This window comes from Lepisosteus oculatus, chromosome 11 (assembly GCF_040954835.1).
Source record: "Lepisosteus oculatus isolate fLepOcu1 chromosome 11, fLepOcu1.hap2, whole genome shotgun sequence".
Lineage (NCBI taxonomy): Eukaryota > Metazoa > Chordata > Actinopteri > Semionotiformes > Lepisosteidae > Lepisosteus > Lepisosteus oculatus.
The window spans coordinates 30,274,126-30,418,304 of NC_090706.1; the positions used below are offsets into that span (position 1 = coordinate 30,274,126).

The following is a 144,179-nucleotide window of genomic DNA, read 5'->3' on the forward strand; positions in this document are numbered from 1 at the left end:
TTATACCATAGAAGAACATGTAATCTCCCATACATTTTCGGAGTACGAGGAATAAGAAATCATAAGCAAATCTTTACACTGCTGCATAAGTCAAAGTACACTTGGTGCCCTGCATTTATATATTATGATATTTCCCCTGCGATTTGTTCGTTATAAATGTTTGTGTCACATTATTTTCTGGCAAAATTGCAAATGAATATAAAGGGAATGGTGTATTTCTGTTCTTTATAATCATTGTGGTACATTTCAAGGGAAAAGGACTCTCAAGCTTATGTACAGTGAAATGTCCCCTTGATTCATGCATACCCCTGCAGGAAGAGGAACAATTAACAGCAAAAACAGTAGCACTAATGTTATACTGCAAAGGAACAAGTAATAGGTTTATTCCATGCTGAAAAAAAGAAGAAAGAGAACACAACGTTTCGGCCGTGGAGCCTTCTTCAGGTGTGGCTCAGGCTCCACGGCCGAAACGTTGTGTTCTCTTTCTTCTTTTTTCAGCATGGAATAAACCTATTACTTGCTCCTTTGCAGCCTACGCATGCTGACGCAGCTACCCACCTGAACTACTAATGTTATACTGTCATCATAACAGCACTGCAATGAGAAAATCCATATTTGTTTTATATAATTAACTGCATTTCAGAAACCAAGGAGGATTTACAAGGGTAAATCCAAAACTAATAATATGAGATCTAAAGTACGCATGTTCAGGACACAAAGTGTCTATTACAAGGCCTCAAAGTCACCTGTATTTATGTACCATTGATATCTGGGTTGCAAGAAAGAAGCCTTTTCTGGGGACAAATCACAAAAAGAGGCACGTAAAACATGCCAGACATTTGAATGACAGTGGGAACGATATCTTATGGTCAGATGAAATGCAAATTGAGCCTTTTGGACACGTTGATGTATGTTAAGATTAAGCTCATGTTGAGAAAACACTGAGGTCCACTGTGAGGTTTTGTGGGGAGGTGTATTTTCCTGTTTTTGTTTCTCTGCAGGGCCTGGAGCCCTTGTCAAGATAATGGAAATCATTAACTCCAATATGATCTAGGACATTTTGGCCAGACTCGTGATTCTTTCTGCCAAGACGCTCAAATTCTGCTGAAATTGACAACGTCCCAGATCATAGAGTACCTCCAGATCAACAAACAAATACTGAAATGCAAGCTAAATGAATGTTCCTGACTGACCGTCTTAATATTCAGACCTCAGTTCAGTTGAATTACTGCAATCCAAGCTCAGGATGACAGTTTACAAGTGGAAAACTGTCTGAAGGATTATTTCTGCATGGAAGAAAGTTCCTAAATTTTCTTTCTGAAGTCCCAGAAGAGGTGGCACCTACTCAGTGTCATCCCTGCCAGAGAAGGGCTTACAAAATGCGTAATTAGCGAATGCATATGGCCCTCATGCTTAAGAACTTAAATTATTAATGAGAATTACTTTGACTTTGCTCTGCGTTGTACTAATAAGATTACTGTATAACATTTTTAAATACAAAATATTATCCAATCTGTAAATCTTTCTGTTATTTGATATTTGGTAGTCTTTTAACTAACCCCTTAAATCTCTATCACATTTTTTTATTTCATTTTGTGCTTTATTTTACTTTCAAATTGTAAGAGCCTTTTATGATCTGTGAAATACGTATATATTAAAATTCCTATCACGTGAGCGTTCATAAAATGGGAGGGGGTTGTTTGAGCAGAACTTTTGAAAAAGAGTTTAATTGGAATATCCCTCTATCGAATAGAGGAATCACAACAGGCATGTCGGAATCATGAAGGAGGGATCTTGTGCTTTGTCTGAATTGGAAGGATTCTTAGTTCACCTTCCTACATTACACTGTAATCACATAACAGCAGTAATTTCCTGCTTCCCTTTTGTGTGTTAGTGGCTTGATGTCTACTGACCTGCCAAAGATGCACGAGCATGCTGAGGTGAACCTGGGCAGAGGCAAAATAAAAAAGATCGATAACTTGCCATGTAGCCTAAACTGCAGATGATCACTTCAGGAACAGTGCAGAGTAGCTCAGGATATGCATACCAGCAGGTAGAATATTGATCTGTTGTATTCCTGTGTGACTACAACAGAAAACGCTGGAATTCTGCCACAAAAACATTTTCAATTGACATTGGTATTTTCACAGAAAATGTTCATATTATGAAATACTGTTATATAAAGTCTAGGCTGTCATTGTTAATACTGGAAAAACTCAAGAGTGTCTTCTACGTTTTTGGCTAGCAGTATATGAATTCAACATCCATTCTTAACTTTTTCTTTCTGAAAGACAATTCTCAAAAGCTTTCCTTCACAGAGGTTTAGATGCTATTTTGTATTGCTTTGGGTCCCCGCAATGCTGTCTTCATGACCTTTAAGTCGTTCATTTTCCTGTTTCACATTCTACCATTTCCTGGTTCAGCACAATTGCAGAATTTCCTGTGCTTCTTTGGCTTTCATATGGTGTAACTCCCAAAATAATACTTTTCTGCAAACTCTGTAATGACGTGAAAAGTCCTAATCTGAAGTTACAATTCCGTTTTCGGATGTATGCCTGAGTTTTTCCTTTTTTATTTTATTGCAATATGTTGAGCAACATCAATCTGGTCATCTGATATGTGAGGGCTCTCTTCTGGCTTTTGGCTTTTTCAAAATTGACATTCCTGAACACAGGCTGCAACGTTGCCTAGGTTACATGTATAAATATTGAAAGAAAGATGGGTGGATTGATCGTTCACCAGTACGTTTGGGACATTCAGGCATTTGGTGAACCCAGACGTTATTCACTGCAAAAGCTTAGGCAAACAGTCAAGCAGAAAAGGAGAAAGTGCCTTGAGGCATTGCAACCACTGACTTCATGGTTGACTGATCCAGGTTGAACTTAGTCTAGGGTAAGAAACGGGAAGTGCTCATTTAAAAAATGCATGTAGAATGCATGTAGTTGGAAAGATGGTATTTGGTCTCTGCAGTGGTGATGGTCTGTGATGGTGTTTGCTTCATTCATTACCAACAGATGTATTAGCAATGAAAAAGGAGCTGGTAATTGACTATTGTACTTGTGCATACGTTACAGAAATAGTATACAGTAGGTGTCTGAAGTACTGAAATGGGAGCTGCAGAAATATCAATCAATTTGAGCCAGTCGAACAAGGCCAAGAAATAAAGTCACGAAACTAAAAATCATCCTTTCAAATAGGGAGACAAAAGTGGTACTTGCATACTGTACCTCCACTAATTATTATAGATTTCTCACTCCTAAATCTCGAGGTGGTATATCGAATAGCAGTAACAACAACTATTTTATTATTATATATTATAATTTATTATTATTATTGTTGTTGTTCAGGCTGATTGTGTTCTTTAAACTTAACACTCAGAATAGCTGCTGTGTTACCAAGTCAGAAATCGGTTCTGGCACTGCAGAATGAAAAGAATTCTCAAGAATTATTTTGCCCCTGCTGTGGTTTAAAGATGTGTGATTTTTGCTGTGCACTGCAGATGACTTTGGTCTCCAGAAACATTTGTGGGGACTCTGTGGTAGCATGATGACATAAATAGGACACGGAAGTGTACAGCTTCTATCTAAAAGTAACATTTCTGCTGACATCTTGTTTCTTTTTGCTCAGGATGTTGGTCATCATTCAATTTTATATCACAGTTCGTCAAACATTACCTTGGTTGGTGTCTCATGTCACTCTCTTTTTAAGCTTAGTGCCATCTGTTGTCATTTGCTAAAACATGCAAGTTACTGACTTCTAGAGGGGTCTGCAATCAGTTCTTTACTTTCTAATGTCACTCTGCCTTTGTTCTTTATATTACAAAGATTACATCAAACCGGAAAGCTATCGAGATTATTAAGTTCCTTCACACAAGAAATAACAAAAATTCTCCATCGTTGTTGAAAAGCAAGCATTGGATCCACATTAAACAAGTAATATATTGATTTTGCAGGTACAGATTTTCCCTGGTGTTCAGTATGTACTGTATGACAAACATACAGTATCTGGCTAAGTAATGCAAAAAGACTGCTAACTCATATTCTTCTGCACTTTTCAGGATCGAATTGTTCAAAATAAAAAATAGATTCAAATCAATATTGTGATTATATTTAATAATAAAAATGGCATTGACTTTAAAAATATGCAGTACTTGCCCTGTGCTGTAGGAATCTGGCCCATTGCTATTTAACTGTAGCACTAAGGAATCAGAACAGTTTTTACTTAATCCCATCAAAAGCGAACCATAAAAGAAAACACATGGTTCTGTGCCCCAGGTGTTTAGGAGAAGTGTCACAAAATGTACTATTCTACTATTGATTGAGCCAGGCCATGCATTTGACAAAGACTTCCAAATTTGCATGTTATGTTAATAAAGATTGAAAATCCAGATGTGGTGTACAAATCCTTTTTATTGCCATTTATATTTTGTCTGCATCAAATGAAATCATATTAGCTTTGATATTTTAATGAGATTAAAAGGAAATCCCCAGGAAAAAAAAAAGAATTACAACGTAAGAATTTCTTAAGGCTGTTTTTCTATTCTTTTCAATTTCTTTGTTACTGTCTGTGGAGTCTTATTATCCATTTTGCCAGCTACAGTACACTTCCCCTCAATACAGCAGCTCTCCAACAACCAGGAATTATCTCAGTTATCCTGATGATAATGTGTTGTATTTCCTGCTGTGTCCAAAGAATTTCTGCAAAGGACAAAACTGTACAAAACGCGGGGAAAAGCAGGAAAATGTCTTCTTATCTTTTAACTGTATCTGTTGTCTGCTCTGTAAAGATTTAAGATAAAGTATCTAATCACAGGCATCGGTTCACTCCCATTCCCTGAAAGGCTTTAATTCCTCCTATAAAGATGATGAATCATGTTTTATTGGTGTACTCAGAATTGGCTTCTACAACAAAAACCTTTTCATGGCCTTAGATTATTTGGAGATTTAGAATTCCTATTGCTGCCTGTTAAGAAGGTTTCTGCAGGACAATCTCAGAAATCAGTGGTTGTGATAAGAAATAATAACTTTTTATACCTTCTCATCTGTAAGCACTGATGTTCACAAAATTTGATTTTCAAACATTTCTTGCTCTTTAATGTTTTATACTCCATAAAAGCACAAATAACAGATCAACAAAGGTCTATGTCATCTTTCTTACACTGACGGTTTATTTTGTAGTCAGATCTTATCCGGAGACATTAATATCTTACCTTGATATGTACATTTTTCTGTGTCACAGGTCAGAGTTACAGTAGCTATGCCACACCGATAAGCCCTGATAAGGGGAAAGTAACTGTCTGTGGCTACTAACTGTGACTTTGTATGTGCAAATGCAAAGACTAAGAAGCTGTAAGACAGTTATGTCTCCTGTAGCATTGTGACTGGATAAAGAACTAAGCACATTTCATACTCCTAATATATTGATAGACCTAAAATCCTATTTCCACACCCAACCTCTATTACTGTACCTACTGTAGAGTGATGGCACTTCTGTTGCGATGGTGATTCATTTCACAGTACAACTATGTGAAAGGTCATGATTCATGTTGGGAAATGGGTTGCTTGATACCTGTGTGTATCAGGTCCCACTATAAGCTGGTAGAGTGCCAGTAGAGGACCCAGACACACAAACCCCCATTACCAAGGTTAAAAAATGGACCAGTGCTGAGGTCGATTGCTGGAGTTATCAACCTTCCCAGCCCAGAGTTGGCCCACAGCCTGATGTCCTTCAATTTTCCATGGTGATTGAAACTGTATCCTTGCCGGCTGATGCTGTACTTACACTTTGATGGAGCGTTTTTGTGCATTTGTACACTTTTGATTTATGGTTTCAATCTCTTTCAAGTCCCTTGCATCTTGATTTTTTTACACTGTTGTAGCTGCTTTATTGCAGCGTGTATTTTATCTCTGGCTTCAGTCGTTCCCTGACAAAGTCTCTGGACTGCTATGCAAAATTTACCTTGGTAATAAATATCTTCTCTGTTGTACATTTCATGATATTACCAGTGTTACAAGAAGAGGGGCTTGCCGTTTTAACGGTTTAGATTGGGCGCTCGGTCAAAAAAAGAGCACAAACAAAGAACGAAAATTGAAATGAAACTGATGCATCCTCCACATTTCCAAAACGTGAAAACCAAATGTAGGGTGTGTCATATTCTTCACGCCTTGTAACTCTTAGCGGAATAAAAATGATAGCATGACAAATATGTGAAATGGACTTTTGAATTAAAGCCTTAAAAATGAGGAAAAATATCATGGAAAGGTCTCCATTTGTGGAGATTGTTACACTCAAAAAAGCTGCTTCCAATCCACTATTCATGATAACATAAATGGCTTCAATTAAATGGAAATTAATATATTTGTTGATTTTAAAGTGAGATTTCTGTGGTTTGTTAGGAATGCCTGTTCTTAAGTATAATCAAGATGAAATTGCTGTCTCCACCATTTATTCTCAACTGAAAAGCTTACTGGTCTGGCACTAGTTTAGTATAGAGTCCATCAATCAGTATTACTATAGATGTGCTTTGAACACCTATGATTCCCTAGTGGAGGCAGTGAATTGAAAATGCAATTATGCAGTGAGCACGCAAGTGAGGCCAAACAGTGCAAAAGTGCTTCCAAAGATTAGACACCTGATCTCTAGGAGGAATTGGTAAAAATACAGTTTGTGTTCTCCAGTCAAAAAATCTCATGACTAAAATATGAGTTTTTAAGAAGTAAATGTGCATGTTAGGATGAAATTCTACTGCTTCTTAAGGCTGAATAAGGTGACTTTGTGTAAAGTATTCATAAACTAATATTTATAGGGTAAGGGGTAGAGTTAGGAGAGTTAAGAGTTTAAAATGTGGAATTTGGAATGTACAGAAAAGCAATGATTTTGAAAGTTTATGAGTTATATTTGATCATTTCTAACTAATATATGTAACATTAAAAATAGTAATATTGCGTGACTGAATAATCTGTGACTTCCCTGCTTCTCCAGATATTATATTGCTTTTAAACTGGTGCATTATTTGATGATAATGAATTGGTAAGGTAGTGGGATATTCTTTCTCTCAGAATCATTACTGTGTTGAACCACAAAGGAAATAGAGGAAAAATAATTACTTTCGACTAGGGCACAATGAAAATGAAACGGTTATAAGTGCAGATGGGAACCAAATCCAGCAGCAGACTTGCGAAATTGTCAGCATACTGTACACCAAAGGCTTTGCTGAAATTGAAAAGCAAATCAACAACAGAAAAATAGTTTGTGTTTTTGTAATAAAATATTTTGTAATAATGCTGAATCTGATAAACAGAGACAAATACAAGAATGAAACACATGACCTATATTACAGAAATGTAAAATGTTTGTATTTTTCTGATATTCCATCCATCTTTTAACTGCTTCTTTCAATTCAGGGCCACAGGGGAGCTACAGCCTAACACCTACAACAAAACCAAACGAGGAAACACCTTGAACAAGATGTCAATCCATCACAGGACACACTCATAGTCCCATATTTCCCAGAAGACCAGAATTTCCCAGAATTAACCTCACAGTAGGTCTTTTCACTGTGGGAGAAAAGCCGCACAAACACAGGAAGAACATGCAAACTCCATATAGACAGCATCCCAGATCCAGAATTAAACCCAGGGCCCCAGTGTTGCAAGGTGAACCACTGCACCACCATGCCACCCTTCTGATACTCCATTTTAGTTTATTGTTCTTTCTCAATGACTTTAAAGAAATTCAGCATGAATAGGCTTTTACTTTATGGCATTTTCCTGAATAGGCCAAGACACCCTGCAGGATCTGTGGTTGCTGTGCTTGGCTATTCAAGAGTCACACTGCCAGATCTATCCAGCCCCATTACCTGCAGTCACAATGAAGACTCAGAGCAGCCACTGGGAACTCACCAAGCAGCCTGGAACTGAGCCAGCATTCCTCGGCATTCACCCAGTACAGCAGGCACAGGCTGCATGCATCACCCGAGCGCTCCTATACGATACCACTAAATCTAATGTTACATTGACAAATTTAAAAATGAACATTTCTGGTTTATGTATATAAAATGTTTTAAAAGTGTGTTAACATTTTATTATATAATACCTCACATATTGGTATAAAGCATACTAAAGTGGTATTCTTCAAAACATCATATGTGCTTCGAAACACTTCAGCTTTGGGAAGAAGATTTATTTTCAACTGACATTCAGCCATGTTTGTAAACTGTAACAATTCACGATTTACATTTTCAAACTCCAGAGGTCTTACTGCTAGTTTAGCTTTTGTTCCTTCCACTGCATATTCTCCATTTCTTTCTGTTGGCAATGTTTTTCCTGTACAGTCAATCTGCTGCACTCGTTTAAAGCTTTCAAAGCTTGTAGATGCATTTGTGACAAAGGCAGACTTGAAATCACCTTTTCTCTTCTGGAAACCTGATTGTATTTCTTTTGTAAGACTCACACTTGCTCATATCATTCCTAAAACCCAGCCTCTGTTTTCTGTAATGTCTTCAGTGTGTTTAAGGAGAATTCATGCAGAAACCTGTATAATGCATTTCAGCATCAGGGTAAAACAAAATATATCGAATACCAACGTGTGCTGAATGTACTTTAAGGCAGTGGAGAATTATCTGCACTCTGTTGCGTTTAGCCAAAAGGTGGAAAATACAGTATCTCTGGTCCAGAAATAACTGCATACTTTGATTATACAGCACATCATTAAATTACAACCCTGTCCTTGGCCTTTAAAAACTGTGGTGTGAATAATAAATTAGTTTCAGTATTTCTGAGAGATGCTGGTCCTGGAATCAACACCTGCCTGGTGTGCCTTCTGGGTGGAGTTTGTATGTTCCTTCTCCACGGGGCCACCGGTTTCCTCCCTTCCTCCAACAAATAGGACAAAAGCAGACTCAATAACACCTTTTTCTCTTCTAGAACTCTGCTTCCATGCCTAGCCTTTTGTAGGACTAATACTTGCTTATATTATTCCCTGCAGCAGAGACAGGGCAGAGAAGTCAAGCCTCTATTTCCTATAATGCCATCCAGGTTGATTGGAGTATTGAGTTTGTGAACTATACGGGACATGGACTTCCTTGCACTCTATACTTCCAGGATAGGCACTGTGGTGCTATGATTCTTACCAGGTTAAGCTGCTTCCTGATATTTGATAGAAGGATTGATATTACAGAGTGTAATATCTGGTTTCCACCTGTAGCCTTTTAATACTGTTCTTATACGATGTTAATATTGGCATTAAAATATTTTTTAATAGATTATTAATGTAAATGTGTCTTGTACGGCCTGTGTTTGCTGTGTTCTGAATCTGCTCCAATGCCATGTGGACATTTAAATTTTAGGAACAAGTAATAGGTTTATTCCATGCTGAAAAAAAGAAGAAAGAAAACGCAACGTTTCGGCCTTGGAGCCTTCTTCAGGTGTGAGGTGTTTTGCAGCCTACGCATGCTGACGCAGCTACCCACCTGAACATTTAACTTTTTGGTCTTGGTTACTTTTTAGGCTTTTTGTCATAATTCTGTCAAAGCTAAATTCCATGTAAGGTTTAATCGTCAGAAAAAAAAAAGATTTCATAAAACTTTTTTTTTTGCTCAAAACAATGAATAAAAAAAACATATTATAGTTCAAGCCTGAAAAATCAATCGTCAAGTGTCTGATAAATGAGCTTATCCTTAATCCTTAGTGAATCAAAGTATTATAGTTAAGGATTTAGAACTTTATTCTAACAAATAACTGCAGCAATAAATGAATAATAGCCTGGATTGTAATCATCCATGTGCAGAAGTCAAATGTGTTACATAACCTTATACTGTAATTAGAATAATAATCAAATAAAAAATGTATGAAATTCCTGTGGTATACAAAGATATAGGTCCAGATTGGATACAGTAGGTACAGGTACAGCTAAATTCAGAGACTACTTTGTGTTTTCAACTTAGTTTTTTTAGTTTATTTAATTATTATTATCACTTAAAGTATATTCATATTTTATTTTTTAACTAAACAATTTTATCTGAGGCTCTGTTGTTAATACTCAAAACTTGCTTGCTTAAACTGAACACTTTTATGGGACAAGAAGTTAAATGTCAGCACAAACTACAAAGAAATGTCCAAAACTAAAATACATTGAGTGCATAGGTATTCACCCTCCTGAATAATATTTGGTGGATATACCTCTGGCAGCAACTACAGCTGTGAGTGTTTCTGGATCTACCAGCTTTGCTCATCCAAATGGTACAAATTGTCCCCCTTCTACTTTGCAAGCCTGCTCAAACTCTGTGAAACTGTTCTGGCGATCATTGCTGGACGGCGATTCTTAAGTTTGCTGCAGATGTTCTGTTGGATTCAAGTCAGACTTAATCACAAGGACATTCACTTTCTTCTTGTTAAGCCACTCCACTGTAGCCCAGGTTTGTGTTTTGGGTCTGTGTTCTGCTGAAAATTGAATTTTCAATCAATAAATCATCTTATTTGCTACAGTTCCCTTTGCAACACTTTGCCACACGATGCTTCACAGACGTCTATAGCAGTTAACGATATAATAACAATTGACTGTTGGGCGTGGAGGCAAGGCAAAACTAAAACTATCAAAAAAGACCTCTGGGCCTCGCAGGCCCAACAGTTTCCCTCATACCATGTCATGGTACAATAATTATGATAGATTGTGATTCAGTTTTGTCTCTTCATATCTTTAACAGACATAATAGGGGTTTTCTCCAATATTTGCCTTTACTTTCCTCTATAGTTTTCCCCCTCAATCTTGACAAGCTTCCCAGTCCTAGCAGAGGAGAATCAGCCCCATAATGCAATGCTGCCACCACCATGCCACCATGCTTGACAGTAGGGGTGGTGTTGACTGATTGACTAAAGGAGTTGGGATCATGCTACAGTAGATGTAACACTTTGCAGTTAGATTAAAAAGTTCCAATGTTGCCTTTAGCTACATGTTTGCAGTGTCACTTTAACATCACATTCCGATATTTTACACAGTTGTTCTCAGCAAAGAAGAAAACGGCAGGTACACTTTCACACATGGTAGTCAGGTACAGCTTTGCATTGAAAAGACCATTTTTACCTAATCATTTCTTGAGGGCTGCTGTTCTTTCATGTGAGTGTTACTTCAGACTTCATCTTAAAAGGCTAAGGTCTACAGTAGTTCAGATTCACTCAAAAGCTATATTTTGTGTCTGAGGACTATTCTTCTCCTTACTAGACCAATTAGTGACTGTATTACAGTACTAACACTTCATTGTCAGATACCAGAACATTACCTTTCCATCCAAAACAGACCTAGAGCTGTGGGGTTTCTCTGTCTCTTTCTTTTTAGTCAGTTCGGGCAGAGAACATTTGTCCTATAGTAATGTGACAATGGAAATTTCCTTTCTATCATTAATAAAAAACAGAACAAAACCCATAAAAGCAGATAGGAGGTATTTGCATGACAGTAGAATTACAAGGACACTTTCCTGTGATATTAAGAATGGAAACACCAGCTTTGTAAGACATATTGTGCATCAGTGTTTTTCAGTTTTGCTTTACAAGCAAAATCACAAGAGTAAAATGGAAATATCAATGTTGCAATACCCCGTGTTTTACAGAATTGAATTCTTCTTCTTAAATAATTTAGGTCAAAATGGTAGGTTATACCAAATACATCCATACTGCAGAGAAATTATATGCAACTGCCTCCTACCTGTATACTCATTGAAACTCAAATTTTTAATCAATGTAATTACTTCATTATGCAAGCTTCTCTGTCCTCTTGACATGAATACGCAGTGACAGTGCAGACTGGGATAGACTGGGAATATTTAAAGGTGCTATTACTACAGTATACTGTATGTGTGTTCATCTTTTCTTATTGTAAAATATATGTATTTACCATGCATTACTTGGATATACAGTAGAGTATTTAGTACATTTGCTATGCTTACTAATTCAAATGACACATCTTGACATCTCCCTTTAAATTTTAAGTTCATGTGTGGAGTTTACTGGTGGTGGGGATTTAATCCATCAACTCTCAGGATTCTCCCTTTACTCAAAGCCTCACAGCAAAGAACCAGATGAACAGGCCCAGTCAGCCAAAAGTCCAGTCATGTGGCAAGACCAAAGGGGTTATGTCGCCATAAAAAAATAGCATATACCATTTTTCCCACAATTGTCATTTATTCATGGCAGTTTTTGTATATATCTTAACCCCTTGTCTTATGCAAATTTCTGAGGTAAAGTCATGTTTTGAAAACTTTGTTTCTTAACTAGGGTCTTGCTTTGCAGCTGTGAGAGAGAGAACTGGATAAAGGGAGTCTACAACAGTTTATTCAGTTTATGGTTATCTATCCATCCATTTTCTAATCACTTTATCCAATACAGGGTCACAGGGGAATTCAAGCAAAATCTAAAAAGCAGCACTCACAGACTCAAGTTTAATTGTTAAAAGGCTATTGTATGGCATAAATATTTCATGGCACAAACCCAGGGTGTAAAACATGTGAGTGGTAGATTTATTGAATAATTGATTTGAAGCCTAATGTGACCTTAAAGAACAGCAATATTGTGCCTTTTCTGGTGAACATTTCAAACCAATGGCATGGAAAATCACAGTTATAAGACAGAGGCAGGAGAAAGTGTGGGGGCTGTGAATTTACTGGGTCTTTCTAACTTGGACAAGCAGTGAACAGATCCTGCTCAATGAATATCCATTTAATTATTGTTTGCCTGCTCTATTGACCTGAGAACAACAGTTGTCCGAAAATGACTAAAAATAACTTGAAATATTACTTGAATATGACAAAAATGACTTGAAATAACACTTATTTAAAGACACTTTAGCTCAAAGCTGAAGCACCTGCTTTGCTGTTTAAGTTTTGAAACGTCGACTTTTTTGTTTAATCTTTGAAACCCCGACTTTCCTTTTTGTCCCCTCACTAGAGATACAATATGATGACGATGACTTGCCATAACCAGCTGTGACAGCAGTACACTACAGTGGCTGATTCCATCATTATCAGGAGTAACTCCAAAGCCAACCTTTGTCGAGCAAGATATTAACTCAACTTCCTCCTTCACGGCCATGTGGTTACCTCAATCAAAATTCACTCCAGTCTAATTTAAACTTTGCCTTTCCGGTGTTCTCTTGACCAATACGGAAATTTGCTTGAGTGACAGCTCTTAGATGCAATTCCCGAGGAAAAAAAAAGAGGACTACAGTCATTCATATTGCAAATGGTATGGTCTGCAGGGGTTAAAACACTGTGTTCTCATCCTCGAACAGCTTGTTAGCATATACTGTGCTGTGGCATTTCTTACAGGATTATTTTAACAGAGATGTCACAGAAAGTTACAGACGGCAAAAGATTGTTTATGAAGGAAAAACAATTGTGAAGGGATCCCCCACCTGTAAATAATAGACACCCACGATCATCTCTCCCTCTGGGAATCGCAGTTAGGGCTCCCAGCCACGGCTCTTAGTAGCCAAGGATATTAGCATTAACTGCTCACCGAGAGTGAAGAGGGTTTCACTGAGAGCTCAGCTAATCCTGCTGTCATTTGCTGTTTAGGCAGCATTGTAAGTACACCGAGACCCGAAGAGCGAAAAAAAGAGATCTATCTATGGTTGGAATTCAGCTTTTTCTTCGCCAATGCAAAAGGAAATATGCAGCGCAGTTTTACTCTCTTCTACACCAGCTTTCTGGGGGTGTGTTTAGGTTCAAGTTTTCCAAGTAATATCAATATAGGTGAGTAAAGAAATGGTGATGTCGGATTTTAACATCTTTGTTTTTTTCTTTATTGGAAGTGGTATTGATGCCTATGCCGTTTTTACTTTTTGACAAATTAGGCAGGCTTAGGGGAACACAGTAAATGTTTATATTTGTTACGAGTAATGAAAAACGGGCTATTCCAAATTAGTTCGAAGTTATCGATATCGAGATTTTTTTTTCTCTCTTGTAACATTTTGTATTTTCCTTTTTGTTATTCAGGGGGATTGTTTCCCACAAATTCACACGAATATGAAGTGTTTCGATTTGCACTATCGCATCATCAAGACATCCCCAAACTGGTACCCCAGGTGGATATGGTGCATATTGGGAATAGCTTTGCAATGACATACGCTTGTAAGTATAACTGCTTGACGAGATGCGCCAAGTTGGTAAATGCTACAATTCGTTGTCTGAGCTGTTTTGTTAGTTTTAATCGGAGTGGCCAACAGGTCTTGAATTGTTTTTCAATTTCAATTCGATGTATTATAACACCCAGCCCACCAAGAATTGCGATTGATCTCTCCTTTTGGTTTTTGGTGGGGAATGCAGTGCTTTGGGTCTGTGAATCTACCGTACCTGCGTGTGATGGTAGTGTTTGAAAAACTGCATTTCTGAAATTATAAACCTTACAGACGTGGGTGTTCAAACAACCGCAAGCCTAGGTGTTCTCAAAGGCTCGTGTATTTATTTCCAGTGCGAAGTAGATATTTTAATAGCGATTGTTAGTAAATTGAGCTAAAATGTATCCTTTGTTACAGTCAAGCAGTATATGACTCTATACCTACAGTACTGTATGTTTGAAAGACCTCGGTAGCTGGCTCGAATAAAAATGCGTTCTTTTTTTCTTTGGGCAAATTGATCAGCAACGAATCGTAATTGTCTGTAGATTGGCATGCAATTTGCTTCCGCTTCTGACGGCTATTTTATTACAGTTCTAGCACTTAGCTATGATTCCCTTTGTACTAGAACAATCATTTCGACGCTGAAGCGCATTGCTGATCTGAAATATAGTATTGCAGTCTTAATACTGTATTGCAGTCTGCCCACGATATCTTGCCTTCGGTTATTTCTGTGGCAGAAGTGGCATCCTAAAATTCACCTTTTTATGTTTGGCGCACTACATTCAGCCTTATTTTTTTATTGTTACTTGCTGTATGTTCCTTTGTGTGACACGTTGTTAAAAAAGCGAATGTGATGCCCCAGTGGCAGCGAAAGTAGGCAACGTGTATTGTTCATGATAAGGAAGACCGATCAATGAATTCATACTGTTAGAAGCTTTCGGGTCTTAACATACAGTAGCCATCGGTTTTGAATAGGTTCTCATCAATCATATGCTAAAATGCGTTTGGCTTCTGCCACAAAGTGGAAACAACGGAAAAAGCGGTTTTCATACATTATATAATGTTGGTATAATTTCGTTGCCGTACTACACTCTTGCACGAACAAGAGGAGATGAATTTGTATGCAGGCTGCACTTGAAACGTGATCAAGCAGGGATTTTAAGTCTCCCTTTTCTTGTCTTCAGTTACAATGAAGTGACTAATATTACCTACTTTATGTATCCAAAGAAAGTACAAATATCTTGGCTCTTGTATGTATGTTATGTAATAAGAAATGGCTACGTCTACACTAAATGCAACACGTACTGTATGGTTAATTGATTGAAAGATTTAAAACTGATTAAATCTTCTAGGCAGACAGTTGTAACCCCTGTAATGGACTTCCCAGCTAATATTATTGCTATTCCACTTGGTTGTCTTTCCTTAAAGAGAAGATGGAATTGTTCAATATACTCACTGTAACGGCATCATTTTTAAATATAATTGTTGAAGTACTTAAGCACAGTGCATACTGTATGGTATCTGTCTTATTTGTCAATGCATTGTACTAGTCAGCAACCACGGTCTTTACATACTTTCCTTAAGGCTTAGTGTGGTAATGTTTTCCAAAGTAAAGCCTCTGTCTCCATTACGTGCACTCTTAATACAGGTCAGCAAAGAGATAAACTGAAACAGAGTACCTGTTGTAGCATAGACTTACTGTGCTGCTTCATTAACTTTAATGCGTGCAGTTAATACTAAGTATTCTACTGTGTAGTGTAGTGTCTATGCAACATCACTGAAGAAATGTGCTTGTGAAAAGAGATAATGCTTACAATGTCCGTCTGATTTGTTAGCTTCTAGAATCAAAGGCTTTGCAATGGGGTGCAGGCTGATTCTGTGTGTGATTCAACACTAGGTTGTTGTTAGATTCTAATACCTGGATACACACACTGAGAATCCTTAGAAACTGCAAGTACCAATGTGAAATTCAAAGTGACTGCAGTCAATGATAGATGCATAATGAAAAGTGACGTGTTTGTGTTATGCAGCTACACTGCATTCCGTACAAACTTGTGTTTCAGCCGTAGAATGAAGCCTTTCAAGCCAATGTAAGAAAACTGATCAATCTTATCACCTAATTTCACTGAATTGTCACTGCATTAATATTTTAAATCTTTATTGCACTTATAGTTAGTACCCAATTGAACAGAATCAGATTTTGAATACTATGTGAACAACACAGTAGAGGGTAATACGGAGACATGATTTCAAGATTTTCATTCAGGAATTTAAGTAGACATCAAGAATATTAGGATTTTTAATTCCCTATTTGATTTCAGAACTAAATTAAGATGAGTTCTGCTTTTTTAGCTTAATCCAAAGACGCATTAAAATAAAATATGTGCAAAGAACTACAGTATCAAGGCATATGAGGAAAACTGCTTCCAATAATTGTACAGTAAGTGAACTAATCATTAAGTCTAATCCTGCGATCATCAGAATCTGCCATGATGTGTCAGAACAATATGAGGGAGTTCACCTCCCACTTACCTGCTCTGTAGTAACAAATTACTCAGATTTCTAGTCCAATAATCTAGATAAAATGATAATTAAATTAAAATGCTAATTTGTGTAAACTCACCAGTGGTTCAACACAGTGCATCGTTCCATTAGAGTCTAACACAGACTTTCTTAAGAAGAATGATCTGGTGTTATTTCCGACTCTGTCAGAGTTGATTGAATTAACATTGCAGGATTTGTTGTGTATTAATGTATTGTAAAAATACAGTATGCCGTGGTTTATACTGAAAGATGTGCAGCAATACTTAAACACTAATGTCTTTCTGGGAAGACGTTTATGAACCATGCTGTAGTGATTTATAACCATACAAACAGTAGTTTTTGCATTTCAAAGCCATTCAAGTATTTTTCTACTAAGTTTTTTTAACTTAGTTAAAGTTGCCCATTTCGTGCTGTGAATTTATTACTGATGGATGTGATTATTATTTACCCAGTAGAGTCCTGAACAGCCTACGCTGTGTGTTTCAATTTCTTGGCTTCTTGTTCATGTTTACAAATTATAGGATGATTAAAACCATCACAAAATGTCACTGTCAGAATTCATTGGATAGGTTTGTAAGTGATAGTCACCAATATGCCCCTTAAGAATTTTGGTTGTAAGTTGCATGTGCTTAAATAGTTGAAAGAACTACAGTAGTTTTAATTACTGAAATAATCATTTATTTTGATTAAAAGGTCTCTGGCAACCATTCTACATATTCATTTCTAAATATTTGTTTTTGCCTGAATTTGTGTACTTTGTTCATGTGAAAGCAGCTCTATTTGTGGGTGTTATACCATTAGATGGCAATATTGGTTGCTGAAATAAAATTGCAGACAGTAGACTGGAAATCTGTTGCTTTTCACTGGCTGTATGAGAAGAAATTGGCACCACATACTGTACACCTACTGTAAGATGGGATGCCTATGAAGGTTTATATCATTATGATTTGTTCATGTACTGTATATGTGTTTGTGTATAGTAAGTTGCACTCAAGTGCCAATTACTGAGCCTTCTTTTGAGAAATACAAGAACTTAAGGGAACTAAAATAACATCTGCAGAAAAATAATAACATGTAAATGTACTGTAGTATTGAATAAAATATGAATTCCAAATCTGTGTTTTGCACAAGAGATTTGTGGACTGTTCTAATATATTTAATGAAGAGTTTAATTTTAAACCTTTCACCTCGTGTGAAATACACTGAACAGATTACTCCATGAGTATTATAAGTTTGGATGTTGAAACGGTTCAGTGCTCTTGCATTTGTTATGCTGCATTGTACACTCATGACTTAATAAAAGAGCAATATCTTGCCTGTTATTTAGCTGGTTGTCTTAAAAATTAGCTTAAATAATCTTTAAGCTGCCATCAGGTAATTGTCTCCTGGAACAAGGAGTTGATTGATCAGGTAACAGGGAAAGCAGTTCATGGAGATAAATGGTAAAGATAGTTTGTACACGTGTGCTACTGTGAATATTATGTTGTTTTTGCAGTAATGTTACATTTTAGTAACAGAGTATTCACTGAAATTAAGTCTTTATTAAGAACATTTTCAAAATGTAGAGTGTCATGGGAAATGACATAGGATAATCACTTTGAACTTAATGTTCTGAGACAATAGATTTGCTCACAAAGTGATCCCCAAAATGAGATGAGGATGAGGGAATACAGTATAAGGGATTTGAAGAATTATTAGATGGGTTGCATTTTCAGAGGTTAAAGATATGAATAAAGTTCTTTCTGTAAGTTATTGTTTATGTGCTTAATACTGATGTCACAATTATTTTTTAGAACTAGTTTTATGTCTAGCCCCAGCTTAAATTTTTCATAGAGGACAGTTAGGATGCAGAATTGAAAATACAGAAAAAAGAATTGTTTTAAGACTAGGAAATGACTTGTTTTATTGAAAGGGATGTAGTTCCTCAGCATTAAACTAGCATTTGCTCTAAATGCGTGGAATTTATACAGGAAGAACCATACACTTAAGATGGGAGAGACTCGTTCCTACCTTTAAAAAGTACGAATGTACAGTACTTACTCCTGCAGTACCAATACTGTGCCATAATATTCTATCATTAAAGTGATGCAACTGGAATTGGAATGAGTCCCACATATTTAACTTCTACATTTAGCTCCTCAATAATAAAAGTGTTTGGAAAACACTATACAAGCACCATGATGATATCCGTTTCAACAGAGAATTGCTTGATATGCTTTTATGATGTCCTAGTCTAGTTTTGGCATATTAGACACGGCTGAGCACTACAGGACTTTTCCCTTGATTGGAGTTGCTTTTCAAACCCCTGCAAGTGTAATACAACTACTAACAAGAAACCTGAAGGCCCATTTAAACAATATGTGCACGAGTGTGTATACTTTCAGTTTGTCAGAAATCTTGAGGAAAATATATTTGCTATTTTTTTCCTGTTATATTTGCTGTAATCCAAAAATTAAACCTTCTCAAAAGAGTTTTAAAAATAATTATTTGTGTAGTCAAATAAGAAGTGTGTGCCATTGAAAAGAAGCAAGAGACTGTTCTAAATAGAAATCACTCTGAACTTGATCCTTCCCTCTGAAGTTTCATTAAATTTTATCCTTTCTAAACTTGATTTTCAGGCTTTACATTCACCACTAAATGGAGATAGCATGGTAGCTTTTAAGTAAACATGAATATCAGTTACAATATCCTCAAGCACCAAAAATACATTAACATAATCTACTATTGAACATACTGTAATTAAAAAGAAGGGGAAAATACTTTGTTACAGTCAGAAATTGAATAATTTCCAGCTTACTATTCTCTTGATATGCAAGTAAAACAAAAAAGAAATCTTAATACAATTGTATTGCATTTCTGGCTTTTAAACAAATGCCGTGTGTTGTCAAGAGATAGTTACCTTAGTAATATGGTCGATCACTGGTCTCTAACACATAAACAAACATCACTAACCTTGTCCCACTAGATTTTAAGGCCTTTATGACTATTTCTCAAAGACATCTACTGCTAAACAGCAGGGCTTGAGAATGTTCTGTAGTGTGCAGCTATTAGTGTTTTCTATTCCAATTCACAATTTAATTGTTAATGGAAGAGCTACTGTACAGTATACAGTATGTAGGAACACATAACAGTCATTCTACCCTTTTCACAATGTTACAGATACAGTTTTGTGGGGGGAAAGAGCGGTGCAGTTTTTCTTTTGAATAGTTTTTCCCCCTACAAACTGTATTTTGTACTTCTGCCTACCTCTGCCTTTCTATACATTTCTTTTGTGGATCCCACAATACTACATTTACTTTATGCCATGCCTGTGCCTATTATAATAAATACATTAGTTGAACAAAAATAATGCTCAAATTTGAATCACCTTCGATTATCTTGTGTATTATGTTTATTTTTCGTTCTACTTTTAAGTGGTTTAAAAAGTCTTAGAGACCCAGAGTTACTAGGACTGTACAGCTGGAAATAAACAAAAGCCGTTTAGTGTACCTGAAGTAAATGTAGCCCCTAAACACTTGAACTGACAGCACTCTGGTTGAGTGAAGCTAGACTAATCATGACAATCAGCCTGGATCAGGACTAATAATATGCAGTGATTAATGAAATGAATTCTACACGGGAGGTCGTTGCATTTGTCTTTCATCACTGGGAGGTCTCTTTAGGATCAGGTCAGAAGTGATCTGAGTTTTAAATTACAGTGTTGATGATGAACAGTGCATCACCACTGAAAAAAACTGAACCGAAAACAGGGTGGACGTTATTGAAAGCTAGGACCTACTGTTTATTCAATATGGTGGTCAATGTGTGCAGAGTTCCCGAATGACCAAAATCCTGAATTACTTTGGAACATTTGCACGGTATCTTGTAGTTTATTGGAAAAGCATAACTGATGTCTTCATGTTGATTGTCACAAAAAATATGGCATCTTTTATACCACGATTACAGTTAATAATCTAGTACTGTATATTATGCAATTTACAAAATCTGTTTATCTTTTTCCCTTCTCTTTTAAAACTGTTTTATATTTTTATCATATATTATACAGTGGCCTTTTTGGGCAGGTGAAGCTTGTGATAATTTTTGCTAGCGTGCAGATTTGTGCATGTTTTTTTTGTCATCCTGCTTAATCGAAAGCATTTAATCTATTATTTATTATCTTATAGCTTAAATCATTAGTCTCTGGAGTTTGATTTATAAATATTTATTACAGTCCTGGGAAAAGACATTATATTTAAAATTATTTTTCAGCGTGAGGGAATTGACAGCATTTAGTGAGAGCAAGACAGGTTTCCTGGAGAGAAGCTAGCTTTTAAATATTGATATTGTGCTGTGAAAAGGTGTGTGAATGATATGTTTCAGCAGGGATTAATTTAGCATTGGGAATGGAGGAAAAAATAAAGAATTTGCCAACCACAGCACTCTTCACTGACCATAGACAACTGGCTTTTTTTTCCACACTGCAAATGAAAGTATACTGTATATCATACAACAGGTTACTGTTCTGGATACAGAAATCTCCCAACTATTTAAGCTTACATATCACTAAGATATAATCTTAGATGTAATGACAAGATGTAATCTTCTGGTGGTCTTTGTTTTGTCCCTGATGAGCATTATTCTACATCACTACACCACAGAATATTCCAAAATGCTACAAAGGGACTGTTTGAATGGCAGTAGATATTTTATGATCGCTCTTAAGGTAGGATTTGAGCACAGGGAGCGAACATTGTCATGTAACTTCAAGGGCATCATTTAGCTTTTCGAGCATTAGTGGAGCACTACCTTAATGACAGAGGCATTATTCATTTTCGTGACATTCTGAATGTATACAGTCTAAGTTGACAGCAATTTTTTTGACATTTCTAATTTATCCCAGGGATGCCATATAGAGACTTAGCGATTAGTCTGTCAAGTGATTAATAAGATGATAATTAGAGTGGTGGTCGGTGTGTGAGTCTGAGGGGGGGATCTGTGCCAGCTAGCCCAGAGCTTATTTTCAGATAATTAGCAGGCCTTGGAACATTGTAAGAAACAACTAATTGTCAGTGTGCTTGCTGTTGTTGGATAGCCACATTTTAGATGAGCTATGGTTTAAAGCTTACAGTATTGAATGGGGAGTAAAACTAAATACACCATGTATGAAGACAAAGATATCTGATTTATGCACCTTGTATCTGAAATAAATTATGGTTCATCAGTGCTGTTGAATTAATTTCAAAATTCATGTACTTCATTTACAGTACTGTACTCACATTTATTTTATACTAAATTGCTGTAATATGTGAATACTGACAATACTTGTTGCATTTTAGTTCCTCTCATACTGTATATACCTGTAGCATGTAAGTACAGTAGTAGAGTATATATCTTCATACATTTGTAAGTATCTGTGTATGCTATACATACTGTAGATTGAGAATCTAAAGAAATATTCCTGTAAAGCCTTGCACAGCATGTTTGTAGTACAATTCAGTGTACAGATTTTGGTTGATAGTTTTTGTTGTTAAAATCACTATCTAATTCATTATTCATGGCTTAATACACTGTGATGCCCACGTACGGCTTAACTTAAATGATGAAAACTGATTAGGGCAGAAGTGATGAGGTGATTGTCAAGCCTGGTGAAAATCGATAAATAAAAACACAGGAACAAAGATGTATTCTCTGCCTGAAGAGAGTAATTCCAGGTATATTGGAGAAACTGCTCAGGGTAGGCTAGCCAGCACTGGGGCCAAGTCATCTTTAGTGATAAATCCAGGTCTGTGTGTAAAGCATCCTGCTGGACACCAACAGGTATGCTGCAGACATGAAGAATGGTATGTTAATTGTTAATTGTACAACAGACCCAAGTGTGGAGGTCTGTACTCTACTGAACTTGTCGTTGTAGTGATTCATAGCAGCCTAACTACATGGTGCTACTGTACAGTACATTGATCCAGTCCTGGGATCTCACTTCCTGTCCTTCCTACAGGCCCAGGTACAGTACAACACCATTTCAGCAGGACCCCACATGTCCTCACACAGCTCATATACAGTAGCAATGGCTTCTGTTCAAGATGAGAATGCCCTGTGTATCAGAGCCCTGTTGAGCACGAGCTTGACGCTTGATTGTCTGGGCTCTATGAGAGGAATGAGACACAATCCTCCAAGAGAGAATCTGCAGCTTAATGCAAAGCATGTACAGCATTGCAGATGCACAGACTGGTACTGTTCCCAGCTGTGGCCACACATGCTACTCTCCTGAAACCTCCTCAACAGTAGACACCCTGCTGATGATAAATGTTAATCGGCATAATGAATTTACCTTCATTTAATGTCACCTCTATGCAATAAAATGCCAGTGCTGATAATAATGTTGTGAATTTGTTGCAGTAATAAGTGATAATTAATCATTTACTTTTGATGCTCAATATGGACAGTTCATACAATAGATCGAACAGCAGCGTGCAAATAGACTGAAAAAGAAAAGGAGGTATTTATGTTGTACACAAGGTTTAACCAATTAGATGTCATTTGTTGCAGGACGTTTCTGAGAAAATGTAACCAAAATTTAGTGAGCTAGTTCTGTCTAGATAAACTGCTGAAATGTCTGTTCTTGTCTATCTATACTGTACTGTAATAATTATAGCTGCAATAAAATCTGATGGAGAAAACACATTCACTGTTTCTCTGCCTGATTGTTCTTCTATAGCCATCTTCATGTAGAGCCGCCTTCAGTATTATTCTCCTCTTTCAGTTAAAATACATTTGCCGAAGGAATTTTTCCTTTAATGAATTACTGAGGGACATGGGCACCAAAGTACAGCTTCACAGTGACTCTTATTGCCTGTAGTGGACTAGAGGTACAGCATTACTTTGATGACAGAGACATGAGATCCGTACACTGGCAAAATAAAAGTTAATTGTTATTAGTGCATGAATATATTACTTATAGATATGGATTTCCAATTGGAAATCAGGCAATTAAGATTGGGCTCATTTGTCATGTGCAGTGATAGGCAAGAAGCAATTTGGAATGTATGTTTTCGAGCTTCTGTACATACAGCATTATTACACGATGGAAGACTTGTGTCGTGTTGTAGAGGAGCTGGACTAAAACATTGCAAAGTTGACTGCCTAAGACTGTGAATTATGTGACTAATTACCAATAAATGTAAACACAACATTGTTCTGTGGTAAATGAGTCACAATTTTTAAAATATTATTAAGGAATGTTTTTTAACAGTTATCTCACCTTCCCTAAATAAGAAATGGAAAATATTTTTTTCTCATTAATCATGACATGTTTTGGTTGTCAGGACTACCTTTGCAGTGTCATCCACCTGAGTCTTTGAATTTCTTCACTCTGCAAATTTTAGCAGTTGAGATCATTTATTGGAAAACTTCAGGTGCTGATTTGTCTCAGAAATCTACTGAGCTTGCAATGCAATGTGTTCTTCCTTTCGGCTGTTAAGCACCTATCATTTGGGTGAAATGAAAAACAAAGTTTCTCAGGTTTTTTTGCATTGTCAATCACTGTTTTTTAGGGAAACAAAGCTGCAGGTTTTTGTTTTCCATGGACTGTGTCAGGTCTAATTTTCATGTCCTCTATTCACATACAGTAGGTCTTGGAACACACACCACAAGTTTAAAAAAAAACAAATGGAGTGCGGTTCTGTTTATTTGTACGGTTCACAATGGGAAATGGATAAACAAGCAGGAAACCAGTATTCAATTAGCATAAAAGGGTATTTTGCTATAAGGGCAGAAAATATCCAGGTGGACTGAAACCCAGTCTGTGGCTTAAGCCGAGCCCAGATCTTAAGAGATTGTGTTCCTAATGGGCAGGTGGTGGACTGAGAACAGGAGAGAGATAATGGGGCACAAAGCAGAGACACAACAACAGACGAAGAAGGCTGCAACAGGCTTAAGAGACTCACCAGGGCCCTCTCCAGACGCTGCAGGGGCATCCAAAGGTTTCAAGTCCCTTGTCAAACTGGCTTAATTTAGCCTTGGACATCTTGTAAGCAAATCTCCATCTGTTATTGAGCTCCGGTTCAACCCAAACTATTAATAAACATGAAACGTCGGGCTCTTAAATCAGGAAAAAATTGAACACATTGTATTAGCAAGGGGAGTGACTCACTGCTCCATTTAGTGGTCAACAGGACGTTCTAAAATATCATTTTAACTGTGCCAGTAAGTTCAAGGGTGTTTCATTGTTTCTGCCCGATACTGAGCAGGGCTCACTGAGGATATTGATAGGATTTCGGATGGAAGTGGGGAGGCAGCCTACACAGTTGTTCCATTTGGCTTTTGGCGTATTAATACTATCTTATGATTGCTCAAAACGAGTCCTCTCCTGGTCCTTAGTCAGCAGCTACAGTAAGTCAATTTGGGGACTGATTTGCATACGATTAATGCATGTTCTGCTATCTTGTCTAAGACAGAAACTATAAGTTTGCTATACGTTTTCTCATTGACTGTTTTCTTTCAAGTAACTTGCAGTGAACTTGTGAGAACATTGTAGATAATATGAACATTCTCGAAGGCAGCTTTTTCTAGGCATAGATTGCTGAAAAAACCTTTAATCAGGCTTTCATACTTTTTTCATTAAGCTTCAGTTTGATAATTCTGCTGCACAGAAACTCACTATCACTGAACTGATAACCATGACTGCCATGATTTCAGGACTTGCTCTGAGGTGTTTTTTCGATCAGTTTAATCTTAGTTGGCCAGCAAGGTCATAGAGATTAGGCTTGCCAACAAAGAGTGGAAAATAACACTTTTATCACTTTCTCCGCTTATAATATATGTATCCTTTTCAATTTTGTACATAAATCCCACCACAGAACCTTTAATTCAATGTATAAATCTCTGATGTGGAAAATGATAGGTCTTTTACATTACCTTTTGTCAACAAAATGGAGGTTATTCATAAAAACAGACATCCATATCACCCTGTTAAACCACCATAAAGGCATTTACCTCATTTATAAATCCTTTGCCACTATAACATGACAGTAATGTTGTACTAACAAGTTTAAAGTGCCAAAAGCTTATCTGTATGTGTCAGGACAGTCAGTAGAGGTCAGTATGAAAATAAGTAAGTGCCCAAGTCTGACTACTATGGTCATTGTAAACTGTTGTGGAAATGGGGCTTAAAATTGAAATTAATTGTGACAAGAAGGCAACAATAATGAAATTCTGCACTCAGTAATTTCTTATTCTGAGAGGAGAGTTAGTGGAAAAGGAGCTAAAACACATTTGTTATGATCCATGTTGAGATAGTCACAGCTGGTCTACACATGATTTGTAATACAGTAGGTGAGTGAAATGGGTATTAATGTTGAAGCGTCATAATTCTCCTTACTCACTACATGGACATATACAGTAGGAGATTAGGTGTTTCTTTTTGAAACTGTATTTTTGCACTTTTGTTGGCATACACAATGTGTGCAAAAAAACAACTTAGCAGCATATTATGGTAATGGAGTGGTAAACTGTTTCATTTTGGGGCCAAAATAGAATTAATTTCAGTTATGTGAATAGAAGTAATTTCAGTTATTTTAAAATATTTTTCAATTGCAGTAGGACTTTGTAAGAAAGGTTCTGAACAAGAGGGTTCTGTTGTAACAAGATTCTGCTCCTCTAGCTTGTTTTATTGTTATCAGTTAAGTGATTCCAGGACCTCATTCACATATTTCCTAAAAAGAAGGAAACACATTGTAGGAAACTTTGCTGTAACTGAAATAGAAAGAGTTATTGTACTGTGTATAAAACTAGGCAGGAATACAGGCTACAGAAGATAATCTGGTCTTTTTAACAGACCTGGACTCTTTATGAAAGGTAATTTCTGATATTATACAGTATTCTGAGATTATAAAGTGATAGGTAATGTTACAAAATAATGATAAATAAAATGGGAAATTGACAAATGTAGCTAATTGTCAAATTAATAAAAAATGTGTAGGTCATGAGGAATGACAAACACCCAAAGCGAAATTGTGGCTTAACCTGCTTGGCTGAGGGCTGGCCTCCTGGCCAGAGGACAAGAAGACCAGGACCCCCATGCAGGGTGACCAAGGGGCAGTTGCAGAGGTGGAGAACGGGTGCAAGAGAGAGATAGGGATCTCGTAGGTATTTATAGCGTTTGGGAGAGGTATGGATTGTCGGAGTGATTGCTAATTACTGACAGCTGAGTCCGATTGAGCTTGGTTGTTGTCATCCCTCCCGAACTTTTGTTATAAACTCCATAAAAAGGCCGTGGAAAAAGTTATAAAAACAACAGAAATGTAAAATCTTATCTAAAAATTGACAATAGAATAAATTCCATAATGTAATTGCACACCACAATACTGCAATGATCAGTAAACAAATAAAGACAATTTTACCGTCACAGGATCTGCACAAACTGTAAAAGCTTTTTTAAAATCTGACAAGGACTGTCTCTTGACTGGGAAATCTGTGTTTTGAGTCACAATTAGAAAGACAAATAATCATTTTGTGGTTTTAAACTACTGCCTAACAAAATAGATATTGGAAGTTCAAATACCCCCCCCCCCCTTTTGGCAATCTTATCTAACTATCTCAGTCAAGTGGTTTTGTACCTACAGTACAGAAATTATATTTGTGGGTAGCCGTAGAAACTTTGAGTTCTATTTTGTCTTTTTGGATCTTTTCTTTTCAGCAGTAATATCAACACATCTCTGCGTTCTCTACTTTATTTATTGGAATTGTTAGACCAATAAATGTGTTTGCATGGAGGATGACTGTCTATTGCACATGTGAGCCCAAGCATGTTATGTGTATTTAGTCGAATGCTCCATTAAATGTGATCTTTTTCCTTGGTTGACCCGAAGTCCCACTGCGGATCCAGTTCAGACACCATGAAATGGACTGAGCATAGTCTTTGTTGATTCAAAAACCCCCGAACAGTATGTTAAATAATGCAATATGGTTCCCATGGGTAGCTGGATTCTCAAGGGAGTATGCAGGCAATTTAGAATGTGAAATACAGTCCGCAGTTGAGTTTAGTGTTCTGTGTAATATGCAAATGACTTCAATTCATGAAACAGATTAGCTTACATCAGCATGCATCAGGAAAATGACTTTAAAGACCACCTGGGGTCTAGGAAAATTTCCAAGGATTCATATTTATAAAATCGGAAATTGACAACCTTTGTCTCTGTATAAATATTTTAATTTATAGTACAGGGACATAAGGACACAAAGGTGAAAGCAGAATTTCATTGAAAACGGGATTTCAAATCTCTGCACCCCAAAATCATTCCACACTTTGTGACACAGCAGTCTACTATATACAGTAGTATGTTTGAAGAAGCCCCAAGTAAAAAAAGTGAAGAAGTGAAAAATCAATTCCTGACTGTGCTAAATGCAGTTGTCTAAACTAAAACAAACACCTATTATGTTATACATCATCCTGACAGCAGGTAGGATTTAATGTCTTTGCAGATGGGGTTCATTGTTGTAATTGCTTGTTTCACAGTTTTAAGTTTGATTAATTCACTTTCTTCTTGAGTAATTTAATTGCACTTAAAGCCCCAATCAGAACTGTTTTGCTATCCTGAGTATCGTATTATACCATCGGTCATTTTATATTGATGCTGGAAGTTATTTCAGTATTAACTCAATTAGTCTCAGAGGCCATGCTACACTAGATGAACTATTGGATTTGACATTGCACAGAAGAAGAGGTAAACTGTAAATTAGTCTCGGTTTGTGATTGGACGTGATACCCCTGGCACAAGAAATATCACAGATACAAACGTTTCTCGATACACAATCAAAACATTTAACAGGAATTCCAGTAGGCTTGAAAGTGAGTCAGTATCATGCAGAGAAAGTAAATGGCTGGCGCAGTCATGTTGGTACAGGATGCTCCTCTCAGAGAACAGATCAGAAACGGAAATGGTAAGGGAGAATAATATTGCCAAGAAAGACAGCTGTTGCTGAAGTCATTTACTGTTGGACTGCAGAAATTGCATAGTTAGGGAGGCTTGTTGACTCTGACCCCCATGATCCAACACCAGAGAAAATGAAAAATCTTTGAGGCAGGACAACATAGATCGATCTGCATAAATGGTCTAATTGCTAATAAAAGGTGAAGCGCCTCAGATTAAAGACCGCTAGGCCTGGAGATTGATGCAATTTCTCTACTGCCTGAATCAGGTTAGCCTGATCGGTCGCCTGCACCTCACTCCATTTCAATGTTCTACACGGACAATCGGCGAACTGCTTACGTCCTGACCTCCAGTCGAGCCCAGTGTTTGGATTATTTTCATCTGTCTGTCTTCCTCTCGCGGCATGAAAGTGCGCTTCACACTGTGACTTGGGCAGAGGTCAGAGAACAGACTGGAATTTCAATCTGTTTAGTAAATACCGGGCTGCGAGTTCCACCGCAAAAACCAGGCGGAATGAAGAGGGCAAAGGAAATACCAGCACAAAATCACTAAAAAGGGAAAACAGATGGCAGATATTTTGGCTTTACAGGAAGTTCCCGCTCTTAAATATAGCAGAGTGGACCATAAAAAAAAAACATTGCAGTGTGAGATCCAGCCGCTAATAATAACCTCAATTAAACATCTGAAAGCAAAGTTTAGTTGCATTGATTAACCTTTCTTTACACATCTTTTAGACAACTTGTGATTTCTGTGTTTTCTCTGAATTAGAAGTTTGCTCTAGTATTACTACAATTATAATTTTGATGAAGACAATTTTACCACAGAAAATAATACAGTACATTGTTAGCCCTAAATAAACATATTTGTGTTTTTGCTTTATTCTGATTTTGATCAAGATGTTATTAATGTACCAGCATTTTGACTAACAGATTTCAGTAGCAATTTTCCAATTTCTGTTGAGACAATTCTACAATTTCTCTTCAGAAATTCTACAGACTTTGGAGACTTTTATAACAAAAGAAACACAATCTTGGAATGACATTATAGGAAATGTATAAATTAATAATAACAACAAAAACATCATAAATAATGCCATGAAATTCTAAAACACTGGAATAGTTCTGAAGTAAAATATCCTGTTTAATTATACTGCAGCTAATGAACGACAATAAATTAAATCTGTGATGTACAATCACAATGTGATCCAAAAAAATCTCAAGATTATAGGTTGTGTTCTGCTTATTCTGCTATATCATTAAGAGTCAATGACAATTGCATTGCACCTGTGTTTTTCTCCTTCCCTCCTAAAGTGTGAATAACACAGAAAAGACCCATCACTATGTCAGCTTAAGCTGGCATTTAAATTTAAGAAGATATAGCAATGGAAATCACTGGATGAGAATGACACTATTCCTGTTCAATTACGCCTGTCAGACCACTTAAACCATTAGCCAGTTAGTGGTGTACTGTATGTATTTCCTCCCTGCTCTAGTGCAGTTTCAGTTCCTCAGCTGGAATGTAAAAATAAAAATAGATCATTTGGTTTATATTTTTGTTGAAATATTATTTCTGGATTTGAAACTTTTTTTTTATTTTTCAGTGTTACTTAAATTATATTTTGGAAGTTTGCTTGCCCCAGAATTTTAATGCACAAATTCACCCGGCTAATCCATAGAGAATGTCAGTGTTCTGCTGATGTTACGCTGTATGAAACGCCATAAATGCTTGGACAAACTAGGTTCATTTTGAATAGAAAAATGTGGTTTTCGAATTTTAAAATAATTCAAACATGCACTGGGTGTTCCTTTTTCATAGGAAATCCTGATTAGCAATAGTCCTAAATGAACAGTATGGATTTCAACTTTAGGTACTGGTTTCACAGACCCTAGTTAACGTTTTTCACTGCGTATTACCAGGTTGAATGTTTTCTAATCATCTAATAACCTCTCTCTTTTTTTGCAGTTTGTTCACAGTTTTCTAAAGGAGTCTATGCCATCATTGGTTTGTATGACAAAAAGACTGTAAACATGCTGATGTCTTTTTGTGGGGCTCTCCATGTTTGCTTTGTGACCCCGAGTTTTCCCATTGAAACCTCGAACCAGTTCGTCATACAGCTGCGGCCGGAGTTACAGGATGCTCTTGTCAGCGTAATCGACCACTACAAATGGACGAAATTTGTATACATATACAGCTCAGATTCAGGTAAGAACAGCGGTTTTATTATCAGGCACTGCTTTTGTTTCATGTGGTTAAAATCCCTTATCCTTGGCTTTATCTGGAAGGAACCAAATATTTTTTTTCTGGTACTGTATGAATATGGTGTGAATATTTGTCCTTTATTCTTAACAGCCATTTGTCAATTCTTAGTATAAGATGACAGACAGAATAACATATTTCTGAATTCAGTCATTCTGCCTGCTTTGCTTGTACAGTCTTTCCCTTAATGGTCTATGCCTATAGGCTATTTTCCTAAAGGCATGTTTCTTGATCTGGTCAGGTGCACCTGAGGTGTAATAAATGCCAACTCCCTACAATTTGCCCTCCAATTTTTAAAGTACTTGAGCTTGCTAGAGTAATCTAAAATAGCTGTTTTCTTTCTATGTTGTCCTTTCTTTTCTAATTTTATCTTGTACAGAACACGCTTTTTACAGTTACACGCTAAGCCCTTTAACATTCTGTATACAGTAGGAGGGACTGAATTTTTTAAAAGCATACTTTTCAGATCCAAAACTATGTGTTTCCATGTGTCAGGCACTCTGCATGAAAACACAGCGGACAGAATTCAAGAATCTAATATGCAATGTCATCTGGTATAGCCCTGTTGAAGTCATTATACAGTTTTAGAATGACAATAGCAAATGTCAGGCCATGGGGATAGACAAATGTAATTTCTATTTGAACAAAGGAAATTAGAACAGAGAAAGGTACTGTATATCACAGCTATAGCTTTGTCCAAACACTCGTTTCCTGCGATGACTCATATTTAGAATCTCCCTATATTTTTTTCTCTGAATGTGAAACTTTGGTTAGAGATTCTTACAGAAATAGAACATGTGCATATTTTGCATTGCTTGCAAATGCCATTTTGAGAATGAAATTATATTCGTAATATATATAGTTTTCCTGTCCATTTCCGTTTGCTTCCAAACCTGTTCACCTGGTTAGTAGTGCTATACAAAAATGTGCTCTTCCATTAGCTGTTTTTTTTTTGTTAGATACAATAACTAAACCTGCTAAATTATGTATTATTCAGATTAAATTATTAGGTCAGTGAAAATAGGTTTCGAATTGTTGATTGTGAAGGAGATACAAGCCTGTTTTCAACAGGAAGGGTACCCAGCTACAGAATCCTTGCCTCAATTTAGGTGGCCACTTTCCTACCTATTACACTGAGACGGAGCGAAATTGAGTTATTAGGCTGCCTTTGTTCATGTATAGTGTAATGAATCTCTTAGACCCATCCCTAGGGATCAAAGGAAGATGGGGAAAAAAACATACTTCATTGTTAGTTTTTCTCAGCTTATTTAGCCTTATTTATTGTGACTAGCGGGGGTTTTTTTCCAGAGAAGCTGTGCTGATTCAGTTGCTGGTAGATGATGAATGATGAAAGCTGTTGCCTTAGCTTAGGAAGTGACAAAGGTCGATATCCATGGAAGGAATGTTCAAGCGCATCAGTGGTCAGAGCAATCAATCTCCATAACCACTGCAATAAAATACAATATAGGACGAAGATCAAACGATTGCTCTGTAGGATCCTTCATCTCTTCAAAAGAAGAAACATTTTTTCTTCTGTTCCACTCCCTGTTAAATATTTGATATTTTATGAGAGTACATGAGCTGTAACAACAATGTTTGGCATGTTTCTGACACATATTACAATGTTCATCTTGTACATATTTTTAAAGACAGGGCAGTCCAGAATTATTATCCGTTTTCTAGGCTGCTGTCATGTGCCTAGGAAGGTAAAGCCAATTAGTTGTCTTAATTGAGGCTTATCACACCATCCATTCAATTTTTCCTGCTGTTGTCGAACTTGACTTTTCCCTCAGCCTGTAAAATAAGTTATTGTTTTATCTCCAGCAAACTAGTTTTCTTCAGGAGGGTCTGTGCACGTCCTTAAAGGAGGATGCTGCAAAGGACAGAATGCTGTATCCAGTACAAATAATATTTCTTATTTTGAAAAACATTTCAAACATTTTAATGTAGTATCAGGGAACCACAGGGTCTCATTCACTGAAAGGAATAATATGTCTCTCATGCAGTAAGCTTGCTGTGTATTCAATACCCCTCCAGTAATTACTAACAGCATCATTGCTAGCCTAGCACACAGATAAGAGACAGTGAAACGACACGTGGTTTCATTTTTGAGCAATTTACATGCGCCTACTAAAGGTGTTTTGCGCCTACTGTTCCAAGGAGATGAGTAAGACACAAAGGTTTTCACGAAAGCGTGCTAAATACACTGTGGGCATTGTGAAACTGGAATGTACTGTGGCTGGTTAAGGCCCATCCATTCCTGATTAGCTCAAGACAGAGGTGCTATTGTATCCCCAAAAAATGAGCAGAAGAGCAGACTGACAATGGTTATGTTTTTGTCTCTTTTTATTTATTTCTTGGTTATTTTCTAAGTTTATCTTAGGTATTGCTTTAATATATTGTGCTGTTGCTTGTATTTTATCTGAAAAAAGGAGAGGAAAGAACTCAGGAAAACAATTATGAGCATAATGTAGGGAACAAAAGAAATAAATAGGACACATATTCTTAGAATTAAATACCAATTTAATTTATGAAACATTTACCCTATGCATTTCATTTATAGAACAATCAGCATATTCATGAAGTCAAATACCACTTTTGCATACAAAGCGTTTGATAAATGAGTAGGGTTAAAACTACAGCTCCTGATAAAAAACAAATACTGTTTTTAAATATAATAACATTTTCATTAGTGCAAATGAAGGTGGGATATGTATGTATGAGTATGCTATCCTTAAAATGTGCAAGGGTTTAAAAAATCAACGTGGATAAAGTAAATGAACATATCCTGCACTGACTTGCAATGAAAATCACAAGCATGAAAAGTGAATCATATTCCATTTAATCATTGATATCTTACAAAATGGAAATGGAAGTAAAGATGTACTGTAACTCATCACTAAAAGAGCATTTGCTAAAAAAAATGATCAGAGGGAATTTAAATGGAGCAAACAAAATATTTATAGGATTTTACTGATGTTTAACCAGTGGATATAAGTTCCATGAACAACTGTTTTCTCTGTTATCACTGTGCGGCTGCACAAGATCATCTCTTTCACACTACACACTATTGTACATGAAAGATTTAGTATTGATTCCTATTGTAGTATATGTGTACTGTACCTTGGTGGATGTCAGTGCGTTGTGTAATCTTCAAACACAATACAACTGTCCACTGTAGAGTATATCTGGCAAATCAGCAAATTCACAAAAGCAAGCTTCTGTATCATATAGAGTGTTTCTCACCTTATGGATTTCTCAAATCTTTTCAATTTTAGCATTTACTATAAAAAGTAATTATTTTACAAGTTTAGGATTTATAGATTTATTCTGTGATTTTCTGTGCCTTTATATATATATATTATATACTGTATATGTACAGTATATACTGTATTGTGTTTTTTGGTCAGTTCCTCATTTGGTTTTCAATCACAGTGTATAGGAAATACTCTTAGCTTAGATTTTGATGGTGCAAGCCATTATAAATCGAATAACCTTTTCTGGTGCTTTGGGAGAGTAGTGTTGTGTCTGGTAAAAGGAGCAGTGCTGTATTCAATACACTTCCTGGTTTCTCAACTATATTTTACCTCCCATCACCTTTGTATAATGTTGTAGTCTACAAACTGTATTTTCTGCATGGTTGTAATATAGAAATTACACCTTTAGCACATGTTACTGGTGCATTTCATGCTCCTTTTGAACACAGGAACATTTATTTCATATTTGTATTGGTGTGTCTGTGCTTTACCATTTGGTAACAATTCAAAATAACTACCCTTTAGTAACACGGCGTCTTGTATTTATGTTTTGGAGTTGGACTGATTGTTTGCTTATTTAGCAAACTGCACTAATTGGTGGAATGTAAGATACTAAGGTACAGTACCTTAAGAAAATCCAAGAACTAAGAATTTTTAAGAACCAAGAACTACCCATTATTAAGCTTTGTGTAATTAGGGTAGACACTGAGACTACTAAAATACAGAAACTGTCAACTAACGTTTCCTCATTTGCTATAATGCATGTCTAATCCTAAATTTGAACCACAGTTCTATTGGACTTTTTGTGACACATTTCAAACAGTCCTGTTGCACACTACTAACCTAGGAACATGTGCACCTCCTATGATGAACTAGTGTGTTCATCGACTAATCATTAATTAGCGTGGTGGAACCTTCCGGGGGAATTAGAGGGTCCCACACAAACATCTCAAAGTGGCATCTCCTTGCGTTTCAACAGTGTTCAGGCCTGTTGTCATGGGAGAATGTCACCGGGAGAGAGTGCAGCAGGTTGGATGTTTGCTTGAGGTTTTGCAGCTTGAATCCCAGGATGTCTGTCAGAGACACGAGGCGAGTCTGACATCTAGCATGAAGCACGTGTTTGAAATAAAGAAGCTTCTAACATTGTTACTCTAATTTAATACTGCTGAACTGCCTCTGAGCTGTGCATATCTAAGTCTGTAAGGCAGCCGCGTACCACAGGATTTTCAGTTCTGCCAACTAAATATGCTTTGCAGTGTACAAGGTCATATGTTTTCTGTGACAGTAGTCACTGGGTTTTTAAAGCTGCTTATGAAAACTGCAGGACTGGTTGCTCAGAGCCAGGGTTCTAAGACATCTTTATATGGCACTTTCCTACAATAAGCATTTTCAGACCTGTCTTCAAATTTCAGTATCAGCAGTCACTTTGTGTTAGAGCCTTGCCGTTTATAGAGTATGTATAACTCTCTTTTGGGATGACAGGTTGTTTGTCAATCTGATGTTACTATGGTGCAAGCAAGATGGAAGATAGATTGATTTATTAGTTTTCCTGTTTGTACCCTTTTTATGGAGTTATTGAATCTCTAAAGCATTTATGGTTAATGTTGGTTAATGTTGGAGGCCAAAATATAGCACACACAGAAGGTGTTACTGTAAAAGGAAGACATTACACAGGCGAATTGTGGGTCTTGCTGGGTTTAATAAGGAGAGCTATCAGTGTTCTCAATGTACATTAATGACAGCTGACCTGTCATTCAATGAGGTATTTAAAAAATAGAATGCAGAATGATCAAGGCCCACTCCACCCACCTCTTAAAAGAAAGCCCTGCAAAAATATGACCCTTGTATCCTTGAAAGCTTACATTATTTAAATTGTATCCAGTATTACATTTAGTAGATGTGCATTAATTACAATAATATCAAGTTCACGGAAATAATAATTGCTTTGCGATAATATCTGCAAATCCTTTCTCCCCATGGTATAACTGTAAAAATGGGGATGTGTTTTTTGTTGCATTTTATATTTTTGGCAAAGGCTGTTTTCGTTTCTGCTATTTTATTTCAATACATAGGAGTCTGATTTGGAAAGCAAAATCTATTGTTATCCTTAAGAGTTTTGTCTAATACTGTGTTCTGAAGAATTAGGCCTATCCTTGGGTTGTACATGTACATACAGTAAAATGGCAATGGAATACCAACAGAATATAGTCATTAATGGGAATTTTAAGAATCAGGCTTTAACCCACTTTCTGTTCAGGAATTTAAACAACAAATATGTTACTTACCAACCCGTGCTCTGCACAAAGATAGTGTTTTTTCTTCTTTTAAGAATTTAATATTAAATACACAGAAAGTAACAGAATAGTTACTGAACACATTCCATTGGTATTACATACAGTAGATCACAAATTTTAGTGTCTGTGTTGTCTGGACTACTGTAAGTGAATATACATTGGTCATAAGGAACAAGTAATAGGTTTATTCCATGCTGAAAAGAGAAGAAAGAGAAAACAACGTTTCGGCTGTGGAGCCTTGTTAGGGTGTTCTTACTAGATCCTACGCATGCTGATGCAGCTACAGTACCCACCTGAATGACATTGGTCATATGACAGATTTGAGAAGTACCAGTACCACCTCATTCAATACCAGAAAATTGCCTTCAAAGGTGCTGTAATTTATGGCTCATTTTCTAAATTAGGGCAGATAGGATAGGCGTATATATAATATACTGTACATACAGTAGGGTTCGTTGTACACCAAAAGGTCAGTTTTAAAGCACTCAGGACCACAGCTCAGCTCTGCAGGCAAGTGGGTTATGTGCATGTAATTGCAAAGGGTTCATTTGTCTGTGAGTATAAATGCTTCTGAGTGTCGTGTTTCTTTATTCAAATATGAAAAACTCACTTCTATTATCATAAAGTCATCGGAATAATTCGAAGTATAAAATTACCCACGGCAAAAATCACAAGATGCCAGTTTTTGTGAAAGAACACCTTTTCCTTTTTTTCCCCATGTTGAGCCATGGATCTATGGATGAATATCCAGAAAGGGATCGCCTTCCACTCACCATTTAGTAGGGTAGTGAACAGCAAACTTCTTATGACCTTAGAAGAAAGCTTGCAGGCGATGAATGGATTGTGAAGAGATGGAAGCAAAGGAAACACTAGTTCTGAAATAAAGCCCCCCTGGGAGGTGAAAACAATAAAATACACAGAATACCTGACTGTTGCACAGGAGCCCTAGGCAGTCTTTTCAGTGGCAGGAGGTTAGGGCACACAGCATAATAACATTTAGACTTGCAAGAGGAGTGATGTCTAACCCCAAAAAAAACATCCCTTTTCATTCTGCTGACGCAGTGATGCAAAAACCCAGGCAAGGGACTAATTTCCTTTACCAAAACCATCCTGGTGCTGGATAAAGACATGCACTGAGTACTGTATATGAGATGACATGAGCTGCTTTCATATACTTACAGAATATATGGCAATTTTTTGATAAAATATGATGGCAATAAAGTGGAGAAGGCTGAAATCCTGATTTAGCAATTGAATTAGGTGCTGTGTGAGTTTAATAACCTGAATTTCAAAATTGCGTCACAGGTTTTCCGAAGATATAGCTTGAGCTTAGGTTCTTATTCTAGGAATAATAAAAATGAGTTATCATCGTTTTCTTTTTTAAATTGAATTTACTGGTACTGTATATTAAATGTGAATAATGAACATTTAGAATAGCCTTTTGCTGATTGATTTGCAACTGGTTCTTTAATAAACACGGTTATGCTTGTAAAATGCATAATACAAGCAAGTGTATTTATAGTCCTCCTCTTCTGTCTTGTTTTTTGGATCTCTGTTTTCTCCTTTGTTTCTTGTTTCTGTGAGAACAAGTGGTGTAGAAAGCACCAAAATATGATCAAGATCATGAGTAAAAAGGGTCTTTTTTAAATGTCAGGCTTCACTGCAGAAGAAGTGGAGCTTTTCCACAGAAGTCTTTTTTGAAAGTTTTAGCTGACTTTACCTAGGACCTGCTTAGAGGGTAATTGTGATGAAGATGAACACACAACTGTTGTCATTTCCATTAAACCAAACAATATCGTGGCACCCAACTGGACTGGGAAACAATTAAAGCCCAGCAATTCATATTAACCCAATTCAGCCTGAAACAGTGACACTTCCCTAAAATACATAAAACAGTCAGTATTAATGAGGTAATTAAAACGTTTCTGGGAACAAACAAAGCTGTGGACATAATGAATTTCAATTGAGGCACTAAATTCACTTCATCGCCTGAGAATTAATGAAGAATGAATGCCGGTAAGGTTTACTCCGCTTGCATTGGGGCGTAAATCTCTTTGAATATGTTTGGCAGAGAGGCAAACAATTATACCAGATGCGATAATGTTTATATAGTGGGTTAATGGCTTGGTATTTATTAGCAGAACCTCAAATGGCGAGGTTAAGTTCCTTCTTATTATAAAGACCTATCAATATGAACTGTATAGGTTCCATTACTAAGCTACTTTCATTCTTAGAAAATGCGTTGATCCATGTAATATAACCTGAATGAGATTTTGTTTGCGCTATAAATCTGTCTGCCAGGATCAATGGCTTCTAAGCAGCGCTCATTTTCCTCTTTTATGCAGAGCCAGGCAAATCATTTAATGTTTTCTCTTCATGAATGTAAAAAGTAGCTTGAAGACATGCTTCACTTCTTGGTGGAAAAAGAAGACTTAATTATCTTTGCCTGTGCTAATGACTTGTAGAACTGACATGTTTAACCGAGTTAAAAGATATGTTTTGACTTGGAGCAATAGATTTTATTTTCTTTTTTTGAAGTCGTCGTTGATTTCATTTTCACTCCCGTCCAATAAATGCTTTCACCGGCAGGAATATGTTTACAAGCCAGTACTTTGTGAACACAGTACTGTGTTTGTAGCATTTCTTCCCAGCAGCAGGTAAATATGTCTATGTCACAGGGCCAGCCTGAAGCCACTGGGGGTTACGTCACCATAATAGTTTCATGTTACACCAAGACGCTATTACACTCTTCTAGTTTCACGCACATAATGTACGTTTCTCATGATAAACCCAGTATTATCAATGTACTTCACGGTTCGTTTTTTGGCCTCCATTAGTTCACTGTCAATGGTTTCCTTCTATACAGTCCTCCATACAGTACTCTTCTTCCTAAACAAAATACAATATATAAAATATGGAAATGGTGGGCTCCTTTTTGGAAAAAATACCAACGGAAAACATCCAAGCAAGAATCCCTTGAGTGCTTTCTGGCTCCTGAAAGTATTACGGCTGAGCTGCTTATTATCACAAAAGACGTTTCAGAGAATCAATCATGATTTCTTGTCTGCATAGAGAGTAATTCCTAAATTAAATCTGGCACCATGGGCTTTTATAAAGGGCATTGTGCTACAATATATCTGAGCATGCAAAATTTACCAGTATTGTAACACTGCAATGAAAGGGCACAAAATACAAATAAGTAAACTGCAGCAGTCCTTGTTCAGTTTTAACAATATGATTTATTGCCATCAAGTCATAATTCTAAAATGGAACTTGTGTGAGGCATTTTAAGTTACTTTAATTATGTCAGTTGAAAACAAGTAAGTATCCAGTCAAGATGTAGCGCTCGTAATTGTACCCAAAAGGGATTATATTTCAGGAAAACGTGCGCATTAAATGTGTTTTTTTCCTATAAGTAATGCCATAACTTTCACTGGCGTAAGCAAAATGGAAAGCTTGCCTGTCAGTCCTTTGGCTTAGAAGAAGCATATTCACAGTTTAAAACGTTCTGAAAAACAGCCAAGATTTGTCTAAGCCTAAGCCTTTTGACAGGTTTTTGATATATCATTTATAAAGAAATTATTACCATCTCATTACAGTAGAAGATACAGGTGTTTGTTTATGGAAACAGATGAATATTGCCATTGAATCAATGGCATTTGTACAAGTACAGTCACAAGACTGTAACTCATTCACTTTATATTACATTTACAGTAAATCTAAAACTATTACAATTAAAGGTAAAGTACATAAGCAGTAGGCAATGACTTATAAGATAAGATATATTGCACAGTACATCAGAGTCTTCACTTTCTCTTCTTAGTAGTGCTGTTTTTACAATTGGAATTATTTTTCAGTGTTCAGATATTGTTAGCTTTTCCAGCTGTTCTTCATGTACAGTTGTATTGTGGTTGTGTTTGTATAAACACCTTTCAACTTAGTTACCTTGTTCTAAATTCATGCAATGGTTGCAAGAGAAGTGTAGTCCCTATGTTGTTTGCTTGCAAGAGAACATGTAGCCCCTTCTGATCAAATTAGTGGTGACTAGAGGAGCTGGACTCATGCCATTGACTGTGAAACAACAATGTTGAAGACCTCAGCTGTTCCCTTTAGTCTACAGTATATCTCTTGTGGATGATTTGTGTTCGAAATTAGAAGGGAACTTTTCCTCTTTGTCTTTGGCATTGAGTTAAAGAATGGAAGTTCCAAATCTTTTTGGAGCCCTCAGTTCTTTGAAAAGGATGCATATTTTTATCCTGTTGAGTTGATAAACTGGTTACATGTAGTGTTAGCTACTGTATTAACTGGTTTATTTCATGCACCTGTAAAGTAGTGTCCAGTTCAAAAGGCCTATACCTGCCGTAGTTCCAGAATATGGAAGATCAGATAACATATATCGAAGAGTAAGTGTTGTTTACATTGTGAAAAATAATCTGTATGCACGCAAAACAACATTGGGTGCTACACAAACAAGTGGACGTGGTAAGGAATGTTATTAGGCGGAGTAGAGATTGGAGGTAATTAGCAGGAAAACAAAGGAAACGGTTTGTCAAAGCTGAGGGTGTTGAGCAAACGTTGTGGAAAAACAGATGAGGAGGCTCCACAATAAGTAATAGATTACAATTTCAGCAATTCAAAAGCAAATGAAAAGTGACTGTATATGAAGACCATGTGGCTTTATTTGACTATTTCTTTGCCTTTTTTATCATACCTTATATACATTGGTTGTGGTTTCCTGTGATAAAAAAAAGAAAAGGATAAAAAAGCAAAGTATGACCATTAAAAGTAGTAAAATGTAGTAAACTATTACACAAACTATAGGTATATTACATTCCATGCATGTTATAAGCATTAGTGCGTGTGTGGAAGGACTACACAAAAACTAAACATTTACAGAGGTAAACCTTCATAAGGAATAAACTTAGTTGAACTAACTTTTCAGGAGCAGAAATCCATTGTGTTAAAGTAGAGATGGGATTTGCAAGGGACTTGTAATACTACATGCCTTGTTAAAAAAAAGTTTTTTAATTTATGAATGTCTGTATTTTTTGAATGAATTTAATATATTTTGAATTTGAGCTTTATGAATCTTAGTAAAATAAAAGTTAATATGCTGCAGCTGTGCACATTTGTTTATGTCTGTCTCTTTTTTTTGTCTCTGTTGTTTAGGACTGACAGTGCTGCAGAAAGTTCTAGACACTGCGCCTGAAAAGAACTGGTTTGTTACCTCAGTGAACTTGGAAACTATGACAGAAGCTGCCTTTTTGAAAGTCTTTCAGGATCTGGACAAGAAAAAAGAGGGGCAGATTGTTATTGACTGTGAGACAGACAAGCTGAATTCCATACTGAAACTGGTAAATGTCGTGTTTTGTATTCCTTACACCATCTTTATTCATGGAGCTTAGTATCACCACTTAACCTAATTACCCCCACTAAACAAAGCGATCTACACTGTGCATAGGACTTCCAGGGCAATTCTGTAGAGCTTCAGACAACTGCTCAAACCCTGGCTTGGCTGCATTCGGTGAACCACTCAAATATTTTCAACCGAAAACAACACAAATTAAAACAATTAAAAACGGAGACACTAATTGCTAATATGATCCAACTGAGAATTGTTTAACCCTAACCACCATAACCACATTTAAACAAATGCTGTTCTCATTTCTGCAGTGAGGGATTGGTTTGGGCATTGCCAGAAATAACATAATTTCCTAAACAGATCTCTGTGTGGCCCTCTCTTGCCCCTGATGCTTGCTGGGATACGCTCCGGCTCCCCCATAAGGAAATGGATAGATGGTTCTCTGTGTGGCACGAAAAAAGATTGCACACTGTGAAACACTTTAGCAGATACTTTATAAATCTGAGAAGTTCCGATTGCAATGAAGCTCATCTGCAATTATGCAGTAATTTAAATGAACAGCTTTAAAGCACATGTTCCTCTCATTATTGTTAACCTTCCCTTAATCTGTACTACTTACCAGCAATGAAGAGTTAAGTTATGTTAAATAAATGTAAACAATTATGAGCAGCTCCTTCAAATGAAAAAGATGATATGAAATTAAATGTCATTGCAAATTTCACAATTTCCTACACACTGCAAGAGACAATGCTCTGGAGCTTTAGCTGTTTTTGAAACTATCCCTGCTTTCCTGCTGCTGCAGCTGAACTCAGTGTAGCTGGTAAGCAAGGAGACTTTCAAAAGCATACAGTATGAGCTCAGTACAACAGTACATTGCATGAATAATTGAAAAAAAAAGAGTCTTTAAGATATTCAATGAACAAAATTGTGATGGTGATGATTTTTCATTGTTAGTTATGTTCTGGAGTTTGGCATGTGATGTGGCACACGGAGACACCAGGCTACCTGTCTCTGCAGCTCTGCCTCTGCCGGGATTCGATCAATGTAGTCTGGAATATTTCAGAGCTGCACAGACCACACCATGCCACTGTCCAGGCAGCTGTGAAATCCCCCTAACAGATTCAGTGTCTCCCAGGTTACTACGATATTACATCTCCTTAACTTGCTTAAAACCCATTAAATGAGAAATCCATTTAAAAACATTCAAAAAAAAATTCAACAGCAATTTTCAAACATTCTCTGCAATCTGGTGAATTTGTGATACAATTTCTTTAATGTCAAACTAATAAATGCTGATCAAAAAAGTTGAAATCATTCTAAGTTGAATACTGAGTCATCGGAAGTTGAAAATGTCATTATATGAAGGCTTGTGTGATGTTTAGTTCTTTTCTACATATCTTCCTGGCTCTAGGGTTAACCCTGACACATTAGGGCTTTTGGAATAGATTTAATTATGACTCATCTTGTCTTTTTTGCTCAAAAAACTTCTGTTGTACAGAATACATTTCTTTGGTAGAACATATTTCACATACAGGTAAATCCCCCCTTCCCCCTTAATTGTTACTGATTTGTTACTCAGATTTAACAATTAAAAATGTCTAAGGATAATAGCCTGGATTCATGAGATATGCGAGAAATTTAGAATCACACTTGCCAAACAATCATATCAGTGCTCTTCTTATTCTATGAAGATCATTTTTTATATTTAATAGTATTAGAATTCAAAACATAAATGTCAATTTAGAAATGTATATTGTTTTCATTTTTTTAGGAATGGTAGGGTAATTTGAAAGGCAATTTGAGTCAGTGAAAAAGTCAATTTTCTCAAATTGGTTTAGAGTAAGAAATGAGAAAATTAGATTATAACTGTTCAATGTGAATGATATCATTGGACCTGTTTGAAGCTTATGGCCTACTTACCACATCAGAAGAAAAAAGCTCAGTGAAACTTTGTGGAGTGTGTGTTAAGCCTTAAAGCCAAAATCTTTTCAGTTTCAATGAAAGATCAGATACGGTGGAGAAAAAAACATTTTGCAGGTTACTTTTTGTGTTAAATGTTAGTTTTATCCTGTACGGTACACAACATGCTATTCTTTTATGATTTTCTAAATACTACATATCCCCAGTGTCCCTGGATATAATTAATTCATTCTCTGGTTAATTAGTAAATGTGTGAGCAAATATGTAGAGTTGTGACTGAGAGCTGTAATGCTTGATCATTTCCTTTCCTGTTTGCGCTGTTGAGTTTACAATCTTCAGTCAGGTTGTAAAAAGCTGTGCTCTTGTTACTGTATGTCTTTTGCCAAAATTGCTGAGTTTGCTGACAGCCCTGACTGTTGCATTTACCTACTGTATCATTCCTTCTTAAGATCATCCCATGCTGTAATGCCTGCTTAACTTAAATTATGGACTCTAGTCTATGTGATGAATACAGTATATCAAACACATCACACTTACTTATTCAACATTTGACTAACCAGAAAACCAAAGTAAATGCTCTATTTACACAAAAAAATAGATAACACATTTCGGAGTGTTTTCAAATTAATTTGTTAAAATGATCTCCTGGAATTCAAAAGAGCTGTCTTTGTCATTGAGTAATGACCACAAAGATCTGAGGACAGGGTCTTCAGGTCTTTATCTAATCAGTAGTTACAGGTACATACCGGAGAGTGGCTTGTTAAACGTTCGAATGTGTCAGACAAGCTGTTCAGTCTAGGTTGTGATTCCATACCAATTGATTAGAGTTCAGTTTTATAACAGATAATATAAACCCATCTGAAGACCAAAGGATATTGTGGATGACGAAGTGACACACGCATGTTGATGAATATAATGGGAAACATGGCAATTGAGCAGTTGTACTCAATCTGTTTATATCCAGAATACTGATTTGAATGTTAAGTAAGGACATTTACAATTAGAGAAACACATACAGTACATGTGACTTTGTGCTCTGTTTTGCAGATTGCCAGCCATGGAAAGAATGTGAAAAGTTATCATTACATACTAGCCAACCTGGTAAGGAACTGTTTTTATTTCCATTCTGCTCATCAATACTGTATATGATGAGAACTTTTCCATGCTTTCTTTAGCATCTCCAGCTAAAGAAAGAGCATGCAATAAAGTTGAAAGAAATAATCGAAAAATTGAAAATATAACATAGGGACAAGCAGTTATTACTACTTAATAAGTTGTTGCTTCTGACCAACAACTGTAAAACTAGTTAGTATAAGTAATTTATAAGTATTGATATTTAACAGGTAACTCCTTGTCCTGCAATGGTCATACTGTGTTGCACTGGATCCACACTGGCACTTCATTAACATGACATGATGAAAGATTGATTGATTGATGTGCTTGTGAATTAATATTTTACATTTTGACAACTAATGTGTAAAAGACAAAATTTTAAAAATGAAAAAAGTTTTATCAAATCAAATATGCATATACTGTATGTTTAAATAACTTCACATTTTCACAGGTCACACATATGTGAGCAAGATGCTTTTATTAAACTGTATACTAAGATAATAGTGTTTGAGTCTTACTCATATGGTTTGAGTTTCCAAGTCGTTTTTTTATTTGAAAAACTTTAATTTTTTATTTGAAGTACCTTTAATAACAGGAAGATGTTAGGCGCAATTAGGCATCTAAGCTTTACAGTTGTTGTAATTTCTTTTAAAATGAAAAAATATGGTGACATTTCAAGGTGTCATGCAGATTGTGTCAAAGGTTTTGACTCCTACTGTATATTTCCTGGATTAAGTCTGATTAGTGGTTTGTGTCAGAACTCAACAAATAATGTATTTACATCAATAAAATGTATGCAATCAGCAGTTGGAATGCAGTGATTAATGTGAATGCAATCAGTGTGCGAGAAAAACACAGCTGGAGGAAAATATCAGTATGCAAAAGAAGTACAGAGGTTGTATCAAAACAAGATTAAACATTTTCTGAAATCTGAGAGCGGGGATAAATTCTTAATTATTTTTGCTAAACCATTACTGTGTCAATAAGCTAAACAATTAAGGCATATTAAAGTACATAAGGTGTTGAATATGTTGAATGTGCTGATAGTAAGCTCTGGTATACATTTCAATTTAGTACTGTATGAGAGCAACTAATTTTTTAATGGCTGACATAAAATAAGCCATTTTTAAACATGAAGTACAGTATATGGGTTATAAAGATGCTTAATTGCTTGCTGCGATACTTTTTATAATTCAGTAATATATAAAATGTGTGTCATAAAAAGGTTTTTATTTTGGACATATACACAATACTAGGCCTTTGAGTCTTATGATTGCTTGTTTCTATAGTAACCCGTTCAATCCACTGCACTGAACTGTACTGGCAGCAAAACAGCAGAATATACTGAGCGACTCTGTCTGTTCTCCTTGTTGAGTCTATAGAGAACTAGATTTGAAAGGTATAACGGAGAAGAATACTTAATAATGGAAAGAAGGAAATGCAATAAAATTACTTTCTACTGACAGCCCAGATCATCTTACAGTATGTATTTGTTCAGAAATCAAATCTATGCTAATGTCACTGAGTTACAGTATAAGTGCTTTGTAACTGTATTAAGATCATGTTTTTTGCTAGTTTTTTTGTAAAACAAATGAAAGTGAAGTGCAAGTGGTCTTGGGTACAAATTTGGTCCCTTAAGGTCAGGTATGGCATTTCTTAAAACATACCTTGCATAGAAAAACAAGATAGATCACTTTGATCTGCAAAGAAATCCACAAATGTAATAGAAAGGAAACATGTCTTTGTTCTGTTAGAATGCTGTGACATAAGGGTGAGCCTCCAGGAAGTGAGGTCACAGGACTTGAACGATGTAGCACTGAGCAATCAGGTTGTAATCAGTCCTAGACAGTCCTGCCCATCAGTGTGTCTATAATGAATTGGAGTGTCTAAACTATAATACTTGGGTCTCATCATTGGCCCTGGAGTGGTGTCTTGACTCATGATGTCCTCTAGGTCTTGATTGACTGTCTTGATGTCCTGTGATTGACAGACTACAAGGTCTTCTGAAGGTTACAAGTTGCTGGCTGTGAGCACCCTGAGAGACAATTTCGTAAAGGCTTTTTTTAGGCATATAGGTTTTCTTTCCTTGTTTTCGCCATTCAACTTGACATTCAACAGGTAAAGTCACCCCACCACAAATTAGCTCTGTGTACAAATAAGATGATTTTATGATTATGCAACAGTTCAAGTCACTCAAGTGCAGGACAGGCAGGCATGAATAAGGAATTGAACAACACAATGTAAAAAAATGAATAAGTATCCAAAAACCTTACAGTTTATTTCTTTAAAAAGAAAAGCGATACGTTGATTTTAATGTGAAGATTTAATGTTCTAAATAGGCAGAATGGCCTTCTCTCATCTGTAACCTTTCTCTTGGTTTTTCTGACATAAATAAATGTGACCCTGTGATATTTTCCCTTGACAAATTGATGTGAAGATCATGCGTTTTTAATGTCCATGCCATGCCGACCTACAGCACTGTAAAACTGTTACCAATCTTAACTGGAAGCACATAAAGAAACAATATCTTTGCAAGATTCACCAGGGTTCTGGGCTGATTTTTCCCTGTGTTGCCCTTAGAAGAGTGACACATGATGATTAGAGTACCTTTCTGGTGGTTCTGAGGAACTATGTGAGACTGGGATGGGGGTTTTGTGCAGGTCTTCACTGGATCAGAGATGTGGCCGGGAAGATTATACCCTGTTACAGTCAAAAATGTACTCCAGAATAAAGAGTAAATCTCTTCTCCACTCCCAAGTTTTTCACATCTATTTTATCGCATAGCCTTTAAGCATAAAGTAATATTTGCAAAATATGAAAGTGAAAGTGATTTTTTTTTTGTTCCTACGCACTTGTAAGTCTGTGATCTGGTGAGCAGATGTTTCAGCTTATTATGCTGAGTCCGATATACACTTCACAGCCCCATAGGGACACTCTTCTGACACGAGATGATATTCATCAGTGCTCATCCTTGTGGCAAACATACACAGAATTACTGTGGCAGCTGCAGTGAATGCAGCCTGTGGCATCACACCTGTGCAACTGCCCAACACTGCAGTATAAACAGCTATTTTAAGAATCTTCATTTGTCTTTTTTTCGAGACTTTTAAGCGATTATGAAAAACATGAGACAGATTTTATTGCCGCACTCTGTTATGTTTAGAGTTTCACATGTTCAGGGACACTCTCACACTCTGGGCTAGTCACACTCACTGTAGTCATCAGATTCAGGGATGGTGAAAAAATTGAGTTGTCTGTGTTCTGGCTTGGGAGATAAACAGTGGACTAGAAGGACTAGATCTTGCAGAAAGTAACCATTGCTGTGTAAGGCTTTGTACACTCAGCTAAACAACTTTTGCCGTCTCAAATTCCCCCAAAAGCCTGTGTTACCTATTTACTTCACTTTGTTGTCCAAGGTGGGAAATGTTTTTTGCAAGGAAGGTAACACAATACAAAACACATTTAACACAACACAGAGCCTTTAAAAAATAGGAGACATGCATGTACGATGAGATAAATAAAAGAATCAGTTGTCCAAATTAAGCAGGTTAACAGTCATGGAAATAAAAGATAGCTTAGATCTATTGCACTTGAATCTAAGCCATCTTAATCGACACCCAGATGGAAAGAGCTTGAAATCACTGTGCAAGGGGTACTTTCTTTTTGATGTATTTGTCTGAAAGCTGTAGCTATTGCGCACCAGTTGTTTTGCTGGCTACCATCACAGATCTGCTCCGTCTGCTTTTATAGCATTTATTAAGGTTACCGAACCAGGCTACCACAGGGAATGAATGGACAGATGGACAGTTAATCGGGCTGGATTAACAAAAAACAAACAAAAGTTCCCAGTGTTTTTGCATTACCTGCTCAAGCTAAGAAGCTATACAAATATAGAACATGTTAATGTCCGTGAAGCCTGTGGGGGATAGATAAGATGAAGGGGGGAAAGTGTCATACATCATCTGGTGTGGTGATTTCCAAATCGTCTTCTCCATTCTGAGAAGCAATTGCTCAGCAAGATCATTACATCATTTTTATTTGACCTGAACGTGACTCTGGCTTGACCTGACCCTTCTAGGTGGTACTTCGGAGCATTGTCGTGTACTGTAAACCCTGGAAGTTAAAAGACTCTTGTGCTTGTTTTACTTCCTGACTAATTCCTTGTGATGCCTGACTAAGCGGTCACTTGCAAAAGGTGATAGTTTGAGTCTGTTTGGTATGATGGTGGCACTGCTTCCAGCAATACACCTGCCCTGTTACAGAACAATCACTGCAGGAAATGTTGGTGGGGAGAGATGTGTAAATATATAGAGGCTTGTCAAGATTGTTCTTTCAGGAAAATAATTCACTATATTGGGCAAAATGTCCAGCTTAATAACCAATAACACTAGCTGTAAACCTGCATTCTTAAGCTCAAAACATGGGATTCATCAAAGTGTATGTCTTGTATGTTATTTAAAAAAAAGCAATTCTCTATTCATATTTAGTCCAGTATACTGTATGTTAAATACAGTTTACCCTTAAATGTTATAAACAATAATATTGTGGCATCAAAGAATAAAGACCAGTTCTTACTGTATGTTTAAATTCTGGAGTTTGTGATGTCTGCCAAATATTCAAATGTTTGTTTTGTTCTCAAAAAATATCCTCCGTTTTGAACAATATGATACAGTTTCGGTATTTCATTTTTCAAAGCAATGTGACAAACGACAAACAAGTACTGTGACTGTATTGTAACATTTTGGGTGGCTTGTCAGAGTAATTTAGGTGCAGATTATTCAAAAGCAGTTTTCTTTCTTAATTTTACATTTGAAATTAGTTATGAATTGTTCACTATAAAAGAAACAGCTTTTTCAACATTCAGGCAATCAAAAACATGATTGTTTCATGTACACCTGCTAATCTATCTTTCTGTCTTCTTCCTCGGTAACTCTCTTCAGTTTTTTGCTTTTTGTAATAAAATATGTTAAGCGTGTCCAATTACATCAATAATGAGCTAATTAAGGTACTGTAGTTATTGTAAGTGCCCAGCTGGGCTAAAAAAAATCATGAACACACCCGTCCTCCAATACCAGAGCTCAGGACCCATGATTTAAACTTTTATCTCCAAAACTATTGAATTTGATTTTATACTGAGAAGCACCACAAGTTGAAATGTTTTGACAGCTGATTGTTGTATGAGATGCTCTATTCCTGTGAAAAGAAGTGAAAAAAGTGAAAGCAGTGTGCTGAATTCTGGTGCACTACCGTGAGTGTGTGTGGCTGTATCGGGATTATATAATACTGTATGAGTTGGAAGCAGTTCCCAACAAACACTTTTAAGGTCAGAAAAAGTTTTTGTGTATTTGATAAATCACCATAAATCTTCTAAACAGCCATCTTCTAGTAATATAATGCACTTTTCTTAGATGACTAAATGCATACTGTACAGTATGTTTTACAGTAATGGAAATAGATTGCATATATAAGTATGCAATTTCTAAGGAATATAGAAAGAATTTTAGGCACAAATCCGGATTGTGTTTTTTCTACACAAGAAATTTGTGTATGGCAGACATTTCCTTTCTGAATTTAGTAGAAACCTTAATAAAAGAACATACTGCAGGTTCAAATTTGCAGTTGTTGTGGTGGTGTAAGCTTTGAGCCCTTAGTTAGTACCTGATTATATACTGTAAACCCAGCCAATTTACTGTTCTATTTAATTTAGTTCTAAAATGTGCCATCACAGAAAACAATATGCATGCTTTTTACTTGAAAACAAGGTTTGTGGTGGTTCTTTGTTTGGCAGCTCCTTAGATCAAAATCAAATGAGCTAGAAAGCCTACAAATGAGAGGAAGGCATTCAGCCTTTTTTGTGTTCTTACAGTATGTTCTCTGTTCTTCCTCCTCCATAGTAAGCATTTGAGTGAGGCACATTTTTACCTTTCTTCAGAGGTCTAGACTTATGCACTTTCCACTAGAAGAATAAATGAGACATGAAAGCCCTTTAAATTGTGTTTTCTTTAACACAATATTCACTTATTGCAAGGAATATAGATTTGTACGCAAGGAGGACCCCAGGGAATCAACGGTGATATGTGGAAGTCAATAACACATAGACAGCCTAAATTCCTGTTGATCATCTGCGGATAATAATCCTCATCTTAATCTCCCACTTTATTACTAATTTTACGCACTTGTGGCCTTTCTATTAAACATTCTTTAAAAAGAAGGCTGTGACATCATGTTTATACCTACATAATGTGTCCTGGGCCTCACTTATATTGATATACTGTAAATGGACTACTTCTTTATGCACACAATGTATGAATAATAAACTGGGGGCTCCTAAGTGTCTCAACTAATGCAAGTGCTCATTCAGTTGCTGTTAGGAGTGTGGGTTAGTGAGATATGGGGATGAACGTACAGTGCACTGCTACCTGGCCAGGTGAACCCCTTCTCCTCCACCTGCTTATGCCTCCCTTCCCACCCCTGGTTCACCTGGCCAGCACTGTTGAGCCTGAGTACCGAGGATGTAGTGGCGAGGTGATTTAGTTAACAATGTGAAATGAAAAGGTTTTAAAATTACAATGCTTACAGTAATTGGCATGCCTGTTTAATAGTTTGAAACTGTATGCAGTAGAGTCAGTTCATGAATGGTTTAATTAGAATTAAGACAATGCACAGAAGAAAGAAAAAAAGCCTGAGTTGTTTTGGTGTGTCTTGTAGGGAGGCATAGCTATAAAAGAGTCCATTTTCACATCAAACCTGAGGAATTTTAGTATGTATTTTTATATTATATTAAAGAACCTTACTTTCCACTACTTAGATGTGGAATGCATAGATATTTATCTCATATCACATTTGATTTTGTGGAAAAAACACAATTATACTCTATTATTGTTGTGTGATATTAATAAGACAACTAAAATCTAATTTTGTTAATTAGCTAGTAGTAAAAACATTAAATACAGGCTGATTTCATCCTGACTGGGGCACATTTGTGCTATGTAGCATGTACTCTTGTTATTTTGTGCATTTCTGTATGCTATTCATATTAAAATACAACTATATTTTAAGATGAGGTACAACCAGTCACCACAGATATTATGAGTAAAATACAGTAACTATGTTATTGTTCAGTGTACCCTGATTTTTTTAATCTTTCAACTATAACAATCTAAAATGGGGATTTAAATTTCAATCTAATAATCTCTCAAAAATCCTGATGAAAGCTGTTCCGATTTCTTATTCAAACATATAAAGTACAAAACCTAATCCAATTTGGGTGTAAAAATCCCATTGCTCAAAGTTTGAAAGTGCATTGTAGGATGTAGCTCCATAGCAAAGCATGGATTTAGGAGGTTTAAATGGCAATGCACTGTAGTATAATGATGCTTATTTGCTATTGTGGAGACCTTCACAAAACGAGCCCAGTTTAGAACGTAAAAGCTGTGGAAATCATGTTTCACATTAGTCTTGAGAATAGTGTGAAGGCATAGTGAAAGGTAGCGCTCCATAGTGGAAAGAAAATGAAAATTTCTTTTACATAAAATAATTATGTATTATTTGGTAAATACCGTATGTATATCACTTGCTGTAGTTTCAGTGAAGTTCCTAAATGCTGTTATTAAATCCCCAACAACTACAAAATGGGGAAGCATTTCCTGCAACAGTGCTTCACTAAACTGTTAACAGGACATTTTGCTAGAATCTGCAATTGAAGGAAATCTGTGGACATCTCTGATTGCCTATATGAATTACAGAGAAGAATGCTTCACAGTTAGACAGGACTGCAACCTAGTGGCAGTCCATAAATACACAGCACATTAAAATGAAACAAATCTCTGAGATTGCTCATTTATATTTACATTCAGTCTCCGATGTGTTTTAGATTTAATGATTTTTACAAAGTAATTGTTAACTGTTAATCTGCTGTGAGGGCAATGTAATAGATGAAGTTTTTGCTAGTCAACTAAATATAAGGTTTTCAAATAGTTACCTGCATTTTATGTGTTTTCTAAAATAGTATGCTACATCTTGTATGTATACTTCATTTCTGTATTGTTTCTGAATTTGGCAGATGTTAAATGTGTAGCCTGCAGGTGTTTTTGGAAGAGTTCATATTCTCTTTGGAACATCCTTCCTTGTGCCTCTTGCATTCTTTGAAAATCAGCAATATCACTTGTGTTGCATTATCTCCGATTCTCTCAAAGTCCGAGCAAGAAGTCCTACCGTATGCGCACTGGCCATAAGGCTCAGGTGGCAAAGGAACAAAGGAGATGGGAGATCTCTTAAAGTCAACAAGGAAAGCACACAAAACAAATCCGGAGAATGTGATTGCAGAAGGCCATACAGAGCTTCGGGAGAAACTAGGAGTGCAGACAGTTGGTGTAAGGAATAAGAAATGTAGAACAGAAAAAGTAAAAGAGAAAATAACATCTTTGGAGAATAAAGTCAAATCCTTTCAAACATCTGGTTTAATTTTTAAATTGTTAAACATGTTTTGGTTTAACTCGCAACCTTCCTCCCACATTACATTTCTCACAAATCCCTGTCAGCGAGTTCACTGTCCTATAGAGAGTGTGTGGGGTGAAGATTGAAATGGGATCATTAGTCTGCCTTCGCCTATTGATGAGCAAGCAGCAGTGGGGAATAATCTACTTACACCCCCGGCTGTGCAGACCTCAAATTTAGCAATACATCGCAGCTTTAGGCTAGTGAGAACTCACTAGGATTCATTAGGATGCAAAGCAGTAGCATCTTGAAGGATTACACAGACAGAGCTTATATGATATATACGCAAGAACAGCATAACTTACCAATGTGTGAAAGATTATCTAGTTAAGGCAGTATATTGGATAGGATGACACATAACTTCATCTCCACTTAATGTGTCTCGTATACAAAAGAGCAAAACAACTTTGTGGTATGAAACATTCAGGCATAGGTAAGATTTTAGGTACAAGGGAAAAATATTTTAGTGAAAGATGTATGGATTTGATTACTTATTGGCATTAGCTACAGCAAAACCAGACATTTTAAGGATAGTCACATTGACTAAATACAGGATGCTTCTGGAAATTAGCATTCTTTTTTTTTTTAGTTTTGTAAAAAGGGGCTGTTAGCAAAAACATAGATCTGTGCTGATCATAACAGACAAAAGCTTTCGAAGCCGATAATATTTGAAAACCTAATCTCAGAAATTTTAAGAACCATTAAGTAGCATTTTCAAGGTGCTATGTCAAAATGCTGCTCTTTTTAAATTCCACACAGCATTTGTCCTTGTTTTCTGAGTGTTCATCTTTAGAATGCTGAACTGATATCGCTATTGATTCCAAAATGCTTCAGGGAATTAACTGCAATTATGTCTCAGTGGAGGTGTTGTACTCAGCGCAGCAATGCATCCCACACAGAAAAGAAGTTCTGATGGCCTGGGGTTCTTTGCTGAAATTTCCTGAACACTTTGTTTATACATTTCCCCATCAAATGCATTTTGCAATGATCTACAGAGGAATTTGTCAAACAGGTGGTGGGGGCAGCTTATGTCATTCTCATGTTGGCATTAGAAAAGCGATGTTAACAGTAGCTGGGTTATTGAAAAGTGCAAATTTCATAGCTGAAAAAAAACGAGTCTGTGCTGCCAAAAATAAGCTTTGTGAACTGCGACAAAGCATTGACATGTTTAAAATCTCTTTGGATTGCTTACATACATTTTTCCATTGGACAAAAAATAACTTTCTTCAAGGTAACTCTTTTTTTCAGTTTAATGTGTCCGTGTTTATCTTTTCCATGTTACACAGGGATTTCTGGATATTGATCTGACTGAATTCAGAAATGGAGGAGCCAATGTGACTGGCTTTCAGCTGGTGAACTACACAGACCAAAATGTCAGCAGAATCGTTCAGCAATGGATGGATTTTGATAGCAAAGATACAAAGAGTCCCAAGAAAAGGCTGAAGGCAAGGAGGAGTTCTGTGACCTTTTCAGTGTGAACAAAGCCTGTGGGGAAAAGTCCATAAGAGAGTGTTGTTACCCATCAGCCAGCTGGTCCTGCTCTTTGACAAGGAACAAGCAACGTGCTGACATTATTCTGCTTTGCGAAAGTGTTCTTCAAATCTTTTCATAGAGGACTACACACATACCCTTTCTTTTCTGAAACAGCATTTCTAAAAAAAGAACACAAAAATTAAGTGATTTATAAAGGTTATAAGGATAAGATTTAGTGTTTTTTTATTCAGTATTGAAAGTAAAATGCAGCTAATCATACAACATGTATGATCTCCCAAATAGTAGCCAAAAAGGAACCCATAATAATTAACATTTTTAATTATAACAGTTTTATTTTTAAGATTAAACTATAATGCATCATGTATGTCTTTACATTCTTAAATATATTCATTTTTACTCTTGTTTTAAGTGGAATTGAGCAATCTCAGTGTTTCCACATGCTAGAAGGGGAAATTATTTGTACAGTGAAATTATAATTGTTTATTTAACAAGCTGTGACTATATTTTACATGTCATCTTGGATAACGATGTCAAGTAAGTACATAATAGCAAATAACTAACACCCAACGAACTCAGGGCCTCTTCCTCAAGACACTTGGCATAAATTGATTTATATCATGTTCTATTTATTGATATTTATTCATTTTTATCAATGTCCAACATGTGGTGTTTTACAGTACACAGGAGCTCTTACCTATGATGGTGTGAGTGTCATGTCAGCTGCCTTTCAAAACCTGCGGAAGCAGCGGATTGATATTTCTCGGAGAGGGAACGCTGGCGACTGTCTAGCCAATCCCCCGGCTCCATGGGGACAAGGGATTGACATCCAGCGAGCACTGCAACAGGTAGAGGCACCTCCTCACTGTCTCACTGTCTCACTGATGAAAGACCAGACGCGAACGTCTTTCACTCTCCCTGCCATCCATTTGCTAACCGCTTCATCCAGTTCAGGGTGGTGGGGGAGCTGGGGCCTGTCTTGGTAAGCATGGCAGGGTACATCCTGGACGCCAGTCCGTCGCAGGACGCAGATACAGACATTCACCAGCACATTCCTGCCAGTACGGCTGGGGACTGTGGGAGGACACTAGACCACTCAGAGGAAACCCTCAAGAACACAGCGAGAACAGACAAATTCCACACAGACAGCCCCCCCCCCCCAGGTCTGGAATTGAACCCAGGGCCCCAGGATGGCAGAGGCTGCCCATTGCTTGCTGGGGTGGGCTCCGGCTCCCTGAATTGGAGAAAGTGGTTCCGGAAATGGATGGATGCATGGAAATGTGAAACATTGTTTCACAGAACTTAGGTCAATAGTGACAAATTGCATTTATAATAACTTCATAATAATAATTCCTTACACTTATATAGCGTTTCTCCACACTCCACTCAAAGCATTTATTATCCGCTCTTATTGACAATATTAATGGAAATGGAACAAATGAAATGCCCATTTCACATGGTAGTTGAGACCTGAAATATTTCATTAAAAAGACTGCAATATACAGTATATAACTACAGAATAATTCCAGAATACGGGAACAGATTCAGAGTTGCCCTCTAATTCTGAAAGACTTTGTTCCCAAAGCAATGCACTAAATGCATTAAAGTGTGAATCAAAGTGAATTTGTGTCAGCTTTGCCTTTTCCCTGCAAGACCTTTTAAAAAGGCAAATGGCTATGTATACTTTCATGTCGAAAGCACTATAAGCAACACAAATATTCACAATGCAAAATGAAGGATTTTCATTCTGTTTCGCTGGCTATTTTTAGTGATGTTTTCTCATTTGGAATTATTAATGTGGAGCAAAATGGTGGTGTGAGCGATTCCAGTCTGGGGCACCTCCTGTGTTCTCTCCAGGTGCTTTAGTTTATTCCAACAGTCCAAAGACACACCATCCAAGTTAATTAGCAACTCTAAATTACCCTGTGTGAGCCATGCGATGGATTAATGCCTTGTCTGGTACAGGACTTGGGTTTCCATTGCGCTGAAATGCACTGATATCCCATCTAGAATCTTACCAATCCAATCCTATAGCAGGATATGTACAGTACTTGAAGCAATCCTCACCAGGAAATGGGGGGATGGACTGTGATTCTATGCATCGGCTGTTTTAATGCACAGACATGAAATGTGAATAGTAGTCTTGTATTCCGCCTCTAATTGCAGGTTAGACTAGAGGGCATGACTGGACACGTTCAGTTCAATGAGAAAGGACGTCGCACTAATTATACCGTTGGTGTAATGGAACTAGGACCAAATCGACCCAAGAAAGTAAGTATTGAAACCATGGTGGCAGTATTTTTATTCCTGAGCTTTCATTGATAAGGGAGATATTGGGCTCTAAAGCATATCCTGTGCACACTAAAGAATTCAAAGGAAAAGAAATAAAGCTGTATATCTTGCAAAATTTCAAATTTACATGTACACTGTAAGTAAGTAGAATGTTACATTACCCTGAGAGTGCTTTTATGGGCCAAAAGCTTTATTGTTCTGCTCTGTCTGTAATGTGGGTGAAATACCCAAAAGATTTCCGATGATGCTTGGCTTGTATCTACCGAAGGGCTTTGTTGGATCACTTGCTTCACTAATGGCTGAGAGTCACTCAGCACTGGTCTTGCGGGAGTTGTTTCCTGGCCTGCCAAAGATGCTCACATGAAAGAAATCCAAAATGTCAAAGCTGTTTGTGCTATTGCAGAAGGGTTTGAGTGGTGTGTGTGATTGAAGCATGCGTACCGGTGATGAATTAATGCTTTGTTGTCAAGTGACTGGATATGGAACAGTTACAAAATCAGAATTCGGTGTAAATACAGTATGTGGTGTGCAAATGTGGAAAGCAGATGTTTTTATACGGAGGTGAACATGAATCAGTAGTAGTGTGATGAGTAATGGTACTAAAAGATATATCTATGCAAATATAACTGCAGTTATATGGAAAGTAATAATCATCTATTCATGTGGGTAGCTGCGTCAGCATGCGTAGGCTGCAAAGGAACAAGTAATAGGTTTATTCCATGCTGAAAAAAAGAAGAAAGAGAACACAACGTTTCGGCCGTGGAGCCTTCTTCAGGTGTGCACCTGAAGAAGGCTCCACGGCCGAAACGTTGTGTTCTCTTTCTTCTTTTTTTCAGCATGGAATAAACTTTTTTTCTTCTTTTTTTCAGCATGGAATAAACCTATTACTTGTTCCTTATCATCTATTCATTATCAGTGTCAGGATGACCCATAGCCTATCACAGAAGTATAGGTATCAGATACTGTAGGATGTCAGTCCATCTCAGCATAAACTAATAAAATACAGTGCAGTCAGACATGTACTGTAGATCATATAATGATTTCTACTGTAAAAGTAGATCCTGAATATTTTAGCAGTCTTATCATTAGTGGACTAAAGAGAAGTTTAATTACAAGCAAGCTGGTTCCTGTTTTTCTGTCTGCAGGTTGGTTACTGGAATGAAGATGAAGGTTATGTGAGCACTGCTTCATATTCCCACGCGGGAAATGATACTACAGGATTGCAAAACAGGACTTATATAGTGACTACAATTCTGGTAAGTTTTTATCAAGATATTCATTTGCCATTATGTGTAATATTCTAAACGTGAAGCTTTAAAAACTCATGCATCCAAAAACGCAATAAAAAAACCAAAATGTTACTAGTCCATTCTTCTTACTTGTTAATTGTGGATTATTTTGGTTTGCTGCAAAGTTTTAGGTTCAACAGTACTGTGGTGCTACGTTAACCGATTGTAAAATTAACCTATGATACTTAAAACTAATGAGATTGTACTGAGGAATACATGAATATTACTGTATATTCTTTCATGTAAAGCTCTAACTATCAATGTACTCATATTTAAAAAAGTTAGATTATTATATTCTTAATGCAGAAGTATAATAATAATACACTTCCATTTTCTAAATGTTTTTTGTACATTCAGTTGGCAATAATTAGCTATACGTCCCAGAAATACAGTATGCTACACTGTATTATTAAATACCTAAAAGTACCTATTTGTTTTCCTACTATATTTTGAAACATATGTTCTGTATACAGTATATTTTATATTCCTAAGGGATTAAACAAAATTTAGAGTTGTTATTACCACATTCAAATGTTTCTGAAGGTCAGGTGGACATTTTGTTTAAAATAAAAACTTCTACTGCCCACTCCTCCTGTTATGAAGGAACGTGAAAAGCTTAATGTTGGCGTTTTTAACCCAGTAATAGTCAGCAGCTGTGGTTCACTCAGTGCCGTGAAATGTGCCTGCTGATTTAATGACGTTGCTTGTCTGCAGTTGCAGTGTGCTTCTTTCAGGAACAGAATGACCTGTATGCTTAGAATCAAAACAGGTGCAAAAACTATTGGAAAGAAGCAAATGTTATCATTGCTCAGGAATCTAACCCCAAGTAATCTTCATTGCTGTAAAAACCTGTGGTCTCTTTTGAAAGGTCAAAAAGATTTTGTGACTGTTGCTTGATCCAGCATTATTCTTTTCTTCTGGTCTTTGGTAGTGAGCTATAAATGATTGTAGATATGTATGGATTCACATAAATGGGGACCAGTGGTACTATTCATGAACCAGTTATTGTCATGGCCTTGTAAATACTTATTTCTTTTCCGAATACGTTTTTCGTAAGATACAGGATTCTACAGCGCTTGGTGTGAGCCCTTCTGTGGAGAAATCTACCTTATTGAATGCCTGTCGATAGAAGTAACCTAATACTAAAGCATCGCAGGATATTTGCTCCCCTCTGTCCTTGTGAACTCTCACAGGGTAAAAAATAAATAAATCAGCACATCTTGAGGTCGGCAGCAGTGTGTGTTGATGGGCTATGAAGTACCCCTGCAGTAACTGAAGTGGCAGGTGTTCTTCATATCACCATTAAGTTTCAGCGATTTCTCCATTGGGATCCCACTTAGAGCTGGCTTGCCTGGGGATAGATATTGAGCTCGTGTCTGTAGTAGTGACCTTTTCTGCAGCTTCATAGTCCCCTTGCCGCTGAGCGCAAGCAAGAGTTTCCATCGACTGCAAAGCCTGATGCTATATTTGAAGCAATAAAAAGCGACATTTTCTAATAAAAAAATAAAACAAAGAAGCCTTCCTCTACTTTTGATCTTCAGCCATTGATGCATTGAATCTGTGTGATTGATGAAACAAAGGATGTTCTTCTACAATTTGAATTGAACATACAGTTACAAGTGTGAATCTTGTGTTACTGGATCATCAGCACTGCACTCTGTTCAGTCAGAACTTTTTCTGCTGACATTTCCAAAGTCTCCATCACCCTTTTTTACTGAACAGTGACCGCATCGATGTCTGCCCTGGTGAAGGGGAAAGGCGGGTGGGGTTATGGTTTGGGAAAGACATACATTTTATTGGCTAAATACAATTTTCCAAGAGGAAGGTATTTGAATGCCCATTGCTTCTAAATAAGGCTGTGTCTTGCCAAGACAGATTAAATAACTTACTGATAGATACAATCGTGTGGTTACATCTGTGTGATGTAGTGGGAGTTGTCCTTGGTTTTAAATGTTAAGTGGTAACCTGTAGTATGAGGCACAGGTGGTCTGAGGGGATCTTTGTTAGTCAGAGGCAGTGGCATTCTACATGAGGGAAATGAAGTCAAGATAGACTCTACATGGAATTAGCCTCTTTTCTGGGCTGATTAAAAAGGCTTCTAGGACCATTTAGGAGGAAGAGGGTTTCAGTCGACATCTAGTCTCCAAGCTAGAAGGAGAGAGAGTGAGAGATCCAGGAGACTAGCTTACAATACCAGGACTGGCAACAAGCCTGTGGGGACTCAGCAAGCTGAGAAGGCTTCAGGAAGATACAGCTTACGCTATCCTGAGGGATTGCAGTGTGTCTTCACCTCACAGCTGAGAGAGGAATCTAGATAGCACAGGTCATCAGAGTCTTGAGTCTCAAGAGCAGCAGACGGATGGGCCATCTCCAAAAGAGAGGAAAGAGAAGGTTGTGCTTTGTATAGAGAGGTGTCTCTGGCCAAACAGGATTAGCCAGGAGAGTTATTAAAGCTGGTAATGAAGAGCTACTGAAAGATCAGAATGGTCTGCTAACTATGTGAAAGGAGTCTTGAAGAGAAAGAATGTGTAATATTTTTAGAATTAGTGAGAAAATTTAGAAAGAGAACTGGGTGACACAGAGGTAGTCGATTTGAATGCCCAAGTGCAGTCGTGAGTCAAGACAGATGCATGGGAGTCGAGACTCCTGTGGAGACCACTGAAAGGGGGTTAATGAGTAAGAATTAGGATCCTGAAGGGGGTCCAAAAGAATATATAAGAGGAGGGACAGGCCACTTAAAATTGTAAGATGGCATGCTGACAGTGCATTTGAAATAATTGAAATAACATGAAATAATGAAATCATCCCAAGATGTCCACTGTCAACAGATATCAAGACAGAGAACTCAAACTGCAATCTGTAAACAAAGGCAAGATTTACTCCCATAAAAGTTCTCATTATTTTGTATGTTTTCATTTTGTCTGTCTTTCTCTTTTGCTTAGGAATCTCCATATGTGATGCTGAAGAAAAACCATGACCAGTTAACAGGCAATGAGAAGTATGAAGGCTACTGTGTTGAGCTGGCAGCTGAAATTGCTAAACATGTGGGGTACAGGTACAAACTGGAGATTGTATCAGATGGAAAATATGGAGCAAGAGACCCGGAAACAAAAATGTGGAATGGAATGGTGGGAGAGTTAGTCTATGGTGTAAGTGTCTTCTTTTATTCTGTGTAACTTTACTTCAGGCAAATGTATTTGACAAAAATTCAGTTTCTTGCTGCTGTACAGAATGAGGAGTCGAGATCCTACAGCATTCTGCCCATACTGTAGGCAGGTCACATTTGTATGTCTGTGCTGCCAGGATTGTGTTAATGCTTGAGGTTGTTGATACCTGACATCATTTTACTGTTATTGTGTCAGCATTTATATTGAAAATGTATCATGACCCTTTAATCTATGTTTTTGTTTTTCACATTTTATTGGTTTGAAATCTGTTTAAAATAAGTAAACCTGGTTATCTTTGTTGGTGTTTCGTTAGTGAACCAGTGTAGCAAAATACTGTATAAAGAATTTCACACATTTTTGGTATTGATTGCAATACCATTGAAGTAAGCCTTCATTTTCAAGCAGTGTGTTAGAAATCCTTGTTTTAAATTTAGCTTTAAACAAAGAAGATGGATGTACAGTGAGAATACATATTCCAAACAGCAAGGGTCTTTCTAATTAAATGGCATGGAATATTTTTAGTATGACTGTGCAACACAGTCCAGGGAAATGAAGAATACTTTTGAAGATAAAAATTAAATTTTTGATAGCCGTCTACAAAGCCGAGCTTAAAAAATTTGCAGGAGCTCTTTGCTACAGTATATTCTACCGTATATATGAAATGATATTAATAACATAATTAAACCCAAATTTAATTGAACACAGATCATTTCCACGAGCAATTGAATTATCTCCCATGCATGCAAGATATATAGTGGGGAAATAAAGCTTCTAAAAGATCAAGGGAAAACAATAAAAAAAACCTAGAAGAGAATTTTGTGTTGATTAGAAATCTATTCTGGTTTTTCAAAAAAATGTACACCAAAAAGGAAGTCCTGAATGTCCTTGATGAAATATATTTAGAGAACAAATCCAGTGTGCCTGTCAGATACAGTATCTCACAGCTAAACTGCGGACAAGTTGAAACATGTCAAAATCATAAAACACTTGTGTTGATAAAAGACCTTCCTATAGTCATGTAGAGATTGCAGTATGTGAAAATATATGTCAAACATTATTAGAAAAGCCTTTGTGTGGTGTAACTAAGTCCAGGACCTTTAGAGTTTGTCAGCAAATGTTAATGTTAAGAAAAAGTACATTGGTCACAAATTCTGCACTAATATCAAGGTTTCACAACACTGACATTGAATAACATTGATATATTTTGTGTATAGTAGATAATGGATACAGTATATGGATTGTACAAAATGTTGCTCATGCACACTCTTTCAAAGCTACCTGTACAAATCAAATTCAAGCCTGCATCTGTTTGCTATTTGGGACTGGATATGGGCACAAGTTTGAGGACAGAATTAGTAGATGATCATCTGAGCATGACAGGGATGAGGTACAGTAGTAGACTGGTTGTCTTGGCTCTCTTGCAAACAGCTACTCCTGAGACTCCCCTGGCACCTGCGGTCTCACAGTGAAGGCAGTGAGAGAGGCGCCAGTCCTCCAGTTGGCACAAACTGCCCGATCTCTGGTCAAGCACAGCAGAGGCTGCATTGCATCAAAAGATGAATGGCTCTCTGAGTGGGCAAGGCAGAAGAGCATTTCTGTCCATGCTTCTTCTCCTCTTCCCCTTTATAGCTTTTTGTAAAGGAACAGTTGGCTATCGTAAGTTAGACAGAAAAAAGACTAAATAAATGGAACGAAAAAAGCTTAAAAAAATTAAAATCATAATAAATCGTTACAATTAATAAATAAATTGCTACACAATATTAGACAGATAAGCATATAGAAGTCATTTACATTGTTGGAAACAGATTGATTTCAGAAATTATGTACTGTATTACAGTACAATAAGTCCCATAATTCCAAACCATGCATAAAAAAATTATAATGATATGAATGTAGCCAATGAAGTGTAAACATGATCAAGTGGAAATTTTCAGATTTCTTTGGAAGCACATCCACTTCTGCTTTTTATTTTACAATAACTCCATCGTTCTTGTAGATAGCATTCATGTTTCAATTTCATGTTTGATGGAAGCAGGCATTCAAAGGCAGGATATACTGAATACTGAATCATTCAGTCAGCTCAATGCCATTGATGTTCATTTGGTAAATCATTCATTCTGTTACAGTGATCATTACGCTTTAATATTTTATTTGGAAAATATTGAAATACTTACAGATTACTAGCTCCGATGCTGCATGCTCATGTCTGATTAGTAAAAATACTAATTTGTCCTGTGTTTTGCGAAGCGTAGTCACTATGGGAACATTCTCTCAGTTATGACAGATGACCTTTATAATCTTACACATTTTGCATATTAGAAGGGCAGTTAAACTAGAAATTTTAATTCCTAGTCTTTGCAGTTGCAATAAATTCATAATGAAATAAAACATTAATTCAACAAACAGAGCTACTATGATGATAAAAAAAGCACTTCAAATAATGAAGTATTCAAGAACAAAATATAAATATCAACAAACATCATAACATTTATTATCTAGAGCCTGTCTGACTTCAGTGAATTGAGAGGGGACTTTAAATGTCTGTATGAATGTGCTAAATGTATAAAACAAAACTTTTGGTTGTTTTTTAATTTTGCCTAAAATATGAAATGTATTTGTCAACATGAAGATTAGTGTTAACTTTTATTTCAGGTCTTAAATATAATAAGTCTTAGAACAAAGAATATTAAAGTAAAATATACAGTGGTGGGGAATGATTGAAAGGACCATATTATTTTTTCAGAATTTCTATCAATTACAATTTTGATAGTTTGCACAGCTATTATTAATGTAAAGTAGTTAAAATTACAGGACTTCAGAACAAAATCTGAAATAAAAAAAAATAAAAAATCTGAAGTATAGGATGTTCTTACTGCATACATTTTTCCAAGTGGGTTAGAATTTTAGTGGGATTTGAAGCGTTTGCCCACAGCTGTAAATGGTTATATTCCTGATTTTACCACAAAGTTGTTATTCAAATTGTTTCCAGAGAACAGAATCTCAGCAGGAAATGAAATAATCAATACACATATTGTTAATGCTGATATACTTTCTATTATTTGCTGTGCTGTTATACAGTATACCCAACTTTCAAGTTTGCTGAGTACTGAGCACCTACAGTATATGTGACTTTGTTGACAGTTCTGATTTTGTTTTGCCCTCCAGAAAGCAGATGTGGCTGTGGCGCCCCTGACGATTACATTAGTCAGGGAAGAGGTCATCGACTTCTCCAAGCCTTTCATGAGCCTGGGCATTTCAATCATGATCAAGAAGCCTCAGAAATCCAAGCCTGGAGTATTTTCGTTCCTGGATCCCTTGGCCTACGAGATCTGGATGTGTATCGTGTTCGCCTACATTGGTGTCAGCGTTGTGCTCTTCCTGGTGAGCCGGTTTAGCCCATATGAGTGGCATGCAGAGGACTTTGAAGACGGACAGGACCCGCCCCAACAACAACAGCAACAGCACCAACAACAGCAGCAGCAGAATCAGGAGCAAACCAACGAGTTTGGGATTTTTAACAGTCTCTGGTTCTCCCTGGGGGCCTTTATGCAGCAAGGATGCGATATTTCTCCAAGGTTGGTTTCCACCCCTAGTACCTTTAACTTTGTGCATTTTCGGTCTCAGACTGATGCCATGGTGCATATATTTCTGTTTTTTATTTGTTTTCTTGTTTGTTTTTTTCCCATACCTGTTTTCTGTTGTCTTTTTTCTGTCTCAGAAGCCATACTGAATGAGAGCTTAAGAATCTCAAACTATTCAGAGTTTTCCATTATTTATGTTGGGTAAACACAAAGAAATGCATGAATGATGGGAAATTACTTTGTTGATGCATTTCTACAGAAAGTGTATATACACCATGCCAAGGCCATAAAATGCATCGAGTTGGTGTAGCTGTTACCCCCTTGGTGGGGTACCGTGTTTTTGCTGCATATTCCCATTTTACGGTCAACGGTCCATGTGTATATACTGTATATCTCTTCACCTTGGCATACAGTTTGATGAGGATAGCAGAACTTAATGGCAATGCATGCTTTTCTTTGATCACAATTTTTTGTGAGGTTACAAACAGCAACCATTTCCTTCTGAACTATACAACGGATGCTCAGATCTTCCCCCTCAAATGTCAATAAGTTTGAAATTGTGAAGGTGCAAGAGAGTAAATTCTTCCTTACTTTACTAGTAGATTCACTTTTTGAATATTTGAATCATCAGATGACTTGATATCAGATAACTCACTGCTGAAACAGTAATGCACATAAAGTAACCATTTGGAATCCAGAGTATATTAAAGTGGGAGATCTTGTTATATTTTCTTTTGTTTTTTAACACAAGATAATTGGTTTCTTTCATTGTTTCGAGAGGTACCTTGACATTTATTTATCTCATTCAATATAAAGGGATAAATAAATAAATACGTTCTGCAGGAATTTTGAATAAATGTATTGCCTTCTTTGAGTTTAAAAGGATTTTTTTCTTATTCGAATTCTTAATATCAACCATGATAAGTTTAAACATTCTAGGTCTGCTTGTGATAATTGTGCATCTGCTTTCTTTTGAAAAGAATAGTTGTCTTAGTGTTCTCCTGCTGACAAAGATAATTGTTCAGCCATCTGCTGGATATATGAATACACTTAAAGATGAATCAACTAAAACACAAAATCACAAACTAAACAGGCTCAAGAATTGATGGTGAATATCAACTGAAAAAAATCTGCTTGAGGGACTAATGAGGTAGAATGCTTATCAATTAAGTGAAAAGAATCTCACCTTCTTTAATTTAACAGATTTTAGTGTTTGAATTTGGAAATTCACTCAGCTGGAGGTGACTTTCAAAGGACATCACATGATGGAAAGTAAAATGAAAATGTGGAACCCTGTGGAGATCAGGGAGTGTCCTGGGGGGGTCAGTGACTCTTCTTCAAGTTCAGCTTAATGATCTAAACCAGCTCATTATTTGCTTAATTGCACAAATGTTACAGCTCTTCTTGTGCATTAAAAACCCGAGGAAACCTGCAGACAACTCCAGCCTTCTAGGACCAGGACTGAGCACCCCTGCCTAAGTCTAATTGAGCAATGATCTGTTAATCTACTGGGTAATGATCAAATATAACATAATAATGTGGGACAGTTCTATCCATTTTTCAATCAGAAGGTTGAGCTTAAAGGTTACGGGCCAAAGACTAACATAAAAAAACAGAAACCAAAAGAGTAAGAGCTTTGACAGGCTCTTACTCTTAAACGACCACTGCAGTTTCTTCTCTTTTCAGTGCTCCTCAAGTGATTCATAATTAAAATAATAAACAGTCTGATTTACAATTCTGCTGCATGCTCTCAATAAGGGCTTATCTACCACAGTACACATCTGGTTATCCTGTCACCAGCCCCTCCTCCTAGTCATTGGCCAGCAGTAGTGTGAGGGTGGAGTGCAGGCGTAGTTCTGTGCTCTGCATTTCACTGACCATCTGAAGTAACCATCTGGGGAGATTTGTTTGTTTATTTGCAGATTAATCATTACTGCACTTTAATTAAACACATGGCCTGGGATAAATAGAGGAACCAAAATTAGAAAGAAGATAAAATGCCCATTGTGGTATTTTACAGTACAGGTGGCCTTTCAAAATTTGAAACCAGAATTATAAAAAATGATATTTCGTATTGATTTTGTTAGATTGTTTTTCTCTGTTCAACATTGTTAGCTTGTGAAGAATTTAACAGGTGAAAGAATCGCGTAAATCTGGAAATACTATAAATTATTCAGAGTTAGCAGGACTAAATAAGAGTAAGGACAAAGTAAGGACAAAATTCTGCTTTGTTACTTAAGAGGACAGCTTTGGTCATCCATTTTTGTTAGGTGGCATTTAATTATAAACAAAATAGGTTACATTAATAATGCTCACCCTTCTTGATGAATAGCTTGAATTTGTAATTCTGTGCATTATTATACAAAGTGATCAGGCTATTCATAATTTACATAACATTGCCTTACAAGAAAATAAGATAATGAAATGTAAGTAAGGAACAAATTAAAAGGCCAAATTCAGTGCTCAGGTTTGCCGTACCTGTCATAGTCCTGTCAGTAGTGAGAGTATCATTAATTAAGCCAGAAATGAATCTGGTGTAGCAAGGGGATTCGCATTGCTGTTTTATTATTTAAAATCTTTTTTTTTCCTCTCAAATATTCTCTCTTCTGGGCAGCACAGAGGTTGACATTGCTGCCTCAGTGGGCTGGGGTGCTGGGTTCAATTTCTGGGCCTGCTGTCTCCATGGAGTTTGTATGTTCTCCCCATGTTCTCCTGGGTTTCCTTCAAGCGCTCCAGTTGCTTCCCACAGTACGAAAAAATTCATACTGGTGGGTTAATTGGAAAACAGGCCCCGGTGTGAGTGTGTGCGTGTCCGGTGTGTACCCTGCCTTGTGCCTTTCTCCCCTGCAGCCCTGAAATAGATGAAATGATTAGAAAATGGATGGATGCATAAATAAGTCATTTTCATTATAGAGCTGTTTTATCTTGTAGAGATGTAATACATTGAATAAAATATATTTAGCGGTTCATTGCTCTGTAAGCCACTGCATATATAGTTTTATTTAATTGCATTAGTTTTATCAGAATAGATATTTAATCATTTAAGAAAATAAAAAAAAACTATCTTTATACTGTTTTTGTTGAAGGGGGCTTTCATTGCTGGTGCTCAATGTTATACTTTTTAAAATGGAATATTGGTTATTAGCCAATTATTAGCCTGACCTGTCGATGAACTGAAGAGGGAAAATTTTACCTGCAAAGACAGTTTTTATAGTCCTTAAAAAGTCAAATTTCTTGTTCTGTTTTTAATGAGAAAAAAGACTCCATTGTCTCCGTTGTTTTGTGGTAAAAATGCTATACCTGCTGAGTTCATTATTTTGGAATATAATGAAATCATGGTTTTATAAACAGGATTTACTCTCTAAAGATATGGTTGTGTTAAGTGCTATAAGAATTACATTATGCGTTTTAAAAAACTGCAAGCCAGCACAAACACATAGAGCCAGGGACCAATAGATTATATATTAGATAGAATCTATTACAATACTGCACAGCACATATTTTTAAGACACCTGTAAGAATTGCACATCATATATTCTCTCAAGTAATGCATGTACAGTTCAAAAATATAATGAGCTACAGTGGCATAATAGTTGAAATATGATATTGAATAAAATTCAAATCACATCAATTTCATCATACTAAATTGTATTTACAGACTGTACTCCACTTTAGCAAAAAGACACAGACTTATATTATCCACGGTATTCTGAAAGACCACATCTTATTAACATTAACACTTGTGAACAGTGTAGGGTGTGTTCTAACGATCTTGAAAAGACGAGTGATATTTACTGCAGTAGTGATTAGCCTTTAGCTCCTTTTTGTCCAAATCTAATATTGCTTTCTCTGAACTTCTCTAAGAAATGGTCTGCATTGTCACTTGCACTGCCACCTGTCAACTAGACAGTAAAAAGCATGCAATTACTGGAACTCTTCATCACCTGTAAGACAAAATGTGGTACATTGTTTCCAGATGTTATCATTTGTTATGTATTTATCTACTTATTACATTTATGCTACTTGTATTTCCCATGCTAAATATTCAAGCTGATGCAAAGGGATTCTGGCAAATCTCGCAGCTAAATGTAAGGAGATATCCAAGTGCTCGACCATAATGCTATACTAGTGAGCAAAGCTAATGCCCTACCCCTTTATTACACTTCTGGGCAGAATTCTGGGTAAATTAAAGACATATTTTCTTCAGTAGCTTTTCCTAGAATAGTTAAGTATTTGTAACGACAGCCGGTCTGAAGCGTAGTTCAGGACCCTATGAAGACGGTATAATCCGGAAGTAAGTGGAGAAGGACAACAGGAAAGAGACATAGAGGATCAGGGCGGATTGACAGACAGGGGGGCGTGATGACGGTGATCCGGTGCGCAGGGGCGTGGCCAAGGCTAACTGATCCAGACAGTCCAAGGGGGAAATCCGGGGCGCAGTGATCCATCCAAGACAAGACAAACGAGGTTAAGATCCGGAACAGGGACAGGGAATGAAACCAGGGTAACGAGGCCAGGCGCGCCGAGCCCCGGACTCCGATGGTCAGGACACTGTGATGAAGCCTATGCCATCGGGTCTCTCCTGGACTTCCGGGCGTCCATCTCTATGCTGAGCCAGGCATAGCGGGAGTGCCCGCCCTAAATAAAGACGGACAAACAGGACAGGTGCATGAAATCAACTAAAATACGAAAGGGTCGGAGTGCCCTTAAGAGGAGGGATGAGGATCGTGACAATATTATGGCAAGGATATATCTTTTAAGGGAGACCGCATAACAGAAAAAAGTGCAAAGTGTGAGCTTTGGCTGCTCATTCTGTAAACTAACAAAAAATAATCTATCTGTAAAATGGAATATCCGAATGCAAGAGAATGCTCTTCCTGTAAATCTTAGGAAGGGCCTATCCACTCTTTTATCCACTCCTAGATGCCTTTCAAATAGCCTTACTTAAAGCATTTTATCTCAGACATATTACATGGTTTAGCAAAGTCTCTGTTACTGACCTTTTAAGTAGAGTGGTTGTTTTAAATGTATCCCCGACCTACAATCTTATTAGCCTTCGGGACTCCAGTGCATCCAAGAAAGTGCAAATTTGAATATATGCAGAAGCTATGCAATTTTTTGTTGGAAGATAATGTGGTTCCCAAAGGTTAAGTTCCCAGCAAACTCATTGACTTTTGCTTTAGCATGTTGTTGGTTTTGCAGACGTCTTAATTGGCAATTTGATTTTCATTTTCTGTGGTTAATCAACTGACACACAACAATGTACTGTATGCATAGTTGTGATCTGTCTGTTCATGAGTAAAATACACATTTTTCAGTTACTGTGTCGTCATAATTAATTTTAAGAACTTATAGTTGTACAGTACTTACAGAGTGATGACTTTGCTTTCATAAATTATACTGACCTTAGTAAGAATTGTGACTAGAGAGTAATCTTTTTTAGATTTCTGAATAACCACTGTTATGGACTCTTTGGAATGTGATTTATTGTTTCTGTGCACACGATTGAGATACAGCATGTGTGTCCAGTGAGTTTCATGTCAGGTGATTGGCCAGGTCCTGTGCCTGTTATAATTTTTCTTTTTGATTATTTTATATAAGTTAAAATAATCTAATAATTTGTGAGCTGTTTTTAAGAGTGCTGTATTAATGTGCAAGCAAGGCACATTTGAAAGCATGTTTTCAATATTTTGAAATAACAGCTCAAATGAGGATATTAATTTAAGATATTAAGAAATATTGTCTTCACTCCCAGCCCTGAGTTGTCCTGTTAATCTAAAATACAACAGTAAAGCACATTGAACCACATTATTATTTAAACTGCACTAACCTGAATACTGCCTTCAACAGTCCAGGAGATACAGTACCAATTGCAAATGGTAAAGTACAAACTGTGCTTACTGTAACTGCTGTCTTATTTCTTTTTTGTACAGGTGCCAAAATCTTTTGTATTACCATTTACTATGTACAGTTGAACTGTTGTGTTTTTATAGTTTTACAGTATGTGTTAGTATTAGGAAATACTGAGACCTGAATACTTGAATTAATGCTTTTATTCCCCTTTGTGAGATGAAAATATGGTACTTTCACATAGCCACGTAGAATGGATTGATCTGTTATCACATGGCTTCCCTTGTCTATGGCTTATACTGTACAGTATATGCATAAGTAATTTTGAGAAAAACATTATTTAAACTTGAGACATTTTACATTAAGAAGCGATGTTTGTATAATTACAAAATAGACTCACCCAGTGGGGGTTTTACTTCAGCTAAATAAACATTATAGATGGGTTTAAACAAGGCCTGAAGAAATGTTAATCATGTTTCCTTAAAATGATATGGAAAAAAATTGCTTGTAGTGGAGAGATGTGCTTCAGGCAACCATTGTTGTCTTATTTAGTCGTGAAGACAACCAGCTCTCCTACAGCTAAGGTCTGTCAAATCTGCTCTAGAGTCAAAGATGACTAGTTGCTGTTTTCACCCTTAACTAGAAGGCATTGGGTTCCTAGAGGGAGAAGGTGACCCTGCTATGAAGACTGGGAGATTCAATTTACTTTGCTCGAGATTATAGTTCATTGTGAATGTGGTGTGTGAATGCAAAAAGCAACTACATTAATTGGATGTTTTTTATTTGTAGTGTTTACTTTTTATATACGTGGATAACTCCAAGTAAAATGAGAACTGTGCCACACTGTTTTATGGGTTGTATTCTTTGTAAATAATTTCTTAGAATGTTTTTTTTGCTGCTGTTCTGTCTGTCAAAGTAGGAAAGCACTAGTTATTTTGCTGTTGTCTTTAGGGAAGTATTGAATAAGACAGGGCTGTTTGTTAGCATCGCTATTTAGGTATTTATGTATACCAGTAAATAAATTCATTTGTGCTGCAACTTGCACCAGGAAAAGTGGATTGAAAATGGGTGGATAGATATAAATAGTTAATTTTTATGTTCTCGCTATTCCTCCTAATAATGTGATTGTGCACAATGCAGCCCATCTGAGCATAACATGTATCACATAACCTTGATATCAGTTTAATGGATTTTAGGATTTTAATTTTCATTTTTTAATATGTTATTTTTTTCATTTTTTGTTCTGTTTTACTGTATCATGCATTCAGTATGATTGACAAAACTGCGAGTGTTCTGGCAATATTCACTCTATTTGCTCTTGTATGCAAATATATCTTACTATATTAAATATCTTGTATACACCTTTCTACATCTTTGTTATCAAAACAGCAGTAGCATCTCAACAATACCCTGAAATTTAGTGAAAAATTTGTTTTTGATAGAAATTACCATGTTTTTTTTTTAATTTCATGTTCTTGCTTTGATTTGTAGCCCACAGAATAAATTCACCCACATGTTATAGAGAGCACACAAAGGAGCTGAATAACAAGAACGCCTGGTGATAAACCTTTTCTATTTGGTGAGGAGCACATGCTACTATGGCAACACGAGAAGTTATGAGTAATTTTCTCGAGTTGAAAAGGGAAGAGCACTAAAGCCACCTCTTCAGATATGACAGGATTACGAAATAAGTTCATATCACATGCTAAAATATTAAATGGTACTTGGCTGACCCACATTAGGAAAAAATGACATCATTAGAAGTGCTAAATATCATCTTTTCCTGAGCTTTCAAAAATGTACCCTCGATGGTAGTTTCACCTTATGCCTCAGTATTCACCAGAAGTGCTGTAATGATCAAAGTCTTCTCATAATACAAATGTGTATTAGTAAAAACGCCACATAGCATAGCTCTAGTGCCAATCATAATCATCTATTTTATGTACAGTATAGTTGAACTGTCACATGAAATACCAATATTATATTAGCCCTATTGCTTATGGCACTGTGTATAGCATAGAAATGTCTAAAAATGCATGGAATAAGAAAGAAATACGTATGTAAAAATGTCATCTCCTCTTTAAAGCGGGCAATTATCAACCTTTGCCTGGGGCATCATTTGGTGGAGATGGCATTAGCATAATTAGTTGTTTCTTCATGAGCGGAATGTAAATACTGACCTTTTGTAAGCAACAGAACAATTTGTACGATTTTGAATCTTAAAAAAAGATATAACTGCAATCCAATTATTTTATCTATATCAACATTCAATGTTAACACATGCTGAGCTGAATTACTATTGATGATTTCTGGGCAAAATAACATTATTTTTTAGACTTTTTGTTTTGCATTTGTCTCACTTTCTTTTAACATTTTCAGTCTCATATTATTTTTTATGCATGGCATGTGCTGCAGCATACAGACCTTCTCATTACAAATGAAATCCTAATTTAATTTAGAACTGAATTTAGTAAATATGGGAGACTCACCAGTAACTGCTTGAAAAAAGGTTACAGATGGTATGTACTGCTAAAGCAAAACATCCAGGACCAAAACAATAGTTCAATAGTAAACTTACTGAACTTCTTAATAAATCTGTCTGGCTTAGTCCCTGATGGAACAATTATAAACTAACACAATTGGATGCACTAGCTTTTGCCTCTTTGTTAGACCAACACTTAACATATCCCCCATCCCATATACAATAAGCCAAAGGGGTACTGCTACTGTAGATACAGTAAGTTAGGTGTACTTTACAAGGTCTACTTTAACATGGCATGATGTTAATAATGTCTGTCTCTTATATTATTTCAGCACTTTTATCTCCTTTTATGTATGTCTCTAAGACACTGCTGGAGCTACTTTTCTGAGATACAGTACCCTCAATACCCCATCAGTAGTTCTCAATATTTTGGCCCAGAAACCTCAGCTATTGCTTGTAGCTTCAAACCAAGTCCATTAATCTCACTTTATTTTATATAGTGCTTTTCAAAGAACAAATCTATCAGAAAGTGTTACACATTAAAACAATTCCAGTTTAAAAAAAAACTTAAAAAATAAATTCATTACATGAAAAGAACAGCAAATTGGGAATACACTGGAGCTGTATTCCCCAAAACAGAAATGGCTCAGAAAAATGCAAATCCTATGCCATTTTTGGATACCCATCAAATAGATCTGTCTAGCTGTAAGCCCAATTTAAGTCTTCAGATACCACTGATTACAAAACAATTGTTAACAGTTTTCTCCATCTGGAGAAATGAATGATTTTGAAATTAAGTACATGGCGCAGATTCTGCTGCTGCATCTCATCTCCTTGTTCTTTTTCTGCTCTCGACAAGCAGTTTGTTGATAATTGCATTGACTGATGGGTGGAAAATGCTGTTGTGCATATTTAAAGCCCGTTATCAAGTACAGATACAGGGAGATAGTGCATTTGTAAAGCAAATAATTGAATTTCATTGTTTTCTTTATATATTTGCACGTATCATTTGTGGTGGCTTGGAAAAGAGACAAAGACAAGTATCCAGACACATACAGCACAGGTTTTTCTTAAAACTAAAAAAGAATTTCCTCTCCGTGTTGCCATTTTTATGTGTCAGGATATTACAAAAATGTTTCAGGTACAGTATGTCCGTGAATTTTATGTAGTGACTGATATGACTATGTGAATTCAATGCATAAATGAAAGGAATATTTTTTATAGCAGTCAAATAGAGGAAAAGGTAATGTAGCTTTCTACATAAATTATCGTAACCAAAAACTGATTAAAGATGAGTACAGTATGAAAATCCTCTTTGGCTACGTATCTCTCTTTTTTTACTTTTTAAATTACTAATTTGGAGTAATGTCTCACTTAATGCCTAATTTTTCACACTAAGTACAATTGTTAAATTAGCATATTGTATTAAACATGATAATCTGGGGTAATACAATATAATTAAGATGCTGACTTTGTGCCTCTCAGAAGATTCAGATTTTTATGTCAGTTTTTTTTTACTATGAATTGCTAAAAAATGTGCCACATTTCTTGAAAATAATAATATTCATTCAAACCAAAGTTGTATTATTGACAAGTGGTGTAACAAAACATATAATATAGAGAATAAGACTTTGAAACATTAATTTAATTTTACCCTGAACATAACATGTGAAAGTAAGTAGATTAAGTTGGATACTGGAAGGTTCTTTTACCTATTGTGTTTATTTTTAATTTGAAATTGTTGTGAACCATAAGACATTTTTTAGCGATATGTCATTTGGGTTTGAATCAAAACACAACTTTTCACAGATTTACGTAATTAATTGCCTGCTACTTTTCCACTGTCATAGTTTAAGACATGTACACTTTGTTGGAAATTTTCTGACTGAGCCTGGGCTTTTTTATTGGCATATGAGATCATCCTTAGAACAGGGCATAACTCCTTTCCCTGCAAGTGTTAAGGTCTCTTTATATGTCCATATAAACTTAAAGAAAGACATTTATCTGGTTAAGATTATGTTGAATAAGTAGATAACATCTCAGGAGGCATCAAAGGGCTGCAGACACTGGAGCTATGCACTCCAGCTTCAGAGACTTGAGAAATATGTAGTAATTACTGGAATTATTTGCACTATATGTATGAATATGCTTGCATGGCCATTAATGACTACTGTATTTAAATAACTATGTTCTTTTCTCTTGTCACTTCAGAGAGGATTGGCTGTGCTTAAAGAGGGTTCTGAAAATGTTTGGGTGAATTTCAATGTATTGCAATGTACTGATCAACTTTTAGTCAGAATACTGAAGTTGTCAGTTGAGTTGTTATGCTGAAACTGATCTGAATAATAATTAAGTACTCAACACAATCATCTGCTAATTATAAAGTGCTCCTTAATAAAGAGAAGAGTCATAGTCAACTGACAATTAATGCAATGATTGACAACTCTTAGCTGTAATAGACTGAAACATTTTCACACAATTCAGGCTTGACCCTGGATTTTCAGGAAGTATTTTCAGATTTATCACTATTTTGACTGTAAAAATAGGAATACATAAATAATAAATCTTTGCTGGCATGTGTAGAATGTAAGACCTATATATTTTTTCTGAGATGTATCATGTGATGCATTAGGTTAGTGCCTGGTTTCTTATGGTGTGTTGCAATAGTTTGATTTGATCTAACTCTGCAAATTAAAAAAAACGATTGTATTGCGTGAGAGAGAGATAGAGAAAAGCAATAGTAAGTAAATAAAGTTCACATTCTATTTTATTTATTGCAACTAAGGAAAACAACTTTTGTTGTTTTTAAGTTTTGGTAAGGGGCTTGATTCTTTTACTGTCATTTCATACTTGCTTCTTTTCCAGGGAGTCTGGAGAATTGTCTTTTTACTTGTTCAAAACAGTGGCATTGCATTTTCATAGAGCTTGGTTCTGGGGTGGGGTAGCAAATATCTTTTTTTTCTTTCCTCTGCATTTGAAATGGTAGCATGTAAATTTCAAGACCTTGAGATATGATAATTATAATCATAAATGTGTGCTTGTAAGATATATCATATCCTATAAAATATTCATTTTAGGGCTACAGATTCCATTGCAAAATCCTTTATAACCTGCAATATATTAACACAGAGCTAACACCTTTGTAATAACTGACCATCCACTTATTAATAACACAGTTATTAACAAATGTACGCTTATTTTCTATTTTAAAAAATGCTTTACTGATAGATGTTTCATTGTAAATAACTGTTTTTCTTATTATTCATAAAGTGTGATTTGCACTATATTAGCTCGCCAATATCTCTAATAAAGTAGCAGTTAAATACTGTATCTACATGAGCCAACCATAACTCTTAGGGTAAAGAATGTAAGAAAAGGAAGTTGTAAACACCCTTTTATACTAACAGGCTTCTCTTTTCTCAAGTACTGAAAAATGCTTTTTGCACACTGCTCCCATCTCTTGAAGGAATAATACAGCAGGCACACCACAATGGGCTGGAGGCCGTCTGAGGACAGGACAATTCTTCCTAAAGCTTCCTTTGTTTGTAGCATATCAGATCTGACACACAGAAGCTCAAAGGCTCTGATTAAGAGAAGATGTACCTTGACACCCATTTTAATGATGTGATGTATTGTCATAGCAACGGCACAGCTAGGCCTTTAATGTATGACTTTTCTGCTTATGATTCTTTTGGAGATGTAATTATTTATTTCTCCCCTTCCTGAACACACACGCTTTGTGCAGACAATGCGTTTTGCTTCACAGGATCCCCCGTGATCACACTGGTGTAGCATCTTAAAATACCAAAAAGGAAAAAAAAAACTGCAAAGCAGAAGCTGGAAGAATTGTATCCAGGGGCAAAGGCATCATTCCAGCCCTTGTACACACCACACAAGGATTTACAAAAGGAAATAATATATATTAAACTCTTGCCTGTATACTCATCCGGGGGTTGAAATATTTACTATAGGCTGTCATTATTTTCTGTGGGAAAATATGAAATCTTACGTTTCTTCAGTTTTTGCATCTGCTGCTTTTATCATTGAGCTTTACTAAGAGGTCCATTACAATCTGAAATCAATGCAAATTTTTTTAAAACAATCTAAAGAAATGCTTTACATTGCTTTGTTTTGCATTCTTTTGACTATTTAGAATGTGTTGATATTTTGTAAATATATCTGTAACTGAAGACATAAAAATCTGTGAGTTTGTTACTGGTTTACAATCAAATTATAAATGAAGATACTGTATAAAATGTGGCTCTACAGAACCACAAATTATACTGTTTAGTGACAGGAAGACATGTTTAAATGTTAATAAAAATAATATCTTGTTTAAATTATACAGAAATGGCTTGTATGTTAGAAGAGTACTCACCCACCTGAATATAATTGAATATATGCAGTATATTGTTAGCTGAGCACTTATATGAATGAGGTACTGTAAACCTAATGTCTATGAGGGAAGGGGTCTTTCTTCACTCTTACTATTAATTTGGGTAGTAGTTTTTCACTGCTCCAGGTTATGCTGGGCTGTTCTGTTCACTACAACCATAAGGGAATTGATGTAACTCAACTTTTTATTCAGTGGATTTTAGCAATTAAGAATATACATTTAAAAATAAATTGTATATTTTTGTTATATTACTAAACGTTCAAAATGCCAAGCATAATTATCCCCTTCGAGACAAGTTAACAGCTTGAAGGAAGCCCCAAATTGTAAATGGTATAGAGAGTCCCTTATTAAAATTATTACAGCCTTTGTCTCATTATTACTGACTTGGTTCTTAATTCACACAGCTGGGGTATGGCTTGCGTTTTAAAAAATAATGTGCAAAAAATAGTTACTTGACCAAGAGAAAGAGAAAGGTCTGGTTGTGATGAAACTGCTTTTTATTTGTAAATACAATCATATCATTACCAAAAAATAAATAAAAAATTCCCAAACTTAGTTAGCAATTATTTTCTTTGTTAAGGAAATGTTAGGATAGTTCTGGTGCAGAATGGTTTGTATTTAAGTGCGAGTTGCTGTGGCTCATTTTCTCAATTTTTTTTCCTCAGCAATTTGAAATGTCAGATTCATTACTTCACACCTGCTCTGCAATCCATGTGTAACACTCTTGGAATGAAGATCCATGAACGTGTCTCATGGAGCAGAACCTGTGGCAATTAATTACAATTTTAAAAAGGAAACAAAAAGTAATAATCAATCCAGGTGGAACCTGGCTATATTGTATATGGTCAAATAGATCATTTTCACTGTAGAACATTCGATTTTGTTCAAACTAAATGTGCGGAAATTTTGAAACAATATTTCTGATGTCTAATTTATGAAGAGATTAGTTTTTTTCCCTTAAGTTCCTAAAAAGTAATAATATATTTTAAAGAGAGTTATACTTTTCCCACCTACCACTTCCTTTAAGTGTAAGCAAGTTCTAACATGTGGGAGACTCTAAACACACTACACAGGAATTTTATTGTGGTGTCGGTCAATATACTTACTTTATTAGGAAGGAAATAATATACCTATTTTTTGTGAATTTCAGATATGCATTTCACTTCTGAGTTGTGTTTTTTTTTTCAATTTTTCATATATCTGGTCCTTCTTGTTTAAGGGACTACTCTTATATACTGTTGATAGCTCATCTTAACTGGATGGCTCATCTAATGTTCTGGACAAACATTCTTCACTAAATTTATGGTTCAAATCATCCATGGTCTGATTATTTTCCTTAGAAAAAGGGTTTTCCACAATGTACAAAATACCTCCTTTTCTTGCCGTTTCTTTTGATAGATTTGTATTTTTTTCATAGAACCTACCCTCGAAATACAGTATTTAACTCATCTGAACACCAATTTGCAAACTCCTTGTTTACAGAGAATGCTATTCTCTCTAGTTACAGTACATTGTCATGTACTGTACTGTATTGGTACTTAATTCTTTCTATTTAATAATGAAAGAGGCTGACATCTATTTTTCCTAAATTTCCTCATCAAGAATTTCCTCATTTCTTCCAAGCTTTTGTTGTGATGTGCCGGTAAATGTCTAGCCCAGAATCTTGAGCATTAGCTGTTCAATGGTTTTGAAGGTTTGCAAGTTCTGAGCTTCTCCTCTCTCACCAATTCATATCAATCAGTGTCATTCATCACAGAGAAGAATGAGCCGAAGTCAAATAAAAGTAGGGAGGAGGTCATCTGAAGCTTGTTTTACTTTGTAGAGAACTCCAACATAAGAAAAATGCAAGGGATATTTTTCAAGTGGGCTTTCCAGAAAAGCTTCATCAGCTGAAGTATTATTTATGGCTGACAAGGTTAAGGTATTCAGTCTTGTGATTGTTTTTTTACATATGGTTATAGAGGGTCCCGACCAGCTCTGTTGGTAGAGCCTGAGACTCATAATCCCAGGGAAGTGGGTTTGTGTCAAACGTTGACCCGCCAGGTCCTCCATGTTGGAGGTTGGGCACAAGGCTAACAACCCTCTCCTGTAAATAAACAATGTTACGGTAACAGCAAGAGGATGTTCCTGCCCCTACATGCCAGAAGCCATAACGGCCAAACATCCATCCATAGAGGGTTAGGTAGTAAAATCTAAATAGAAAATAATAATTAATTTTTACATGGGCATTGAAAATATTTTTCATAGGTTGGTAGAAACTGGAAACAAATTAAACTTATGGCACCAACATAAATTGCCAAACACGTATATGTCCAGCATTGCTGTTGCACATGGCAAAGGAATGCGAAAGATTTTCACCATACTGTACGTAGTACTTCCGTACTTCATCAGATCTTGTTTAACTTCTACGTTCTGTGTTCAGATCTCTCTCGGGCCGCATTGTTGGAGGTGTGTGGTGGTTCTTCACCTTGATCATAATCTCGTCCTACACCGCGAACCTGGCTGCCTTTCTGACTGTGGAGAGGATGGTCTCCCCCATTGAGAGTGCGGAAGATCTGGCCAAGCAGACGGAGATCGCTTATGGAACTCTGGACGCTGGATCAACAAAGGAGTTCTTCCGGGTAAGGTCTTCAGGAACCTTTACTCAAGCTACTGCCTTCTTAAGGAGAAGTTTGCAACAGCGTTGTAACATGTCCTTCCTGTGACAGGATTGTGCAGTTTTCAAGGAGCTTGCTTTTCAGCAAAATTAGGACAGGTAATGCCTTTTATGTCCGTCCCTGATTCCAAGACAGTTTGCAATATACTGTATCAATGAAAGGAACAGCTTGAGTTTTGTGGCAGCTTTTTAATGATTCTGCAAGAAATTCTGAAACTTTTTCATTGTGTGTGTAGTGAAAAGAAACATAAGGCTAAATAGTATTCACACAGAAGTGTATTAAAGAAAGAAATATAATTCCTTTATTAAAAATGGTTCCTATTCTAGCTCTAAACACCAATATTTAATAAAATAATGAATTAATAATGCACAATGCACAGGGGCAGGCACTTCATTTCCTATAATACAAGAACAGCTTCTATCTCACTGTGTATTACGCTTTGTATAAGCGAAAGACAAAAGATGGACCCTATGCGGGAGACTAGAAAACAAGAAGCCAAAAACCAGGAAGCAGAGATCTGTAGCCAAAAGAGAAGTCAATCCAAAAGGCCAATCAGAGAACAAGATCCAAAAACCAAAGTCGAGTAAACAAACCAGACGTCTAGAAAATCCAGGAGGATGGCAAACAGCTCTGAAGTGTCTCATGTGAGGTTCAACCCAATACTAAGGAAAGGAAGAAGCAGACAGGTGAGTTTAAATAGAGAGGAGGGGAGGCGTGGTTATGGCTTAACAAGAGCTGTTTAACCCACGCCTCCCCAGAGTGGGTGGAAAACGCAGAGAGCGTGAAGGGGCCCTCTGGTGACTGGAAGCTGGAACTGTAGCACTGCGGTGTGCATCCTCAACAGCTCACTGCAGTGCCTAAGTACACATCTGCACTATGTACCTTTTGAGTGGTCTACCATGTTTTTTTTTTCCTCTACAAATTTTTCTGTCAGTCTCTGACAACAAATGAGACTGTGTGGACATGTTTCAGCCAGCAATTGTGCAAACCTTTAAATGGAAATTCAAAATCATTATTTTTCTCATCTTTAGTTGCAGTTACAGGACAACATTTCCTGAACTTCAACACTGTTTACTGTAGACTTTGGTAATGACACTGAACTACTTTGCTTTGGTCTTTTGCTGCATTATTCATCTGTAGGTAGTTCTGAAACATTCATGCCTGAAGATCTTACACAAGCAGTTCACAAGTGCCAAGGTGCAAGCCTGCGTGGAAGAAAGGAAAATGCGATTTGTGTTTGTGTGGGCTTCTGCAGCAAGTAGTGTGGTTGCCATGGAATTCTGCAACCAAATAAGAAGCCTGCACTAATTTGTGGACCTGGAATACTGGAGTGCCTGAGTTTTACATTTAATGTATTATTTCACAGCTGAGCACAATCACGGCTAATGTTTTTGTAACACACCAGGGTAGCTTTCTGCCCTTAGCAATTGGTGCAACAAAACGTAATAGACCATTCTCGCATATATATTGTCTATAATCTGTTTCTCTAACATGGATCAAAGTAGTTTCTAGTCCTTTTTCAAGGAATTCTAACTGTAAGAGTAAAAAAGGTAATTATTCTGGCTAATGAGTCTATGCATACAGTATGTAGTAAGATGTAATAATGAAAGAAAGTCCCCAGACAGATCATATTATAGCAAAAAATATGGTATAAAACTGGATAAAGTTGCAATAAAGCAGCTTTCATTGCATGCTTGCATCATGAAAATCTGCATACAACACTGGACGTTAATTTGATCTAATGAATGATCCAGTATTACATCTTAGTTTGGAAGGGTTTTAAAGAGTTTTAAAGGGGATTTAAAGTTGTCTGCAAAATACAGACAGGACTCACTGTAATTTATCAATGACTATTCGTGTACTGTAGATGACAACATTTTCATCATTAAAAAGGATAAGTACTAGGAAACATTTTTGGAATTTCTCCTCAGGAAATGTAGCTTCAGTAAAAAAGAAATGACAGGCAAAATTCAATTAAGTCGTCACCCCTAATAACGAAGCTGTAATATAAATGGATAATTGTGTGAAATTAGGGGTTTAAATTTGAGGTTGTATGAGGAGGCGAAGGCTACTCATTCTGTTTTAACCAGTAATAATTGGTATTATTCATGCGAAAGAAGTGTGCAAAGAAATCGCAGCTGCAGCAGGATATGGGATGTTCCGTGAATTCTGCCATGTGGCGCTCATTCTTTCAGTCCCTTTCCGCTTAATCACCCCTTCCTTTCGATTGCCCCATCAGAGATCCAAAATAGCCGTTTTTGAAAAGATGTGGTCATACATGAAATCAGCTGATCCGTCGGTTTTTGTGAAGACAACTGATGAGGGTGTCTTCAGAGTACGGAAATCGAAAGGGAAATATGCCTACCTGTTAGAATCGACCATGAACGAGTACATCGAGCAGCGGAGACCCTGTGACACCATGAAGGTGGGAGGAAACCTGGATTCAAAAGGATATGGAATTGCAACACCGAAGGGATCCCCTTTAAGGTAGGTATCAGTGTTCTGTCCCACTACTGCAGTGTATATTGTCACAGAGTGACCTGCTTTTGGTAGAGTGTAATATTTCTTTAGTCAGTTTTTTCTTCTACAGAAATAAGAACCTAAGTTGCACCTCCAAGGTGATATTCAAAGCTTTTTACTGTATGCACAGGGCAAAATCCTTCCTTCCATCCTTTTTCCTAACGCTTGCCCCTGGTGAGGGTCACAGTGCAAAGACAGTTTTTTCGTAGAGTGAACTGTAATAGTTTAAACATGCAAATTTAATAGAAAAAAGAATAGAAAAAAGGAGAACAAAATGGCTTTTGCTATCTATCTGTCAGTCGGTCTTATTTAAGCATAATGTGGTTAGCTTTTACAGTATGTCAAAACATCCTGAAAGTCTTGCACAGGAAAAAAAGCTTTGAAGGTTGTCTTGTGGGTTTTATTTCTGTAGCTGAATGCCAGGGGTGTATCCATTTACATTGGCAGGACTGAAAAACCACTGCCAAAGTAAAAGTGGATTTTGTCTAATTGAATGATATAACTGTTGTTTGAAGGAATTGTTAGAAATGTTGTATCACATCATGTTTTTCACATGACTAAGGAGTCATGTCTCTATACTTTTTAGTTACCCATCTTGCAAATACAGCACTATCATATTTTATGATCATTGAAGTCCTTCAAATAAGGGTGAATTCTTAATCACCTGATAATTGACTGATTTAATTTGCCCATCTTTAATAATGAACAAAAGTTGCCTTGGGAACCACAAATGAAAAAGATATGTTAATATACGAGTCATATAAAAAAACCTCTATTAGGAGAAGAGGCTGTTTCTTTTTGTAGCCATATATGACTGAACTCAAACAGACTACTGTGGACAGCATTCTCGTTGAGTTTAATACTATGCTCATACCACAGCCGAATAATCATTGAAAGAGCTGTATTTTTTATGTGAATGACATTTGAATGTCTTGAGTAGCCATTCAGGAAAATGGCTAACGAGTGTTAATGTATTGTTAATTCTATTTTATCTTAGGACTCAAATGAGAACAACTCAAAATTTGGGTCTAAGATGTTTCATGTATTTTAAGAAGAAGAATGATACAAGGTGCATTATATAATTGTTAGGCTTAAGAGGAAAGGGGTCTCCTGTGTTTTTTTCCAATTAGATATATTTTTCAAGCGTTGCAGTATTCTAGATAGAAATCTATTAATACTATATGTGTTGTTAAGATCCAAGATGATGCTCCTGCTCACACTATCAGAGTTACTTCTGAAAAACTGACATCTTACTAGACAGTCTTTGAGAATTCCTTGTGCATACAATTCACACACATACACAGCCCTCGATATATTAAGTACATAATATATAGGATTTTTGGGGGATTTTGACTTTTAGTTGCAAAAGATTGAAAAACTATTTAATGTTTACTGTATGAAGATAAGATATTTTAAAAGGGTAATTACGATTGTTTTGGCAAGAGTGGGTATTTCTTTCATTTGCTAGCATTTTTTAACATGTTTTTTTTTTTGTTTTCGTATCGCATTCATACTTCTGTTGGTTTGCAGAACTCATCTCACCAGAGCACTGCCGCCTCAGAAACTCCCATTCGTTTTTCGAAAACTGAATTCAGATTCGGTCTTCATCGTCCATGCCCTCTCTCCGACTTCTTTCTTTCTAAGTATTCTGAGATAAGAAAGAATTCAGGACTTTTGTCACGGAAAGCGTCCCGCAGGGGCAGAGCAGGAAAGGGAGGGGGCGATCATTCGATAACGCTTTTGATCCAATGGTTTATATCGGCACGATTTCCACTTCGACCGTGCATGAGTGCTTAATAATCGTTGGGAACATGGGGAACAGAAGCATGACGTGTTGAAGTCTGCCGTTATAATGTCTAATGTTCACCACCTGCGCAGATCCATGCTGAACTCACGGGTGTTGAACGGGAAAATCCCTAGATGTCCCAATGAGTTATTCCCCATTCATGCAGGAACTGAAAGGAAACAATGCTTCAGGGGGCATCACTGAATCAGAAGCCTTACCGAAATCTGCCCTTCCTTCCGAGCGTGCCGACTGCGTGCCTTGCCTGGCAAACTCTTTGTCATGGTTTGGAAAAGCATTATTTTCCACCTTACTCTACTTCCTCATGAGAACACGCCTTTGCATTCTACTAATGACCTCAACTTACCAACCAGTCACCAGTGTTGCAAATCTGAACAGTCTGTTTTCATAGCACTGTGTTGCGCTGGACGCTCTCGGTACTGACCAGTATTATTTTATCATTTCAAGAAACCCAGTAAACCTGGCAGTGTTAAAACTGAACGAGCAGGGGCTCTTGGACAAATTGAAAAACAAATGGTGGTACGACAAAGGAGAGTGCGGCAGCGGGGGAGGTGATTCCAAGGTCAGCCTCAGTATGAGTATACCAGCGGGTAACGACAAAGTGGAGGGTAACCAGCAAGTGAAGGAGGCAAACGCTTGGATGATGCATTGACCAGACGCAGTGTTTCTGGGCCAAGGGAGCGCTGGATTATCATGGCTGGACCCTGACAGAGATTTTTTTTGGGGGGGGAGTAAAGCCTTTGGAGTATGCTATAGTTGCCTCCAACATCCTGTTTCATCAACAGTGATGGCGGAGCTACCATGGCACTTTTTGCGTTTCAGCATTTGATATTCCATGAGCTTTGTTCACGGGAGAGAGAGTGGGGAGGTGGGGGGGGCGGGGGTAATGTCCTGCATTACCAAGCGTTTGCCGTTGCTCGTTACCCAAAGTGATATTGTAATACACATCTCGCAGTAGGGAGAAAGACAAAGGCTAGATGGAGTATTAAAGCATATCACTTTGAAACTGCAGTTTCAAAATATGATTGCGATATTATATATATATATGGGTGTATGTTTGACATGTACTGAATAACATAAAATAACATTATCAATGTTATTTATGTTATTTCCCTGGTGAAGAATCCCTGTAAACCTAGCGGTATTGAAACTCAGTGAGCAAGCCGTCTTAGACAAGCTGAAAAACAAATGGTGGTACGATAAAGGGGAATGTGGAAGCAAGGACTCCGGAAGAAAGGTCAGTCCACAAGTTGGTCGTACTTAACAAAAACAACCACAGCAACAACAACAAAATGAAATTAACAGGGTCTCTTCAGAAGCCCTGGTCACATTTCTGCAAATTTCTTTCCCTCCAACCTGTAATTTATTCCTGCTCGGTTTTAAAAGAAAAGAATATATCAAACTTGCAAAGGACAAACGTTAAAAAACGGAACCCTTAACCTTGTCAACTAGGACTGTCAAGTATAACCAGTGATGTAGCTAACATCAGCTAAACATGTAGCTAAAGGTCAGATCCCTATTATATTCTGCCTAATTACGCAGAGTGCAGAGCAAGTTTTTAAATTGTTTTAAAAACACATCTGAAGTCCTTACAAAGCTTGTTAAATTATCTATAAGAGGTTCTAATTAACATGAGCAATTATAAGCACTTTCCTTCACTGTTAGTCAATCAGAAAATGTTCCTTACATGAGTACGTTCTGTTTTTTTACCTTCTGATTTCAGTAATTCTGTTTAGGAAAAAGCCATCAGAAATTATTGTAGTTTATTAAACTTTAAACATGTTTATGCGAATTAAAAAGAAATAATTCTCTTATCTACTTTATAGCCAGATAAATATCAGATGAATAAACAATTATCTCTTAGACTGCATACTCGTATGAGCATATAACAAATATTCTAAGCTCCTTGTCAAATAGTTTTAGTGAAAAAGCTGGGCCTTATCCTTATCATTAATTAAAAATGACATAAGGCTAAAAAGCAAAATTCTCCTAAAGTGGAAAGAACATCTTGAACATCAGTAACTTACTGTATGTACTAACTGTAAGTTAGCAAGTGTCGCTGGTTATATTTTAACACTAAATTTAATGCTGGAACATATATCCTGCAGCCTTTCAAAACAATATGTCAGTAATACAGGGATTACATTCATCAATGAAATTTAAAGTTTAATTCCATAATTTGGTGCAAAAAGAAATAAATTTCAGTGTGGAGTGAAATACATTGATATTATATAGCCTTACTAAGTTCAGTAATTTACAGATTATTAATTTATTTACTGTAACCTTCTTTTGTAAAAGCATTTGATTTGCATGCTTTAAGGCTCACCCCATAAAATGACCTTTAGACAAGGTCATTGAAGAAAAATACATAAGACTGACTACCTTCTCTTCTTTGTGATATCTTACAAATTATATAACAATGAGGATGGATAGCAAACGAGTAAGCTCTAACCATTTACTCATTCATTAAAATAGTCTTAAAACAAAAACTCTGAAAAAGATAATCAGTTGGTTTTCTATTCCTTCCCACATGATATTAACCAGTAAAACTGGACTAAATGCACAATTTTAAATTCAATTCAAATGGAACCATATGATATATGGCCATTTAAAAAAAACAATTTGTAACAGATACATTTTTACTGAACTTACTTGATAGATTGAAGGCTTATGACATGAAGAGAATACTCTAGTCAGATAAATCCCCTCACAGATGGAAATGGGAATATTACACTGTTGGACAAAGGGCCTGTAATTTGAGCATGTCTGCGCATGTCTTATTTCTCTATACACAATTATAAAGTTTTAGGTAAGCTTGGAGAACATGTTAGAATATGCCTATTAACTACTGTTTTCTTACCTACTGTTAAAAACTACTTTTTTTGTTAAAAAGATAGAGAAATGGGCTAGATTATATTTTTTACTGCCTATGTCTACTTATTTAATTGTTTTCTTAATTAAAAAGCTAGTATTACAAGGTATGCAGTGTATATCGTAAATGTACTGCATATGTATTTAGGCATTTGCAAGCAACCTCTATCATGAAGATTTATTTTTCATCAGACGTGATGCCTTCTTCGTGTTTCTTATGCTATTTCTTTGTCTTTTAGGACAAGACAAGTGCACTGAGCCTTAGTAATGTGGCTGGGGTCTTCTACATCCTGATTGGCGGGCTTGGATTGGCCATGCTCGTCGCCTTGGTTGAATTCTGTTACAAGTCGAGAACTGAGTCAAGACGAATGAAGGTGGCAAAGAATACACAGGCTTTTAACTCCACTTCATTAGAGAACACAGGCTCTAATGCTACCTATAAAGAACGTTACAACGTATATGGGATGGAAAGTGTTAAGATATAGGGGTAGGAATGATTGTCCTGTGGTGCGTCATTCTTGACATCAACGCAAGCAGTGGGATACTCCCAGTTTTGTTGCATTTTTTCTGTGTTGTCTGTCCACAGAGTGGCCATTAGGTCGATCTCTTGACCTGTGTATCTTTCTGACCATAGGTAACACCAATTAGGTGCAGATCAAGTACTTTTTTTAAAAACTGAAATCAAACATTATGTTTTATGCTTTTTTAAAACTTTCAAATCATTTTTGAAACCAGATACTAGTTAGCAATAATCATTAACAAAGAGAGGAATTCCAATCTAAATCTGTTCATTTCGGTTTCCGACATTTCCGAATGAATTTGATCTTTTGTTCTGTTGGCCATTTTTGTTTTGTTCTGCATTTTCCTCAAAAGTTTTGTGCCGTGACAGTTTACATGTGGCTGATGCCAACTTTCACACATACTCTCACTTTTTATGTACTTTATGTTCTTGAAATATTCAATAATTTTGCTGTTACACTCACAGAACAAACTTTAAACTTTAATAATTTGGTGTAAATTAGTTAATTACCTAAGGCTCCCAGTATAGATGATTTTCAGAAAAGTACTCTGGTGTCCTGTGACAAAAGGCGTTTATAACAAGGCTAGGCAACTCCTGTCCTCAGTTGCTGCAGTCTTTAGATGTACTTTCATTCAGCATTGGATTAAGACCGAGAACTGATGTGTCTTCTTTCATCCACTATTTCAAACGTCTGAGATGGAATGAAAAAAAGAAACAAACACAGAAGTCCAGGACTGGAGCTGCCTACCCCTGGTTCATAAACTGCAAGTGCACAACAGAGTATGGGGATTGTTAACTCCCATTTCAAGCCCACAGGCTTTCATTAATGCCAGCTGCCTGTAGATGGAAAGATAGTCGAGAAGGTCTGCTGTTGTTACTGTTCAGTGTCATTTCCTCCCCTGCTTCACACTGATGCATAGTAATATGGTATTCCTCTCAGTCCCAGCCTTGTCAACCAAATCAGTTGATAACACATTATACTATTGGAAAGCGAATGGTTTTTCATTTGCTGAAAACACGCCTCTCGATATTTTATTTGGACCAAATTGTTTTTTAAGACATCCTGAATTTATTTATTTTTTTCAAACTAAACATCCCTAAAGGGCAGATAGTGCACACTAGGGGTACAGGAGGTCGGTGCGGATGTGAACAGAGCGTTTTTTGTGATTAATTGAAAAGCTGGCTTGATTTTTTTAAAAACCCCATCCATCCGCCCATTTTCAAACATGCTTAAATCCCAGAATAGAATGCAGCTGGTTATCAGACTCGTAATCAGGTTTACTGTAAATTGCTAGAAAAGACAAAAGGCATATGCATCTGATTTTGTTTATTGTGTTTTGTGCCCTGCCAGCAATCCATTAATGACGCCATGAGGACTTCCACATTAACCAGAATGAGTGGCAATGGGAGTGGAGGAGAGAATGGAAGAATAGTGACCCATGACTTCCCTAAATCCATGCAGACTCTGCCCTGCATGAGCCATGCTGCTGGCTTGGGACTGAGTGCCACTGGGATGTGATGGAATCAGCCACGCCCATGGGAATTCACTTTCTGGAAAACATACTGCCAAAAGGACAATGAACTAACTACTAAAATTTGAAAAAAAAAAATACTTTTCTTAAAGAAATTCTTTAAAAAAATGATCATGAGCTGCAATAAAGGAGACAACGGGACTCTGTAAAAGTGTAGATTTATGTAAGGAAAAGGATCCCATATGACAGTGACACTTGCGCTGTGCCAGTTATATTGACTCATTTACTTCAAGTCTTGGTGTGCAATATTTTGGTTATCGGTGTTCGGCAATGTCGTCTGCCTTATGAAATAGTTTTTTGTTAAGATTATGAAAATCCCACGCACACAAAACTGTTCGACCCTCTCCCCTGCCCCAAACAAAATCCACCACCCTCCGCATTCCTTGTTGCTCTTGTCAATGTGATCTTCCTTCAAACCATCAAGCAAGTAATTTCCTTTACTTTATTTTTGTATGTGAAAACAAACAGAGGGACTGTGTTGGATGGCAGCAGTGCACTGTACTGCAATATGTCACTGAAAACTCAGAATGATTGGTAGCCTGAAAAAGAAGAAGGGAATTTACATTTTCCTGGTAAAAAAACTAACCTTTTCACAAATTGGTATCAGATTAACTCACTCCACAATTTAACACATGTTCAATTAAAGTTTTTAAAGGACACAATAGCCAGTGAGATTAATTATCCCACAGAATTAAGTTTAAATGTTTATGCTGTCTTTGTTGCACAATTATGGACATTTTATGAAAGATGCATTAAATCAGTATTTTGTATAATTCTACAACATTGCCATGTCTCTTGCTACAGAAGCAAAGAACATAAATAGTGCCTAAGAAACAGCACTCAGTGTTATTGAACACACCTGAGACAGATCGTAAAGCCTTTACTTGCCTCATGAACAGAATAGACAAATATATCCCAGCTGTTTTCTAATTAGCTCTGTGACACTTCTTAGACTTTGCATGGGTCAGAAAAGGAATGAGATTACTAAGATTAGGTTTACTATATCCTACTACAAGTGAAACAGACCTGTTTTCCTGAGTCTTAAGCTCCTCTCAAGTTCTGTGTGTATAAAAACAGTATAAGTTTGGAAAACAAAACACAAGAAGACTCTCTAGGTCAAATGTTTGCAGGAAAACTGTGGCATAAGGAAGATCATTTTCAATTTTTTTGACTGAGAGGTAAGTAACTCTTTTTTTTCTATCTGTTGATATAACATTAGAGGGCTGCATTCAATATTTTCTTAAACTGATATTTTTCAGCTAGTCACTATTTGTGGCATTTGTACTTTATGCTTTGTGTGAAAATCAGCACAAAACAGGCTGTAGACCTACAGTAGATGAACTGCTTTTGTGTTAAAGGCCTTGCAAGATAAAGGAGGTGTCAGAAAAAGTGGTCAGATTAGCAAACACAAGATAGTATCTAGACAGAAAATATTATGCACAGCTACAATTTCTAGTACTATAATTATTTTACAGTATAAAATGATCAGTAGTTGTATGTTATTCCAAATGTTCTCTGCTTCTGCATTAAGCAAAAACAGTGTGGTCAATGGAGTGCAAAGTATTTGATGGAGGGCTAGGAAATATTTGGTTGCATAGTGACAGATATATTGTTCATAATAAGTAGTGGTGTTCTCATGAACAACTGGTTATAAACAGTCTGCATCGTTCTTCCAACTGAACAACTGGAACTCTTGACATCAGCATTATACTGGACACAGATTTGCTTTTGTTTTCACTTCTGCCTGAAGTTAACTATTCATCCAGTCACCTTTTTTTCTACTATTACTATTAGTTGTAATGGAAAATAAAACATGCTACATTTATATGATGCAGTCAGGGTTATTGGGAAGATGTGATGGATGGAAAACCAAATAAAAAGATTTTGCTGCAATAACTTGATAATCAGTGGAATTATTCAAGGAAGTGACGTCCGTTTGACAACAACACGTCTACATTTGGGTTGTAAAGTGCATGAGCAACAAAGACTTAAGGAAGAGTTTGTATATTTGCCGATTAATAGCTGATTATTGAAAGAATCAGCAGTATGCACGAAACAAATATTTTCAAACTTTTTTGGTTTATATCTTTCCAGCACTGACAATGTGCAGTCAGATATGACATTTTGAATCTAGTTTTCTAGTTGAGATGCCTTTATGCCAGCCTTGCATTTTCTTCTATTTGAAGGTTATTTCTTACAGAGCGACAGCGTTTGTGGAAAGAATAATATAAATATAGCGTTTTAAATCAAGATTTGTTCTTCAGTTAACTATTTAAAGGGTCATTTGTCAATAATTTCAGAAATTGTAATGAGTATGAAAACAAAGATCTTTACCGTGCATAGCTGTATGTGTTCATCAGGCTTTCCTAAGCAAATACCATATTTACAACATTTGTCATGTTTTTGTATATACATTTTCTTCTACAATTTCTAACAAGAATGAGTTTTTTTTTAATGGATTGAACCATTATTAAAATCGAAAACAATGATGAAATATGTCGATAAGAATACTTTGCAATAAAAGAGTGTTTTATCAATGTTACGGTACCAGCTCCAACATTCCTGTTGTCAGGATTGTATTAAATACACAAGTGCTAAATGCTGTCGATAGATAAAAGTTGCAGGAGGGATTAATAATAGGATCCCTGACCTGTTACAAGGCTTAATGTCTGAATGATTCTATTACACATTGGACAAAGTGAATTATAAATTATAATAGCCAACAAGGTCATAGGAGATGGCAAGATTGTGTACAGGTTATCATTGTTGCCTTGCAGTGCTGAGTTTGAGTTCTGGTCTTGGTGTGCTGTCAGTGTGGAGTTTGTATGGAGTGTTTATGTGGGTTTCCTTCCACAGTCTAAAGACCTACAGGTAGGTTAGTTGGCGTTTGGGGAATATTGGCCCTAGACGTGAGTGTGAGTCTGTGTCTGTGTGTGCCCTGTGATGTACGTGTTTCCTGTCCAGGACGTACCACAGCCACAGCCAAGTTGAGAGGCCGCAAAATGTGAAGAAAAGTAAAAATCAGTCATTTAGTGAGTCTGTAGATCCCATAGCTAGTTCAGTTTTTATTAAAGCTTAATTCAGAATGCTAAATGACTTCTTTGGCGGATTTATCGTCAATGCAATCCCTAAGGATAATTCATTGTGGAACATTGATGAATAGGGTATTCATGGATATTCATTTACAGACAACAAATAATAAACCAAGTTTGTGTGCATTGGGCTAATCTTTCATTTCTACTTTAATGTTTATAGAAGTACGTGGCTCAGGAAGTTGTGCCCTATATGTCTACTTTAGGTCTACCTGCAATCAGACTGTTTGCCTTCATTGTGCTCAAGGAGGTTTTGTTTTAATTCACCACTTCTTTGCCTTTATACTGTAGATTGACTATAAAGTCAGCAAATTCTTGTACAACATAGAGGTCAAAGTAAAGATCTACTTCCTCTCTGGGGGGGGGGGGGGGATGCTTGATGCATTGCAGCATCACAAAGAGTGAGGCCTGCCTGCAGATTGGCAGGCATTGAGTCATCGAAGCATCCTCAGTGCAGACTACCTCTAATTAGTCTAAACCATGGCAACTGTTGCTAAGCAACTCCTTTTTTTCCCCATCTGATGAAAATAAGAATCCCATCAAATGCAAAGACATTAGCATTTCAAAAAACAAGCTTATAGACCATTTTGACAGCAGAGTATTATTTCTTTTTTGAGAGCTGCTTTGTTGGGTTAAAAGGATATAATACTGGCGTGATTTTAGAAACCAATTTAAACTTGGGTCTTTATGTCTTCTTTAAGGCAATATTTACATTGATACTTTCACAGCTTCTTTAATAAATGTGTAGGAGAGTTTGAGTTCTACAAATCTAATTTTGAATTTTTTGTTCCATTGTAAAAAATGTAATCCTATGTGTAATTCTTCTGTACATTTGAAGGAAAAAACTGTATTAAATTAGTACGATAAAGTGGACACAAAGAGTTGGTTGGAGGAAATTACAAAACATTTACGTTTACAAAATGGAACTTTTCCTGGGATTTGCAATGTATGAATATCATGAACATGGTTTTGCCCTGCTTTTGCCGTTTGGTCTGTTTTACAGTATTTAGAAAGCTGCATTTAAAAAAAAAGCTAATTTTAAGGCAATCCGTTGAGAGACATTTCATGCAGTGCACTGTGAAAATGTTATCCATCCAACATAATCGCATGTTATTGGGACAAAGCTGTGGATAATGAAGGTCTTTTCCTTCTCATGAATAATGTGGCATAGCTTAAAAGGGATAGCCCTTCAAGAAGGAAATGCATTATTCAACTTGAAATACAAATAACTTTTTTATATAAATAGATTTGTAAAAAATATATACATTAACATTTTTAATGTATGCTGATGTTCACGTTTCTGTTTGACAAATCAAGACATGAATGCAATGAGTGCTATATAAATAGATTGTGTGCCCATTGCTTAAACCAGTTAGTTGGAATTGAGTTTGATCTCTTGCTGATTTTTGTGGCATTTAAGGGAACCTGTTGAATACGGTTCTTTTTTGTTCATTTCTACACTGTAATTTGTTTTCTTAAAAAAAATTTTAACTTCAAGAATATGGTCATCTAAAGTGTTCACCTTCGCTTCACCATAGTGTCAAGTATTATGGACCATGACAGTAAGGTGTGACCTGAGGTTATGTCTGGTGAGGGAAAAGGAAAAAAAAAAACAATGTTCATAAATAAATTAAACTTTTTCTAACCAATGGTCTTTTGAGTTTGGAATATCATTTTGCTGCCATTTTGTTCAAAGACATTAGTCAGGAGGGCTCTTTTTTTTTTCTTTTGTTGAAATGTGGGTTGTGTGTGAGACAGAGTGTTTCCCTGTGTGTATGAAATTATTACATCTGTGAACTGAAGAGGGTAATTGTTTTAAGATTGCCTCTGGGTTTTTAAATCCCTAGTTAGAGGCTAGGTAGAGCTGTTTTGTGGGGCGTTATCAAGTGCATCTAATCTCATTTAACAGCCATTGAACGCAAACTAGGCCATGTTTTTGCGCAGAGCCTCATTTAATACATAAGTGCATAATGTGACTTTATTTAAATGCATCTCTTTCAGTTGTAGAAAACTTTCCTGTTTTTTTAACCATTAAGAAATCTTAACATTTTGGAGACTGTGAGGAGGAGAGGTAACTGGATCCTACCACATGTGAAGAGGTTTCGCAGATCAAACCTGTGTTTGTTCTGTACAGTGTGGTACTGCTGATGGTAAATGTCAAGTTCATTTGAGGGTGATCTGTGGCATGGTGGTCTCTCATTCCCCTATGGCTGTCTTTGCAAAAACTTAAAAAGCTTGAAGGTTACTTTCATCAATATTTGTTTTAAAAGGAAAAAAGGTGCCTTGACTCCTCTTTGTTTATATTAATTAAAAGCGGCACTGTTTTCAAATTGTGAACTGTGACTTTCACCAAATTAAGAGCAACTGAGACCATTGAGGTTAACAGTGGCCTGTTAAAGTGTCTGTTGGCAGAATTACCCTTTCTAAAGTTCTAATGCAAAGCGTGTTCTTTTCGTTCATCTTAGAACATGCAAAAGATTAATGTCAGTAGTGTCAAAAATGATCAATTCATTTCATATCTCTATATTAGATGATTGTTATTGTTTTGACATTTTGAATAAAGTTTTTCATATTAACTTCCCTGATTCTTATGGTTTGTTTGTTGCCTTTCTGAATTAAACCTTGTAAAAGAAGAAACATAATCTCACAAAGCAAGTTAGGTCTATTTGTGCATGAAGTGTGTTTCTTCCAAATCTTTTTTTTTTTTTAAAGAGTCATTTAGAACCTCATGAAATCACTTTTCTCCTGTGGCTTCTTAGTATAGTTTTGTTGTTTTCAGTGTACTGTATGGCTACATAGTCTTCTTTTTTCCCATTGATTACAAATGGAGTGATTATTTCTTAAAGCTTCTTTTTTTGACCACTTCTGCCAGGTATTCAAAATGCATTAAAGAATGATTAACCAACCTTTATTCAAAATGTTAATTAATTAACACTAAACCAATGCTCCCCTTGGGCTCATTGATATACAGTACGAGTGTGAAGAAGTCAGCACAAGAAGCTTCAGGCCATTCAGTATATGAAAAAATATTCCACATCATACTTTACCTCTTCAAACAAATGTTATACAATGGGTAAATACAGTAACTAAGAAAACATTCAACAGTAACTGTAAATAACTGAAAAATAAAATATATACTTTATTTTACTTTAAATAAAATACTTTAAAGACCCGTCAGTCAAGGCAACGTTCTTAAGGTTGAGGAAACTATTCAAAAAGAGCAGATATTAATAATAACATAATAATATTCAGCCAAAGTGATGAGTTGCCTCTGCTTGAATTTTGGTTGCTTTTATTTTACAAAAAGCACCTGGGGAAAGCTGACCCTGGTGCGAGTGTGTGCTCTGTGATGGACTGGCATCCTATTCAGAGTCTATTTCCCCCCCTTGTGCTCAGCGTAGTCTCCCACTCCTGCTGACCTGAATTGGATGCAGCGGTTAGAAAATGGATGGATTATTTCACAAAAATACGCCTTAAGATGTACACTATTAGCACAGTATTGCACAGAACATACTCTAGTGTCTTTCTCAGGCAGTGATGGGGGCACCGAGCGAACAAGCAGTGGGGCTAGTGATGTCTGCCCCAGGAGAGCATGCTGGGATAGGTAGGAATTTGTCTGGGATGGGGGGGGGGGGCTTGGGGAACAGAGGTTTGTGACGTGGTATGTGAGTGTAGGCGTATGGCTGTCCCATGTTTCCCTGTCCAGGTAAGTTAATATGGGTGTATCCATTGAAGAAGAAATGAGCTGAATTTTGAAACTGCAATCCAGGCTGTAGCTCCAAAGCATGATAATTATATGATCTAAACCATCCTGTCCAATGTTGTGGCATCTCCAGGGAAGAACCCATCGACTCTGCATATCCTGCACTTTCAAGTCTTGTCATTTGTTTTGGTGCATACCCTTATACAATTAATAATCCCTCGCAGTTAGGTGGTTCTTTTCACCCCCAAAACATCGGGCTTCACTTACAAGACATGACCCACTTCATCCTCCACTGGAAGTGCAGCACCCACATGAGTGACACATGGCCACCACTGTGCACCAATAGTCCCACGACACAGTAGATCAATTAACACAGGATAATAGGTTTTGTTTTTTCATGCCAGATTTTCATTATAATAAAGCATTTACTTTTGACTTTGCAAAAAACATTCGGACTTTTGTTAAAAACCATGCAATTAATCATTAGTAGTACTATTAATCTGTTACAGGTTATATACTGTACAGTACTGTAGTACATGTATAGAATATGCAGTCCAATTAATTAGATCTGCAATGCTTAATATGAATCAACCAGAAAGGTATTTAAGCAAATCACTGTAATTATTGTTTATGATTTGACTATAGTTGGCTTTCAATTTCTATTTAAGTTTTTACTGCATACTGTGTGTTAGGTTATGGGGATTGTAGCAAAAAGATACTGTTTCACTGAATCACATCATCTAGCTCTCTAAAGCCACTGAGAAGCAACTGCTTTAATCAGATGTTGTGTGATTAACTTTAAAGAGGTCATCTAATGGGATGCATACTACCAATTTAAAAAATCTACTGATTTCACCTTTAACCAATAAAGCAGTAATTAAGAATAAGTTAACAGAAAAAATAAGGTTTTTGCAAACTCTTGCTCTTTCCTGAGCCTATTGAAGAAAGCATCAATTTTTCCAGTTCTTAATGTTTGCAAATTATTCAGGGGAACTAGGAATTATTTGTTTTTCAATAATAGCTGTAAAGATTAATGGATGAGTTTGGGCCCATGAGCAATAACGGTAAACATAAAGGCCAAAAATAAATGAGCAGACATTAAAAGTACATTACATTAAATTGAGGCCTTGCTTTTGGCATTAAGAAAATCTCAATTTATCAAGATTCACCCTGATGTTTCAGCTTCTTGATAAAGCATCTTGAATCATCTACTATGTTTCTTCCTGTTTTCGTCTATTATAAAATAGCATAGTTCTAGAAAACTGATGTTGAGGATTTTGCTCTTTAAAAATTATGAATTATGCTTTTTATCATAGAAAAGAAAAGTAAATTTCAACAACTGGATAGGTAAAACATATGACTGTGGCAAATTAAATATGGACTTGTTTTTTTGTGAAAGTGGTTCTGTTGATGTGACACATCAACAGCTGTCTCACCAAGGATCAAGCAGTCACCACAGTGGCCAAAGACCTTTTCAGATTGTTCAAAAGGCCAACAAACTTCAAAAAACAATTAGGATTTGATGACATTACACGCAAGCTGTGCATTTAATTGCTTACCCTTGACAGCTGAATCAATCTTTTATGTTAACTTGCTTCACATTCTTGTCTACTATAAAATATAATACAAAATATACATATCCTCTGCATCAAAATTATTTTTTTAACCTTTTCGCCCTCTCTTGATAATGTATTCTCTCTGATCTCGCAGAAAGCACTGATCCAGGGTTGAGACTAAAAGGGGTCTTGTGAACGTCAGCAGTCTATACAAAGACCTGTTGAAAGATAGTTAAAAGACGTTTCAGGGGGTTTTAGTTTGGTTCTTCAAAAGTCTTTGTATTTAAACCATGAATATTTTACGTGCTATGTGCATGTGTCTATATCAATAACCTTGTGCACTTCAGCATGAAATTGTGCTGCTTAATTAGCAGCTTATTTATATTTGGCTTTGAAAACCTCAGCAAACATGTTTTTTTAAAAGCAGCTAATGGATAATCCATTATATCCTGCAGCCAAGCTGTAGCTATGCTGTCAAACCAGAGCATCCACAAGCGTCTGATCTATAACCAGCACTTCCTGCAGAAAGAAGAAAATCAGCTGTGAAAAGCTTTGGAAAATCACAGGAAAAGTACATCTGCCATTTCATTTTTGTTCACATTCAACTTTGATAAGAATTTGTTGCTAAACCAACAATTTTTTTCCTTCCCTGACTGCATAAAGTAAAATAAAAAAAAACAATTGTTCTGCTATACCTTTATCCAATGTAATCGGGGGTCTAGCAGCATTCGGAAACGCTTTCATCCTCTCCAGAGGAACATAGGCTTAGGCATACATTGCTGAATATGTTGAGTGCCTTTCAGTCAGTTCAGTAGAGAATGGATGATGTTTAAGGCAGCGGATTATCCAATAACACTCCGTATTTACTAGTGTTTAACATTAAGTTAATCGGTGGAAATCAAGTGTCGGACAATAGTGCTCGTCGGCATGGGGAATACCACACTCTGAAATCAGTTCGACATGTGGATAAGAATGTGTGTATATATATAAGGCATTTAGGAATGCTGTGGGGGTGGGTGACTGCAAGGCCAAATATTGTAGTGCGAACGCCACCTGCCTGAAAGTCTGTAGGTGCTCTGGCTGGTTAAAAAAAAAGTTTCCCCAGTCTTGCAAGGTGGTTTTAAGCCGACTGGCATAAAGTAACATGATCAGAACAGATCTTTTTATCAACGCCGTAATGCACAAGAAAGTAAAAATGGACACGGATACATTCTGCTTTTGCAATTTGAGGAGGGTGTTAAACACCCACTAGAATCGCCAATTGCAATTTGAACAGGAAATCCGCATTCTCAGAAGGAACTTGTATCGTACCTTTGCCATGGGTTGAGAGGGGCCTGCAATTTAGCTGGGAATTGTTTTCTAAGCCATTTATCATTAACACCTAAACATTGCTGTCTTTTGATAATTAGAAAGAGGGGGAGGGAAGAGGTATTTAATAACACCCTCCTGCACTGGTATCCCCCGTTAAATCAATAGCAAATAGCACTTGAAACCTCACTGACGGTGCTGATGACACAGGGTGATTAGTACAGAAACTACCAAATCACTAAAGGTGCAGAGCATGACTGATGAGAACAACACCAACTTGGGTCACACACAAAGTATGCTCAACTGTGTTGTTGCAACCCATTCAGGTTTCATGTAAATTAAAATCCTATTTCTAGAGTGACACGGTATCACAAGATTTAAATATTCTATATACTGTACTATTTCAATTTTTGAATCCCCACACTTCAGTCTGTTCTTGGAAACAAATAGACCTGCAAGCAAATCTGAATGCTTCCAAGCAAATTTCCCCATCATGAAAAAAAATAATAAAATGATGCATCAGTAAGATTGTTATAGCTGTAGCAAAAGAAGAATATACAAAAGCTTTAACACAGAAATGCTTCCTTTATTTAACACTTTATTTTGAGGCAATATCGATGGACATTGTTTTAAAAAAAATTGTTTGTGTTAGTGGCAATTGCCATTTTCTGATTCATTCCGCCAGTGCATCTAATCAATCTGGCTTCAGCTTCAGGAATGAAATGATGTACAGGATGCCCACTGAGAAATGTGCCTGCTTATAAACAAGGACATTAACCGAGTCTTCACACAAACGAACCGCAGTATTGTACTCAGTGCTCTAATTGTGGCAGAAATGGGGAAATTGGTTGAGAGAGCCCTGTAATTTAGTTAAGAATTGTTTTCTAAGCCATGTATCATTGACATCCAAACACTGCTGTGTTTTGAGAATTAGAAAGAGAAAGGCCAGCCTTGGAAAAGAAAAGGTGGCTCTTTATACCGACTAGTGAAACGCATTTAATAACACCCTGCCCTCCCGGACTGGTGTCCCCAGTTAAATGCATTTGCTGAAAGAGGTATTGTCAGTTAAAAGTGGTGATCCCTTTGGGAAATACCAGTATGTGTATTCCCCTGTGGGAAAAAAGCGTATTATTCCCCTATGGAAATATTGTCCCACATTTTCACAAATGGTTGTTTACTTTTTTCAAAGGCTACATTGCTTCAATTTAATGAGCACCAGAGGGCAATACCAAGATGCTTTTGAAAGGTTTACAGTTGCATGGCTCAAGCCATCATCTTGAGTGGTGCAGAGTACACGTTTAACCACAAATGAAATGAATTGCAAACAACTTTTTCGGCATTATTCCCTAGCTGGTGCTTTACACCTGGTATAGACCTCTGATCAATTTTGACACTTTCCAAAGTTTCAAAGCAATACACTAATCAGATGCAAGAATGGAGTCCATGTGTGTTTGAAATTTATTAAATGAACTGATAAAACAGGAATTGTAGGAATGGGATTAAATCTGAGGATTTAATGGAGCGCAGGTGCAGTTTGTGAGGAATTACAGGCTTTATTAATGTTAAGTCAAAATCTAATACCATTGAGCGGGGCCACCTGTGTGTGAACTGACTGTCAAGATTATTTCCTTTCCTGTCAGTTTCACTATTGCCACCTGGGATAAGTCTTACTGAGATGCAATAATATCTTGCATGTGCAGCCTTGACTGGAGCATCACGCTAAAGGCCTTTAATCGAATTCAGAGCTCACCATCTCTTCCAATGTTTCCCACAGCATCTGCTGTGCAGATTGGTGGAGGATACTCAGAGAGAAATTGAAGAGCAAAGCACTTCAAGCAAAAGTATGCTAATCATATTGACACTACCAGACACAAGTGGCAATATAAAGATACAATGAAAGTCTAAACTGAATGCAGACTAATTTTACTTTTATGTTTTAGAATTGTAGTGGAAAGTGGAAATGACAGAGAATGTTTACAATAGTAATTAGGTACAGTGAACGGGAAACTCATTCACTCAGAAAGCAGGCACTGGAGTGTGATGTTGCTACATTATTGGTTCTATCTGGAAAGTCCTGATTGGAAATAAGCTTTAGTTTAAAGCATTTTCTTTATAATTCCCACTATAAAAAGGGCTTAAAGACTAAGTTATTTGCTTCAAAGTAAAAACAAAGTAAAAACTTTAATTAAAAAAAAACTTTGATTTTGAAATGTATTCAAGCTTTGGGAACATATCATGAAGGTTAGATATGTGGGGTTGTTCAGTTTTTCAGTGCTCAGGCAATTCTCAGAAAACCATGGCTTCCACAATTTTCATCTAGCATTTGTACAACAACTTCTCTCATTTCTAAAGTTGTAGCTACAGTACCTTCTTTTCTCCAATTTTCTATTTTATCCTCTTGTCCTGATCAAAAAATATAAGTTTGAAGTCTGTAATTTGCAGTAACGTAAAAATAATTTGCTACATTTCTCCAAGTCAAGTCAATTCTACCTAGAATTGGTTTCCATTTCTGTCTTCTGGTATTCTGTGAGAGGTCTCTGGCTATGTATACTTCAGCACCCAGATAACTTTATCATCCATATACAGTCTTTGACAGTAGGTGATGTTAAGGAAGATTTAAGCGCTTTAAGTTTAACCTTCAAACAACAGGTACAGTACATAATATAGAAGACATTGTTCCTAGTATGTATTTCCTTATTTTTTCTATTTATTCTATATTCTGAACTAAAAGTATTATACATATATTACTGATTGCTTTTTTAGTTAATGCCTTCCAGCAGTTAGTAAACACACAACGATATGAAGAAACTTTCTTGTTCAAATACGTCCCATGTTAATTTATCAGACACTCATCCAGTACTTTGAAAATCATGGCTTCTACAATTTTCATCTAGCTGAAGACCTCAGTCAATGGTGAAGAACTGTAACTTACGTAGGAACATTTGACAAACATTACCTTATTTCTCAAGTCCAGTTGCAGCTACTGTACAGTATCTTCTTTTCTCCAGTTCCCACTTTTATCCCCTAGTCCTGGTCAAAAGATGCTTTCCAGCACTTAGTGAATCCTCATTGCAGAAACTAATTCAAATATGTAATGTCCAATATTAATGCATAAAGCAAAAAGAAATGCATAGTTCCCCCCTCTGTAATCACCCAAGTCTACCTCTTGGAACAATGTTAGAATTGCTGTCCGAGCTATTTAATTAGCTTAAGTTATTTCGAGCATGGTGAACATCCAAATCAGACCTTTTCATTTGAATTAATATGGTTTCTTACTTCTCAATATATGTATATGTAGACATGAAATAGAAGTTACCTCACAATTACATTAGTTTAATATTTCATTGTTTAATTTATCATCTGAAATAGAATCGATTGTTTAGTAAAGTTGTTATAAAGGATGAGTATTAAAATCGGTAATAATCATTCTCTATGTCAGAAAAACATAGTCAAAATAAAATTGCATCTTACTGATTTCTGCAGGTTTTGCTATTTTCAATTTCATGTTCAAGCATGCTGTTCTTTGTTGACTGTCAAATTAAGCTGCCTTCCTGGTTATTAAGAGTGACAGAATAAAATTAGTTATCTGACCAGTGGAAAATAGTAAGGAGTTATACAGTACGAAAGCGAATATTGTAACCATACCATATTTCCAAATTAGGCTAGATCTTGTTTTTGTAAGCCTATGTAGCTTGCTCCATAAAATATTTTACCTAATCAGAAATCTTTTTTTAATACAAAGCTGAACATTTTACATGATTAAGGTTCAACTCATCAGCTTCCGTTAAAAGCCTGGCTGTCTGTCTTTGACACATGGCACAAAAGGAACTTGTTCACTCTGCATGTTGCCTGTTTATGCAATGAAGAGCTATTTAAACAGCTTCAGAGACATGTAAAGAATCAACATTTAATTAACAGACAATATTTTATTTTTAAATATTTTATTTTGTTTTATTAGATTACGAGCAGTCACTCGCATATATACTTATAATTAATAACTTATAATTTGTTTGTATTCATTGTGCAGGATGAAGAAACTGTTGTGAAAGCAGATATTTTTGGTTAAGCATGCATCATTTATTGTGCATTTCTTTTAAATACGGGATGACTAATCTCTTTAGCACACCTGAAGTATATCTGAATTATACCCAAACACTCTATTCGTATTAAAAGGAAGTCGGCATATTCTACTACATACTGTAGATCTTACAAAGCACTTTTGTTATTCTGTATTTTATCTTTTGTGGCTTTCTTAAAATTAATCTTTTCTTCCTCCTTTTTGTGCATGTCTTATAGTAAGTTACTAAGACCTGTTTTTATACTGGCTTCCTGTCCATTACAAGCATCATGAATAAGATTAATTTCCTTCTGGAAGGGCTTATAAACCATATTGGGTTTTATCATGCTAACATCTCCCTTGTGTTGTCAGAAGCAAATATTCCTGTGTCGTATCTGCCCACCCAGGGTCAATAAATATTCATGACCTGGGTAAATAAATATTAATGACCTGTGGTTTTACCAGATGTTTCTGTGGAGAAGAGTTTAAAACTGGGAAGAAAGAAAATACAGCTTGTAAATGTAAAAGGGGAGTTAGGGATTTGACCTTGCATTTGCCTCATTCTCTGTTATGAAAATTATAGGTCATTCATATACATTATTGCTCAAGGTTGTGAGAATCATCCAATTTTCTGGAACTTCAGACTCCAACAGAATAAAATATTGCTTAATTTCTGTTGATATTCAGTGGAATAGTCAATGGCGCAATCCCTGGGTTTTGTACAGTATAGCCAATCTGTGTCTTCAGAAAAGATTCATTTTATTTTTGCTTTCAGTGTTGGGATAAATATGCTGGTTTTGTGCCATCCTAGTTAACAAACAAATAGCAGTGGTTTTGAAATTCATTTTTCAAGGGGTTTTTATGTACATACAGTACATACTAGTTCTTTCGCATGCAAATTATTCTGTTAGTTGTGATTTTCAGTCTAGCTAAAACTACTGTATATTTTAGCCCTAAAACTTTCATTGGCCTTGGGCTATCTGACATATGAAATCAGTGTTGTACCAACACCCTGTTTTCATAGTAGGCAAAATAATATACATTACAATAATTGTGCCAGTTTTCATCTTCTCACTAGGCCTATAAACACAACTGATATTAGGATTTTGCAAAACTTTGAACCAGAACAAATTTGATGTAAACTGCAGGTGAATCTTTCAGACCTACACAACATAAACAATTGAAAAAATATATACCACAAGTGCAACTTGAATTCTGTAGATAATAAGAAAAAGGGTAGTTAAAAGGTAAATTTATAAAGCTCTTCCAACAGTAAAACTAGTTTTGCAACACAGTCAGTGGAACAAAATACCATTTCACTTCGAAAGATGGGAAGAATTGTTTTTCTTTCTTTGTGTGTTGCAGCCAACTCTAACATCTTTGTGCATAATCTGATGAGGTCTCTTGTTTCTATGAAGCTCTATGATATAGTGAAAAGCACAGTATATCAGGGACTGATCAAATTAATTTTAAAAATATCCTTTTGTAAGATGTGCGGTCACAACATGTTGATATGTGTGTAAATTAATGTGTTTGAATATTACTCTATTCACATCTAAAAATCACAGTGACAATAGAGAAATAGCCCAGTATGTTTAAAATCGTAAATGTAAACTAATTTCTTAGCATGTTGGGTTTACTGAATATGTCACCAGTCCCTAAGGAAGTAAAGGTGTGTGCTTGTTGCCTGTCTCTTATAGGATTAACCTGGCTTTGTGGATCCTGAAGCCAAAATCTGTCCACATTGTGTATTTTTGCAGTGTTCCCTGACCTTCATGTCATTTAAAACTTTTAGAGATTTGGCATTGAATATTAAATTAGAACTCTCTGGCATTCACTTATTCTATGTAAATATAGTTGGACACTTTACACTCAATTCAATATCTGTTCACGTTCCTGCTTCGTAATGCAGTGGACAAATGGATAGACAAAGCATTTTTACCTGACACAATCAGTCTTATGATACTTAAAGCACGGTTTTGAATTTTGTAAAACGTTGTAATGAAAGAACATTTTCTTAAGGCATTGTTAATGGTGAAAATATTTTGAATGTACCTTCTAAATCATACAACCATTTTTAGGAAATGGAGCAAAGGTTTGAACGAAAAATGTATTTTATCCACTGGCTAAAGTGTGGTTGGGGTTATCTGATTAGCCCAGAGCACCAGAGAGGAAGAGTAATGTCTTTGCTACAGCCAAATGCAAATGCATCAACACGTGAAGTCCATCTGCCCCAATTTAATTTCTTTTCTATCTTTAAGACATACAGTATGTGGGTTTTTTTTTAATGCCATTGAAGTACTGATTGAACTGCTTGGAATGTGTCCTCTTCATCTGCACATGTAGTTATTGCTCTTGAGTAAAAGGAGATTTGGGTTTTTATCATATGTTATTAAATAATACCCAGTGCAATGTGGCAGATGTATTGTTGAAAGTATATGAAATGTTTTGCCATAGCAGAACAGCTGAAAGAAATGTATCACATTTAAAGAATGAAAATAAAGATGAATAGAATTACTTTTAGAAGAAGCCAGCACACATGTAATCTTTTTGATTAATTTATTTTTATATTCCACAGTGTACTCAAGACAAACCCATTGATCATTGTACACAAGATTGGAAGTATCACACGTCCTGGTAATAGGGCTGATGTACTATTTATGTTCCAGTGTAAAGGTAGTCTGAAAGTCAAAAGGCTTAACAAGAGGGAAAAAATAATCCAGTCTCAAGAGAAAAAGAATAAATGCAGGTTTTTTAAAGTGCATCCAAGATTGGATTATAGAGTGTGAACTAGCAGAACCAAATAGACATGCCTTTTCTTTTTTTTTTTTAAACGGTACCGTTGTGCGATACAATGCGTCTTAAGTATTTTGTTCTCTTTTGAAACAGATAAAATAACATGGGGCAAAGGGTTGTAGGTTAGGAGGTTTTTTTACTGCACCAAATTGTATTAATTAGTTGTCTAAGGTTATGCTAAACGCTCAGTAGCTCCGAAGTAATTTGTGTAGAGAAGGTTCCTAAAATAATTTTAAAACTTTTTCTAACGATTGCTTTGTGACTATTTGGCATTGTCTTGGTATGCTAGATGATGAGGTAGGAATTAGGAATCTGTCTTAAAAATGGGAGCACCATTCTGTTAAGAGTTGGGTTGTTCTTTTACTTCTGATCTTCTAAATAAACTTCTTTTATGATACACAAACTGTATATAGCACCACTGTCATCTTTTAATACCCCTCCACAGCCACAGGGCACATTTTAAACTGGATCATGTTCTGTCCTACTTGTTTTCTGTACTTTCACAAGCCTACTGTATAATGTGGCCTCCTGTCTTTGCACAGGATCATCTGGTATTTTACCATTACCAAGCACAGCGGTAAAGTCCAGACCAGAGCCACTGCAACTCATCCAGCTAGGGTTCGTCCTGATCTTTATAGTTTTAAGCAAACTAGAGAGCAAGTAAGCGCCCAGATGGAATAATGGGCAAAACGCATAAAACCCTGAAGATTACACAGGAGTGAGTCGTGTTTGCCTATTTCACTTGTTTGTGAGTGAATCGCTCAGTGACCCAAGAATTGTCATTTCTTGAAAGATCCTGGGGATTCAGCTTCAGCCATAAAGGTTAACAAGTGGGTTCCACACTTACAAGACTTTCTATGTAAAGAAATAAATCACATTTATGCTTTCAGGACTCCTGGCCTTAATTTCGGCTTTTCAGCAGGTTCTTATATTGCTGTTAATCTTAACCCTAATCTTAAAGATGCCCCCTGGGAAGACTTGATTAATGCCTTGTACTGTAGGATTTTAAGTACTTTTTTGCAATGTGTTGCATGCAGCATTATGGTCTGCTCCCAGCCTTTTACTCACAACCTGAGTTCTTGATTACAGAGCAGAAAGTGAATAAGATAATACCAGTAGATTGCAGTTTTACTGAAACACTAACAGAATCTAACTTTATAACCCTAGAATCTTCTTAAGAACTTTACTCTGAGGGACTATATGGGGTATTTGTGTTTCAAATTAAAACCTCTCCTGAGTAGTCTTTCTCATGCCTAGAGCAAAGGTCAGCTTGCTCAGCTTCTCATAGCCTAAATCAGATTGTTCCAATTATTGAGTTGGTTGGACCAATTTACTTCCTTTCCCAGCTCCTCAGCTGCTCCTGTAGGTCTCTGTATGTGATGTGGTGAACACAGTAGAGACACCAGTTCTCTGGTGACGAGATTGCCTTAGCCTAGACCAATACAAATCCTTCTGGGTCTATTGAGAGTACAGTTTAATGGTATTCCTGAAGCTTTACAAAAGCATAGCATAATTCAAAGGACTGATCAATCTTTCTAATATCTATTACAAACTAGTGGAGAAAATGTAACTTGAGGACTTGCTGCCAGTAACCCAATAATTAAAGTGACTTAAAACATGAGAGGTTATAAATGAAATGGGCCACTCATCATATTCTTCCCATTTGATTGTCAGTGGCTTAATGATCCAATAACTCCATTTAAACTGTGTCTTAAAGGATATCATCTTCTACAACTCAGAAGTTGGTCACAGTCTTCAACAGTCCTCTCCAGAACAAAATTCATAGTCTTCTGTTCCAAATGCTCCTTAACATTATTTCCACATGTGTCCTCAGGTCCTTGTGTTTTTATTGATTTTGCAGAAGCTCCAAGGATTGACCTTGTCAATGTCTTTCAGAGAATTTTGAATACTGCAATCAAATCTCCATGTTATAGTCCTGTTATCCACATAATGTATTCTTTTTCTAATAATATTTAAGTTATTCCATTTCCTTTCAAAGTTAATGTGAGTATGAATAGCCATTTTGTGTTACTGTCGTGTAGCAAGTCACTGACTTTCAAATAAAATCCAAACTTTTTTGTAGAAATTGTTGTGGTGATAAGCTTCATTTAGACCATAAATGATAAAGATTAATAACAAAATGTAAAGCCTTAAGATAAGATTAATATACCAACATTTATTATTCCCTTAGTCTGTTTTATGATAGTTAATTCCATCAGTATATAAAGATATATATTTTAATAATCTCATATAAATTAGCTTTCTTTTAGAACAGTGATTACAATCAATAATTAAGTAACCCGTGGTAAGCTGTAGGAAACACACAGGGCTGAATTTATTACTTTGTAGCTGACACACCAAAGAATTAGCACAGAAGCCCCTGCCTTCAAAGTTAATTTCTTAAAAACTAATTGATTTATTTGTGCATGCTCTGTGGACAAACAAGATCCCTTGGTTCATTATACAACAGCAAAACTCTTTAACATTGGGTCTGGTTTCTGATTTGTAGACTTATTGCATCAGCTGCATTTCAAAATATGTAAACATTTTGAGAACATAAGGTGGTTTGTATTGATGTTGCATTGTGCCCTTCTAAAAGCTCATGTACAGTAAAATACTACAGACACTGTTTTTTACATTACAAAGCATCTGTAGGAGCAATGGGAATATTCCAGGAAAAATCCTAAACTTGACTTAAGAGGACAAATGTATTGTTAGCATAAGACATACTGTATGAGGATCAATTGGCGATATTCTGTAAAATTAGTTACAACAACTAAGATACCGGAAATTGTATTACCAGAAATATCAATGGTGATATTGAAATGATTATGTTTATAGCTGAAAAGGATGCAGTCTGATGTAAAGGTATACTGTATCATATTCTCAAAATTCACCTCAGGAATTGAAAACAATCATAATCCATTTTAATACCCTTATAAATTAATATATAAGGTATTAAGATATTTTGTACCACTTTATAAAAGACTTGAATAAATTATATTTTAGGTGTAGTTTTTTTAATGAAAGTAATTGGCTTAATTATATTGACTGATAAATTCATTATATAAATATTCAAGGGAGGCTGAGGAAAAATAAAGCTAAATGAAAGCTTACCTTGGGTGGTAATTAAACACAGTCAAAGAGTATGTTGAACAAATTGTTAGGAGAGAGTACTACAGCAAACCAAAAAATTAAGGTAGCCTACATTTTAGTTTTGAGGTGTTGAAGTTGTGTGTGGCTTCTGTTGTTGAAAATGTGTTGCATATTATTAATAACATTGTAGTCTTGAGATGAAAACAACTACTGTAGTTTCAAAAACCCTCTTTCATAAATGTTTCATAATGTTTTTCAACTAGCCTTTTTGTTGTACTGCTATCAAACTATTTTAAGAAAGAACAAAAATATGCAGAGTTTCGTAGTCTTTCCAAGTTAATGAATTAAGAAAACAAACACTAGAACTTCAACTGCAGTTTTGGTTAAAGTGGTTGCAAATCCACCTACTTGAATGCAGCTCAAATTTAATTACTCCCACTGTAAATCTGGCATTTGTATTATAATTAGTTTTCACTATATAGCACACCTTTGCTTTTTTTTCTAGTCTGTCAAATGCCAGAACTTTAAAGAAATTTTAAATTCAAAAGCACCCAGTGAACCATTAAAATGTAATGCAAATTGATTGCCTTCCAAGAGGAATTGTAGCTCTGAGTGATGTTTCATTGTGATTTTTTTAAAGACATGGCATTTTTGATGATTATTTTAATCCCCACCAAGGACCTCACAGCTTGAACCTTGTGTTATCGCTCCTTCACAGTCATTCTCTCATTAATAGGCAATCACAGGCCACCAACTTTAATAAATGTGAAAGTGCCCCATAAAAATATTCTGCAATTGCAGTTATACACCCGGACCTTCTAAAAAATGCTTTGTTTCCTAATAACACTTTGGCGCTTAACTGACTGCATTTTTGGGGGATTCCAAAAAATATTCTGAGAAAATGTAAAGCGTTTCATTCAATCATGTGCGGCTCCCCTAAAGAACATAGATTTCTCATTATTTCAATGTTTGCTCCCAAGTTGTTGTGCCTATATGTTTATGCAGTTGCTAGATTTCTTTCTGTTGAAATACGACTTATGTCTGATTAACAGCTATACATTGCAAGGAGAGACCGAGCAAGAGCCATTTCTGGAAACCTTCAGAGACACTTTAAATTCTCTTGTCAGGGGCAGGAAATCTACTGGGTTTTGTATTTCAATGCAGCTGCCATGCTGAGCTTTTAAGTACAAACCTTTAGTTATATCCATATTATATTCAACACACCAGGAGAGCAACTATTTTTATTTACAGTGCTTCGGATCTATTTATAAGGATATTTCACTAATTCAGGAAACAATCTTGGGTAAAAGAAACAATCAAAGCAATTTTTTTTAATTAAACAAAATATGATGAAACTAGTCTGCAAAATCAAGAAAAAATGTCACAAATGCCAAAAACAAACAAACCCCCTTGATATGGACATTGGAAGTCTTCCTAGAGGAATTAGAAAGCCCAGATAGCAAATACAGCAAAGTTATAACTAAAGGTGTCGGGCAACATAATGTTTGATAAACAATGAATTCATATCATGATGAGCTAAAATAAAATAAGCAAGATGTGTCTAGATTTATTTGCTGTGCTACAAAAAAGACCTCAGAGGTTTATAATTCTTGGAATAAAAGTGTTGTACATTGAATCAAAGATGTAACAACAAAGATTTGGAGAGAGATTTGTCAGAATCTTGAAAGTAGTTGACAAAGTCAAATCACTCCATGCTGCATGAAGAATCTTGCGTCCCAGTACTGTACTGGGGCAGGTGGAGACAAGGTGGAGCTTCGTGGCTTCGCCATATTCCCCAGGGAGCAACGATGAATGACCTGCCATCCTCAGTCAGCTGATCAATTGCTGGAAGACAAGTGGTTGGGTGCCATTTTAAACCAAGAAGCTGAGGCCTCCAGGTGGCCATTGGCTTCTGCTGGCTGGGAAACTAACAGGACATCTGTTATCCGCTGCACCAGAGGAAAAGGGAACAGAATTAAGGGACTGACCGATGACGAGCTCAGGGACGAGAGTTTTCACGAAGTGAGCGAAACGGCTTGGAGAGAGATTTTGAAAAAGTTTCAGGAGATGAACTTGTTTACAGCCAGTAAGCCTCTTACTTGCCTGGCTATACTGTACTTTGGAGAGGGACTGAAAAAGTTTTGTTAGGAGCTCAAAGTAGAATTTAGGTTTTGCTTTGTGTTTGCATCTTGTTTTCCTCATACCATCAAGGAACCCTAGTTAATTTCACTGTATGGCTACATTTTGTGTGCCTGGTTTACCTATTTAAAGATCCCTCTGAGAAATTCCAAAGTATATTTATGACTGAAAATATCAATGTGGTTCAGCATTCCAACAATATACAGTAGATCTCCTTTATATAAATTCTATCATTATTAGATAACACCTCATTCCTTTCATGCTGGTATTTCATCCACTGTTGAGCATGAACTGGGTTCCATCATTGGATATAGTGCTCTAATTATTGTTTTGTTTTCTATAAAGAAGAGTGTACTACATACAGAGATTTCATCAAAACTGTCTTTTGTAAAATATTACTACCATACATCAAAAGCACTACTGGATACATTCATACCGCCTGTCATAAAAATACAAAATGCATAAAACATATTCACTGTCGTTGCAAAAAATCAAAATGTGATGTCAAGAGAAAATGTGATCCTCATGTTCATCTATTATTCATAAAAAGCCCTGTGAGGTAGCCATAAATTATTTGTCTAGGGGATTTACTATTGTTTATATGTACTCCTTCAACTGTCAGACAAGGAAAGTTTTTTAAGCTGTAGGGTTTGTTCAGATAGCCTTCATCCATCAACAGTTTTCCAATTTTATATACATAATTTTCCTAAAATTAAATTTAAATGTTTTTCAAACACCAATAAGCACCAATAAATCATTTCAACTGATAAGCTGTTCACTCCCTATCTCATCACTTCTCTCCTGCATTTTTGTCAAGGAAGATAGATCTGACTTTTTTAGCAGAATTCTCATTAATGAAATTAAAATCTGACTTAAGGCTGATTTCAAAAGAACTCTGTCATTTATTTATTTAAATATCCAACAAATGTTTTTGATGCTTTATTCATAACTGTAATTGTTATAAATATTTCCTTTTAATATACTATTATGTATATTGCTCTGATTTTAAGGCTAACAACTGGCTGGACAATGTACAGTGAATATGCAGATAGCTTAAATGCGTGACCAATCAAGTCAGCATTTACATAACCACTTCATCATACTGTGGATGAAAACTTAAAAGTTTTGAATGACAAAATAGGAGAGATTTTGAGCAATTGTAGCAAACAACACTGTAGGATGTGAAGGTTATGCAGTATTACTGTTATACATGACCAATAAATCATTGTTTTATCAGACATACTCAAAAATATTATTCATAGATCCCTACATAGGATATTTCATCTCACACTTAAAATTAGGGGTACCCCATGCAGAACCCCAATAAGAGCGCATTTCTCACAGATTCTACAACTGTAATTTTATCAACCAATTCATTCTGTCTTGTGCTAGTACATACAGTATTCTACTCATATACAGTAACTGTATGGTTATGGAAATGATTGTTAGTACTCAATTTAAACAATACTTTAAACAAATGGTATTTAAGACCACCAACATGGATTGAGGAAGGAAAGATCTTGTTTAACCTGCAAAAAGGATTTTTTTTTTCAACCAAGCAAGAAAGTAATTGGATTTTTGACAGTAGATAAACTGAACTATAAGACATGATATATTTAGATTTCCAGACAGCTTTTAATAAGCTCCCTTGTAAAAGGTTTATTCTCAAACAAAAGTTCTAGGAATTCAAGGTAATGAACACACATGAGTAGAAAAGAGGAAGAGCATACTGTACTATTTTAAGGAGCACAATCTCTGATTGGGCTGGTGTAAGCGGTGGTTTCACAGGAATACATTTTAGACTGCTTTATCTACTATATATATCTACTATATATAATATGACATTGGTACAGTAAGTGCAAATGCATTTGCAATACATTAGTAAGACCTTGTTCAGAATATCATATCTGGCTTTGGTCATCATATCATTAAAAGGATATTAAATGAGTAAAAAACAATTCTCAGAAGTGTAAGAAAAAATATTCGTGGTCTCAAGGAAGTTGCCAGATACAGGCAGCATACTGTAGATGCTAAATCTCTCTATTGTAGAACAAATACATAAAAATGGAATAATGTTTTCAGGCTCAGGGTTGAGGCCCACATTCTGGGCACTTAAGAAATACCTGAACAAAATTTTAGATTCACTTGTCTGCTAAACTAACTAGCAAGCAAGTTGGGTTTTATGGCTCACTATTGACTGTTAACCATTTTCCATCCCTTATTTGGAAGTGCAAATTTACATTCAAGCACTTATACGGTTTGGATGTACTGTATTCACAGTTCATTCATGAAACTTCTCTAGTTTCCTAGTTTTTTAACTGAAATCTAAAAACATAACACATACGTTCAACTTTATAGCCTTAAGCAAATCATGGTCATCACAAGAAAAATTAATCAAAGAGTAAAGGGCTGTTTCTTACAAAAAAAACAGAGGCATTGAGTCTAAAGAGCATAATTCTATTAACCTAATGAAAGTGAAGGTTGTGTTTCACTTCTTATTCACTTAGTTTTACATATTTTAACTCCTTACACTTCTGTTGCGCTTTTCTGGACACTCCACTCAAAGCGCTTTCCAGGTAATGGGGACTCCCCTCCACCACCACCAGTGTGCAGCCCCCACCTGGATGATGTGACGGCAGCCATAGTGAACCAGGATGTTTATCACACACCAACTATCAGTAGGAAGGAAAACAGATTGATGAAGCCAATTCATATATGGGGATAATTAGGAGGCAAATGGGAATGGGATTGGTAAGGGCCAGTGGGTAATTTGGCCAGGACTCCAAGATAACACCCCTACTCTTTTCGAGAGATGCCCTGGGATTATTAATGACCACAGAGTCAGGACCTCAGTTTTACGTCTGATCCAAAGGATGGCACCTTTTTACACTGTAGTGTCCCTGTCACTATTCTGGGGCATTAGGACCCAGACAGACCACAGGGCGTGTGCACCCTACTGGCCCCTGTAATACCTCTTCCAGCAGCAACCTTAGTTTTTCCTAAGAGGTCTCCTATCCAGGTATTGACCAGGCTCTCAGATGCTTAGCTTCAGTGGGCTGCTGCCAGATGTGAACTGCAAGGTGATATGGTTGCTGGCTAGTTATCAAGAGTTCTGTTTTTATAGCTTATTGAGGGATGACAATAATTTACATTCCTGTAGTTGTCCATGTTTTACAGGAAGAGATGAAGTACTGCCACTCATTGGGCAGCACAGTTTAAATCTGCACATTAAAGTTAAAAAAAATAACTCACTGGATTCTGCTATATTAGCATGGTTAAACACATCAGTCTTTGAGGTACACCGATAGCAATTGAAAGGCTATGAGATTATGTTACCGAGGCTGCGGTCTCTGTGTTACGCTAAGCATGCAAATGCTCTGCTTTCATTGTCTGGAATTTCATCTTTTGAAGCTCAGTGGGTGCGAAACTTGCTAATTAGATTTTTTTTTTATTCTACACCTTGCTGACAATTTAATTTCAAAGTTCTTTTGATAGCCTAATAAAAGACAGTAACTATTTAGCCTAATGGTATTACACCAATTTTTTAAAATGAAAGTACTCAAATTAAGTACTTTAAACTGATGCAGTTTTTCTTCTCCAATTTGCACTTAGTAGAGAGTAGCAGGAAACTGTTGTTTTAGGATGTTCCATTTATTTCATTTAAAGCATTTAACAGAGATCTAAACATACTACCTCAGCAGGGTATGAGTCTGTGCAGATTCTAGAATTACCTTGTTTGTAAAGTATTTTGTCAAAATAAGAATGTATGTTGCTCATATAACCCCTGGACAATAGGAGATATAAAAAGTGAAATAGCTACAGTCACAAAGGGCAGCTAAGCAGAATGTTAAAACACAAAACCCCAGTCATGTACTGTACATATTTAAAGTTCAAGAAAATTGTTGGCTAACTGCTGATACAAGTTACATAATAAAATATGTCATTTCTTGAAGGCTCTGTAAATAAAGTGCATTGTAACTAGAGGCAGAATATCGAAGCCAAACAAAACAGCTGTCATCCGTTTTGATAAAACAGCTAAAAAACATGCCTCGTTTCTTAATAACTTATATAACTTGTCAGTGCTTACATTTGCATTGAGCTGCTGACACCTCTGAATTTTAACATAAGTCCTGAACAATTCAGCTTTAAACCTCCACTTGGGAAAAATGAATACTGATGAGGTCCTTTGGAATCTTTTTTTCAAAGGAGTAGAAAGAAAAGAGCACAGCTCTGACTTGATTCAACATCATAATAAATAGCCTTCTGTTTCTTGTTCAGAAATTCCTAATGGTCTTTCTCAAATGCACGAAACATCCTACATGGTGGAATATATCATTCTATGGAATAATGCTCAATTATAACTGACATTTTCTTAAGATGTTCGACTTTTGTGTTGTTGGTTTTTACAGTACATTTTGCCCCCACACTTTGTCACAATGGACTCAGAATGAGCTTATTAAGGTGAAGAAGAAGGTGTCACACAGTAGCTGACAAGATGATACGTCAGTACAGTAGGTAATTTTTCAAGAGATGCTGAATTAAAACTCTTATAATTGAATATAAAGAATATTGCCTGTACTTTATTGTTCATTTTTTCATCTGTCTGAGTGGGAAAACTCTTCAGTCACAAGCTTTCCTCTGGCGTGTCTCTAATTATAGTTCAGCCTGTGAATGGGAAAAATTCTTACCCTGCTAACGTGAAACAAGTAGGACTACTTTTCACTGTTTACTGAGCTTTGGATGTCTATTTATTGTAATTTCTTAAACTAAAACACTGTGGAACATCATGGGCATTTTGGACTCTATGGATACCATTGATCTACCATTGATTTTAAGTGTCTCAGAACCCCCTTTCTTTTTAAATGAATATATTTCTCCTTAGCTGAAATGTATTTCCTTTTATTGCATTTTTATGCATGGCACAATCTCTCATGTGGTATCTACATTGCTCTGTATATTTAACATCTTTCAAGTTTTTGTTATTGATCTCTCTCTATATACTGCATATATAATTTCCCCTCCCTCACATTTCTCTACACTGATCTTACATTTTGAATGTAGAAAAGAACAGCATTGGATGAAGAAGCAGCCACAGATTCCCTTTCCATGTAATTGACAGGTGAGACTGATCTTACAGGAATATAATTTCATTTCCAGGGCTTCAGTGGTAGAAGGGAGTCACAGTGTGCCAGTGCAATTTCAGACTTATTTATCAGCGTTGCTCGCTCCTCTGTTTTGATATGTCATGCACAATCCTGCACCAAACTGACATACAGTATGAGGATCAACGTTTATTGTTAATTTTTTTACAGTTTGCACTTTGTCACCAAAGATTTCATAGCGAATTAACTGACTGTCATTTCTAAATATTGGGATTAACAGTTTAATATTTTTTTTCCTTCTACTAAAGATCTTGGGAACAAGTCTGAAAGGGTTTATTGTGTTCAAGTGATGACCCCATTCAGTTTAACATGACTGTGCATCTGCATAAGCTTTGTCAACAGGGGGAAATTGCCTTTGATACCAAAACCAAATTTTGATATTACAGTAAGTAGAGGGGATAGAGATCTTAACATTCATTGGTACATACAGTACCCTTCTTGACGATTTTAAGGGTGACTGACAAAATAGGCTTATTTGTAAGGTAGATGGTATTATCACCACCCTTTACTATTACCTCTGTTCTTATGAACTTTGTTTAGTCTTCCATAGTTTAACTTTGACTCTTGTTTATGTCCACAGACTAAATGCCCACATTTAGTCTGCCCATATTCTGTCATTTCCCTCACGGGATCAATAACGTATTTATCTAAAGTAGGTATTCGAACAAATGAGTAGGTTTCTCATTTCCCATTATTAGCATTTTTTCTTTTATTGAGGAATTGAAAAACCCACATTTATTTACACTGAGGTGTATTTGCAAATTATTTTTTCTATATGCAGAGATGCTCATAGGTGCAATTGTGGATTTAAACACTAGACAGTATATGACACAGGCAGATTCGTCTTCATCGGTGCATAGTATTGGCTCATCTCAAAACGGGGATCCCTGAGGGGATCTGCCAATTACATCACCCCAATTTGTACATTGACCCCTCATCTGTGCTCTCTGTTTTCTATCCATTAGCCAGTTATCAGTCCAAATCTATATTTCCTTTGATGCCTGCTGCCTGCAGTTTGAAAATTAATCCTTTATAAGGATCCTTATGAGAACATAAATGTTGTGATAAATCCAAATATAACATATTGTATGCTTTATTTGTACCCATTACTGGTTTTGTTTTTTCAAAGCTTGTTAATTTTAGCACATTAGTTAAGCAAGACCTACCTTTTCTCAATTCATTCTGATTATCCAGCATATTATTGCCATACTAATGAAGGTCTAGTATACTGTAGTTCCAGTTCTCATTTCCATAACCTTACATGCAGTAGAAGTAAGATTAATTGGTCTTTTATTACTTGGCTCAGTGTTTTTTTATGAATGATTGCAACTTTAGCAGTTTTAATGAGTGACTGTTAGAAGAGGTGTGCTCACTGTCTACAGTTTTTCCTATTTCCTTAAGTACAGTGGATGAAAGTGCTTGAAATTGGTGTTTATCGGGTTTTTGTAACATCAGTGTAAATGTATCCCCTCATCAGCTACATAGGTATAACAATGATCTGCTACCACAATAGCCTTCAGAAATAAAAGATTCACAAATGTCATATGTCGACGTTTTGCAATATGCGATTCACTGGGAACATTCTTTCATACCACAAATCTGGTTTGCAAGATTGGAATGATGTTCCAAGTGTGCTGAAATCCTCAATTCAAGAAATCACACTTTAAGAGAAGAACATTTGTGTTTGTTTTACTAAGATTCCATGCTTAATCCTTTCATAACTTATTTTTAGTGTGTTGAATGTTTATTGAATGTTCACTAATACAGTAAGGCATGTAAGTTACGTATGACTGATGTATTAATATATACGTCAGTAGATGTATAATGATGTATAATAGAATATACTTCAGTATTTTCTATTAATACACTATTGATAACTTCTGTATAAAGGTTTCTTAGGTACTTCTATCAGTGACTACCACTACATGTTATAAATTAATATCAAGGCCTATGATAGGCATTTACTAGCTCAGTAACCTAGTTTTCCCCAATAAACTACAGTAGCAATACCATCATATACTGTAAATGGTATCTATTCTGAAATAATACTGAAAATAGTGTTGATCTTCTACATTAAATGATGTACATTATAATGCTCCAAAATCTAAACCCTTTTTATGTTGTCTTTTCATAACATGTTGCACACCAGTATTTAACCTCTGAATATTATTTTCAATATTTCATTAGTTGGTGTATTTTTCCAGTACAACTAAAACTCATGAGGCAAAACAGGAGGTACTGTGGGCACATATTTCAAATAAATTTGTTTTCTATTCAGTTATTATAAAGGGAGAGGGTTAACAGCTCTTTTCCCTTTAACTTCACAATGAATAAAGTGCAATGGCTCAATTTTATGGCAATATAATCGGAGCCTGCCTGGTCCAGTGTCTCATAAAATACAAGCTTAACCAGCATTGACAGATCAATTTTTCCAGCTCCATCAAATCAAAATGATATTTTGAGATCTTCACCGCTCTTAAAAAATAAATGACAACTTTCATATCAGTCAAAGCAAGTTAGCACTTGACAAAAAAACAGACAAGCAGCAAAATGACTGTCTTTGTTAATGTGTTATTTTAAATGAGTGAAGATCTGAGTGACACTTCAGAATCATTATAGTTGTTTTGGGATGTGTTGCATTGATTCTCGCTGATAGGTTTTTTTTTTGCACGATTCAGAAGTCTGCGTTTTAGAGATACATAAAGAGATGGGTTTTTCTCCTACCAGAGGTAAATTAGAGGTCATATTTTTCTCCCTCTCCTTCTCCTAAAGATCTTTCAAATTGTATCAATGTTTAAATGTCAGAATAAGTTACACGTGAGTCATTTGCTTTCATTTATTCATTTCAGTTGAAGGCATAAGGGTTGGTATCTGTCAAAGATGTCAGTGACATTCTGCTGATTGAAAGGCGATTGCATTGATTAGTTATTGTATTACATCATGCCTACTACTCCCATTATGACATGTTATCCGCTGTGTAAACACCAAACCCTGTCTTATCTTAGAGGCCTTGAAACACTTGACCTACTTTTTTTGACACACCCCTTTCATCTGTCTGGGTTGAGAAGAGTTCATGGTCTTCTAACCTCTGACTTGTTTATGTCTAACTTCTGTCATGGGCCAGGTTGCGTCAGTGGCTCCTCTTGGATGAAGGGGTCAAACCTACACAGTCCCATGCCGCATGGCATGTTCATCTGAAATTTCCACTCACCCCTCTTAACTAACTGTTTAATAATTAAGTAGTTGATTCTTAATTAGTTGTAAAGTGGAAGTGATAAGTAAGAGGTTTAGTACTCTTTGAGAAGAGAAGAAAGAAAACGCAACATTTCGGCTGTGGAGCCTTGTTCGGGTGCAAGCTTGATCCTTTGCAGCCTATGCATGCTGACGAAGCTCCAGTCCCCACCTGAACGAAGTAGAAGTGATTACACATTCAGATTGTAACAATAAGATCAAAGCCGTTCACAATACTTTGAATACATTTTTTTTATAGACTGTTAATAAAGTAGTGTGGGTACTAACGCTAATTGAGACCTACAGTAACTCTAACCCCGTGGCATTTGAAGATGTTTTGACATTTTTCATAACTGTATACAAGTATTATTGTATGCTAGATTAAGGTTAGGCTAAGGGTTGGGTTAAGGTTAATGTCATCATTGCTGTGTATCTATGGATGCTTTATTAACATTAAGCAGAACCTTCATTTTCTGTAAATTGGCCATTATTAGAATATCAATTAAACCCTTGATTGTACAGTTTAGTTTCTGATGCATGACTGTTTTTGCATCCCCAGTGCCTAACAAAAATAAGTATATGAAAGGCATTAAAAACACTACAAACACTATCCATTCCAATTATTTGCGTTGCTCATGCCATTCACTATAATTGCATTTTCCTGCTTAATTCCAATCTTACTTGTACCATAAGGTAACTGGACGGTGGTAAAAAATATATTTTACTTTATATATATATATTACTTCATCTGTGCTGGAGTTTAATCATTCCTTCCTGTCATATTATCTGAGATGTATATGCCAGCATTGACAGATGTTTCTTGAAAGCACTACACTTTGAAGTATTACCTTACAATAAAGCAGACACAAAATCAGAAAGCTCATTAATAAATATTTATGAATAACCACTGGGTCTTTAAATGTAATTATTCTATGCTTCTCTTATCTTTTCAACCACCTTTCCATTTGGAAGATTTAAACCTCAAATCCTAAATTCAAGCAGTTTAATATCTAGTCTGCAAGAGGACTGCATAAATAGCGCGCTGATCCTCACCGATTCATAAAAATATAAGCTCAAATAAAGATTAATATCAAGAATATTTTCCCATTTTTGTCAAAATTTAAACCATTTCAGATATGCTTGTGGTAAAGTCTCTGTGATGGTATAAACATCTCCTGGTACCATCCTTATGCACAATAAGAGCACAAATTATTCTTTGAATTTATGAACATGCACATCATTACCCCCCAAAGGGAAACGGCCTTATTAATAACGGAGTTAAACCCAGAACTTGTCATGGTAATACAAATAATAATACCTAATCTACTTCTTAAAGCTTTCCGCTTCTTTCAATGTCTTTAATGTATAATTCATGTTAATTAAATACTACAACAAGGACAAAGACTTTTCAACACCATTGAATAAACCAGCAAAAGCTAAACCATTTTTTGTTGTATTGTTTCAGCAAACTAGGGTATCCTACAGTAAACGCTATTCACATCAACACATAAAGCAATGGCGGTCATTTAAGCACTCACTGTGCAGTCCTGAAAGTAACTCGACCAAACTTGCATCAAGTACAACTTTAGACTCATTGCAGATAAGAGACTGGGTCACTGACTTGGTAATGATACAGAAGAACATTAAAAACACTGTTGTGTTATAGGTTTTACAGAGACTGCAGTGATCATACAGTACAAATAAATTACCTGCCATTCTCTAGAGCTGGATTGTAGAAACCTTCAAAAGACTGACTTGATGGTTTGTGGAAATGAATCATTGTGAGGCCATAAATACGTAGGAGGAGCAGAATGATGGCCTCTCTTTTGGAAACTTTTATTATGCCCTTGTGTACCTTTCAAAATTCTATTTAAATCAAATTTAGTAGGTGGGATTTTGCAGTAGTCACTGCATTCTATCTTGGATTTACAAGCTCAAAATACATTCTGACACAGAAGCTTAATGCGCTTCTGTATTATCCCTTCCAGTTAGCACCCCAACCAGAATTGTGCAATTTTCCTCAGTCAAACTGGATTTAGTTTTTGGCTGGCAAGTGCATTGTGCTTGTTCAAGTATGAAGTGGGTGGTGCAAAGGAGCAGTAAGATTGTATTACCAATATTATGATCTGGATAGGTGGTTCTAACCATTGGAATGCAAGAACTGATACATTTCTTGAAAGCCATACACTTTGAATCATTGCCTAAGGCAATAAAGCATGTCTAAGTAATATAGAATTTTAATAATATAGTAAGGGGAATGTCATTAAATAATATAGCAGATAGTTCAGGACATGGATAAACATGTAAAAGATGAGGTAAATCATTTCAGGAATAAAGTGAATTCAGATTTTTGGCAGGATCCTAAGACATCAGCAGTTTCTCTAAGGGTCCGAAACATTATTCATGCAGCAGTTTCTCTAGTTTTGATTAAACTGATGCCGTTCACTCACATTTCTATGTTTAACATCAATTTTCACATCCAAATTATTGTCTTTCCATGTCACGTACCTTCTCTGATGTCTCCCAGTGGTCAGCTTCCTCACTCCAGCCTCTGTCTTCCCCTCTCTCAGTGCCACTGCCACTGAGTTGTTTGCACCTCATAACTCTTCAAGGAGCTAACCCCTTTTTCTAACTCCTTCTCCAAGCCATTATTAATTTAATTTAATGAATAATCTTCTATATGACATTCCTGATTGTTTTTTTAGGAACTATAGCATAGTTGAGATTCCTGGTGCTTTGTACTTTTCTATTTTCTATCCATGCATTTTCTAACTGCTTAATACACTTAAGGAATGGTGGGAAGCCCATAGCCTATCCCAGCAAGCAACAGGCTCAAGGCAGGATCCACCCTGGACAGCCCATCACCGTGTACACACAGAAACACACTCTCATTCCAGGACCAGTTGTCATCTGACATGCTCCTCTGTGTTGTTAGTGTTCCAAGTGATCCAAGAAGCTCATGCAACAACATCTAGTTGGGATGAGCAGAAGAGTTTGACCATAGCGTCATGGGTGGGTGGATTGTTCCAGGCAGTAATTACATCCCTATATTTTTATGGGTCAAAGGTGCCAGATAGTTCCATCCAATTTTTATGCTTTGTCACTTCTCAGTTCAAACATAGACCTAGGATATACATTTCCTCTTACAGGGCTTTAAGGAAACTTGTTTCCTGCTGAACTAATCATTTAGTCATTTAACTAACTGGTGTTTTAATATAGATGTTAGAAATGCAGTCATAAACTGGACCTTTGTCACATCATAGGCAGTTCATAACATACCATAGATGGATTATTATTCAAATACTTTCAAAGATGGCAATCTTCATGACCTTTGGATCTGAATAATGAGTAATTAAGTATAAAATGCATATCATCTTAACCCTTTGAAAAATTTAATTGGGGGGTGCTTTAAATAGATTTAGTACAGCATGTATTAGAAATCTATTTACATTTTTTAATTGTTAATTGACTTTGATATGAACAGTGAATAACAAGGGATGAGCAGCAAAGTACTAAAGAGTTTCTGACTGCTATATCCCAGGCCATGAAAGTGTCCATCTGGAATGAGGGTCATGTGTTTTAATCGTTCCAGTTCATATTCAGTATATTTCTCTTGTGAACTATATTTAGGAGCTTTTGGCAGATAGCAACCGCAGGTTTTGTAAAAAGTCCTGACTGTACACTGCAAACCACTGTTCATTTGAGCTTGAGATTAATTAGTAATGACTCTGTCAGCAGTTAAACAGACACAATGAAATGCATCCTGTTTGCAATCTGGGTTTTTGCTAAAATCCTAGTGAATTGGAGGGTGCATGTATGTTAAATTGTGTCTTAAAGTGACTTAAGAAAATGGAGCCATTTGTCCCCTCTACCTTGTTAAGACCCATCAGATAATCTAATGATCTGAAGATCTTATCTAGCCATTTCTTGAAGGATCCAACAGTTCCTGCTTTAGCAAAACAGCTGAAAAGTTTGTCCTTGTTCCTGACCATCAACCACTTATGCAAAGAAGCACCATCTATTTTCAGAATTCAGCCCACTTGCTCTCACTTGTGTCCAATGGTTGTGATTTTGTTTTTGTTGTTGGTCCTGATGATGTCCATAACAAAAAAAAATATTCAATTCTTATTTTATCAGAATTTTTCCTTCTTTTTGACCAATACTGCCAGTTATATTCAGGTTGAAAGTGTTTGAAAATCCACCTCTTTTTAAAATCGATATCAAGATCAGGTTCCCACAAAGGAAATTAAACAGCAGTTTTTCGTCTTTGTTGCTCAGCAATTCCAGAGTTAATCAACACATCCCACAGAAATGCTGTAATTGTAAAGAGAAAAGAATTATTTAATCCTGCTGTGTTTATGTATGCTATTATTTTGTGTTCAGGGCAGCAAACAAAATTCTCTTTGGTTTTTATGACTTCTAACTTTTTTCACATATTGGTAGTTGCAGTGGTACTGTAGTTATTCTCAACTGTATCAGTAGTAGACCTTTATGCTAAATTTAAGCTTTACGTGAGGATCATTGACATACTGAAAGCAGTTTTGAGGATTTAGAGATTTAAGATAAAACATTGGGTGATTGGTTTGCCTGTTGTCGATCAAATGTACCATGCAAATGCTGGAGAAAGAGCCAGAGCAAGATCTGAGACTTGGATCTTATAACTGCATACTTAAAATAATGTCTCTGTAATCTGATTTGTGGTGTTATATTTTGAACTATATTTAGAATTTATATTTAGAATATAAAGTATTCTGTGCTTTTGTCAGCCATTCCTCCTGTCTTTCTTCACACCAAAACAGAGGAAACACAAAAGAATTTCCATCGATTAATTTTGTATGAAATTCATACAGACAGCCTTGTTCCAAGTAAAACATTATTTAAATATTTAATTGATATCTCCAGATCTCTGTATTTTATTTTTAATATTCCTACATATTTTCAAAAACATACATACATACATGCATAGTATTTTATAGTCAGTATACTGTATCTAAAGAGACTGGAAGACATTTGTGTGAATAAATATCAACACTCTGGCACATTCACAACAGAAGCTCCAGGACTAAAATGTTTTTTTACTCTAGCTGAAGAGTGAGTGTGTGTGTGTGGTGTGGTGTGGTGGGGTGGGATGGGGGGGGTAGTATACATTGCTGAAGGCTCCAAAAATGGTTTCCAAGAAGTTAGGAATTAAAAATGTTATTTTTTGCAGGGGTCAGTTACTTTAAAAAATGCTGCTGCTTCTAAAATTCGCAGTGCTCCAGAACAGCCTGTTTTTAAATGTCAGAGCTATTAGTAATAACCTGTTGTCTTAGTACTGTACTGTGAAGCAGATTCAACAAGATGCTTTTAATGTATTTGGTTTCTTAAAATCACCAGCTTCTCTGACACACAGCCGTGTCATTTTTTCCTCTTTGAAAATTGTTTGACGCTCTGCACGCTCCTTTCCAGCGCGTTTCTGTTTATCCGACTTTAAAGTCCAATCCGTATGTGTGATCAAGGTTGCTAGTAGACGAGAAAAACAAAAAGCAGAAGAAAGCCTCTAATCCTTCAGTCATTCTGCCTGGTTCAACCTTCGCATACCTAGAAAAATTCATTCATTTTACTTTCATTTACGAGTGCATTTGATATTCAAAGCAGCAAAGGCAGAATTATTTGACTTCACATCTGACCCTATAAAACTGTTTTTCAGTGCAAAACGAATGCAGTTTCCTTGGGAGTCACCTTCAAGTATTTTTCATCTTATTTTCCTTTTTCTTTCTAAATATAAAATAAACAGGATTTATTTAATTATATTAATTTTATTAGCATCTGCAGAAGATGACATAGAGTTGGCATTATTTACCATCACTGCTTTGATAAGTCAGAGATTTGAATATAAACTAAAATCGGATATTACTGTCTTAGGAATCCAAGAAGATTCTATATTAAGATAAAATTTATATTATTTATATTTTAAAGGTTTTCTGGTATTGTGGTTATTAAGCCTTCAGTATTGTACTTCAGTAATAATATTTATGAATATTTCTTTGTGTAAAAGTACAGGCACAAATTGACACCATTTAGTAGAATAAAATAATATATTTGAGTCTTTGATTATTTTGTTCCTGCTTCTATTACAGCCTTCATATACAGTATAAGGAACTGCTATCCACTAAAGTACCTTCAACAGTGCAGTCATTAAATACTGCATAGCATTTTACAGCAACGTATTTTCAAGATTAAAATTCATTGTATCTCAAATGCATTTCCAAATATCTGTGTATTTTTGCCGCAGTATTTTATTACTTAGCTAAATATTTCATAGCAGATATGAATATCGTGCAAGCTGTAAATTCTTACAAATTTCCTAAAAAACAGATAGTTGACATATTTTGAAACTAAATCTATATTTTAAGTATGGAGCGACTGATGAAAATATGATTTTAGAAGATAAACACAACAGTGAAAATTTCAGTATCATGTCTTTCTCTGCAGTGTAAAATGGTTGCTGGTATTTCTTTGAATTTCATTTGTAAGATTCAGAATTTTGTGGGATGTGACTGCATCCCATTACCCAAGTCCTCTGATAGACTACTGTAATTATTCTGAAGGACAACACACAAAAGGAAACATAAATAGAAATCTAACTCTGGGTGATTTTTGAGCACTGTATACTTAACGTTGAGAGCTCTGGATAATGATGGGTTTTCTTCATGGCAAAGAATTTTAAATCATACTCCCCTGATATTCATTTTCAGTTTTAAGAATATAGCACATACAGTAACCTCTTGTTTATCAGGACAGGTAAGAAAAACAAATATTTATATTTTCTACCATATTTAAGACCTTAATAACAGTGACTTTTGAAGAGTAACTCGGCAGAGGACGAATGAAATGTAACTTGAGAGCTACAGTAAAAACAGATGTGGCCACTAGGGGGCAGTAAAACACCAACACATTGCGTGTGTTAACTTGCACGTGTCAGCTTCCCCAGTGACCCCAAATATGTTACACCCCAAAGAAGGATGTAGATGACCCTTTAAAATGTAGGAGATTTGCCACTGCGAATTTTCTGGTTTTTCGAAGTGCGTGTTAATGCGGATTTGTGAATTCTCTTTCCACTAGACATAAGAAAGGTTTCAAATAAGAGACCATTTTGGCCAGGTCTTCCCTGTTTGGTTTCTTAAAAGACACCAGGGTAACTTCTTCATCACCACGGCTGGGCTGCTTGATCCATCTTCCCCCCCACCCTTTGTGTTTTGAGAAGTGTTTCTGCATATTCCCTCTGGGCCATGTTGGGCTGCTGAGTTCGAAGCAGGCATACTGCAGGTTTGGCTTTGTCTGTGCCTTTGCTGTTTTCGAATGCATTCCTACACCAGGTCCCCTTGCAGTCTTCTCCGTTCAAGACTAAAGTTCATACCGGAAAGCAGAGTCTGGTGTGTGTGAGTAAGTTAATGGGGAATACTTAGAATGGCAAGAATCAGGCTGGAAGACTTGATATTATTGCTGGAAATATGGCAAGGGGAAATTGGTGAGCCCTATTTAGCTTCAACAGTGAGTGTGTTGATGTTAGAAAAGGGAGTCTGGAAGACTGAGCAAACAGTGGAAGAGTCACCTCCCTCTACTTCCATATGTATGACTTCCATGATAAAGATCCATGATAAAAGGATGCTTGTTCCACATCATTTGGTTTATCAGCACGGAGTACATATGAAATGCAAGCAGGTGACTCACGTTTTATACTGTAGCAATTTCCAATGTAACCAAAGGTCACTGATGTGAAAACATAATGCATGACAGGAATCTGGAGGACTGTCTGCTAATTTCCAAATGCAGTATGTACCATCGGTTTCAGAAATATTTTCATCTTGCCCTTAAAGATATTTTCAAGGTTCACTTTTCACATGTGCCGTGCTCATTTTCTTCCCAGACCAATTGCTTCACAGTATTTGTGCTCTTAAAACTAAATGTCAGGTCTACCTTAAATGCCAGTCTTGCTGTTACCTTATTAAAATTAATCTTAATATGCAAGGCTTTTCATAATTATAATTTTGATAGTAGCTGCAGGAACTCTGTGATCCACGTTCTCCCTCCTACTTCTTAATACACTCTCCTAAGGAGTTTTGTGAAAACGAAGGTGTAGCAAAAAAAAAATAATGAAAACGAATGTTATAAAAGGAAAACCTTAATATACCCATTTGAAATAAATTTGATTTAAGAGTGTTTGAGCAGTCCGTCGTCTATTTAAATTGTACTTTAGGTGACAAAAGTGCTTTTCAGCTTATACTAAAAACAAATAAATGTAAACATTGACCGTCAAAATGGATGAAAGAGGCATGTGAACAAATTCAAATATTACAGCCATGCCCAACTAGTTTTCATCTTTGTTGGGTCCACTAAAGACGCTGTATTAACTATGATATAATATTCATCATTAAAGCTTAATATTATAATATTACCTTTTTGGTGATTAATTTTGGAGTGAGAAACAGATAAGAAATAACATTACACACAGAAATCTCCCTCATTTTTTCTACATCCTCCTCCTCCACACTAGTTGTAAGTACACTTCCATTACATCTGCCAGAGTGTGAATTCCCAGCTCAGTTCACTTGGGGAAACACAGAGGACTGTCAGATAAAAGGGCAGCATTATGAAAAATAAGTTAAAAGCGAATATTACTTTTTTCAAATTCTAATGCACTTTGTCACTAACCCGCCAAACGATGATCAGCTAAGGACTAATGGGAATAAATTGTAATGTACATTGCAGGAAATGTGAGAGTAAACTAGGTCTATAATTAGAGTGCTCTTTTGTGGCACCCAAAACAGCATCAATGACATCCCGCCACTGCAGATCCAAACGAAACCATCATATGACAGAAGAAGAGAAAGACGCAAGAAATTAATACATATCAGCAGCAGAACTGTGTTCTGTGGCAGTAAGAGCACCATTCTGTGCCTCAGGACCAGGACTGCCATCCTTACAGATTGTATCATAGTAGAGGGCCCTCCGAGTACATCCTCAGGACCCTGATGATGATGCTGACCATCAAAATGTACTGGCTGCCATTTCCAACCTACTGATCTGTATAGTGGTGATCGATAGAGCTTGAAAAGTAAGAGACAGTCTGCCAGATCCAGGCCCAGTGACATCATACATGTGGTGACATCTGTCAATCACAATCAAAGTCGAAAGTGAGGTCTATGGAATCGTTTAGCTTGTCCACACATTTGTTGACGTTGGCGTATACATCTTTTTTTCAGCCTGTCCTAGTTCTGTTTTCACTGCCTCCATTGCGGGCAGTAAGAATTTTCACCACTTCTTTGCTGAGTGGTGGAATCTCTTCTGAGAGAGCAAACCACTGCACTGTTCTCAGTATGACTTGTATGGCCAAGTTGAGGGGGACTAAGCAGGCTCTACCAGAACTCGAATTACTGGCTAGATCGCAGGTTCTGGTGTGAGTGTGTGACTGTATGTGCCCTGCGTTAGACAAAACTGTGCTGCTCCATCAAATGGGTAAACAGTGCTGGCAGGAGACCTCCATATAGATTTTAATTTAACAATGTATGCCCAGATTCCTGAGATGTTTATACTGTCTTTGTTACTCACAATAGATTCCAGTATGATATTGAAGGCTCATGTGTTCCAGCAGCATCAGCTAAGTAATAACCGAAACTCCAGAGATTGTGTCATAAAGCTTAATGGAGAAATGAAGTGAAAATGAGCTGAAATATTTCTCTTAATAGCTAGTTTAAGTTGTTTTAACATAACTTGTCTAATTCAGAAGTGCGTAGTTCAGAAGCATCTAATTATTTTTATAAAAAGCTGAAAAAAAATGGTACCAAGGGACAGTTAGAGAAAATAGTTGTTTGCTCTGCGTTAACATGTTAAATTCGAAAACCAGTGGAAAGCTTTAATTCCAGTGCAGTCTGTTCCATTGTCTCCACTCCAAAATCATCTGTCAAGTTGCAATTATTTTTAAACCAACAAACCTTAAGGATCAGAAATGTTACAGATTCATATCTGATGCAGTCTTGAGAATAATTCGGGGGCAATGGTGTTCCTCTAAGAGGAGATCTCAGGTACAGTACGGAAATGAGGTAAAATCACTCCAATCTGTTGCTCAACTTAATTGCCCTATATTGTACATATGCTTGAGCAATGCGTCTTACAATCAGGTGAGCTTCACAACAGACATCTATGGTTAATCATGAACTTTTAAAAACCTGAACTGACTCAGAGTGTTATGGCATTCTAAGGCTCTGTGGCACCCCTGCATTCAAAGTAACAGCAGTGGTGATGGAATACACATCCATCCATGGATCAGATTGCATGTTTCTTATGAGTCATTCCCAGGAAGGAGCCAGCTTTCGAAAGTCCCCTGAATACATAGGACCTTCTAGCCAACTGCAGACTGAAATGGGAGAAAATGAGCCTGAGAAAATAAGTCATCATCATTAATGAAAGCTTTTCTGGAGTTTTCTAAAGATTTAAACAAAAGTTCTGGTGTTCTTAGGTTCAAAAAAAGTTTGTGGTTTAAATTATATCTCCGTTTTAAAACTGAAATTTGACTGGAAAAAAATGACAAACTATCCAGATACTAAAATATACTTTTATCTAAGATTTTTTGCTCTGTTTGTTATGGTGTTTTCCATTATCAATGGGCCGCTACCCTGACGTTATATGGCATTGATTTTGCCTGAATATAAAACAAAGAGTTGCAGGCATGTCTTTTTCCCTGTCAGCCACGAAACATGGTCTTCAGCATACCCTAAGAAGCTAATCCTTTGTACCCCTCATATTCATTATTGTTTCCATTGCTTGTCTCCTTTTCACACAACACCAGACAGTGTGTACAGTGCAGATTGATTTTTTGTTGCTGTTTGTTCTCGCTCTCACGTTTGAGACGTTTACCAACTATCTAAGAATAAATAGAATTCAGGGAGGCAAAAAAACAAAAGACATGTTGCAGTGCACTGGCAAAGCACTGCGTAATGGAGATGACATCTCCTTTGGGTCCAATTCAACCTTGAAGAATCTTGGAATCATCTATTAAATGATTTAAAAACAACCATGAGTCAAAATGAGCATTTGACTTGAGCACAGGCTGTATACAGTATACATGTTCCCTATCAGAAAGTGTATCTGAAGATACGGTAATTGGTACCTTAGTTTAATGCCTGCAAAGGAACAAATAAACGTTTTTCCTTGCTGAAAAGAGAAGAAAATAAACAATATTTCAGGGGAAAAAACCTGAAGAAGGCTCCACAGCCGAAACGTTGTTTTTCTTCTGTTCTGAGCATGTTCCTTTGCAGCCTACGCATGTGGACGCAGCTCCCTACTTGAACTACTTTAGTTTAATGACATCAACCATTAGCCACTGACCGAGCTTAAGAGGGCAGGACAGACATTGCAGCAACTGATTTTGAAGTTATATATTGTAGACTTTCACAATATTGTCGCATGTTTAAAATCACATTCCGGATATTGCTGTTCTTGGGGATCCGGACATTTTTGTATTTCCTCTCTCCGTTGATAATGGCAGCTTGTTGTGTCCAAGGATTGCTTCCAGATCAGACCACTCATGGAATTCTATTCATTACACCTGCTTTTCATCCTTGCAAATCTGTGTGCAAGGTAGATGCTTTATGTGGTTTGCAGATACATTTCATTAAGCACCCCAGTCCTTCAGCTTACACACTTTTAATTACATTAGATCCTTTTGCATGTGGTGGCTCTGTGACTAATGCTCTGCGCTTGTAGATGGAAGGCTGCCTGTTCATATCCCGCAGCCGGCAGAGGAATCCTACTCCGTTGGGCCCCTGAGCAAGGCCCTTAACCCCAACTGCTCCAGGGGTGCCGTATAAATGGCTGACCCTGCGCTCTGACCCCCAGCTTCTCTCCCTGTCTGTGTGTCTCATGGAGAGCAAGTTGGGGTCTGCGAAAAGACAAATTCCTAACACAAGAAATTGTGTATGGCCAATAAAGATCTTATCTTATTCGAGCCTTTTGTGAAAAAGGTCCTAAGGGAGAAATAGCTGGTTTCAAAAATGAAACGGATAACATCCTCCCAAGGAGAGCTGTCATTCAAGACCATTTCTATTTTCTTGGGGGGGGGGTTCCCCAATTTTGAACACCACGCCATCACCTGAAAACAATGATATTGATAAAAATCACAAATAATTTAAGGATGACAGATCTTAAATAAGAATTTAAATTGATATCTAAGCCAACTTGCAGTGGTTAGCATTGCTGCCTCGTAGCACTGGAGCGCTGGGTTCGATTCCTGGGGTGCTGTCTGCATGGAGTTTGTAGGTTCCCCCTGTGCTCATGATCCTCCAGGTGATCCCACAGACCAAAGACATGCTGGTAGGTTAATTTGCTTCTGGGAAAATTGGTCCTGGTGTGTGAATATGTGAGAGTGTGTATGTTCCCTACGATGGACTGGCCGTCATGCAGGGTGCTCCCTCTGCTTGCTGGGATAGGCTTAGGCTCCCCCGCAATCCAGTATTAGATAAAGGGGATAGAAAATAAATAGATGGATATAAGTCAACCTTAATTCTGTTTTCCAACCAGGACTTGTATATAAGCAAGTGCCACAACATGAGGTTTCATGCTATCCCAAGTTATCATGGGAGAGTTGTGTTTATCAAAAATTACCCAAAATTAGATATGAATAAATATGGTCATCTTTCAAGTATATCAGCTGTACAGATCAAGGGAACTGAAGTGACTAACAATTTTGGTGTACTTAAGGTATCATCAATCAAAGATGTAAACTCATCTTCTATTTTATGATGTACTTACATCATATCTAGGTTTCCTGTGCTTTGCTTCTGTCATATTGATTGCAAAGTCAGTGGAAAGAAGACAGATCTTCAGCACATTAGTGAGAGAACATTTCCATCTGCTGGAAGCCCTTTGTACTACAGATGTTGAGCTGGTCTACAATCCTTTGGTTTTTGCTTTGGATAGAAGAATCTCAACGTACCGCTAATACTGTGAAATTAATTAATAATTATTTTTTATGGAAAATGAGACATAGTGAAACATGAACTGTGTCATGCCCCAGAACCAAGGAAACTGAGAATGGAGAACAATACAGGTACAGATAATTTAGAATACCCATATGTACTTTTGGGATGAGATGGTTTCAATTTATTATCTAATGCTTTTTAAGTCTTTAATGATATTACTCTCAACAGGTCTGCTGCTATCACTTATCCTACTCAGAAAATTGTATGTGTGCTTTTTATTTTAGATTCAGGCAGGAGACTGTGAGCTCACCATTTCTTATCTTTTTGATTTACTGCAATGAACTAGCTTGATATCTAGGGTGCAGTCTGTCTTTGAACCCTGTGCTTGCTAGATAATCTGTTGGCTTCCGTGACCTCTGTGACAATGGAAGGATGTTATTGTTGTGCATCTCGGATGAAATATCAAGAAAGTGTTGACATACCACTGATACGGCTTTAACAAGAAAAAAACATTAATTTGACATTCAAGTAGGTGTACAAGGCAGGATTCCGTGGATTAGTCTTGTTATAGATTTTGTCCTTGAGGGGGTGGGAGCATAGATGAAGACGGTGTCAATGCATTATCATTGTGTATATCCTGAACCCCTCCTCTTGTGCTGTTTGCCTGATTTGTCGACACCTCCACACTTCTGGCATGCTGTTTTCAGCAGGAATTTAACTACAGCCCTGGGATTTGCCTGCTACAAGAGATAGGTTTAAAACCACTTGGCCTCGTTTATTTTGGAAACAGTAGCATCTGCTGCATATTAGAAACAACGTATTTTTTGTATTTTTTCATCTTTCAGCTACCGGACGCATCTTGGTTCCACCGTGTGACTGAACGTTTTACACGGCTTGAACTTTGTTTTTCAAAATGTTTATCCAGTGTCCAGAATTTAAGGAAAATAAATGATTTCATTCATTCGTTTGGTTGGACATCTCAGCTTGATATCCTGATATTCTGAAGCTTGGTAACAAAGCCATGGACTGGTGGCTCTGTGGCTCAGGCTCTGCGCCTGTGGCTGGAAGGTTGCCAGTTCAAATCCCACAGCTGGCAGAGGAATCCTACTCTGTTGTGCCCCTGAGCCCCAGCTGCTCCAGGTGTGCTGTACAATGGCTAACCCTGCATTCTGACCCCAAGCTTCTCTCCCTGCCTGTGTCTCATGGAGAGCAAGCTGGGGTATGCGAAAAAGATGAATTCCCACTGCAAGAAATTGTATGTGGCTAATAAAGTGATCTTATCTTACAGGGTATTTTTTGCTCTAAATGTTGCTGTCCTCAGGCCAGAAGGCAGGTAAACATGTAGGCAAATGCAGATGATCAAAGAGAAGTCCTAATACTTTATTCAGGTTAATCAACTTCACTATAAATCATTGACTGCCATGTTTAACAATAAATATTCAACAGTGACTGTGCCATTTCCTAGCAAGATCTTTAAACTAGGCTCCATAGGAACAGACCACAACATACAGTAAATACAGGAACAGACGTGCATGTGAAAACAGGGAAGCAAGAAGGTAGAAGAGGTAAGAAGGAACATCACCCATCATCCTTCTTTTGCTTTTTCATCCACAGCTTGTATTGTGAGAGAAATTATACTTAAATTTATACTTGAAACCAGATTCTGTTCGGGTAATCTGAATGCTGAGTTCCGCACATTGAGCTTTATAAAAGAGAGCTTTGTCTTTTTTTATTTGGAAATTCCAATTTCCTTCATTGTGGAATTTGTATGCTAAAGACGTCTCTCACATTTCAGGAGGCCTTTGTGGAATTAGGAAATTGGTTCCAAATTTTTTATGAGGTATCTGTTAAGAGCTGGAGAACTAGTCCAGGTTAGGACACATTTTGTTTATTAGAGCACAGGTTCTCTCTTTATGGCCTGTTAAAGTTTTAAAGTAGTTCAGGTGAGTAGCCGTGTCAGCATGCGTAGTCTGCAAAGGAACAATTAATAGGTTTATACCATGCTGAAAAGAGACAACACAATGTTTTCGGCTGTGATGTCTTCTTCAGGTGCCTCAGGTTACTTGTTCCTCTGTTAAAGTTTTGTTGTCTTCAGATACTCAGGAAAGAATTCAGGCTTCAGAATCTCACTGAATTGTGTATACAGTATCTGTGCATGGTGTATGTTGTGTGTTTATATGGGTGTATAATTTATTGTAGTTTTATACATGGATTTAGAAGTTTGAACATAACTCTTGATGTTCCCTTACTTCAGGGGATGAAAATTATTCACCTTTATTATTTGCTTACATAGCAAGCTGGTGTAGTTATCTCTATTAGGAATTTTAACAGACCCCAATAATCCTGTAATAGAATCCTGTAAGATACAGGATGTCAGTGTTCTGAGTTCCATCTATGTCATATATATTGATTTTGATAGTATTCTACAGTACCTGCTGCTAACATTTTTAGGGTATAAAGTACCTTAACAAGTCATGTATTGGACTTATGTTGCAATCACCTGAGCTGTTTAGTACTTCACCATTTAAATTTGTTCAACTTTATATTATAGAATAACTCAAGACATGAGGAAATCATTTCACAGGCTTGTCTACTGTAGAGTGCAGTGGAGTTTAGTTTTAATGATGACACTTGATGCAGGAATGGAGTCTCTTAAGAAAATTTTGTATGATTGAACAATAGATGTTATACAGTGCTTTGCAAAAAAAGAAGATTCACCCCCATGATGTCCTACTTTGTTGAACTAAATTATGCATACACCTTTCTTTTAAAGTGAATGTTTTGAATAATTCAAATGCTGAAACTGAACTCTGAAAGTGGTGTTAAAAATAATTTAGCTGCTTTTGCAATTCCGTCACTGGTATGTAGGTTACTTCAGCTGAAAAGATTAGACGATACGGTATTTACCAGTAAAATATGTCTATATCCCCTGTAGGCAAAAGAGAAACTGACTTCTGCACAAAAATACGGAGCTGCAGTGTAGTCGCAGATTAACTTTCATAGCCTTAGGGTGGCCTGGGGTCCAGTCAATGTGATTCTGGAATTCATTATTGAAAAACATGTTGGACACTCCATCACGCACGTGTGACTAGAGTATCACTGTGCATTTTGACATTTGACAGGTTACACAATTTCTGCTGTTCCATGGGAATGTTTTCAGGCATGCATAATTATGGTAAAATACAGGTATTGTTGAGTGCAGTCTGTCCTTGTTTTTGTAGAGGTGTGTTTGTACTTAAAATCTCCTTTTGTGCCATCAGCAGTAGATGTGAAATGATGTTGGGAATGTGTTTTCTATACATCTGGCTTTATTAATCCCAGGAGGCCAATATGTGAAGTAGTGCTGGCTGAATCATCATTTGGCACCGTCTGGCATCGTTAGAATATAGGATTCCCAAAACAATAACTACACATTTTAACTAATTACCAGCTTGATTGATGATCTAAACTGGTGGCTAAATGCTTTTGAAGTGGGGGCAGACAGTATACACTTCTGAACAGCTGTCACAACTACTGTAATCAAAATAAAATATTAAACTATCTGGAAAAAATGCTGCTGATCTCTCTTAAGTGTATTTCTACAGTCTCTGTTCCTTTACTTTTGTAAGTTCCTTTATGATTGCTTATATTTTCTGTAAAACACTATAAACTCGCGCAAGGTCCGGAAGATGAACAGTTATAATCCTTGCTTGAACAGTCAAGTTCTGCCTCCATATTTCACATATTGTTATTAATAATAGAAATATTGAAATAAATACTTGTTGCAAGATAAAGATGGTAAAAATTTCAGATATTTATGTCAAGTAAATTCCGAAGTTTTTGGAAAAAGAAAACAAAACTGAATTATAAACAGCTTTATTATATATCATAACTAAATATTTGCAAGTCATTGTAAAACATGTTTGTGTGCAGACGTATGTATTCCATTACAAACAAGATTTCTTCAACAGTTAGAAATATACATCTTCAGCTGACATAAAGTGAAACCAATAAATTCACTTCAACACCAAAATTTTAATTTAAAATGTCTTATTTAGTTTCGACACACTGATATTAACAATGTGAACTATAAAGAATAACATAATACTCTAAACAGAAAAGCACTAATTGTTTCTAATTTTTACTGTACTGGATTTGGATATGTGAAATTGGTCCAGAACACCCACTGATGCTTAAGGATGCTATACACCAAATAATGTGAAAATATTTGCAAATGCATATCCAAAAGAAAGAAATCCCTGAACATTAATAGACATGCAAAGCATAGTTGCAGTGCAAAAATGTTGGCATTCATAAAACAAAAAAGGCATATTGTAGGTTTCAATCTGTCAGGATCGAACTAATCAGCTTTGGCCACAACCAGTAAAAAAATGAATTCTCAATTTTAAAATGTTTAAAGTGCAATGGAAACACAATGCCTACTTTTCCAAAAACTATAAAATACATACCACGTCTGAAACCAATAATACTTTTAAAGACATCCTCCCCTTCTGTAGTAATAGTACCAAGCTGATTAGTCTAACAGATTAAATACCCTTCAAAAGTTTCCCTTTTGGCTGAATAGCTTCCTCAAGATGTTCCAAATAATCTAAGTTTAATTTTCTAGATAATGTAAAAAGCCTAGTGGTGTAATTGTTTTGTTCTTTATACAATACTGTATATTTAACTATTATATTAGTCAATCATAGCATAAGAATAAAAACTTAAGCATTTCAAATCCTAGCAATTTCACCAGTTTCTAAGTCCACACTAGAATGTATTGTAAATCTGTATAAATAATCATATATGGTTTTATTACTTATTCTAGTAAACATGCAAATAAAATAGCATAAAGTGTCATTTGTTATTTTTTTATGGCTCCAAATATCAACTGGGATATAAAATGTTTATTGATTAGCCCAGCCTTGATAATCAATGCCTTACTACAACTATGTGAAGTAGAATTTTTCCAATAGGTCTCAATTTTCTACAAAAGCATTATATGAGACTTACAGGTGGATCCTTCAACTTTAACAAAGCCAGGAAGGTCCACCACAATTCTGTTTACATAGTTATTCTATGAGGGTGCACAGTGGTCTTAGCAGTAAAGTGTTTTTAACTATGCCAAAAATAACACAAATGTGTAGTAGCAAATGGGTTACAAAAGGGAGAAGTAACAACCCAAATTAATCCTTATAAAAATGACTTATACATATATCAAAAGGTGTGACATTGTACATGTTCTGTAAGTGGGTGAGAAATTACATTTTGCAGAGATTTTAATAGCAATGTTGTTTTGAGGTGCTTCTAGCAAAGTTGACAATCATGTTACTTTGAGTAAAGTATCTGAAATTTTAGTCCAGCATTACATTGTAGGGTTAGCAGGAATAAAACCAAAAAATGATCCTCTGTCGTTTTAAACAGAAAAACAATGTGTACAACCTTTAAGATTAATTTTCTGCAAGAAAGCACTACATTTCTCAAACTACAAATTCTCAAATTTTCAGTTTTCATTTTGCGGACTATGAAATATAACTGTACATGACTAAATAGCTCTAACAGAACTTACACATAAGAGAGCACAGTAAACATTTCTCATTCCACTGTCTGCTATAGTAGTCTGCTGCAGTCAGTAGGCTGTATCTGATGTTTCAGTCCTTTCCTTGGCATGTAATGAAATCTTAATTTCAAGTGCTTTAGTCTAATTTGCAATTGTGTTCTGCATTGAGTTTAACCCTTATCTTTTTTTGTGGAATTTTACATGCCATGTTCTAGAATAGAAAAAAATATATTTTTTAGAATTTGTATGCCAATGAACTACTAACAGATACAAAGTCTTTGTACATGTGTACAAACCTCGACAAATGCTTATTGAATATGTGCACTTCCGAATTGATGGTGAATTTTAAATGTCAAAATACAAAATGCTAGAATAATATAAAAATACTTTTTTTCCAGTTCGTGGTGTCAATATGTTGAATATTGTACATGGGTCACATTTCACTTCCATAAGTACCAAAAACATACAGTAATAAAATACTAGGTCTTTGAATCTTAAAGTGTACCAGAAAATAAGACTTGAAACTCTCAGGCACCAAACTTGTGAAAAGGCTAAACTCAGAGTTTCCTTGAAATACTGAGTTAATGAAAAAAATCTATTTACTTAACATGTTCTTTGGATTCATGTGCTTATGTACCTTGTGTTGTAAGCCACAGGTTTAGCTTAAAACTAAAATGGTTACAACTTCATGACATGATTTAGTGTTACTGAAATATGTTTTTTTCTATGATAACTAATAATTTGCTGAAATTTTAGCAAATTATTTAAAAGTAAAATAACAAAAACAAAAAAATACGGTGACAAAACAATCTGATCTTTTCTGGTATTCTTTAAGAGGAATTAAACTAACTTTCTGTGCAACCAAACGTTTTTTTTTAGTTACTCAAAAGTCAAAGTGCTGTGCCACACTTCACAACTTTATGCAGCAGTGGGAGATCTCTCTTCCTAACTAGTCAATAATTGATCATTAACGTCTTGTGTATGTTTTGTTTCCCAGCACTAAATAAATGTTTGTGTGAAAACATCTTGCGTTTACAGATGTTAATGGACATCAAAATAAAGGCCTTAGGAGTGCTGTTGAAATAGGCAAAACTCCACAAGTGAGATGCTATGAGCTGAATGATCTCCCAGCGCTATCTACTGAAAGGAGACGCCTGTGACACATGTAGTGATGATGAGGTCAATAAGATTACGCACAAATGCTTAAAAGCTTATCAAAACTAAGATTATTCCAAGTAAGGCAGTGTTCCTGGCGTTCGTGTGACGTTAACTTCACGCCAGGAGAGAGCCAGAGTAATCCAGCCTGACATTCCCTTGTTTTAGCTTTGAGAGAAATACTCCAGAACGACGCGCAGGTGTCCCAGCCGGTCCCTGAGGGACGTCAGCGACAGCACCGTGGTCTGGTACATTGGGTCCAGCTGCATCACGGAGAGCAGCCACCAGCACCAGGACGGCCCGCTGGGGGAGGCCTGCAGGGCAAATGAAACGCGGATTGAGGCGCCGCAACGGAAAAGGCAGAGAAGTCGTTCTTTCGCTCGTTTTTTGGTCGTCTTCCGCCACCCAGTAGTTCAAATGAATATTTTACATCTAAAATCAAGGCTCACTGAAGGTAAGGAAAAATTTGAGCGCTTTGTTTTACATTTACCTGGTGGTCAGTGTACATCTTGTAAAATGTACACTCCCCCAGCCCATACCCCCACTGACCGCTCATGAAATAAACCCCAAAGAAACTGTCCTTCTATGACTCTCCAGTGACTGAGCCCATAAAGATGTGCAGTGGAACACGGAAGATGTCACTAGCCAGTTGGATCAGGGGTATCCCAAACCAGGACATTATGTTAGCTGCAGAGGTTGGGGTTAGCTGAATGAGGCTCCCTCTCAATCAGCGATACCTCAGCAGTTGGGTACAGTGGAACCTGCCAATGACGAACAACTTGGCGGGTGGGTAAGTGGAGAGAGTCTGCCTACATGTCGCATTCTGGCCCTACCAGTCGTGGGCGGAGAGGTGGCTTTGTGCCTGCGGCTGGAAGGTTGCCGGTTCAAATCCCATGGCAGGCAGAGGAATCCTACTCTGTTGGGAACCCTGAGCAAGGCCCTTAACCCTAACTGTTCCAGGTGTGCCATATTAATGGCTGACCCTGCGCTCTGATCCCTAGCTTCTCTCCCTGTCTGTGTGTCTAATAGAGAGCAAGCTGTGGAATGTGAAAAGACAAATTCTTAATACAAGAAATTGTATATGGCTAAAAAAGTGATTTTTTCTCGTCTTAAATGGGGGGGGGGGGACAATTGCCGATTTAAAAAGGGATTGCTTATCGCAATTACAAAACCTGACTGTGTATCAATACAATACACTGCTGGAAGAACTTTACATTTTACAAGACTTGGACTGATCACCAGGAAAATGTAAACAAAGCGCTCTAATTAATATTTCCTTATCTTTAACGGACTTCAAAATTCAATGGACTTGTAATTTTAGATGTTGCACATAAACTATTAATTTGTTTACACATAACTGTAGACAAATAAAAATGAGATAAAAATGAGTGAAACATACTTTCTTTAAAGGATTCTTTAAAGTTTGAAATAAATAAATATATTTATTTCAAACTATCTTCTGAATCTAAGACCCATTTTACAGCATAAGATAAAAGGCCTGCTACATATTATTGTATGCAGTCAGGTGTCTGTAAACACTAAATTAAAGGAAACAAAAGTACAAAACGCTTTAATAAATAATTGGAAGTATTACTGACATTAGTGGAGAGTGAGGTCCCAACCATCAGACAGGGCCAAAAAGTTCAGCACTTCAGTTTATATCCTAGGGTGAAGTTCGAATTCAGTGTAGGAACTCTCTTATAGCTTAATAAGAGATTAAAAGAGCTGTTTTGTTTTCCCTTACTCTCAGTTTTTGTAACAAAATGCTTAAATTTTGAAGTTCCGCATACCCCTCTTTCTTTTAAATAAAACCTCGATTTTCAGGATTTCCGTGGGATATTTCTCTTCCTCATTGCTTTGCTCTCCACTCATGCCTTACATACTCATCTTCATCCAGAAGGAACGGGAGATTAACCTGAATGTTGTCCTCCCTCTCAGGCATGTGGCCATACTGCTTGTTGATCTGATCCCGGATTCTCGGATTCAGCCGACGGTACCAGTCACAGGCCTGCTGATAAATGCTATCGTGCAAGCGCTGCACGAGCTCCAGCTCTGCACCTTCTACCTGTACAAGAACACACACACAAACCTTAGAGCCTATGGGCAACACAATCCAAAAGTAGAGTATGCTTTTTTTAGTGTCTAAGTGTGCCAAAAGCTGAATCATGTAGTACAGTACAGAGTTACAAAAGTCAAAGCTGGTGAGGGGATTCACAAAGTGAATCACATTTCACAGTTACTAAGTTAGTTATTAAAATAGTCTTTCGGTGCAAAAGAATTAATGTTAGAACTTGGTGAGGACTGGATGAAGGTCAGATACTGTATGTCTTAATATTTAAAACCATAACATAACACATAAGGGAGTGTACTTTCTTTTTCACATCACTGTATATGCTGAACCATATACAGAATACAGTGTACATATAGTACCATATACAGAACCATAAAAACCTCATGTCAGTATTAAATACAATGTATATAACGGGGTCAAACACAGGCTACACAGAACAAAACTATCTACCAGTTTTGTAATGATATTCTGTAAGAGAGCCAACGTTTGACAAGGGCGTACTTTTTGGTCCTCCAAATATTCTATGTCTGCTGTGTGGTAGCCATCTCTTTGACCTCTCTTTGTAACCCGGAAGCGGTTCCTTCCTATGGTGTCCACATAAGACCTGCCATCAGGAAGGAGATCCAGACCCAGAATCTCTAAAATGCAACCATAGTCTGCAAACCTTGAAAGCAGAAAAAAAAGTTCAGTTTTCACTACATGAAATGCCACAATTTTCACACCGTGCACATGTAACTTAAAATGTTTGATAACACAGGATCTTTCCTTTTCATGAATTTTGCACATTTCACAAGTGTTTGGTGAGTGTGATTTTCTATATGTAAAGAATTATGAATTGTGTGTAGCGTATGATTCTGAATAGTTTTTTGTGTTAAAAGTAACACAAGGTACCAAAAAGAACTACTTAGCAAATGTAGTTCAGGTGGGTAGCTGTATCAGCTTAAGGCTGCTAAGCTGAAACATTGTGTTTTCTTTCTTCTCTTTCCAGCATGGAATAAACCTATTACTTGTTCCTACTTAGCAAATGATTGCAATAATGGTTTTATTATGTGAATAATTAAAATCCTTTGAAGTTTCCAATCATGCCTAACTCAGGGGGATCGCTAACATGGTTTGCTGTTCAATTTCCAGTACCCTTTTCCATGTTCGTAAGTACACATTCCAAACTTCTTTGTGCCCGTTTCCATACACCTGCGCATCATCAACCGGTAACGAGGCTCAAATATGTGCAGAGGACAAGGAACTCCAGGGAAAGCCACTGTGCACACGAAGATCGGAATGTCCTTTGTTAAGCTGAAAGACAAAGCACATGTGATCTTAAGGGACTGAACAGGAAAGGTAAGGCCCATTGGAAATGATCCTGCAGAATTTGTATTTTTAAATGTCTGTTAAGACTAACTTCACTAAGCATTATAGTAAAGCAGTGAAGGTAGCCAAAGTTTAGCAATCATTCTCATGAGCAACAGATCAACAAAAGAGTACTTACTTTGAGAGCTCTGCTATTTCAGCATCATGTATCTGCTTCCTCTCCGCAAGTTCACAAGGGAACAGTCTGGACATAATGTCCTCCAGCAAAATTGTACGGTTATACTTTCTGTTTTTGAGATACTGCAAGGGGGGAAAAATGCTTATCAGAGTGTGTAATGTAAAAAACTGCTTCTCTTTTCATAATTAATCATCTAAATTGGACAAAGGAAAACCTGCACACGTCTGCAGTCTTTGGAGCTTCACTCACTGTATAATGATTTTTTTATGGGCTTCTTATAAAAACTATACTTAGAAAATATTAACCAAAACTTTTAAACTGTAGTTTGATAGTAATGCCAATAGATTGCTTTTTTTTTCCAATTTCAGATCAGACTGACAGTGTGATGTGTTCTGTGATAGTCATTGGTAACACTAGAGTTAGTTATTAAGCAAACAAAAGGGTAAATTGTCAAAGTAAGTGAAAATGAAAACTTTCATTAAAAATATATGTAAAATATTGAAAATATTTAAGAAAACCTACAGAGATGTATGTTCATGTAGTAATTAATATTTAATAATTTGTAATTAATAACCGTACCCTCACATTATTACTTTTTGTAATTTTTCACACACAGTACAGATATGTTGGTGGACATTTGCGAGTCACCTTTTACCAATCTCCAACCATTCATGCATTTTCAAACAGCCTCCTCCTGTTTAGGGTTCCAGAGGAGCTGGAGCTTATCCCAGCAAGCAATGGGCCCAAGGAAAGGTACACTTTAGATGGGACACCAGTCCATCTCGGGACAGACACAGACACCAGGGCCAATTTTCCCAGAAGGCAATTAATCTACCACTATGTCTTTGGGCTGTGGCAGGAAACTGGAGCACTGGAGCACATGCGAACACAGAGAGAACATACAAACTCCATACAAGCCGCTCATCTTTTGCTCATTAAAAAAATCACAGAGGAGAAATGTGGAAACCTGCAGCCATTATCATGAAAAACACACCTCCTGGAGGGGCTGCTTGCACAGAGGGCACCTCAGATTGTGGTCAAGGCTTCGTTCGATACAGCTTTTGCAGAAGGTGTGTCCACAGGGAGTCGTGACTGGTTCGAAGAATAACCTAGAAAAGTAAAG

The 144,179-nt window shown here is 36.4% G+C and overlaps 2 protein-coding genes across 7 annotated transcripts in view; one reads left to right on the forward strand and one right to left on the reverse strand.

Annotated features, from left to right (window-relative positions):
* Positions 1 to 13,261: 13,261 nt before the first annotated feature.
* gria1a (glutamate receptor, ionotropic, AMPA 1a) lies at positions 13,262 to 94,450 on the forward strand. 6 transcript variants are annotated; one of them, XM_015349392.2, is made up of 16 exons: positions 13,262 to 13,741; positions 13,985 to 14,119; positions 30,519 to 30,758; positions 41,533 to 41,717; positions 44,693 to 44,746; positions 54,541 to 54,699; positions 55,426 to 55,593; positions 56,912 to 57,016; positions 58,183 to 58,293; positions 61,269 to 61,475; positions 64,659 to 65,068; positions 80,225 to 80,423; positions 82,699 to 82,946; positions 85,906 to 86,020; positions 87,894 to 88,028; positions 89,526 to 94,450. In XM_015349392.2, the coding sequence occupies exons 1-16, from the start codon at positions 13,660 to 13,662 to the stop codon at positions 89,691 to 89,693; spliced, it is 2,721 nt and encodes a 906-aa protein (XP_015204878.1). In that variant the 5' UTR covers positions 13,262 to 13,659; the 3' UTR covers positions 89,694 to 94,450. The 6 variants fall into 6 exon arrangements, with proteins under 6 accessions (XP_015204878.1, XP_015204881.1, XP_006631772.1 ...); XM_015349395.2 differs by having other exon boundaries at positions 87,894 to 88,141; positions 89,526 to 89,616; XM_006631709.3 differs by lacking the exon at positions 85,906 to 86,020 and adding an exon at positions 85,231 to 85,345 and having other exon boundaries at positions 13,263 to 13,741.
* Positions 94,451 to 136,644: 42,194 nt separating this feature from the next.
* Positions 136,645 to 144,179, reverse strand: part of lonrf4 (LON peptidase N-terminal domain and ring finger 4) — a 17,042-nt gene continuing 9,507 nt past the window's right edge. Inside the window, exons 7-12 of the mRNA XM_006631760.3 lie at positions 144,051 to 144,165; positions 143,057 to 143,178; positions 142,705 to 142,863; positions 142,072 to 142,234; positions 141,415 to 141,564; positions 136,645 to 139,813 (exon numbers count right to left, since the gene is read on the reverse strand). Coding sequence (XP_006631823.1) covers positions 139,664 to 139,813; positions 141,415 to 141,564; positions 142,072 to 142,234; positions 142,705 to 142,863; positions 143,057 to 143,178; positions 144,051 to 144,165 — 859 coding nt within the window. The 3' untranslated portion in view covers positions 136,645 to 139,663. The remainder of the gene's footprint in view (positions 139,814 to 141,414; positions 141,565 to 142,071; positions 142,235 to 142,704; positions 142,864 to 143,056; positions 143,179 to 144,050; positions 144,166 to 144,179) is intronic.

Coding starts and splice junctions, on each gene's coding strand:
- gria1a (XM_015349392.2), top strand. CDS start 13,660: ATGCAGCGCAGTTTTACTCTCTTCTACACCAGCTTTCTGGGGGTGTGT. Junction 41,718..44,692: donor TGAATTCCATACTGAAACTG/GTAAATGTCGTG, acceptor TCTGTTTTGCAG/ATTGCCAGCCATGGAAAGAA. Junction 86,021..87,893: donor GCAAGGACTCCGGAAGAAAG/GTCAGTCCACAA, acceptor TTTGTCTTTTAG/GACAAGACAAGTGCACTGAG.